Genomic DNA, 121,896 nt, shown 5'->3' on the forward strand with positions numbered 1-121,896 from the left:
TTCGGTCAAGATTGTAATTTACAATGAATATTTGGGAATCTTCTTCTAAATTAATGTGGCCAGTAGCTTGTTATTCAAGCGGCATAAGCATGTGTGTCTCTGTACAAATAAGTATATATCATTTTCAAAAGCATTCAACATTTTTTACTTTTACTTTAAATTGTACCTGTATTACTATGTGGTTCGGAATGTGGGGAACAAAATAATATGCTCCCATCGAAAAATTACATACCTCGTACTTGAAACGTTTTTAGGGTATTGGTAAATATTACTGAAATATAGCTTTTCTTGGTGAAACAGGATGCTGCAATATGTTTTTGCAAAGCGAAGTTAGAGAAGCTAAATACTGGATAAAGTTACAAAGAATGGAAGAATGTAGATATCCTCTATAATGTTATATGTTGTTAAAGCAGTTGGATGATAACGGTAAACATAACTGAAGTAAGAAATCTGGTATTTACATGTGTTTTTTCTTCTATGTGGATTGCACAGGAAATTGGTAACATTCAAGTGGTTATGGGAATATTCAAGCAGTGAGTGAAAGATATATTCGCACAAAACTGTATGAAGCTGTTTCATCTCCCCAGTTTCTTAGCTATTATAGCAAATTAAAATCACATCTTCAACCTGAAATTTATTTATCTGTCTTGCCAGACAAATATCAGTAATAAGATCGTTTTGCAAATTTAGCATTTCATTACATAGTTTTAATGTAAATGTGTATCCAAGATGAATTCCACGTCCTATTGTAACAAGTATTCCAAGTTAAGATCTACATTTCTTTCTTTTCTTGAATAATGACTATAAATCTGAAATGTTAATGATACGAGTATATGTTATCAACAAAATAAACACGTTATCCTTTCAGTGGTTACTTATATCAAACATGCTCTGAATATCAGATTCAAGAAGATGTAATTTTTACATATTCACGAGACAATATATTATGAGTTAGTATTAATCGTACTTTATTAGGCCATATGCCCATAATACTGCATGAAAAAACTGTTTCTCTGACTGATACCCGACAGATACGCTTTATGTCTCACCAGATACCGATACGCGGTACACGGTATCGAACCACGATTCTCTGAACTAAGTGCAAATACATATGTTGAAACATGTATCATGGCTAGCAGTATTTCTATTTCACAACAATGACACTCCGGAGACCAACTATGTGTATACCAATAAGATATTATGTTCCCGAAGCTGTGCATCATTCCCAACACGCCGTCTTTCCACCGAATTATTTTTTTCCAAGACTGAGTTGGGCTTATTTAAGAGCAATAGGGTCTGGGGTGGGATGCGGGACAGAAAACAGGGCCAAGTCTCTCAGACACGCAACATACACTGTCTCTGTCAGTCTCATAAGTCTCCTGCAAATTACCATCGTAAATAATCACAAATCAGGGACATAATATATCTCACTACGGCCCCACAATATGTCTGCACCATGGAACCGCCTAGTTTAACAAATCCCACAAGATACGCGACAGTTTCTTCTTTTATGACGTAAGAGTCATATTTTGGTTACAATTCAATTTCTAGGTCTGTACGGCAACAAGATAAAGGCAAATCTCGAAGGAAATGGTCCTTAGAGATGTCAGTTTTATGGAGCTGGTGCGTCGCCTTGTGGTACCCTTGTGTAATAAAATCTTCAACATTGCGTCTAATATGCTGCAAGTATCGGCCTCTGATAATGATGATCAGTTTATGTGTTACGTGAAGACCACCACGTGTAGCTGAATTGTCAAATTTTAACAATTTTTGCAATGCGGAAATGAGATCGCGCCGAGATCTCGCCCACGCGAGATAACAACTGCAACCTCCAAGAAGTCTCTCGATAAACAACATGATCTTTGCCTTCATACTGATATGGCCCTACGAACAGGGCAAGAAACTGCACAACGTACTACGTAATAGTTTGGAAGATACATATGTTGTAAATGTTTACAATTTATTTTAAGTTTTAAATATTAACGTGTACCTCGCTACATATCTCCTGGGCAATGTGTCCTTCTGCCATATTTCTCTTTGCACATTTTAAGAGTTTGGAAGACATTCGCGACCGTGTTTATGCATGGGTTATGTTTACTGTGTCGACACTGTCAAGACATGTGTTTCATACTTCTATGATCGTTTTTAATGCACTGGTATTTCAGTGCTTTTAGCGTTTGTCATTGTAAACAGGTTATGCACAATAAACGTTACTTTTATTGGTAAACAGGCGGGACAATGAAGTAAACTCTCATGGCACAATGTCAAGGACATGACGAACTAAATTCAGGGGCAAAAGAAAGTATACCGAGGGTGTTTTTTTATTTGTGTAAATGAAAATAAATGGAAAGAACTGTTGTTAAATTTTGGCTATGTTTATTTAACCATCACTCATTTCTGCAACAGTTTACAAAATGTATTCTGTGGCTGGATCATTTTGTGTAACAATAAATTGGTTCAATGAAGACTGGGATAAGAAATGAATTTGCAGCCAATTGTTTGAAATGCTGTGAATTTGTACCAAATAAAGCAAATTTAATCATTTCAAAGATAAGATGTCTAAGATACCCATCAGCAGTTATGTAATATGTGAAAAAATATCGTGTAAGTATTCTCTGAGACCTGACTAAGTTCCAGTACAGTTAGGGGGACACGGGTTGCCCAGTCGCCTAAGGCGCCGCGATTCACTGTGCAGATTTGCGTCCCTTGGTCACGCCAGAAACCTATGATTGCGGGTTCGAATCCCGATTCGCCCCGATTACGTTTCAAGGTTTGTCAGCATCATACCCGTGCTCGTGGGTTTCACCGAAGTGGTAAACGTCTGAGACCTGCATCACTTCGGGCTTTCCTCCCACATTAAACTGACACGCCGTGATATAACTGGAATACTGTTAAAAGCGGCGTTAACCCCAATTCACTCACTCACTCACTCACTCACTCACTCACTCACTCACTCACTCACTCACTCACTCAGGTGTTGATGTTCAATCAGTGAAAACGCTAAAAGACCATAATTTAACATTGGAGTCTTTATCACGACACGAAAAGACTTCATTGATAAAAGTAATATTCATTATGCTTAAAGAGTGCCACATTTTGACTGTCGCTTTCTTAAGTACAACATTAAGAATTTTAAACAACAAACAAATAAACAGTTTATATGTATGTAATCGTGTATGCTCGGGCACGATTTAACCACGTTTTTCAACAGTGAATGAGTAAATCAATGTTGTTTAACGCTTCATTTGGTAATATTCCAGTTTTATGATCGAGTCAATAAATAATCGTGTCTGGACCAGACCGTCGGGGTATGTTAATACGCAATCAACCATGGCACCAGGCCTGACCAACATACCCATATGTTACGCCTTCGACAACCGACAGGGGGTTTCGGGGTCTTTTCTATCCTAAAATGCACATAGAGACATCTACATGTACGTAGACAATATTTCGCTGACCGGAGCGGCTCCTTGTTATCCCCACAAAGTTGGTACGCATACACCGTGTGCTCATATCATTATCTTTACTAGCATCATCATTATCCACGTCACCATCATTATCATCATCATCAGCAGCAGCATCACGCCCCCACCCCTTCCCTATCATCCCCATCATCCCCGCCATCATCCCCATCACCATCACCATCATCATCACCATCATCACCACCACCATAACCATCACCATCACCATCGTTACCAATGGAAAATAAGCCATTGTATTACATGGCCAATAACCCATAGTACAAACATTCATGATATTTATAACATACGCAAATGAAGTTGGTGAGATGATAGTACATTTAGACACTTCTTCCTATGAGTGTATCTAAATGTCGATATTCAGACCTGTTGATGCCAAGTTTTTGTAAACTTGCACATTTTCAAAATTACATTTTATCTTCATGAAAGTAAAAAGTACAAAATATCAATAACTTTCCGTTTCGTCAACTATTTTGATTTTATTTATTAAGTTGACTTCATCACTTCCGCATAGGATCGGAAAACCCGCAACTGCCACTTTAGGACAAAAAATACCAATTTGTTACATTAAATCCTTAACGCAAATAGATTTAGAACATCCCTATTGGAGAAGATCAAGTGCTTTGTAAGGCGAGAGTTGTTTCCAACCTTTCTTAAACCAACGATTTCCGACACACAAAGAAACTCATTTTGTGCGTCGTGATGCAAGAAATAAATTTCTGTATTCATTGAAACATAATTACAGGGCAGGATAGCTTCAATAAAAACATTAACACAAGAAGGACATTAGACATAGCTTATTGGACGAAGGTGTGAGAAAAAAGAAAGGCGAAATAATGGACATTTTGTTTGATAAATGACTCTCTGTCACGTGATCATTAAGATCGAATTGGCACTTTGGGACAGAATTACTGGGCTTGGTTCAAAGTTAATTTCCGGGAGGATAGAAATAGTATCGTTTGCCCTGACACTGGGCAGTGGCTGTGATGGTGTACAGTGACCAGCGGTCAGTGGTAGCTGGATTATCATTACATGCTTCGATCACCCCCATCACGTTGGCTGGACACATGAAATATGAGTCCGGAGTAGTGGACATTATAATAGCTGACTTGTGGCCATTATTCAGACAGTCAGTGGTTTGTTTGAAGGGCCTAGCCCGAGCCCATCACAAAGCATTTAAATCAGTGGTCAGTCCATCTCGAGTGGTCAAGATTGCAGCTCATCATTGCAGGACAATGTGCTGACCAAGCCGCCGCAAGGGTATAGCATTCCCTCTCATGTCAGTGATGGACTGACCATAGTCTACCTAACTCTAGAAAGTACTAATTCGTTTTTTCTTCAACGAACTTAAAGGGTATTAAATGTCTATACATGGTAAATGACTGAATTAATCGCCTGACTTTAGTGTTTAATAAACTCATTTAGAACTAAAGAACCGTGGCCTTTTGTTGACCGTAACACCCAAAACATGTCGAGGTTTATCTCGTCTGCTCCATCAAATAGGTCCGCTTGTTCACAAGACGGAACAGAAGCCAGGAAGTTATTTGGCCCAAATTTTCCTTTTTCGATTACAGAATACAAATTGATTGCTTTATCCGGGTACAAATACATGTAAAACTACACCATGACCGCACCATTGCCTTGAAGTAAAGAAAATCTTTTAAAACATCTCTGACAGATAAGAAGCGGAGAAGTAGCCGCTTTGGCCCATTGTAAGTTTTAAATTTTAAAGTTGCAGAATACTTTGAAATATTGGTATGGAGATAATCCTACATGTTCAAATGCCTGATAACCAGGGTGTTTCTCTGGCTCAAATGAGTGACAAAGGTCGCTTTTTCAAACTTCAGAGTATGAGCACGTCCGCGACCCAAAATTAATTGTACTTCTGTAATCTCTATCTCCTATGAATATCACCCTGGTCGAAGACTTGCTCATGTTCAGATATTAGAAAGATGCTTCCCGAAAACCACTGTCCTTGTTGACAAATTTTATACTCACATGTGCGTGTTGTTTTGTTATAACATGCAATTGTGAGGTGAACAAAGTCAAGTTCTCATTCATATGAACACATGATAAGGTTCGATAATGTTGGCTCAATAGTGCACATCCGGGGGGCCATATATGCCCCCTCATCCTACCTCGTTCATTTCATCTTCTTTCAAATAGATTAAAGTACATTATATTGCATGTAGTCTTCAGTTACTTTTACGAAAGATGGCAATACTTTATTGTGAACCATCAATTATTCAGATGATTCAGATACAGACTCTCAGAATTAGATATACAATGACGCCATGTCAAGTGCAGGTAATTGTTTTTACTGATGCCCGACAGCTTCCCACCATTACACATGGTTCATGCCACCGATACACAATACGATGACGGCTGTTCCAGTACAGGTTCAAGAACCATGGTACTGAAGGTACAAAGGTAATACACCTGCACGTTGAGCTGGAACGCGGGAATCCAAAACTGAACCCTGTCTTCATACTTCAGTTCTAAATGCAACTTAAATATATTGACGAACAACATTGCCCTAGAATAATACATGTATAGAGTTGTCCGCTTCATGACGGGCTGCAGGTGTGAGGGATGACCATTTGATATTGACCGACCTTTTGAAAAATACATTTCCTGAAAGTGACAGTAGAAATATACTGTCTCTCACAAACATCCCACCCGAGAGACAGGTAACAACACGTACCATTTTTTAACGTCGTTTGGTATGACGCTGCCGGGGATAGAATCCCCGACTTTCCGCTCTCGGGGCGGACGCTTTACCGCTAGATCACAGTGGCGGTCTACAGCTGGGTAAGCCGGGAGTCTATTTATGGCACAGGATTGTACTTCTCAATTATGATTATGATTTGGAGGTCATGATGTTTTTAAATACTTTTCTTAGATTTTGAAAAGTACTTATAGAAAGGCACGGCTGGTTTGAAATGTATATTACATTTCTTCCACTTACGGCACCGTTTACTGTAGCCTATTCCACTTACTGCATGCTTGAAAATAACATAGCACAATACTAATACAGGTCTTATTATAATAAAACACACTAATGACCACCGATGCTGATAAAAAAAAGTATCAAGAATAATTATCTTAAATTCTATATCAAACAGTGTCAAATGTTGTACAATAAATAAACATTTTCACGAACGAAAGAACAGACAAGCCTATCATACAGGCAAATTATTAAAAGTCAATCTTAACTGATAAAAACCTGACCGTGAAATGACACAGTTAATAACACCGGTATCACCTGACTAGGGTATTGGGGTGGTTTCTGGAGGTACAGAAACCACCACTGGACACAAAGTCGCTCCACGGTCACTCCTCACAAACAGTATTGAGTTCCCTGTATGGTACAATTACGGTCAAGGAGGTTTGATATCCGTATCCGGTGTCACCTAATCAAAGTCACCCGGGCCAAATATTATGACCCCTTTGCTCGGGACGGCAACTTCAAAGCCACCTGAAGCTTTCAGTTAATGATTATTATTATGGAGATATTATCATTATCGCGGAATTGATACTATGACTCCGTGTGTTTCTTTCAAGTGAAGTATGGGTATTTGTTCGGGGGGTCCCCCACCGGATTGGGAGTCTGTTGCCTTAATCTTTGTATTACATTTGAATCCGGGTAAATTGATTTCAGTGGCCCTGTGGAAACGAGGACTTAGCTTTGACTTTCCTGGCTTGGTGCTAAGAGAGGAACAGGAATATAATTTATCTAAATTTACTTAATGATAAGACAGATATATTTCATGGGATATTTTCACTGTTTCGTTCTGCAACGATAGCATCTACTGATGACCCTCGTTAATCCGAACACGGGCAGCTCATTGCACGAACATCAAACAGCTATTATATTCTCTTCTTGTCACTGATACTGATGGTGGTGATGGTGGTGGTGGTGGTGGTGGTGATGGTGGTGGTGGTGGTGGTGATGGTGGTGATGGTGATGGTGGTGATGGTGGTACTGATGGTGGTGGTGGTGGTGATGGTGGTGGTGGTGATGGTGGTGGTGGTGGTGGTGATGGTGGTGGTGGTGATGGTGGTGATGGTGGTGGTGATGGTGGTACTGATGGTGGTGGTGGTGGGTGAGGTGCAGTGGCGGGTATATTTCAGATCAAGAACTACTTCATATTAGCCACTAGCTGACAGTCCATGCTGACGTCGATGATGTCTCATGGCAACGTAACTACCACGACGACATATATTTCATTTATCCACAATCAGTTGATTGTGTATAGGAACAAATCCTACGTGGTATTAATGTGTTCATTATCTACTTGATCCTGCTCATTCACGTCCTCACTTACTGAATGTGGACAATATTTGGACACGTCCTCACTTACTGAATGTGGACACTATTTGGACACGTCCTCACTTACTGAATGTGGACAATATTTGGACACGTCCTCACTTACTGAATGTGGACAATATTTGGACACGTCCTCACTTAGTTTGTGTAGACAATATTAAGCCCCGTCCTCACATACTGCATGCGGACAATATGAAGCCATGTCCTCGCCTAGCAATTGTGCACAATATGAAGTCAAGTCCTCGCTTACCGTATTTTGACAAAATAAAGCCACGTCCTCTGTTAGCTTATATGGACAATATTAAGCCCCGTATTCATTTAGGTCTTGTGGACACTATTCGGTCACGTCTTCGCGTAGCTTATGGAGACAATATTAAGCCATGTCCTTACTTAGCTTGTGTGGACAATATGAAGCCACGTCCTCACTTACTGTATGTGGACAATATTAGTCCCTGTCTTCATCTAGTTTGTGTGGACAACATTAAGTCATGCCCTTACTTAGCTTGTGTTCACAATATAAGTCCCCGTCTTCATCTAGCTTGTGTGGACAACATTAAGTCATGCCCTTACTTAGCTTGTGTTGACAATATTAGTCCCCGTCTTCATCTAGCTTGTGTGGACAACATTAAGTCATACCCTTACTTAGCTTGTGTTGACAATATTAGTCCCCGTCTTCATCTAGCTTGTGTGGACAACATTAAGTCATGCCCTTATTTAGCTTGTGTTGACAATATTAGTCCCCGTCTTCATCTAGCTTGTGTGGACAACATTAAGTCATGCCCTTACATAGCTTGTGTTCACAATATTAGTCCCCGTTTTCATTTAGCTTGTGTGAATAATGTGAAACCACGTCCTCACACACCGTATCAGGACAATATTAAGTCACTTCCTCATTTAGCTTCTGAGGACAATATTAAGACATGTCCTCACTTACCTTATGTGGACAATATTAAGCCAGGGTAGTCTAGTGGTTAAAACGTTCACGCCGAAGACCCGGGTTCGATTCCCTACATGGGTACAAGGTGTGAAGCCCATTTCTGGTGTCCCTCGCCGTGCTATTGCTGAAATATTGCTAAAATTGGCGTAAAACCATACTCACTCATATGAATGGGATCAAGACTTTTCAACACGTTTGGGGTTTATATCAACACCAAATGTACAGGCAAGGAAAATGTGCGTAAAGAATGTTGTTTTCAAGAAGTAGTTTTGTAATATTGGAACTTGAGTCCTTGACCTGTATCTATTTTTTCAAGAGATACAAAATAGTACAAACAAACGGTAAAAAATTTATCTGCCTGCAGTTGGTCTCTTGAAGTGAGGAAATTGCTGTGTTGAGTTCTTCTGGTCATACTTCGGTACTCAGGTCATGAGTTAAAAAGACCGACCCCGTGGCATCGTCAATAGGGCGTCTGCCCTGAGAGCGGAAGGTCGATGGTTCGATCCCCAGCCGCATCAAGGCGTGTAAATATGGTACTTGCTGTTACCTTGCCTCGCGCTCGACATTAAGGGGACAAAACGAGGACGAGTAGATTGTGTCGGAGTGGGGTATTCATGTTGAACTGCGGCATGGTACCTCAATGGGATAGCACCATGAAATCGGCATTAGTCCGGGGTGGGACAAGCAGTTACACACACGTGCATGCACGTCCATATATAGGTGCAATAATATTGAACGCAACCCCATCTCATCTCAGTTCATCTCATCTGAAGTCAAAATTTGCACGCGAAAGACATAATAACGTGCCAAATATTTTAACAATATTTCAAAAGTTTTCGGTAATTGTGAAACGACACTCATTTCCGTCCGTTGATATATTGCTGCGCTTCAAATGCAAATTGATTGCAGTACTTCATAATCATATTTAATTCACATGGATAGCAGTCTTTCCTCGAAGTGCTTTTCTGTATACCGGGAGTGCAGAATTGCGTCCCTTAGCAATGCCAGGCTCAGCTACAACATTCTTCTTTGTTATGATCCTTGGTGTCTCAGTGCTATATCAGTGCTTGTGGGTTTCACCCAAGTGACCACGTCTTCGACTATTCTCCAACACACAATAAACACACTACATAATACAAACTGCTGGGTTTTTTCAATTACCCTGAAGCCGCTCACCCGATAAGCAGCTTTCAAACGATTAAGATGACTCACTATCGGTAGGTCGATGACCAATTGATGACTCTCTATCGGTAGGTTGATGACCAATAAGTTGACTCACTATCGGTAGGTCGATGCCCAATTAGATGACTCTCTATCGGTAGGTCGATGACCAATTAGATGACTCTCTATCGGTAGGTTGAAGACCAACAAGATGATTCACTATCGGTAGGTCGATGACCAATAAGATCACTCTCTATCGGTAGGTCGATAATCAGTTAGATGCCTCTCTATCGGTAGCTCGATAACCAATTAGAATATTTTCTATCGGTAGGTCGATAACCAATATGATGACTCTCTATCGGTAGGTCGATAACCAATAAGATAACTCTCTATCGGTAGGTCGATAACCAATTAGATGCCTCTCAATAGGTAGGTCCATAACCAATAAGATGACTCTCTATCGGTAGGACGATAACATATTAGATGACTCTATCGGTATGTTGATTACCAGTTAGATGACTCTCTATCAGTAGGTCGATAACCAGTTAGATGACTCTATCGGTATGTTGATTACCAGTTAGATGACTCTCTATCGGTAGGTCGACGACCAATTAGATTACTCTCTATCGGTAGATCGATAACCAATTAGATGCCTCTCTATCGTTAGGTCCATTACCAATAAGATGACTCTCTATCGGTAGGTCGATAACCAATTAGATGACTCTATCGGTATGTTGATTACCAGTTAGATGACTCTCTATCGGTAGGTCCATAACCAATTAGATTACTCTCTATCGGTAGGTCGATAGCCAATTAGATGAGTCTCTATCGGTAGGTCGATAACAGTAAGATTAATCTCTATCGGTAGCTCGATAACCAATTAGATGACTCTCTATCGGTAGGTCGATAATCAGTTAGATGACTCTCTATCGGTAGGTCGATAACCAATTAGATGACTCTCTATCGGTAGGTCGATAACCAGTTAAATTACTCTCTATCGGTAGGTCGATAACCAATTAGATGATTATCTATGGGTAGGTCGATAATCAATTAGATGACTCTCTACTGGTAGGTCGATAACCAATTACATGGCTCTCTATCGGTAGGTCGATAACCAATTAGATGACTCTCTATCGGTAGGTCGATGACCAGTTAGATGACTCTCTATCAGTAGGTCCATAACCAATAAGATGACTCTCTATCGGTAGGTCGATGACCAGTTAAATAACCCAGTAGGTTGATAACCAATAACATGACGCTCTATCAGTAGGTCGATAACCAATGACAGCTTTCCTCTTGCTTCGATGTTGATAGAGCCGCTGTAACCTTGATACATATAGGTGTGTATTCACCCATTCGCTCAAGCACCGGACACTAGATATATTTTCTGCTCGAGATCCTGCCTTGGTGGAATAAAGTCAAAATTACTCTAAAGATTTAAGATTCAAATTAGTTTACATGTAAAACATAGCAAGCTAGTCTGTCTCCCAGACCCCGAAGAATATATTGACAAGGATTCCAACTCAAGTCTAAAATGATTTTGCAAGTCTAGATTGCCTCAGCCCTGAAATTAAGGATTGTTTTGGGCTCCATATGAATTTTACTTTGCATTTTGTGGATATGTAATCCGTCTTCAACTAAATGTTAGCCTAACGACAAATTCCTTTTATATAAAGTTTAAATGATATCAAAAAGGATTGCTAATATGAAATGACAACATATGGAACACGATTATACGTGCACATCTTGAAATTGATACCTTTCGTCAACACAACAACTGGTTACAATTAATCTTGTGCGCTTTCGTATAATGGTGAAGAAGTACACAACAAAATTCAAACCAGTTGCAATTCACACGATGTGTAATCGTTTCAGATCGATCCCAACACGAGTGTTGACAGTCACTGAAGATATGGTGTTAATTTCCGCAGCTAATGAGCACTGATTGCCAGGTCACGTGTAGCATGTGACGTAATCAACCAATCTTGATATGACAGGAGACAGGTGAATGGCTTATACGAGTTACAGGTGGCCGGTGCGGACCAATCAGCAAACAGCTTACATTAAGCGTTCTTTGGCACCCCAGTCAACAGCTGCGGGACACCAAGGCGGGTTGTGGCGTTCAAATGATTAATGTCCAAACTGCACTCTAAATACACTTTGTGTGAATCACACAGCAGTGTAATTCACCTTATCGAAGAGGTATCATTAGGACGGTCAGAACTTGTTGAATTATAGAGTCACCACATCGCCCATTTGGTCTGCTAATGATTTTTGTTCCATTTATCTCGATTACTAATGGGACCTTTATTGTATGATCGGGGAATCGTATTTCAAAATAATTATAGGTGTCCAAGTTTATCCATTTTATCCTATCTGGAGGCATTTTGCGATACAAGATGAAATAAAGTTGTCGCTGTTAGTAGAATGATATTTATAGGGTTGAAACGTAGAGCTTTAAAAACGATGGATCTATTGTTGTTAAAGAAGGACTTCGGGTCCATTATTTATGATAGAATATGTAACCACTGGCAACCGGGCTGTGTGTTTGAAAGATGCAAGTGGTGGTTCCTTTGGGGAAGTGATTTAACTGAAATTTATGAGCAGACTGAAAGAAAGTTCGACACATTTAAAATCCTTCACGCTTAAGTGTCACGCGAAAGAACGTCACTGATAAAATGATAAAACATTCTTTGTCAGATGTGAGATAATAAATCCAACATGGATTGAAGTACTGATGACATTACACTGACGTCATACTGATGTACATATCGCACCCCCTTACAACTTGTACATTGGACAACCCAGGCGGAATTTCAGCGACATACACTACTTCTCGAGAAAAGGAGGTATATTATTCATATTTGTGAACTTACATGTATGAAATATTTAAAATATAAAGTATCGACATACAAAAACAGACATATGTTATATTCGTCTCAGGCATTCACACTAAAGAAGAGGCTGCATAAACAAGACTCTACATCAACTTAACAATCTGTATGAAAAAATATGCGACATTGCTTATTACAAAAATAAACAATCTGTATGTAAAATACGAGACATTGCTTATTACAGAAATAAACACTGTGTATGTAATATACGAGACATTGCTTATTACAGAAATCAAACACTGTGTATGTAAAATACGAGACATTGCTTATTACAGAAATAAACACTGTGTATGTAAAATACGAGACATTGATAATTACAGAAATAAACAATGTGTATGTAAAATATGCGACATTGCTTATTACAGAAATAAAAACTGTGTATGTAAGATACGAGACATTGTTTCTTACAGAAATAAACAATGTGTATGTATAATATGCGACATATGTTATTACAGAAATAAAAACTGTGTATGTAAGATACGAGACATTGCTTCTTACAGAAACAAACACTGTGTATGTATAATATGCGACATTGCTTATTATAGAAATAAACAATGTGTATATGAAATATGCGACATTACTTATTACAGAAATAAACATTGTGTATGTAAAATACGAGACATTGCTTATTACAGAAATAAACAAGGTGTATGTGAAATACGAGACATATGTTATTACAGAAATAAACAATGTGTATGTAAAATACGAGACGCTGCGTATTACAGAAATAAACAATGTGCATGTAAAATAGGAGACACTGCGTATTACAAAAATAAACACTTTGTATATAAAATACGCGACATTGCGTATTACAGAATAAACACTGTGCATGTAAAATAAGCAATATTGCGTATTACAAAAACAAACATCGCGTTTGTAAAATATGCGACATTGCTTATTACAGAAATAAACAATGTGTATGAAAAATAGGAGACATTGCGTATTACAAAAAATACACCACTTTGTATATAAAATACGCGATATTGCGTTTGACAGAAATAAACATTGTGTATGTAATATACAAGATATTGCGTATTACAGAAATAAACAGTGTGTTTGTAAAATACGCGACATTGCGTATTTCCGAAATAAACAGTGTGTATGTAAAATACGAGACATTGTGTATTACAGAAATAAACAGTGTGTATGTAAACTACGAGACAATGTGTATTACAGAAATAAACAGTGAGTATGTAAAATACGAGACATTGTGTATTACAGAAATAAACAGTGTGTATGTAAAATACGAGACATTGTGTATTACAGAAATAAACAGTGAGTATGTAAAATACGAGACATTGTGTATTACAGAAATAAACACTGAGTATGTAAAATACGAGACATTGTGTATTACAGAAATAAACACTGAGTATTTAAAATACGAGACATTGTGTATTACAGAAATAAACAGTGAGTATGTAAAATACGAGACATTGTGTATTACAGAAATAAACACTGAGTATGTAAAATACGAGACATTGTGTATTACAGAAATAAACAGTGTGTATGTAAACTACGAGACAATGTGTATTACAGAAATAAACAGTGTGTATGTAAAATACGAGACATTGTGTATTACAGAAATAAACACTGAGTATGTAAACTACGAGACATTGTGTATTACAGAAATAAACACTGTGTATGTAAAATAGGAGACATTGTGTATTACAGAAATAAACACTGAGTATGTAAAATACGAGACATTGTGTATTACAGAAATAAACAGTGTGTATGTAAAATACGAGACATTGTGTATTACAGAAATAAACAGTGAGTATGTAAACTACGAGACAATGTGTATTACAGAAATAAACAGTGAGTATGTAAAATACGAGACAATGTGTATTACAGAAATAAACAGTGAGTATGTAAAATACGAGACATTGTGTATTACAGAAATAAACACTGTGTATGTAAAATACGAGACATTGTGTATTACAGAAATAAACAGTGAGTATGTAAAATACGAGACATTGTGTATTACAGAAATAAACAGTGAGTATGTAAAATACGAGACATTGTGTATTACAGAAATAAACAGTGTGTATGTAAACTACGAGACAATGTGTATTACAGAAATAAACAGTGAGTATGTAAAATACGAGACATTGTGTATTACAGAAATAAACAGTGAGTATGTAAAATACGAGACATTGTGTATTACAGAAATAAACAGTGTGTATGTAAACTACGAGACAATGTGTATTACAGAAATAAACAGTGTGTATGTAAAATACGAGACATTGTGTATTACAGAAATAAACAGTGTGTATGTAAACTACGAGACATTGTGTATTACAGAAATAAACAAACGCACAGAAGACAGGTAACTAATGGATCTAATGACAAGAAGGTTGTGGTTATCATGGACAATACATGCATCTAAAGATATGCAAAATATTTGAGGTAAAACATCATGTTATATTAAAATTTAAACGTTTCATGAGATTTCCAAAATAGCTTACATAATCACAAACAACATTCCTAAACTAATGAGTGTATTAAGACAAACAACTGTTTCTGGACACATATCTAGTCTCCTGTGTGACAGCAAAACCAAAGTGAAGGATTATCATACATACATACATACATACATACATACATACATACATACATACATACATACATACATACATACATACATACATACATACATACATACATACATACATACATACATACATACATATCATACACGATTGTACATGTATATTGAGATATAACCGTAGCCTGGCTAACTACCTAAATTGTCTCTCTGTCTGAAACAACGCCACAAAAAAAACATGGTAAACAGAATGAGAAATCAGCTGCCAGTTATACGAGACATGTAAAGGATATATAGCACCGCAAGTAATTGTGATGCACGGTACTTCCAAACATTGTATTGTGGTAATTGCTAAATGTTAAACCATAGCAGAAACAATGGGTTTTTTTACAGTGATAGATGGTAGAGAAAATAAACCATGTTTCCTGTGAGCATAAAAGTTAAAATATTCAAGATTACTAGGATTTGTTTAGAAATAATCGACAGGCCGAGTGGTTGGTGTAGGGCCTGCAACTCCCATTATAAATTACAGGTATCACATGCTCAGTTAACAAGCGACATATACTACAGTTAACTGGCAATATATTCCACAGCTTAAAGGCAACATATACTACTGATAATTGGCAATATATTCTACAGCTTAAAGGCATCATATACTACTATTAACGGGCAACATATACTACAGTTAACAGGCGACATATACTACAGTTAAGAGGCGACATATACTACAGTTAACAGGCAACACATACTACAGGTAACAGGCGACATATACTACAGTTAAGAGGCGACATATACTACTGTTAACAGGCAACATATACTACAGGTAGCAGGCATCATATACTACTGTTAACAGGCAACATATACTAAAGGTAACAGGCGACATATACTAAAGGTAACAGGCGACATATACTACAGTTAACAGGCAACACATACTACAGGTAACAGGCGACATATACTACAGTTAAGAGGCGACATATACTACAGTTAACAGGCAACACATACTACAGGTAACAGGCGACATATACTACAGTTAAGAGGCGACATATACTACTGTTAACAGGCAACATATACTACAGGTAGCAGGCATCATATACTACTGTTAACAGGCAACATATACTACAGGTAACAGGCGACATATACTAAAGGTAGCAGGCATCATATACTACAGATAACAGGCAACATATACTACAGTTAACAGGCAACATATACTACAGGTAACAGGCGACATATACTACAGGTAACAGGCGACACATACTACAGGTAACAGGCGACATATACTACAGGTAAGAGGCGACATATACTACAGGTAACAGGCAACATATACTACAGGTAGCAGGCATCATATACTACTGTTAACAGGCAACATATACTAAAGGTAACAGGCGACATATACTACAGTTAAGAGGCGACATATACTACTGTTACCAGTCGACATATACTACGGTTAACTGATTAGACGTCTGAAAGGTAAGTAGGAGCAAAGTCCCACCTTTCCCCAAACCAAGCTGCACATGACGTTATTTCAAGGATGTACAGTGTGTGGAGAGACTCAGAGCTGCACATGACGTTACTTACTTCAAGGATGTACAGTGTGTGGAGAGACTCAGAGCTGCACATGACGTTACTTCAAGGATGTACAGTGTGTGGAGAGACTCAGAGCTGCACATGACGTTATTTCAAGGATGTACAGTGTGTGGAGAGACTCAAAGCTGCACATGACGTTATTTCAAGGATGTACAGTGTGTGGAGAGACTCAGAGCTGCACATGACGTTACTTCAAGGATGTACAGTGTGTGGAGAGACTCAGAGCTGCACATGACGTTATTTCAAGGATGTACAGTGTGTGGAGAGACTCAGAGCTGCACATGACGTTATTTCAAGGATGTACAGTGTGTGGAGAGACTCAGAGCTGCACATGACGTTACTTCAAGGATGTACAGTGTGTGGAGAGACTCAGAGCTGCACATGACGTTACTTCACGGATGTACAGTGTGTGGAGAGACTCAGAGCTGCACATGACGTTATTTCAAGGATGTACAGTGTGTGGAGAGACTCAGAGCTGCACATGACGTTATTTCAAGGATGTACAATGTGTGGAGAGACTCATAGCTGCACATGACGTTATTTCAAGGATGTACAATGTGTGGAGAGACTCAGAGCTGCACATGACGTTATTTCAAGGATGTACAATGTGTGGAGAGACTCATAGCTGCACATGACGTTATTTCAAGGATGTACAGTGTGTGGAGAGACTCAGAGCTGCACATGACGTTACTTTACGGATGTACAATGTGTGGAGAGACTCAGAGCTGCACATGACGTTACTTCAAGGATGTACAATGTGTGGAGAGACTCAGAGCTGCACATGACGTTATTTCAAGGATGTACAATGTGTGGAGAGACTCAGAGCTGCACATGACGTTACTTCACGGATGTACAATGTGTGGAGAGACTCAGAGCTGCACATGACGTTACTTCAAGGATGTACAATGTGTGGAGAGACTCAGAGCTGCACATGACGTTATTTCAAGGATGTACAGTGTGTGGAGAGACTCAGAGCTGCACATGACGTTATTTCAAGGATGTACAGTGTGTGGAGAGACTCAGAGCTGCACATGACGTTATTTCAAGGATGTACAGTGTGTGGAGAGACTCAGAGCTGCACATGACGTTATTTCAAGGATGTACAGTGTGTGGAGAGACTCAGAGCTGCACATGACGTTACTTCAAGGATGTACAGTGTGTGGAGAGACTCAGAGCTGCACATGACGTTATTTCAAGGATGTACAGTGTGTGGAGAGACTCAGAGCTGCACATGACGTTATTTCAAGGATGTACAATGTGTGGAGAGACTCAGAGCTGCACATGACGTTACTTCACGGATGTACTGTGTGTTGAGAGACTCAGAGCTGCACATGACGTTACTTCAAGGATGTACAATGTGTGGAGAGACTCAGAGCTGCACATGACGTTATTTCAAGGATGTACAGTGTGTGGAGAGACTCAGAGCTGCACATGACGTTATTTCAAGGATGTACAATGTGTGGAGAGACTCAGAGCTGCACATGACGTTATTTCAAGGATGTACAATGTGTGGAGAGACTCAGAGCTGCACATGACGTTATTTCAAGGATGTACAGTGTGTGGAGAGACTCAGAGCTGCACATGACGTTATTTCAAGGATGTACAATGTGTGGAGAGACTCAGAGTTGCACATGATATTATTTCAAGGATGTACAGTGTGTGGAGAGACTCAGAGCTGCACATGACGTTATTTCAAGGATGTACAGTGTGTGGAGAGACTCAGAGCTGCACATGACGTTATTTCAAGGATGTACAATGTGTGGAGAGACTCAGAGCTGCACATGACGTTATTTCAAGGATGTACAGTGTGTGGAGAGACTCAGAGCTGCACATGACGTTACTTCAAGGATGTACAATGTTTGGAGAGACTCAGAGCTGCACCGCGACCAGGGAAAATGTGCTGTGCACTGTGAATATGTCGCTGTGAGGTCGTTGGAAACCGAGTTTCATGAACTGCTGATGAGAGGCGTGATAGCGTGAACAACGTTCGGATCGTGGTCATTTTATGTGCGCTTTAGTCGCTAGTGGCGCTTATTCGAAATATGTGTTGTAGATGTTCTTCATATCGCTGTCTCAGAGGACAGACACACGATACAGGCAAAACATTAATACAGATATGCTTTGTAGCAAAGTGCAGCTCTGTTTTCAAGCTTACTATTTTATGCTTATCTAAATCAGATACCTGCCGCCTGCGTTTCGTATGTGCTGACGAAAACTGGCATACGCTGGCGCAGCTGTCGTGGCCTGGTGAGAGTGTGGCATCGAAGCCTGACGGCATGGGAAGGTGCTCTTGTTATCAACCACTTCTTCGTCTGCTCAAATGCGATAACATATACTATAACTCATCAGTAGTACTAAACGTTGCCGTCGACTCTGTGGTTGCAGTGATGCTTGATTCTGTGGATAATTTGGAATACTGGTTGCAGTTGGTCACCCCAAGTAGCGTTGCATAAAAAGTTGTCATTTAAATATCTGGGTATTTTTTGTCAGAGTTTCTAAAATTTAACATTACATAGTCCGGAAAAATGAAACTTGATGATAAAAAAATAACAAAGGACATGACAATAAAATCGATCGCCAAAACGCATCACGGCAACGGCCATGGTAACGTGAGTTACGTGCAAATTGTAGTGGAAGACCAAGGGTCACCATCAGTGTCACGACGTGACCTTGGAATTAACCCAATGTCACCACCAGGCTGGGGTTTTAAGAAGTCTTGTTTCAATTATCTTGTTTCACAAACCCTCTTTACTCTTTGCTTAAAACGATTCATTACGTAAAGTTTCAAGCTGAAGTAGTCGTCGTTTAACGCTCGTGAATTTGGATTACTCTTGACGTCTTGGTTTTCTAAATTCTTGATGTTGTACTTAAGTCAAAATGTTGTACTCATTCAGTATAATGAGTGATAACTTTATAAAGGAAGTCTCTTCGTGTCGTGGTAAAGGCTCCGAGGTTAAATGGATGGTCTTTTAACGTTTTCACTGATTGAACATTGCGTTTAAAAAAAAAACACGCAGACATCTACACCTATGAGTGAGTGAGCTGGGTTCAACGCCGCTTTGAACAGTATGCCATTTATATCATGGTGTGTCAGATTATTGTGTGAGGAAAGCCCGAAGTGATGAAGGTTTAAGATAAACCTAGAAACAAAACTTGGATTCGAACATATAATAGATTTCTGGCGTGTCCAAGGGACGCAACTATACACAGTGAATTGCGAGGCCGATAACGACTGGTCCACCCGTGGCCCTTGTGCAAACTGAAAGCCTGAACTTGATGGAAGGTTCATGATAAAGTTTGGTTTCAATTTCGAGTTCCCAATTTCCCGACTGAACCGCGCTTTGCCCCTTACCGAAACTTGAAAGCAGTTGTTAAGACCGTGAGTGAGCTGAGCTTTTAACAGTATTCCAGTTATATCACAGCATCTCAGCTTGATGAGGGAGAAAAGCCCGAAATAATGCAGGTCTTAGACGTTTACTACTTCGGTGAAACCCACGAGCACGGGTATGGTGCTGACAAACCTAGAATCATAACCGGGGCGAACCGGGATTCGAACCCACAATCATAGGTTTCTGGAGTGCCCAAGGGACGCAACTCTGCACAGCGAACTGGGCCACCCGTGACCCCTTTTCGGGTTCAGAATTAATAACTTAGAGACCATCGTGGTACCAAATATGTTGTGGAATGGCTATCAGAAATGTTATAATAAATTGTGTGCACAACTCTCGCCGTGGGATTATGGTCAGGTACGATGTTATATCGACATCGATATAGACCGTTCATATCTATACTCTGCACATAATAACGCAAAAGTAGTAAAATCGTAAGTGTTGCCGATATCCATGCTAAATTAAGACCAAAAACGAATTTGTCATTTCTGCATGGATTGGGATTGATTTGTGTGGAAAGAATGAGGTCGCAAAAACACAACCACGTGAGAGCCTGTCGCCGAAACACACCATCATGACGTGCACATGCAACATTACGTATGAAGACGTTGGGTTTTCCTTTGCATGCCATCACTATCTTACAGTAAATAAACGTGCCACGACTGACGGAAACCCTTTTCTTTTCCATTTTTTCACTAAACTGCTGCAGTACCTCAGCTTGTCCAAACAAATCAATCCCAATCCAAGGTGAAATGACGAGTGTGTTTTTGGTATTAATTTTGTATGGCTATTGGCAACACTGTCAGATATTTACGATTTTACTACTTGTGCGTGGTTTTTTTTGCGGAGTATATCTACACAGCGTCATTATTGTTGGGTCACATAAGAGATTAACCGTCGCATTTTCAACTTCCAAGAGTGCATCTCAGTTGCATCTGGAATGGACCATGTTATACGACAGACAAACACAGATTTATTCGGTATAAGGCCTTTTGCCCAAAATACAGACAGATTGAATATTTTTATGCGTAAGCATTTACAAACATGAATCCAATTTTCAGAGTCTTTCTTCTTCTTTCTACTTTTAGCAAGTACTTGGACTGAATCAAGTTGAAAGTCGGGAGTGACTTTAAATATACATAGGGGGCGGTGGGGTAGTCTAGTGGTTTTTAAATCCCATAAAAGCACGGAGAGTGTTTTATCTTACTTATAAACTGAAAAAATTCTGAAACAACATCCAGCTACAATGTTATATTTCAACCACATCTTTCATGGACATTAGGAAGCGGACGTAAAATATCTCTTTCTGTCGTACATATACTTGAAAAAGCGATATAGTCCAGGCAATATAAAGGCAAAAATAGGGTCAACCTAGGACAAATTGCAGGAGTAATGTTACTATGTTTATTTTGAAGTTAAATGTAGATATTATGTTATATCAAAACTATAGAAGAATATCATATTTGTTTTGAAGGTCAAACACATGCCCTCTCTGCTAAACTTGTTCATGATTTTACTAGAGTTTTGAGTGAGTGAGTGAGTGAATTGGGTTTAACGCCGCTTTTAACAGTATTCCAGTTATATAAGGCGTTTCAGCTTAATGTGGGAGGAAAGCCCGAAGTAATGCAGGTCTCAGACGTTTACCACTTCGGTGAAACCTACGAGCCACAATCATAGATTTCTGGCGTGTCCAAGGGACGCAACTCTGCACAGCGAATCCCGGCGCCTTAGACGACTGGGCCACCCGTGCCCCCACTAGAGTTTTGAAGGCAAAGTAACACTGCAGCGGCTTTAATTTCTATGATACACGTTTGATTGTAATTTCAGCTTCATATCCAATGAATAAAGACTCAAATATAACAAGATATTGTTCGTTTTATTCATCTTGATAATAGTCACTTGGTTTATGATGACTTTTAATAGCTTTCATATTGTTATATACATCATTTGAAATAATGAACAAAATGTACAAGACCATGAAAAGCATAAAGTTTACCATATTGACACATTAAACAAACACAAATGATTAAAACAAATAGAAAATTGTCATTAAAACATGAGGTAATACTTTCATTCATATTAAAATAATCTTATGAGGCAGGTCTTTACAATGCAGACCTCAGAATTTTGATAATGGCTCGATTAGAGTGAGTGAGTTATGGTTTTACGCCGCTTTTAGCAATATTCAAGCAATATCACGGCGGGGGACACCAGAAATGGGCTTCACACATTGTACCCATGTCGGGATTCGAACCCGGGTGTTCGGTGTGACGAGCGAACGCTTTAACCACTAGGCTACCCGACCGCCCCGCTTCGATTAGACGTTTTGGTCTATACCGACTGGATAAGCACAGTTGCACTCGTGTTTAGATGGAATGTCATTAAGTAAAACTTCTGGGTTTTTTTAACAAGTTAAATGAAATTAGTAGAATAATTTCTTTTCATTGCAAATATGTCACAAACCATTACAAAATTATCAAAACATCCACATTTTAAGTAAAATGATGTCAATTTCAATATTTCTTAATATTTTTGCAAAATGAAAGAAAACAATCATAACATGCTGCTAATCAACACGTCTCCAATTTTTGCTTCAATAAACGTGTATCAGTTAAATGTCTGAGATCTGCGAACGATTATGCGAACGAATGATGTTAGATGGGCTGTGTCTCGTCAAAGGGGCCACGGGTGGCCCAGTCGTCTAAGGCGCCGCGATTCGCTGTGCAGAGTTGCGTCCCTTGGGTACGCCAGAAACCTATGATCGTGGGTTCGAATCCCGGTTCGCCCCAATTATGTTTCTAGGTTTGTCAGCACCCTACCCGTGCTCGTGGGTTTCACCGAAGTGGTAAACGTCTGAGACCTGCGTCACTTCGGGCTTTCCTCCCACATTAAGCTGAAACGCCTTATATAACTGGAATACTGTTAAAAGCGGCGTTAAACCCAAATCACTCACTCACTGTGTATCGTCAACATCTTCTTCTTCAACATCTCGAGAAACAACTGTACAATTTCCTTTGCATTCACCACATGCCATAGAAGACTCAAGCCCATTTTTGCGACGCGTACATCGCGTACATATAAAGGAGTTCTTGAGGTGCTGTAGGGAGATCTCACAAAACCAGTTTACCCTGCACAGATTTCCAGCCCCACTCCTCTGATGGCAAGAAGCAAGTACTAGACATCCAAGTTTGAACTTGAAGATAGACGCGGAAACTGGGATACTTCACTGCTGCAGAGGATGGTGGCAGTGCGCGAGGTTGAACAACAGCAACATTAGAACCTGCTTTTTCGTGAAAGTTTCGAAGTCTCAACACATCAAGACTTTCGTTTAGATTTCCACTGTACAAACACCTGCTTTGATGATCCTCTTTAGAACTTGTGCCTTCCATGAACACTTGCACCTGCTTGTTGAAGAAAGAAGTTGTCTTTTCTTGCCTTTGTAAGAACAGCCTGGGTCCCTACACAGCCGCTAATAGCATGAAGAAAGAGGAAGTGGTAACAAAGTTCAGACCCAAGCAATGACAGTCGTGATGTTCCAACACCGTGCAGGTTTCAGTGACATTTTCCTGGGTTCGGATCTGAAGAATAATGTGTGCTTGGCATGTTTTACGTGATGAAGGAGTAGTATGAGGAGAACAGTGTCCTCTCCTATAAGCACTGTGTGATGATGCTGTGCTGATTCAATGGCTGTCAGGACAATCAGAACATCAGCATCTTCTTTTGTATGATAAACATGAATTCCATTATCCTTTAGACAACCAGCAAGTATGTTGACAAATCGTTTCTTGTTTTCCTTGTTGGAGAAAAACTCTTCCTTTTTCCTCTGAAGAGGCATGTTACTTGTTTAAAGATACAATGGTTCCTTCACATCTTGAATTTCTTCTGGCATGTGTACAGTCCTTTGTTGTAGCACTGTCAGTGTAGCCATCAAACACAACAGTTGCCTCACCCTCCTTTTGACATACTAAATAATTGCTGCATATATCTGAACACTTAGTTCCCTTTGTCCATGGAATTCTATGTAGCAAAGCGCCGCCATCAAGAACATACTTGATCTCTTCTTCTTTTGCCCTTATATATTTCACTTAAACGGAGGTCCACATAGCATTTGCGAGAGATGATTTGTTTGTTTGTCTCATCACAGTTTTAGGGTCAAATGGAGCAGTTGGGAATGAGCAGAGTTCATATTTGAAAACATCAGAAAGATCACATGACCTGTAACCTGCTGTGACCAATCATTGAAAAAGCAGTTGATGATCTACTGTAATTTCTTCACCTTTAACCTTTATAATTACAGTTGACTTGACATCCATTGTCACTGCTTGCTGCTTCTTCTGGAATGAATGGTCCGCAACACGTTTACCTTCAATGGACTGCAGAATCTTATCCCCTACTGGTTTTGCATCAAAAGCATTTACTGGCGGATGAGAAGTTACACCAGTGGCAATATTTCTGAGAGCTGTGTCTACACTGAATGGTTCCATTTCTGTGAGATGTTTGAGAATCACATTTGCACCTTCCATGTCCTTGACAATTCTAGCATTTGAACACTCTTTATGTTGATCACTGGTTGAATACACAATCCTAGTTAGTTCTTGCAACGAACTGTTTACCTCAGCACAAGCTTGAGTGGACATGACCCATACGAGTCTCTGTGCCTCTGTGAACCCTCGTCCTCTTGTCAAGCCACCGTTTGATTTGACACTCCGCATAAGACATTGTTCAATGACAAGATCAACAGAGAGACCTGCCCATGCTCTATCTGACCTGCCCATGCTCTATCTGACCCGCGCACAACATGCCTTCCACTGCAGAACTGCTGATAAACATTTGGGTGTTGTTTCTCTAATGTCGACATTTTCTGAAGATACAGATAGACAGATTTCAAGAACAGGTTATGTCCAGATGATGCAAAAAATGGTAACATATCATGCAGACTCTGCAGGTGGAGAGATCATTCTCCAGCGCGTTCGCCTTTGATGAACTTCCCGAGTATGTCAATCAGTCGGAGCTACTAGATCCACAACTTTGGTGTCTTGAGATTTTCAATAGATTTCTTCACTTCATCAATTGTATCACGAAAGGCCAGCAGATCACTATTATCATCAAGCTGTTCTGTTGATATTTTGCCAGATAATGCCTGTTCCAAGAGGTGTGACAGATTCCGAACATCTGAGTTGTTTGAAAATTGTGTTGAAGTTCTATTATTGCTCTTAATTTGTTCACCGACTTCATCGTTGATATCCTGTTCACTGGGATCTTTGCTGATTGCCTTGGTACACAAAATACAGTTCAATGCAGCATCAACAAGCAGATGTCCTCAAACAGCTCTAGCCACAGCTTTACCTGACAATATGTAATCAACTGTGTTCGCAGCACACCCCAGTTCAAGAAGTTCTCGAAGTCCTGATCCTCCCATCAAGTGCCCAATGTATCCGAGGAAACTCATGAGAATGTGAAACCCTCCTAGCCTGAGTATTATGGCCTGTAAGTCAGCACCGTCTTTCTCATTTGGATCCATGTCAATCATTGGTAGAAACATGACGGATGATGTCCCTTTTTGACTTCTTTGATGTAATAACTGCATAAAGCCAGACCACTTTGGTCTAGAAGCTTTTAGCAGAAGTGATGATTTCCAAAGAAGGTCAATGATGGTATAGGGTTCAAATGCAGTTGGATCAGCAAGATGTTCATAGTGCAGAGATGCAATCACATCCTTTCTAAAGATGAAAGACTTGATATTAATCCTGCCAATCTTTGCAATATCATCAAGGGAAATATCAGCTCTCTTAATGGGTGTTATCAGTTTAGCCTTTGGAATTATTGTAGCAATGATACCCATTCCATGGAAGGTGTTCTCCCCATCGATGGTTCTGATGCTGCATACTGAAGAAACATCCCAGGTGAATGGTTGTGGACCTCGGTACCTTGAATAACTACAGAAGAATCTTGACGTGGGCTTTTGTTCTTGACAAGAGTAATCTTGTGTTGGTATGGAGCTCCGGTTGGGCTAACGGCCGGCCATCTCCATTTTGGTCAATAATTTCAAGTCTGGATTTTTATATGTTCCACTTAAAATATGAATGTATATTTTTAGTATGTTTAATACTAAGTTATTCCATGCTAGAAAACGCAAAATGAAAACTTTTACAATGTGTCCTAGGTTTAACACTATATTGCCTGGACTAATACTAAAAGCATTGCGGTTTACCAGTGCCTTTTAACCTAGGCTACAGATACGAAGCTTACAAGTTCGGTTGTGTCAACGTATTACCCCATGTTCCTTACAGTAACAAGTGCTTCAGGAAGTCATTGTTGTGTCAACGTATTACCCCATGTTCCTTACAGTAACAAGTGCTTCAGGAAGTCATTGTTGTGTCAACGTATTACCCCATGTTCCTTACAGTAACAAGTGCTTCAGGAAGTCATTGTTGTGTCAACGTATTACCTCATGTTCCTTACAGTAACAAGTGGTTCAGGAAGTCATTGTTGTGTCAACGTATTACCCCATGTTCCTTACAGTAACAAGTGCTTCAGGAAGTCATTGTTGTGTCAACGTATTACCTCATGTTCCTTACAGTAACAAGTGCTTCAGGAAGTCATTGTTGTGTCAACGTATTACCTCATGTTCCTTACAGTAGCAAGTGCTTCGGGAAGTCATTGTTGTGTCAACGTATTACCTCATGTTCCTTACAGTAGCAAGTGCTTCGGGAAGTCATTGTTGTGTCAACGTATTACCCCATGTTCCTTACAGTAACAAGTGCTTCAGGAAGTCATTGCTGTGAAAACATATTGCTAGTTTTGGTTTCATAATATGTTTGTTTTCTACTTTTATATTACATAAATATTTAAAGGGAATTGTGCCATATTCGTATTCCTCATTCTGAAGATACCACATGCAAATAACAATAACACATCAAGGCCTCTTTTCGTGGCTCAACCCTGACGCCACCTCGCGTAGATCACGAGTTGTGCCCCTCGTAGGGAAAACGCGACGACCTAGCCGATCAGATAACGAAAACGTTCGCGATTTGTTTCCTGACAGAAAAACGTTGCCAATCGCTGGTGGGTTTTAAAGATGAAAAAGACATATTCGTGTCAACAAAGACAGGCAGCGGTAAAACTCACATTCACACGAGGTGAGGTGAAATGGGGTTTAACGTCGCGTCCAAGATTATCACATTCACACGAAGGTGTGAAATTTTGTGAAACGTTCTCTGATTGGACCATCGATATGTGCGATAGTCCAATCATATTTAGCACAGAAAAGTGGGCTTTACGTGGCAAGGGTGGAAACAAGTCTTTGTTGAAACGGCCTAGTGGACATCCTTGCCTCGGGAAGATGGGGTTACACATGTGCGCTTTATGTCATCAACAGGTAGGTATGCTACAAAAGGTCTTGTTGATCCTCTGGATCAAGTTATCTTTTGTAAAATGAATTATACATTGTGGGGCGCATTTACCAGCACAGAACACCAGCGTTACATCCTAGGCTCGAGGGTAAATAAACCTGTCATCTTCTCCCAGCTGTGGGAATTCTTTATCATAAATCATATTATGTGTGACTAGAAACAGTTTGATAAGGAACCTATTGAATGGGTCGTAGCATCTTGCTTAGGAGCTGTTGGGTCACATCACTGTGCGCAGTGGTACATCACAATTAGAATGGGGTTTTCAGTAAGAATGCATCACCATGCGTAGGTTTTTGGGGCTAAGTATTTTTATTGATGTTTCAGTCTTTGCAAGACAAAAAATAGTGCCATCCGCGCACCAGATACACATGTCATGGCATCCGGCATACTGCACTGCGGCATCCGGAATACCACATAACAGGACTGGGCATCCCGCATACGAAAAGGGAGTTGGCACCCTCACCAAAATTATATGTAGATGGCATTATTGTTGTTTCATCCACCAGCTACCACTAAGGCGCTTTGCAAGCCACGAATCGCTCAGAGCAAATTAATCGCTCATCCTGGTGTCTGCAACAGTTCGAAGCCCTTGCCCACTCTTCCAAACTGGCGGCGCAACTAACGCTTGGTTGCCTTGACGTAATGAGGAACGTAATAGAAGAAACTCGATGACAAGCTGATGGAATTTATGACTACTTTGAAGATGTAGAGCAGGCTGAGGATGATGGGGTCTTCGCTGCCTTTGCTGATTTCCTCGTTGATCCAGTCAAGAAATTCTTGTTCCGCTGTCAAAGTAAGCCGCCATTTTGGATTTAGAACGAAGCGACCTCAGCCAGCGATTGTTTCGCTTGCAAACGGCTGAAAGTTAGCGCACTGTTGTAAGGCGAATCGCTGTACATCGCTTGCAAGCGATTGGCGCTTTGCAACGCACCCCTAGTTATGTGACAAACCAAACTGATTTGACAAACCAAACTGAAATCTGACGGTGCCAAATATGCTGCATTCGACATTCTATGAGTTCAAGCTTACGGAGAGCTAGGCTCCTCGACACGCTTGATGATGAGAGCAGCGTCCGGTGCTACCGGTTACCACGTCATGGCATATGTTTAATAACTTCTAAACTCGACACACCTTGCTTTCTAAACAGAGCGTCCACATGCACAGTCCATGGAAAGACAAGGGACTGCTCGCCCTCCGATGTTATGGTTTTGTCTACGAACTAGCGGACTTTTATGTTGTAGCCCAGTCCCCCGTGTCACTGCTATTCCACAGGACTGACGCAGCTGTCATCAATCAGCTCAATCTAATTTCCTTCCCAAAGACAACACCAGACCAACGTATCACCAAAGACTCGTTATAAGGCAGTAGTAGATTTCAAAATTGTTGGTTGCATAGATAGCATCCTGTACGCAGTGAAGAGGCGGTCAGTCACAGTATGAGGGAAGGGATTTCATGCGGTGAACGTCCTTATGCAATTAAATTGGAAATATGAGAAAGATGGTATTTCTGTTATATTTCCATGCCTCTATTTCTTTTCTATGGCCTACTACGTATAGTTTACACATGATAACTACGTATCAAATAATATAATAATGCAAACACAGTTTTAACAAAAATCCTTAAATGTTCTAATTTTTACAGGATTTCTATTCTGTCCAAAATAAGGCGGTTAAAATAACTAGGAACAGATGCAGGTAATTTACACAGCATGCATGTTCTGATCATTTGACAATCGAAGTGTAAATGAATTGAATGACCAGACCACTGAGATCAGAGTGGCGCGTAATGACGTTATTAGGAAACCCCTGTCTATTACCACCTCCATCACAGGAGAGCGATGTTATCTCAGTTCAGGACAATGATTGTAAGACACTGAACTTTTGATTGTAAGACACTGAACTTACAAATGTGTAAAGAACGCTTTGTGGATCGGTCGTAAATAATATTGAAATCATCTTAGTTTTAACCTTACACTCATGCGATCTGTCGACGCTGCGAAGGCTTTATGAGTTTGGGCCCCAGTTCCGTGTAGTCTGTGTGGCGTACACATACTTCAACATATACTCGGTGCCTCCATCCATTAACCAATGTCGGTTAGTAACTAATCGAATATGGACCAGACAGATCAGTTGATTTTATTAGCAATGTCCCACACGACTGGGTACGATAACAGGCATTTAACCAAATCACCGAGCCTGACAACTCGATCAAAATTATTCGCCAAGAGGACAGCGAAAAGTCCAAGCGCCTGCAATCACTGAAATTTAATACTTTGACACAGGTGTGCGTGTCTGTGAGAACTTGTGCTGGCCTATACCCATATAGCACTCGATTAAGGAAAAACGAAAATGAGTTTTCAGTTTAAATCGGGAAGTGTCAGACGGACTCTAATTCTATAGTTCTCTCGGCCAACATAACATTGCGTATGGGCAACGGAAGATTTCCAACTCGTCACGATTGAGGGGACGTTTATTTTGAACAGTAGTGTAAGAATCGCCTCCATGGTGGGACACCGTGACCCCTGGGTTTAAGGGATATAGATTAACTTGTTGAATAGTAATCCCTCCCACTGCATGGTCACCTTCAGACTGAACCTGGCTTGACCTAGTGTCAAGTGAGTGGGGGTGTTCCAGCGCCAGGAGCCACCAGGCGGCATGCCGCCGGCCCACGAAACAACAAGAACAGACTCGGATACAGCACACCAGACGTCCTCCTGTGTCCAGCCGCTTGTATTCACGTATTGGTGTATTATACACGGAATCATATTCACAATTTTCACTGGTTGATACATACAGATTCCAAGTCTTTTCGTCATACGGAAGTACAGAACAGGTTCCCAGCAGACACAGTGATGGATGTAAGAAGCGACTAAATTAATACTGGATCGGGTTGTCAGCCTCTGTGACCTTGTCACCGTGCCCTGAAGGTGTGGATTGTTAATCATGTTTCCACTCAGTGGTGTGCCTGAATTAGATGCTATATTGTAGACCCCCCTGATATAGCATGACTGTCATACTGTCAAACACAGTATCTACATATTCGTCATGATAAAAAGGTTGTGTTATATCAGAATGTGAGGCATGTATATATACTCTTAACCCAAAAGTAGGGGATAAACGGAAATAACTTTAAAATTCCAAAATTGCATGAGATATAAATGTCTAGTAATAGGTTGTATAAACATAATGAACGAATTGGGAACACATTACAACCGGTAGTGCAGTCTGACAGTAGAGTTAACGATATTGAAGGACTATAGGGGTAAGATGGGACATTCAAAGTTGACGGGGTTTTTCGTGGTGCTAATACCTCCACGGTTTGTCAAACATTCGTTCACTCACCGAGGCACATTGCGTATGAGTCTCGCTAGTGCGGGTCGAGGGAGTCTGTCCCATTTAATAAGTTCAGCCAACCTGGTAGGCAGTCTATGATGTTGACGCTCACGTGTTCAATGGGGGAGAGGTCTGGGCCATGGTATTTTATAGATGCTGTGCTGCTGGGGGTGAGCATTGACGATTCGTGCACGGTGAACACGAGCGTTGTCGTTCTAAAACGTCGATCCACATGCCTTACAAACGTGACAACTAAGGGGTATGTTTGTCCTCATAGTACTGTCCTCTGACCCTTCCTTGTACAATATGGCGTGGGGTTCACTCAATCATAATGATATCACCCCAAACCATAAACGATCCACCGCCAAATCTTTCATGAGGTCTCTAGTTGACATTGGATTGACGTTCAGACACGACCACGCCTATCAAGGAAGTGCAAAGTGAATCGGGACTCATCTGACAACATGACACGTGACCAGCGACGTTGGACGTTGTGTACGCCATTGACGTCTGTTGGCAAGTTCACGATTTGTATGAGGCGGCACAACACGGGGCCGTCGAGCATGGCGATGAGCTTCATGTAGACGATTCCTAATGTCTGACCCGTAACTCTTATTCCACCAGTTGATTCGTCGTTTGAGCCTGGTTGCGGATCAATCGTTCCTGTACGACTGTAGTTGACGTGGGACGCCCTGAACGGGATAGATCGTCAACATTTTGGGTTTGTTGGTACTAGCTGTTGTCGGTAGATAATCACAAACTGAGAAACATTGAACGCATTGGCCACTGCACGCTGACTTCTGTCAGTTTCCAGCATGGCAAAAGTCGGTAGATGTTCCGCGCGTTTCAGTCGTCGCTGGTTCATACACAACCAAAGAATGAAATCAAGTAAATCACAACTGTGTGATAAGCAAACTCAGTAAGATTGAGAGGAATAATGGTCCACGGAGATCAATAGACCTTCCTTGAAAGTGTCAAAATCAGGAATGACACCCTTCGCATCGTGTGGCGCTAATGCGTGAAGCACCTACAAACTACAGCATGTGTTTTACAGATTCTTGTACAGGATATTTCGCCAACACTTTTCTTTCTTACCATTTATATTTTATGATCCCCTATCTTTTGTTAAGAGTATACAACAACCGCGTTCCTATTTTGTACTAAGGAATACACGATTATGACATATAAGTTCACTTGAAAATCATATACACTAACACCCGTACTAATTTACTGCTGACATGATACACGCAGATTCTACACCAGGGAAGACGTACCGAGACTGCATGTTTTAAGCCCCGGGCTTACTATGCCTATTTGAATTGTGTAATATTTTATCCAAATTTAAGCCCAGGACTTAAAAACGAAAAAGAGAAAAACATGATGGGAAGAATGAATATCCCAAGTTACACGTGCAAAACTGAAATGACGGCTGTTAAAAAGAAACAACTAACCAATATCGCACTTACGCGTGTCTTCCCTTTGCGTTTAAAATGTCACACTGAGTATCCACGATGTGACTACCAACGTTAAGGTTCCAATTGTCTTGTGGAAACCTCTGACGGGCTTAAGGTGCAATATTTGTGCAAACTGGAAATACAGAAGAGAGCTACAACATGTTGAAGAGTATACGATAAGAGAGATCACTCAATGTTTCAACTATACTTAAGCCCATGGGCTCAAAAATGTTATATTTTTTCCGTTTTTAAGCCCGTAGGCTAAAGGACGAAGAGGATTAAAACGTGCAGTCTTGGTATCTACAGACGGTCTGCAGTCAAGGATATATCACAAGGGCGCGATATATACTGAAATTCATTAATAACGCAAGTTTATGTTGTGTTTACTAACATATAATAAATAACCCATCCATAAGACAAATAACATTCACTAAAACAATCAGTGAATATTTTCAAGACAACGTACATGTCCATAGCACACGTCAGTGACGTCACGGGTACTCTGTCGGAAGCAGTTTTCAACTGTTGTCGCTATCGAGTGTGTCCTTGTGCTCTAAGGCACGCTTGCAGTCTGTGAGGCATGGAAAGGCACAGGCGTTTCGCAAGACGTCGTGGGGTGGCTCGCCAGTGATCCTGTAGGGCCTGCGTCTGCAGGGCAGCAGTTTGCTGCGTGGGTTGGTCAGTCGTACACGTCGGAATACTGGCCAATCCATGACACGGATGTTGTTGCGACACATGAAGTCCTGTGACAACCTTGCAGTGTGATGGCTTGCGTTGTCCTGCTGAAAAACAATTTGTCATTTGGTGCCATTTGTAAGTAGCGACAGAGATCTGGTCGCAGAACGTTGTCGTTGTATCGCTGAGCGTTGAGGCTTCCGATGATAACCACTATAACAGACCGGAAGTTGGCATTAATTGCACCCAAAACCACAGTTTCACCTCCTCCACAACGATCTCTCTCGGGAATACAGGTATACGCAAAACGTTCGCCTTTACATTTGTAATTCCGACAACGACCATATATCGAGTTGAGACGGAATTCATCTGAAAAACTGACGTCACGCCACGGTATGTTCCGGGTGTTGCCCATTGTCGTTTGGCAAGTCTGTGACGCTGCAACAGGATCTGACCGTGGTGAGGTAGACAACATCGTATCCCATGGGCAATGAGACGTCTTCGACCAGTTTGAAGACTGATGTGGCGCCGTCTTGCCCCGATGATCTGTGCAGTGTTTGTGGCCGTTCGTTACAGAAGTTGCACCTGGTCGAGGACGACCGGTAACCTTTCCAGTCACGTTGAATCCACGTGTTAGTCGATTGATAATGGCTGGATGCACCTTAAAATGTCGTGCCACGCCCAGCTGGGCACTTCCGATGTAGAACATTCCTGTAGCCTAGTTCCTATCGGAGTTCGTCAGTTGTGACATTGTTGTGCTCTGAATGAGATGATGGGATGGGTGTGCATGTCACGGGCCTGGCTACAGGTAGCGCACGCGCACAACATCCATATATCACGGTGCGTTCGCGAGAGGTGACCCATTTTGTGTTGTAAGCATTCATGGTCATGAACGAGAGTTGACTTTGGGTTCAAACTTGGAGTGTGTCAGGATCGAATCCTTTCACACACTGCACCTCTGTCATTTACCAATCCGTTCCTCAGACAACTGATTATATGATACTGTGCATAAAACATTGATTGCGCTATTAACGGCATGATCAGTATACGTTACACAGACTATACAAAGGTGAGAGTTTGTACGAATAAAGTCGCGAGGAGGTCTCATCCAACAAGTATCGGGTCATCCAAGCGCTTTGTTTCATGTATATGTTTAACATTACTTAGTCCTACTATAGATGTATATGACACGGCCCAGCAGTCCAAAATTAATCCTTTTGCTTAGTCACATGCAACCGGTTAAACTTACACCGAGACAGCATTGAAACCTCGTTAGCTCGAGCTTCGTTGACTAGCCTTAAGGCGATAGAACTGCGTGGTCATGGCTGAACTTGTTATTAATACATATACACCCTGTTTGTCCCGAACTACGGCGATATACTTCTCATGACCTTGACATAACCTGGTTATAATCATTCTTGTGTACATAATACATTTTGAAATAAGATTAACACCAGCTAACCGAATCACAAAGTTAATGCGTGTATACGCAGTGAATAGCAGACAACATATACTATGGTGGGATTGTATAGACCAGAACCCACAAGCTAACTGAACTACAAAATGCTTATATTATATACATAGCGAATAACAGTAGTAAGTAAGATACTGTGGTGGGATGGGGCAGACGCCCAGTTATACCCCGTACCCGTAGTGCGGGCTCGCGACAGGCTAAATATAAGTGGCACGCCCTCGACCGTACATTTGAGATCGTGTAATTCCATATTGAGGCGAGGGCACCGTGTTTGCAATGGTAGACTGACAATCAACGCCGTGTGTGAGGGGCGCGAGGCGCTGCCGTGTTACTGTGACATAACCGGTCTTGTACATATACAGCGACACACATAGGTCCATAGGACAGCCTGTGAACAATGATAACAGCTGATCGAAATACAGGTCACTAGGTCGAACAGCGGTATAGACAGATGGGAGACTACATCGCCAAATACACGTATAAAGAATTAGACTTGTCCTTTAAAACATACAGACACACAATTGAAAAGTACTGAAGTGATCGGAAATGTATATATATATAATATTATAGGGGCAGCTGTCACTCCAGGCAAGCCAATCTAAACTCCTCCATTGGGTACGTATAGATTGTCTAACACGAAATGAGTAATGTGTACCCGAGTGTTTGGCTGCAATGTGCATGATATATAGGCTTAATTGCAGTATATTATACAGACCATAAGCAGGTACATATATAAGCATTACTTCCGTGGGATTGTACACACACACATATATATATATATATATATATATATATATATATATATATATATATATATATATATATATATATATATATATATATATATATATATATTAACCACACATGCAGGCGGTGGGGGTGTTTGTTGGATGACCGTTTGTTTTTCGACAAGTATCAAAGAGGGGGCGGGTTATATTAATGTTTCCGCATGAACGAGTAATTAGGTACCTTTCGATAAGTCAATTAAGGTTATCCGTAGCCGGTGTTCAACGCAAACAAACTCCCCAAATACACTATCAATAGCAGTAATCAGTTTGCCCTGTTTGTGGTTGATAATGCTGCCTGTTTAGCCACAGATTAGGAAAAAACACTGCAGTAGGTTTACAAGTGCACTTATATATAATATTAAAGACAGCAAATAGCCTCCGAATACGCCACTGTCTAAGCATGTAACTTCATCCAGCCATGTAGGCTATTTATTTTTCAACAGTTTATTATCTTTTTTTATTATTATTTTCTAAATATGGACTTTTGGGAAAGTGTTATAGCATGTGCATGGGTTAATGGATGCTATGGGAGAGTGTGTTCTATTTTTCAACTCCATTTTAACTATGTACAAATACTTATATGTATCATGTCGAAGTGTTATCCCCGTTTATTGATGTACCTGATCATTAATACTGAACGTAGATACAATGCCAAGTCACTGAACCGAATAGTAATTGTAAATGAAGAAAGAAACGTATACGGGATACTTTTTCTCATTGAAAAGCATTAAACTGTGACGCTCAATCTTGTTCACATCGTCTCGCTTTGAAAAACACGTGCTTCTATTTGGGTCGATTGAACGTGATATACGCTTGAACGCTATGTTGTGTAACTTAGCGCAACCGAGCCTCGCCCATCTCAAATTTACCAGTCAAGTTAAACAACTTACTGGGTTCGTAACCCGTAGCGACCCTATGCAGTAAGTTAGTGTGCACTTTAGATACTACTCTCCTTACGGCAAGTTATTGCTTGTGAAATATGATAGACCTTCATACGAAGAACCGAAAATTTGAAAAGTGATATCAATGAGTCATTGTAATCATACAAAAAATAAAGAGTACTTCGATATAAAGAAAGGTACTAAATAAAATACAAACACAAAGATAATCAATTTAGGCACCAATTTTGACTAATATTGGTTGGCACCAATAATGCTTTCACACAATGCAGCACACTACGTTATATGGAAAGAATATGTATTCAATGTAAAACTACAACTAAACTGTAAATTATGTGATTCATTATAATAAATAACGTTTTGTCCCGTAATTTGTATCTGCATGTCATCACTTTTTTTCTATAAAGGTAAAGTGTATAAATATCTTTCCTCTTTTTCTTGCTTTTTTTTTATTATAACAAAACAGTAGTCACAATTTTAAAATCTCATTTGCAAAATTCTGACTTGATTTATAAGAAATACTCACATTCATACATACACTCGACATTGATTATTATTCATCGGAGCTACAGTCTGTTATGATATAGATTAACTTCAAAATCAAGTTTGAAATGTGTTTGCAATATATGTCTCCGCATTAACTGTAGTATCAGTATTAATTGTAGTATTATTTGTAAATACATATATTGTAAAATACAAAATATTGACTTTTTTATTGATAAGATAACCAAAATAAAACTAACTATCAACAACATTTATTTAAGAACATACCTGACAAACATAAAAGTCTTTTCGCAACATTTTCCCCAGGTCAAAATGACTAAGTCAATAGTGCAATATGACACATAACAACCGTGACGTCACTGCAATTTTCCGGTTGAAGAGTGTTGTTAGGAAGCTACTATATGATCCTACCCTGTTCCCACAATGCACCGCGAAGTCTTTGTGTTGGTGTTCCACCATATCTGACAGACGACGAATACACAAACGATGAAAAATGGAAAATCGTGAGGGTTTACCACACTAGACGATTGTAGTTCTCTTTATCAGTCACTTTATACTCAAAGTACAATATGTCTAGCGCTAAAACAGAGTTTCATGTCGCCGGGAAATACCGACTTGTTAGAAAAATCGGTAGTGGATCTTTCGGTGACATCTATCTTGCCATCAACATTTCAAGTGGAGAGGTGAGTTTATGGGCGCTTTTGGATAACAGTTTCACATCTACCTTTGACCATATTAACATGGATAAAACCACAAAAGTATGAATATAGATATCGAACGTATGGTATACGAGAAAAAGGTATTTGTGTGTCATATAGTCGATGATTTGAGAACCACCATCATGTGAAAATTCATTCATATGTTGTTGACAGCTGATTTCATACAAACGTCACAGAATGTGCCCACACAAAGTGGTGAAAATAGGTGAATTCTAAATATGTAGAATGAACACACGTGTCATTGTCATTTTCAAATGATCTCAACTGAAAGGTAACCTATGACACTACTACCAATAGACTGAGACCCATATGTTGAATAAATCTGGTTCTACTTCTAGCTGTCAAAGGCCCAATAGGCTTTTCACATATGCATGGTGGTTCTTATAGGCTAGTTGTCTCAATTGGTAGAATGTTATATGGATTAATGTATATACAATCATGACAATATTGGGGGGGGGGTGTGTGTTTGTGAGAATGCTATGTTTAAATTCTGTTGGCAAGGAGTTACGAATCAATTTACTTACACTTAGTCCTTAGGTTATAGGTTGAAAATGTAGTAGAAAATACATTTCAGGTCTCATATATTTCTAATTTATGGCAAGTGTTTCAGGTAATTAACAAGTGATTGTATCAAACCTGTTCAACAAAATAATAAGACATCATTAGAAATAAGACCTTGCTCATCAATTGTGTTGGCCAGTTATCCTTTCAAGCTTCAGAGGGTTAGCATGCATAACTTGTTAATGAAGATGATGTGAGGGAGGTGGAGCAATTTTCCCATCTGGTTTGATAAGTATTACCGAAAGCTTATTTTTATCATTTGAGTGAAAATATGTCTGCTTTCATTTTCAGTTGTACCCTGTGCATTTTGGCCTGTTTAGTAGATTTTCAATTTGATCTATTTGATTTATTGCTGTTCGGGGATGGAAATAAGCACTAGCCCGGACCAGTTTTGTTGATGTTATAAGTATTCTAAGGGCATGTAGACTTGCTGTATGTGATCACAATTCGGTATAGTTGACATTTCTTATTAATTTTCCATAGCTGTTATTATCATTATTATCATTTTAGTGAAATACTACAATGCTCAACAGTAGCTTGAAATATCAAGGTCATGTTCTAATTTAAGGATGAAAGCTACAGAGTTGCTGACTGGCACTAGCCCATTAACATCGGTCATTTTGTCTGACATTGGTGGTATCCCAAGGGCTAATAGAATTTCAGGCTCTTGTCCTTTTAGTTATCACTATTCCAATGTATTCTGCATAGTTAACATTTTAGGTAAAGTTCTTATCATGTTTGTCATGATCCCAAGCATTAGATAAGAATTTTGTGGTCCTTATATATAATTTAATACTATACCAGAAAACTACAAAAAGGCCCTTGTATTACTATATCTATAACACCAATATACATGTATAACCTAATCAGTGTTCAAAATTAAGAAAGAAAATCAAGGCGTCCTTGTCATAACTCTCAGCAGATGATAATAAAATCAATTGCCCAAACGCATCACAGCAATGACCATGGTAACCCAATGCAAGTGGGTTCTGTGCAGATTGAAATGCTCATGTGTTCCCCCATTTCTTGCCCTATAAAAATCCACCCAGATCGGAAAACATTCATTCGTTATTGAATTGCTACCACATGCCAAGATTGACAAGAAATCAGCAACACCAAGCCCTTGGACGATTGCAAGCTGGACAAACCGCCCCGCAAGTGGCCAATGCGTTTCAAATCCTTGTAAGGATCATTCATATACAGGCTCCAGCAATGGTACCAGACCGCCAACACTACAGATGACCGACCACATGGTGGAAAACCAAGGGTCCCCCCTCCCCGACATCAGGATCGTCAGATTGTGCGACAGCATGTTCAAGATCGCTTTGTTACTGCTGCGGAAACTGCTCGACAGACCATGGGGACACACCAGCGACACATTAGAGCAGACACCTCCACTGTGACAGGCCACACCAAGGACCCATTCTGACGCGACACCATCACCGGGACTGTCTTCAGTGGGCACCAGCATTGGTGCCACCAGCAGTGGAGAAGAGTTCTCTTCTCAGACGAGCCGTTGGCAGCAGATGGCAGAGCGAGAGTCTAGTGACGCCTTGAGGAACGTTATTCGGATTCGGGGTGGTCCTAGCATCATAGTGTGGGGTGGAATTGGTCTTGCACAGAGGTACAGTCCTGTGATCTGCCAGAACATCGGTCCAAGGAGAGGCAATGGTGTCTTGAGACCACATGCCATACCTCATTTGGCATGTCGCCGCCAAGACAAGTTTCAGCATGATAACGCTCATGCTCACACTGCAAGAGCAACAAGAGACTTCCTCGAGCAGAATGGCATCAGAACCATGCAGTAGCCTGCCCTCAGTCCCAATTTAAATCCCATAGAGCTCCTGTGGAACTAGATTATAAGATGGCCGAATGACGTCTGACCAAAGCCGACAACCGTCAGGCGTTCCTCAGCGTATGGGCTCAAGTGCCTATGGCCTTTTTCAACTGCCTCATCCATTCCATGTATCAATGTTGCACAGCAGTCATCGCTGCACATGGCGGACACACAAGATACTGACTTCTGACGCCATTTTCTCAGAGACAAGTGTTGTGTTTCACTTTAAGAACATTTGACACTTTAATTTCAACCTTGATAATCAGTTTTGCCAAGTTTCATCTTTTTAATATGTCTCAAAGTATGTTTACAGCGTTTTGACAAATAAGGTTTCTTATATATCTACCCATGGTGACGTTTCTTTTGCAGTTCAGTATATATGGACAGCCATTTGTTACTGTCTGACTGAGTTTCGACATACCCCTCCCATACATGTTTCATTGGGAATTGTAACAAGTCACTGAATTATCTCAATCTCTGCATCTATGCATACAGGTTTCATGTTGTAACTTTTGTTTTCTTTTGTTTGGATGATGTGAGGCAACCTGTCACATACAACTTGATGTGACTTGATCAGTGATGATGTTGTCTACATCGAAAACTGTTAATATTGTTCCTGGTGCACTACAGTTTTTGCAAACTAATATTGTATATCAACAACTTCATATCACAGTACCATAGTGTTACATTGTGTTTCTATCAGTACTCTTTCTTATCTTTGATTAAGAATAAACAGTAAAGTCAAATGTGCATATGAACATGTTATTGTTATCTGTAGATTGCTTCATTAATAGAGTTCTCTCGTCTATGCAATGAGACTCAATTTCCATTTACTAATACGTTCTCTATTAATTGGAGGTGAAGTAATCTGGTGGTTAGAGCATTGACCACCACAAATGGGTAGTCTCACAAGTCTGTCTCACAAGTCTGTCTCGCAGTCCCGGGACCACATTATTTTACCTTCGACCCAACCCTAACTGCAGTGTTATAACTCTATATTAAGCTTACCAATGATAACTGACAGTACAATGTTGTGGGGATCAACAAGCAGTGAGTAAATTTGCATCTATACAGTGGTAATATAGAATATTCTACATGTGTATTATTATACTAGCACTGTAAGATGTAAATACTTAAGAATTGACTTTCACTTTGTGTGAGTTCATTGGAGCATGTTCATAGAGTGAGGGCCAAACTGTATGAACATCAGAGCTTGCTACAGGCCAAAACAAACACATGCATATTTGTATCAAGTTTGTTTAGCAAGCACTTTCCAGGTATATTAATCAAGTATGTATTTCTTTCAAACTCAATAAACATTCAGATGTTTAAATTTGTAAAGTTTTTGTTAAGATCCAAAAGATATGTATACACAATGAGGCTCATTAACAATTATGCTTGCATAATGCGTATTCCGTAAACATTGCTGAAAAGAGCTTGTGTCCAAACTGTACTGAAATTGATCAATCATGAGAGTCAAGTTAGAGCTAGGCTGTCTAGTTTATATTAACGGTGACAGGATACATCACTGCATCATGAGTTTACATGATACAAGATACATTTTTTTCTGTATTGATACAAGACGATACACTTGGTAAAATAAATCACTTCCAACTGCTTTCACATCAGGTAACTAATCTCTAAATGTAAATGGACCAATCTGCACATTGAAATTTATAAAGATCTCATTAAAATCAGATCTTAGTTCTTGCTACTGCTAAACGAAGATCTGAAGAGATCCTATTTTGAGTCACGTCTAAGATCTGATTTTACAGAGATTGATATCTTTAAGAGGGTTTTGAGGCTGTTGTATCAATGATTGTATGATTTAGGGATTTGAACTTCTTTGTTATTTTTTCAGTGTGATGTTTTTTGGTACCTTTTTTTGGTTACTGTTGATCTTTGTGTAATGTAATATTAGGTATGTGACCAATTAACCATTTCCTGTCCAATTGATCACTTGCATGATAACATGATGAAGGTGCTAGCACCTCTACTGAAACATCACACTGAAATAATAAGGAAATAAAAATCCAAAAGTCAGCCCTGTTTTCATTAATACTAAGATGAAATAGCTTCGTGAAAAGGTTTTAAAATTGTGACAACTCTAGGGCATTTCCTGAAATTACTAAACATCTAAGACCTGTAGTGATGTCCAGGTGTTTATGTAGACGTGATGTAAATAGGAGAGGGTTGTCAGTATTTCAGTCAGATCCCCTCATTTCTCCCCAGTTCTGAATGGGTGAGACAGATTATATGTCACTGTCGACATGATTGGTCAGTCCCACTGCCAGTAAGGAGCTTATGTGTCATTTGTATTCTGTTTGCTACACGGGAAATTGATGCTGATAAGCAGACAGAACATATTTGTGTTGTTACCTTGCTGAATGGAAAGTAAACAACCTTTTTTGAATAATTCTGAAGGATGTAGGTTCTTGGCTGTCTCCCCTTCAAGGCAACATCTTCCTCTATGAATAATCTAGACTGTGATCTGCTGCCTGACAGGATTATGCTGAATAGCTGAATAGACACCCACTGCTAACATCTTGCAGTTAGGTGATGTCATGGTGGATTGTTTGTTTTTTTGCTCATGATCCCATTTGAAGCCTTTGACACATGTAGAATCTATAGGTGGGTGTGGTTAGTTAGGCCCAGATTAAATCCCATATTGTTTTTGCAGCAAAATACTTTAACAGTGACTAATTACAGTGTGGTTCTGGTGTTCTTGAATTCTCCTGTAATATTTGAATCTAGGGACCCCTAAATATTTATCTTTTAACATAAGGGTTCTAACAAGGACCTCTTGACTTTCATGCCTAATTTTGAACATTGCATTAGGTGTGACACTCTGACCAAGGTAAAATACTCTACTTATTTAGATTAAACTTTTGTGGAGCTTTAGGGAATAATACTATCACAACTGCCTCCTGTAAACATACAGAGAGAGTTACTGCTGGCTAATCCAGTGAGTTTGTCCTGTAGGCATTGGACATTATTTACATTTGATAAACTAAATAAGGACCATGCACTTAAAGGAAGCTCTGTAGCTCACCTATATTTAAAATAATTATATCTCTAATAAAGATTCAGAGGCTCTTCACTTGCCTGGCCCTTATTTAGCATATCAGCCTAAGTAATGGAGACCATATAAAACTGGTGTTTTTTTCATACATGATGCATGTTTAAAGTAAGAACTAAGGGTTCATATCCAAAATTCTTCTTGTTTCCAGGAAGTGGCTGCTAAATTGGAAGCAAATAAAGCCAGACATCCACAGTTGTTGTATGAAAGTAAGCTATATAAAATATTACAAGGTGGCGCTGGTATACCACATGTAAGGTAAGTGTCAATGTATTCTTTGCTCTTCCAACTTAACACTGATGTCATGATGTTCCCCAAATGATCAGTAACTGGTATTTCATCTGGGATATCTGGGACCACCCCGTAATTTCTATTACTAGTATTAGTGCGCCTTAGTATATGTGAAGTGCGATGAAATGGGGTTTAACATCTTGTTCAAGAATATTGCACTTATATCATGACATGTGTATGGATCTAAATGTCTGCCAGTTTTATAGTGCTATCTGATTGATATTGCAATATTGTGTTTAACATGGATACCACACTAATCCACGTTATGCTGACTCAGAGCAGAACTAGTCCTTGTTTTATCTCTTTAACTCTTTCAACACGAGTCAGCCAGAAGTGTTTACAGCTGTAACACCGAGTTCCCAGAGACTCTTGTGTGATAGATGAAGCCAACATCTATCAAAGAAAATATCTGCTTCTAAAACATCTTTGCTACTATATGTTACACACCATTTGAAAGGTCTGAGATCCTATTGTATGAAAGTCATGTTTATCACATTATTTAAATAATGCATTTACAGCTTAATTAAGTGCGTTGTAAATAAAAAATGTAAGCTAACACATTGATAACATCAAGGTAAAAGCCCAAGGAAGCAAAAATTTGATGATTCAGCAAATATAAGATTTCATAAAATCCACTTACCTATTTCTTTTTTATTATCATTGTTTACGTATTATTGGAAAAGCATTTTAGAAAGAATTATGAATAATATCTGTCATCACCCATTTCCCGATAATAGCAGCTGTCCGCTCAGTAACATGAAGAAATACCCCTGTTTTCGAAACTTTGTATGAATAACACGTTCATCGCAGACTTCATCGAAGACTGGCATATGCCACATCGCTGGAAAGCTTATGCTTTTGCTCGTCTTTTCGTAGTTATAACACGCCATTTCATTGCTTATGAATTGGTTTCTAATGACGCTTTCTTGTCAAAATCTGCTATAAGGTTCATGATTGGTCTAATTTGAGCATGTGACCTAAGGCAGCCAATTAAATTACAGCTATGGTAATATCCTTGTGTGTGATGAATTTCAGATTTTGACAAGAGATTTTTGTTAAATCCTGCTATTCTGAGCGCTTTAAGCAGGAAATCACGATCTATAGCAAAGATATGGAGCTTCATGGATGTATCATGCTAGGTTATGAACTATGACAAAGATTTTTCATGCATATATTTTGGCATCAAACATTGTGTCCAAGCCGAGAATTCGATCATGATCACGCAAAAAGATGGAAATAATAACTTAGCTGTAATTTGTTTATTTTACTTATTACTTTGAATAATATATTTAAAGATTTGTTTGAAACGCCTTATTTTGCTGTTTGACATGTTCGAAGTGGACCCGTTGTCGAAGTGTATGTCCGAGATTTTTGTTTTAAATAACATTGCGGGAAATAGTAAATAATTTTTTAATCTATCGATAAAAAAATATAAATTGAAATGGAATACTTATTTCAGACATTGTGAAATGTGAATAAATGAGTGATATGACTGGTAGGTTTATGAAATTATATACTATTTTGACGTGACTACGGCTTGGTCGTTTTACCGGGCTACAGTGTTGAAAGAGTTAATGCAGAACTCCAGACAGGGTAACAAGTACCATCTTTGTCCATCAATTGGTATAAAACAGCCAGGGATAGAACCTCTGACCTCCTGCTTTCCGGGCAGAAGCTCTGTCCTCTTGTAAGTTATTTCAATATTAGAGTAGGCTGCACACATTCTACCTATGTGGGGAATCAAACAATAGTGATCTTCATGTGATTACTGTCATTAAACCAGTTTTATATTGCATTTATATAGCTATGTGTGTACTAATCTGGACTAATGATGGTTTTGTAGAGTTATCTAAATGATATGGAAGATTTCGTTGGACATGGAGAACCCACTCATGTTATGCTGGGGTGGGGGGTTTGTGTGTGGTAGGGGAGTACATCATGGATATCTTAGTCACTTTTGGATCTACTATGATTCCAGGTTATTTTTGTCCCTTGATATATTTGGAAAGGAGAGGGTAACTTCAAGAATTGGCAGAAATATAATATGTTTTGCATCTCCAAGCTTGTGAGAATAGTCAAAAACTGAAACATTTAGAGTGTTGCCTTAGGGTTTTACATGATATAGAATTGTGATCCAGTATGCACAAGCGTATAGACATGATATAATGGACACACAAAACAATTATTGTGCTTCCCTCAAGGCACACAGTAACATTCATCACAGTACTAAACTTCATGACAAGAAATATAATGGACCAGTACAGTACAGTATGGTACTCCACGCTACACCATTTTACTTCTGTACTGGCTCCTCATATTTTCTCTAAGGACCCATGAAATTAATTATTGGGGGTGCCCAGGACCCCAGTTTTATAAGGCAAGGTAAAACCCTGTTACCTAGATTAGAATATCATTGTAGAAAACAAGGATCCCAGGACTGATCCTCAGAAAGATGATGGATGTCTTACTTTGATGTCACACAAGTCCAAGAATAGGTGAAATACTGATAGTCACTCGCTTTTGTCTGACCTCATGTAGAACTAGTTTTAGACAGTCACTACCAGGGTGTCTGCTTTATATTCACACCATGTTGTGCCATGATTTATGAAAATTAATGAATTGAATTTCATGGAACACCAGTGATTGCTTTGACTTGCAGAATAAGTGGACACGAAAAAAGGTCCTTAAAATTAGGAACCAAACCAAGTCTTGACAGACAATATGTACATCTTTAGTGCAAATGTACCATGTGTGTACGTAATATGTATCTATTTTTCATAGGATCCTGATTGGCTGAATAAAAGCTTCTGGTTATGATCGAAAGTAAAGAATATGCCATCTGGAACAAGCGTTGATAAAATACAGAAATTTGATTATCTGATACTGTTATCACTTGATAAACCAGTTGGTATTGTTAGGTCATTATGTTACATACAGGTAGACATGCAATATGACAAGATTATCTTTGAGCTAAGGTGTAATAGCTGTACCTTGTCTGTATCTGATGAAGGGTTTCACCTTGACTAATGAAACTGGGGGGGTCCTCAGAAGAAATATGAGGGTCCTGTTTCTACCGCTGTACTTCAATATTTGGTAATTATTTTACTCACCAGGACCTGCATAATTCTTGTCAAGAATTTGGTATAATGAATATATTCACCATGTTCACTGCATCCATTCTATACATGAATTATGTGTAATGGACGCACATTTTTGGGTTGTGTAAACCCTGCTGATGTCTTTGTTGCTATAGCAGAATATGCATAAAATGTCTGTGCAACAGTCTAACTTTCCTACTTTTTGAGATGTGGAGCTTTAATGCATTTCAACATTTTCAAGACAATCGCTTAAAAGACAATCCCTAAAAAGACCAGAAGTAATTTTTCAAGTCTAGTTTACAAAAACCAACAATTGGAAGTGACATTGTTTGGTACAAATGTATTTGACAGTGATTGATGGCATAGATACCTGGGATTATTGGTTTTATATCTAGCTCTTATATTTGCTGCTTTAGGTAGTTCAGATAATATTATATAAGAGTATCAAATTGTTATCTGGTAAGTTATTACAAAATGGTCATGAATTATCTGCTTGTCAAAAAATATTTACTTGAACCCTGCTTCAAGCAACTGACCTAACAAAATATCAGTATTCGTTTTTGTCAACTTACCAACTTGTTTTTACATTTGTAAGTGTAAGTATAAACAAATAAAGAAAAAATTTGTAATGACAAATTTGTAGTGAAAAATTAGATATTTATGGTACGAAACATTCCTTCCTTCTAACTTGACAGGGGCGGTCGGGTAGCCTAGTGGTTAAAGTGTTTGCTTGTCACGCTGAAGACACAGGTTCGAATCCCGACATGGGTACTATGTATGAAGCCCATTTCTGGTGTCCCCCGCCACTATATTGCTGGAATATTGCTAAAAGCTGCATAAAACCAAACTCACTCACTCACTCTAACTTGACAACCTGAAGATGTAAAAAAAGGTGAAATATATGAATTTGAAAGTCACAATCAAGATTATCAATATCATGATTATGGGCTAACTGAAAACAGATAATTTCCATGTCATCAGAACCCTACTTGTTATTCAGATCTAGAAGTAAATGTTTATAAGTGAATCAAAACCAATGTCATTTGATAATTGCTGCAACATAACAGACTCTCAAGATTTGTATCCCTTGCTCATTTGAAAATCATCCAACCTGACCTTCCCATTGAAGGTATTTTATGTTAAATCTAAAAGTTTAAACAATGTGTAAGGGGCAACTAAATTGTTTTAAAGACAAATTAATTATGTGTGGTCACTAGGGTTGTAACGATTCACCGATACCTACAATATCATCGATACTTATGTTCATGATACTTGAATCGTCAGTTTGTGAGATCGCGATATCCTATAAATAGAACAGGAACTAATAGAGCTACCTCCTATAATAGCAGTAGCAGAGCATCACCAGTCGCAGACGTAACGTGTACGCGAGACGGTGCTGCTGTCTCTCGTACACATGACGGGTGTGGTCCGCAGTACTCAGTGAAGCTCTTGATACTAATAAATTCAATCACCATGGCTGTGCTGTCACCCGCGACCTCCACAAAAGTAATTAAAGCGCTATGTAAAATCATCCACTGCCGAGAGGGCCCCCAATCCACCCAAGGTCGTGACTGGCAGGTCGCGTGCGCATCGAGGCATCCGCCTTCCTATTTTCACATCACTTATTTTCGAACAATTAAGACATGCCAACATGTCATTTTGGACTGGATACACTTGAAAGTGTACACATCGAAGCTAGAGACCAGTTATCACCATTTTTTCATGTTATTTCTGACATATTCCGTGTATACTAGGACCTCGTGGTACCACAGCATTCTCCGTATCGTGGCATTTGTGATTTTTGGTCGTTCACGCGGGACACGCCCTTTAGCGGCTGTCTGAAAATCTGTTACCAGGAAGTGCCCGCTTCGTAAACAAAATCAATTTCCTCGGAATGTTCCGCCTGCTGCAAGTGAGGGGTCATTAACACATTGATACTTACTTCTGGCATCTTTTTATTATCGCTTACCCCCATCTATCAATGGACAACGATATGACTGACAGTTTCCCAAATAAACTTCTCTCTCGACCTGAACTAGATCATCTACATATTCATGGCGACTAATAAGGTAACGGAAGTTACGTAGCCAGCACATTTTTTCCGCTCTGTGGCCAGGGGCCAGTTCCACAAAGCGATCTTAGCGCTACGACTATCGTAAGCCTATGTTAAAGTATGGGAGTTAAGATTGTCTTATTACTGCGATCGCTTTGTGGAACGGGGCCCAGGATCTATTGGGTGATAATTAGGGCCAAAATGTCATACTTAGCAATACGTTCTTCACTAGTAGCCAAATCATAAATGCATACTTTTGGCATACCAGGAGTGCTTTATATATATATTTTTAACATGTTTCCATTTTTTTACAATTTATGTTCATCCAATTTTTTATCCAACAAAATCTTAAAATATCATTTCTGATATTTTGTTGTTTTTAAATATTTTGTTCTTACTTTTCAGTAAATATGCATTGAATACCTATAAATGATAACACATGCAGAATTTTACTTGTGTTGTCTTTGAACAAATCACTAAAGTCTGACATCACCATAGTTAAAACACGAATTATCATCAATGTAAGTGCATTAATTTTGTTCCGTTTTGTGTACATGACAAGTACCGCGAAACCCGAGGCTGCAGGCTACAAAGTTGAGTGTACGAATAACTTTAGTTTTTGTGAAACTGTGAACATATGCGCTTATTTCTGTCCACTGAATAAGATTCAGTTGATTTTTGTTATACGGTTACGATGTCTGTCTGTGCAAGGGAACAGTGGAAACGTTCCCGGTGCCTTATTGTACCAATTATCACCTTCGCCTTACAGCAGGTGATCACACCCACAGTTCCAGTTTGCTAATTACATTTTGGGGGGATCTCAGGTATCGCGCTCAATGGGGTTTTTTAATTCACCAAAATTAAAAAATGCTATTATCAAATTGTTCTCTGCAAACTGATGTAAACCAATGTTCCCCAAATTCGATCTTGCTTGTCCCTATATATAGCTCAGATAGGTTTCAGAATTGTATTTTGAGGAAGACAGATAGGAAGCAATAACAGAACTGAAAGGGAATCATAGATACCTTCGCGTGAATTAGTCACGCGACACCACCGACGTGTCTTTTCTTAAGTTGTATTGAGCAAGGTGATTATGGTGGGTTTTTAAAATATTTCATCACATGAGTCCTTTTCATCATCGTTTTCAGATATATATTTCTCTCTTCCTATGAAAACTAAGACTCTCAAAACTAAAATGAGATGCAACCACGCGCGCTATAATGGTTGGCGATAATTGTTCATCTGTGATATAACAAGAAAAAAATGTTCGATCACGTGATATACAATTTAGCCTTTTGTTGCGGTGGAGAAATGCTTAGTCATAATGATAAATGCACCTGATTGTGGTTCCGCTCTTTTCTTGCTATGCCAAACAAAACCTATCTGAGTAACAGCCAGATTTTACATGTTTTTGTTGTCGATTAGTGTATACACGATCATGATCATATTATGCGCAGTATCCCTTATTTTCTGTTCTGCTTGGCATTGTTTTATAGGCAGATATTAAAATTACCGCATGTATTTTCTCATAAATCATAGGCCGGAAATAGCTATCAGCTCACATTTACCTGTTCGTTCGCTGTAATTTGACCGTGTTTCTGTAAATAAATCTGTTCATTGATGCACGATTTCGACACAATGTATATCTGAAAAGTATTGAATGGAATATTGAATAGTGTAATAACAGGATTTCCGGTGTTACGTGCTACAGTGTTATGCTAATTTGCATCTAGTGATTACGCGATCTAATTGAAGTCGTGTCGGCGAGGCGGCTGACCCAAGTTTTGTTGTCCTCATAAAAAGTGTGTACAAGAGGGACAATATACTTTATAGAGTGGACTAGTTTCGAGGTATCGGATCGGCATGTTATGTTATGTAAGTGTAGAAAGTATTGTTCACTGCAAATCATAAATATAGAATACTAAACAATCTCCCGTGTATTACCAATTTTATGAAACGAGTGAATAGTTGTGGTATCTGACTCGCTTTCGCTTGTCAGATACCACAACTATTCACGAGTTTCATAAAATTGGTTTTACACGGGAGCGAGTTTAGTATTTTATTTATTACTTGCCATTGATAACGTTTTTAAAATTATACTGTTGAGTTTGAATAGGCTGACACCTACACGATCCACGGCATAGTCCAATTGAGTTTAACAGAATAATACTTCAAACACGTCAAAAATTGAAACGTATGAATTTAGTACCATACAACGGTCCACCTTTAGAATTCAGGCGTCCGTTCCACAAAATTATCGTAGGGCTAAGCGCAACTCACATACTTTAACTTAGACTAACGACTGTCGTTGCGCTACAATACGATCGCCTTGTGGAACGGGCCTTGCACCTCAAAGTCTACAATCACGTCACAATACCCGATGACGTAAATTGTGGAATTTTGTTGCAAGGTCCATCGGCGAAACAATGCCATGTGACGTCAGCCTAGCAACAAGGTTGCTGGGGTCATCGAGTGTGCATAAGCTCCTCTCAGTGATGTATCAACTCCATACGCAATGTCGTTGAATAAGCCAAGGGATGTTGAGAGCTTTCAATATTTGTTCGTGAAACGTGTTCCGAGAGTACATAAGCACGCGTTTTGGTATTACACAATGTGTAATACAGCTGTATGTTTATCATTTATCTCTTCACGGGCAAGTAATAAAATCACTTAGTCGATGGGACAGCAGTATTGATTCTTAAGTGAATAACACTTTATGTTAATTTGTTCAGCTTTTAGCTGGACACAGTAGAATACTACAATGATGAACACGCTTATAACGAAAAAACGGGTATAGCGAAAACGCGTGTGCACTGCCAATGACAATGTTTATGATAACAAACGGTTAATACCTGAGCTTGGCTGCTCACGTGTCAACAATCTACCTATCAAAAAGTGCAGCTGTTAAACGACAATAAACAATTGAAGGCAACTGGTGCTTACACCAAATTACACCCTCAAATACACAGGAACAGTGATTAACTATAGCACAGTACTTGCTGCCAGAACTTTGATAGAAGGCTCGTTAAAAAACGAAGGTGCTAACAGTGTGAAATATATTTCATTTGTAAAATTCTGGTGGCACTATTTACGTCTCCCCTCGAGAGACCCGAAAGTGACCTATATACGATTCCCACACCAATTGATGCCCCCCACCCCTATATATTTCTTTAACTGGTGGTGTATTGACAACAGACCAAATGAATTATATTTGTGTTTTGATAATGTATATGATACATGATAATGTATATCATTTAGTATTTAATACCGTATTATAAACAACATGACAATGTTTGAAATAATGTCAATATAGACGAGTGCATATTTTAACATGATACAGTTGTATATTGATCGATCAAAAGGGGATTAGTCAGTGTGAGCCAGTCGGCGTTTAAATAGACCGGGAGCATTTTACGTCGAATACAGGGTTTAAGTTAACAGTGAAACATATTTACATCCATGAAATCTACAAGTCGCTGAATCCTGAGTGGGAACCAGAAATCCTAGTTTTTGGCGCCGCCAAAACCTGAAATATATTCAGGGTTGATGCTGTCCCTATCATCTTGCTCCGGGAACCGCAATGACCCTTGGCTTTATTTGGTTGGAGGTATTTCACTTGAAGTGGGCCACCTGAAGTAACCTGGTTAAAAAAAAGCAAATGTTCTGCAGGTAAACTTTGGTGTAGTTGGTATAGTTGCACTAGTGGTAAGTCGAAATCTATGTTATTTACAGGTTTGCATGTAATATATTCAGAATATATATAAAGTTCCGGGCATAGCCTCCTCGAGTGAAAGGTGAAATGAAGGATCCATGAAGTGCCATAGTTTGAGGACATACGTTATACAACTCTGAGAGTAGGGTATATGGTATGTTCTATAGAGATTTTGACATTTGCATGTTCCATTCGTGAAGAACTCGTGTGATTCCAGGAAACGCCGAATCATGGCCAATTTCGCGACTGGGTTCCTTCTAAGCACAAACGGGCTGAGCTGTTGAATTAAAGAATTGCCAACTCGTTGCGTAATGCTTCGCGTAGTTTTCCCATGTCAAAATGCTATTGCTGAACACATCGAGAACACTGTATCATGGTTATATTTTATAATTTTAAATGCAAGACGTGTAAATTCAAAAAAAAATTGTTTGACTGTACTTGGAAGTCATTCTGATCGGTTTGTCGTATTTTTGCACATTACATTCATCGATTGGGGGAAAGGTTTTTCCAGGTTACGGAAAGGGGCAAGTGGTGACGGATGGTGCATGCAACATAATAGGCTGCTGCATATTTTATATAGCCAAATGGAGCCCTGCAAAGGTATGAAGTTAAACCCATTTTCCCATTCGAGATGATACATATGACGTAAGAGGCGACTTACGGGATCGGGTGGTCAGGCTCCCTGACTTGGCTGATGCATGTCATCGATCTCAATTGCGTGGATCGATGCTCATGATGTCAATCACTGGATTGTCTGGTACAGACTCAATTATTTACAGACCGCTGTCATATAGCTGGAATATTGGTGAGTGGGCAACAAACAAACAATTGCGTGGATCTGAATGTTCTAACTGCCTGGTGTATTGTTTTATGGACCATTTCGCATGTGCTACATCATATCATGTTGACATCAAGACCCATTTTAGTCCCAGACTAGGTAAAGTGATTCAGCAAAGACGATGGGACGTGTTACTCAAGAGTTAAATCCTACTGCACTTTTGCTGTATCAAACTGGAATTTGAAATTACAGTCCTTGAATTGATGAGAACCATTTCAGCTGACAGTATAGTTTATAATCTTATCTAACATTAAGTCTATTATCTGTTGCAGTTTCACTTTGTCTGACACTTTACTTGTCTCCGGATGGTATTATAAGATTTGTATGACACAACTTTGCATGATTTTCTTTTCTTAAGATGTCCTCACTAATGTTTCATTTGCATGAAAGAATCTTAGTATGTGAAACAACACTCACAATAGAGCAAATGCAGTAGTAACTGAAACTGGCAAGTCTGTGTCGTGTCCTTTTGAATGAGAGACCTGTCTCATGTCTTTTTCTTGAATCCTGACTAGCATCAGACAGGGGAACTATTCTCTCCTATTTTCAACTTTCCTTTACATGTATCCACCTGCACCCACCAAATGCTAACACTCACCTCCCTGTTACACAACACAGTGTTTACTCATGGTATGGGAAATTGAAAAACCAGGTCACCTTGGCTAAGTTAAGTCATTACAACTTCCTTGTCAAGGTTACTTTGATTTGCTCTGATCCCATGGAGAAGCTAATTCTTAATAAAACTGACACACATTGGAAATTTCTATTCATTTTTCTAAAATAACTATGAAGTCATTAATGGTGTTCATGTTTCACTATGATTCAATTCAGTTTTCATCCTTGTTGAAAGATGAGGAGTGGCATGTTTTGAAACAACTCTGATTTACACCATGTTGATTACTTATGGCTATCAAGTACAAGTGCTTTTCTTTCACTTATCAGCGATAGAAACTAACAGTTTTCGTCCACTAGTCCTTATAATGATAACATATAGCAAGCCCCTTTAAAATAGTAAAATTCTACTCGTCCTTATGATACCTTAACTATTGGGCATTTGGCAAGGACTATGGGACTAGTGCCAATTTCTATTGCTGCTTATTTGTGTATAGTTTATCAGTATCTATAAATCCAGTTTCACTTTCTGACCAGGACCTATTCGTATTGTGATCCCAGGAATGGCAACCTCACCCATTTCTTAACCTGGTTATGATAAACTACCTGTTGTAATAATTGGAGCAGGTAAAAAATAGCATCAGTTTCCATCTTTGGCTGTGAGATTACTGTGGGAGCCGCCCTATAGCTGGTATGCTTGCCTGTCTTGTGTCATGTGTTTGATTTGATCCTTCTGCTGTGATTTTCCTTGATTACTACAGTGTGACGCAGAAATAGATTATGACTGTGATAAAAATGGAGAGCTAGTCTTGTGCCTTGATGTAAAATTGACAGGTGATGTTACCTGCCCAGCGGACTCCCTGACCTGTCTGTCACCCATGTTAAGCTGCCTGGGCTTGTTGTGCTGCACTCATAGTCTGCACTCCTACAATACCACAGGTCCTGTCTACTTCTGTGCTTAACAGCAAAAACACCCCCAGTGAATGGGGCATATTGACCTGGTATTGTTGGGAAACAATATGTGGTGGGATTGTTTGAAATGCACTTTTCATCAGGGGCTGTTGTCTACAAGGATGTACGTCAGCTCTGTTGACATCACAACCCTCCTCAAGTCTGTCAACTCCCAACTCCATCTGTGTTTAGGTAGAGAGATTTCTGACGTAAAGGCTTCAGGCAGCTGATTTCCGTGTCACACTCAAGAACGATATGTTTACGTTTGCTTGTACCAACACTTACAGAACAAAACTTACAAGTGTTATATTACTCAATAGAATTTCAACAAAAATATGTTTTTGTTGATCAAAGCAAGTGCTTCTCTTAATCATAAGATAATTATTAGTTGACTGACAATATACTTATATACCTTAGCATGACCAGCAATATTTATTTGTGTGTGATATGGCATCAGTGAATAAGTTTGAAAATGAAGAATTTTAGACCCCCAATCAGGTAAATATGACAAAGAAGTGTAGAAAAAAGGCCTTAATTTGACAAGCAACTGTGCAAATCCATTGAACTGCCCTTTGTGAACCCATTAGGGAAAACACAGTGTAGTGTGACTTCCTCTCAGATCTGATTGTTGCCAGGGACTTAAATTACATGTCTATTTTTAGACTGTTATGTGATTGGAAGTAAGCTTTACTGTGTTGAAGGTAGCAAGAGGATATTATGTACAAAATGTAACACACTGCAGGATGTGGCTCAGGCTGATTCAGTTACATCTGTCATGGATGTAGGATTAGAATGATGAATAGTTGACACTTGGGCTAGAAAGCATTAGACTAGATCAGATAGCTTCTCCCATGGCTTGGAATCTTAAAAGGAGGTTTGAAAAAAACATTGATTCTGATTAGTGTATTGATAAGCAAACTGAGATGTAATACTTTCAATAAAAAGATAGAAAGAATGTACCTGATGTATTGAGGTTTGTTTATTTGGTGATGGCTAAATTGATCACTCGTCTCCTCCATCCCCAGATCCCAGGTTGGATTCTTTTCTAGTGACAGATCATCAGGGGGGCATATTCATGGTGTTGCATACTGAGATTTTAAATGATAAATATTTAGTGATAGAACCATCAGTGAGTCTGTAATTTTCCCCTCAAGCATTATATATTTTTATGCCTATTAGGATTCAAAATTCTTTCTAGTAGAGTGCCAATGGCACGGTTAAGATAGTGCCTGAAGGGTGACCTGTGAAGATCCGGGTTAGAATAGGTCTTCAGCAACCCATGCTTGTAGTAAAAGGCGACTACGAGGGTTGGTAAAAAGTTTTGAGCCTGACTAACTTTCATCTATGGGCCATGACAGTGGGCCAGTGAACTAGTCAATGTAGTACATTGTTTGAGTAGTTTATTGCAAGTGTATTTGGTCTGTTGAGGCCATTTGAACATGATAAGGGTCCAAATGGACACAGAAATGGAAAAGAATGAGTACTGAGCAGTCATCAAGTTTTTTACTTTAGAGAAAAGTACTCCCCAACATGGTGCCCTCGGTATTCCACAGTTAAGCGTTGGCAGCTATGTTTAATGCTGGGAAAACAAGCCTTGATGATGACCCTAGGTCTGGACGTACCTTAACTTCCATCACTGAAGATTCATTCCAGGAGATAGAAAAACTTATACTGTCAGATAGACGTATTACCATTGCTGAACACAGGTCTAAGCCATGGATGTATTGAAACTATTATTCATGAACATTTACAGATGAATAAGATAGCTGCTTGCTGGGTGCCAAAGTTTCTAAATCCTGATCTTAAGGATAAAAGAACTGACATGGCCAGAGAGAAAATGTAGAGCTAATTGAGTAGCATTTCGTCAAATTCAAAAAGAGATTAGTAACGGGTATAAAACATGGGTCTACCACTATGAGTCTAAACATCAATCCATGAAATGGCACCATTCCACTTTCCCTGGCACCAAAGATAGGTAGTGTGCTCAAGATTTATAAAGCTGTTTTTTAGTTTTTGGTTAAGGTTATGTTTTATATTGCTGATTCCTTGTGTATGGTGGACATATCAGTTTTCTCATTGCAATCTGTCCGATGTCATTGGTTGGTCTGAATATGAAGTTTAGATTTTCACAGGTTCTGTTTCCCATCTCACTGGGGTCTTTTATCAATTTAAATGACGTTGCTTGTTTCTATCGGAATTATATTTTCAGAGACTAAGCATTAGGGTACCACATGGGTACACGTCTTGGTCTGACCTGATATGGCTGGAATAATATTTTTAACAGCGTAAAAAAAACCCAACTCAATCACTCTTTGCATATTAAAATATAATCTGATATGACAAGACATGAGTTCTTGACCTAGCTATTATTCACCAAATGACTTTTGATACCGCATATCTAAGAACAAAACTGAAAATAAGTTTCAAAATTTGATTGTATACAGTATATGTGAATACTGAGGTATTTTAGTAACACAATGAAATGTCAGATAGTGATTGGTCAAGTTTGGCTACACTTTTCAAACATTCGTCCACACTCACCTTGATGTGTGAAGCCTTCACTGTAGACATAGCCATTGACAGTATGGACTTTCTCAATACTGGTGTGTCTTACAAGCTCTAGTTCAGTAAATGGTATTTTGAAGGAGTCCACTTGTTGAATTAAACTCATCTCCAGGTTTTATGTGATGAATCTTAGAGTGATCCACCCATGTGGATGCATTGAGTGGATGGTGTCCTATCCTTCAGTAGCATTTGATCACATTTCTGTGAAAACAAAAGAGAAACATATATTTATTTTGTTGTTGCAGATGGTTTGGACAGGAGAAGGACTACAATGTTTTAGTGATGGACTTGCTGGGGCCAAGTCTGGAAGATCTGTTCAACTTTTGCTCACGGAAATTCACGATGAAAACAGTTCTAATGCTAGCAGATCAGGTAAAATCCTTAGACAATACAAAGCATATTTATTTTTAGGGCTGTGTATTGCCCCAAATTTCATATTGCGATTTATTGTGGTACATTCCTCTGTACTGTACTGCAATACATACTGCAATATATTGTGGAAGAAAACCTATTGAGTTCTGTCTACTGTTTAAGATTTTTTACCCCCACAGTACAATCATACAATGTTTAGCTTTATTCAAAATATAAAACGGGAAAAACCAGAATGTTCAGACAAATTACATTAAGAAATATGTTACCACTGTTATACCGAGGCTGTTGTCTCCCACAACTGCTGCTATAGCGAAATCTACCACAGAGATCTCAAATACCTCATGCAGCACATGCGTAGCCACCCAGCTGCCATGTGACACCCTTCACTCTTGTCTCCTTCGCTTGCTCTAGCAAGACGTGTTATTAAGACTGCTGAAGCGTTCCTGTTTCCTCTACCATTCGGTGATATTTATTATTGTTTATTCTCACTAATAAACTGTGCTTTTACGGGGCGTTTGCGGTAGCTACGCTTGGATATAATTTTCCCGCCAAATGGAAAAAAATTTCCCGCCCTTTTTTCTATATACTTGGGGGGTTCTCGTATGCACGTTGTGTCTTACGTTCCCCTGTTCTAGTATGCTTTGGGGGTTAACATCACTTATTTCTCTAATCACATTGCTCGTTTATTTTCTTGTGAAAATGCTCGTTTGTGAATAATTGTGGTGCGTGTGTTGTAACCATGTTTTGCTCTTTGTTCATAGTACAAAAATGTCTGACATGGGTGTCGCCGGTATCCACCCCCTCTACCCCTGCAACCCAGAGTTGCGGGGTGTGCCGCAAGTTCTTATCGTCTCAGGATCCCCACGATCGTTGCCCGCGGTGCAGAGTTCCTTGCGGGGACACCCGGTGCGTCCTGTGCGACGGTCTGGGGCCTGCGGCGTTCGAGCGCTACCGGCTGTACGTGCAGTCCGTTTCAACCCCTGTGGTGGCCGGCTCGTCCGGTCGGGGTCCCCTTGCAGGTACCAAATCCACGGCTGCGGCGGATCCCTTGGCGGCCCTCGGGCTGTCCGGGGATTCTGTCGCTGCATTGCTTTCCAAACTGGTTGACTCCAAACTCGCGGCCTTATCTCAGGATAGGCCGCTGGCTGTTAAGTCCCCGGCCTCTTCGGTGGCCGTGGGGTCCACCGGTACGGCGGCGGCTCCCGTGGTCACCGGTCCTTCCCCCGAACCGTTGCTCCCGCTATCGGTTAAGGACCGCGGGGCCATGGTTTATGACCTCTTTGAGGACATGCCCAAGCCCCTGCCGGTACCGCCGGGAATCCACGGCTCTGTGGGTCCCTCAGAGGTATACGATGAGTCTTCCGACAAGGCTTTCCCCGCATCAACCTTGCTGTGCGGGATCAAGCCTTCCTTGGAGAATGCCTTCGCGGCGGCCTCAGGTCGGTGTCTCCCGTTGCCTCCACCGTCGTGGAGAAAGGGTTCATTCCCGGTACATGACCTTGCCTTTCCCGAGGCTGGTCCTGAGGCCCATGTTGAGCGATTGGGTGTCCGTGCCCCACCGGCTGCTACGGTAACGCAAGCTCCCTTGCAGCAGCTGGACACCCTCACTGGGCACTCCATGCTTGCCATGTCTCACGGAGACACTTACTTGGCTGCAGCGGCCAGTCTGGTCGAAGTTTCTCCCACGGACCGTGACTAGCGCTTTTACAACTGCCTGCTCGGTTTAAATGCTTCCCTGGAGTACGTTGCTGGGGCTTCGGCCTTTATTTCCGGCAAGTGCCATTTTCTTAGGCGCCAGTCGTATCTTGCCGCCTCGGGGTTGGACGCTGCCAACCAGGAAGTGCTCCTTTCGCAGCCTTGGTCTGCGCGGAACCTTTTCAATAATAAGATGCCTGGGGTTCTGAAGGAACAACAGGCTGCTGTGTCTGCCGAGGCACACACTTGATCGTGTTGGGTCCCTGCATAGGCGCCTGGGTGCCGCTCCTAAGCGGAGCGCGCCCCAGGATGCTGCGGCTGGTAGGTCTAAGGGGTCGAGTTCTCCTTCCTCCGGGAAGAAGCCCTGCACTGAGGGCTCCGGTAAGGGCAATCAGCAGCCCTTTCGCGGGAAGAAGGGGAACTGGGGGAAGCCCAAGTCGTCTGAGGACGGCAAGGGCCCCTCCAAGTGACTCTCATTGGAGGGGTTTCGTATGCCGACAGCGCCAACTTCAGTTGGCCCGTAGGCGAACCCGAGTCACTTGGCCCTGGACAGCTGCGCCTGCCTCAGCCTGTCAGGCCCCCCTCTCCTTTCCCAGTGGGGGCCAGACTCCAGACTTACTGGGAGAATTGGGAACAAGTGTTCGACGACCCGTGGGTGGTCAACACGATCCGGTACGGCTATAGGCTAATTCTCAAAGCGAATCCTGTTGGCAGGTTTCTATTTGGAAACCGATCTTCCCATCCTCGTCGATGCCATCGGCAGGTTGGTGAAGAGGAGGGCAGTACGGGAGTGAGCTCTACCAGAAATAACACCGGGGTTTTACTCCAGGATATTTCTCGTTCCCAAGAAGGACAGTGCCGAACTCAGAATGATTCACAATCTGAAATCGTTCAACAAGTTTTACCTTCACATGCCGCCCTAGTTCAGAATGTTGACCTTGGCGGACCTGAAAGCTCTGATCATGCTGGCCGACTGCCTCGCTTCGATCGACCTGAAGGATGCTTATCTGCATGTTCCGATTCACTCGGACCATCACAAGTATCTCAGGTTTGTCTTTCAAGGCAGGCACTACGAGTGGGTTGTACTCCCATTCGGTCTTTCATCCGCTCCCTGGCTGTTCACCCAGTAAAACACCCCCATAGTGTGGTTCCTCCACAGGAGGGGTGTCAGGTACTTCGCGTACCTGGACGACTCGCTAGTCGCAAATCGAATGACGGACGTGCTGTCTTGTCAGCTCGATTTCGCACTTCGGCTCTTGGAGCAATTGGGGTGGATTGTCAATCTCCCCAAGAGTGCGTTGACCCCCTCACAGAACTTTATGTTCATCGGAGGTCGGTTCGACACGGTGACCCATCGCCTCTTTGTTCCCCCAGACCGCTGGCACAAGATTCAGGCGACGATTGACAAAGTCTTAGCGGTGCAACAGACTGTTCACTTTTGGGAAGAGTTGTTAGGGCTACTTGTGTCAGCCAAGGACTGCACCGAACGGGGTCGTCTCCAACTCCGCCCGCTGCAACGGTTTTTAATCCAGTTGTTGGCACAGGAGGAGAACAGTGCGACCGTTGCCCTCCAAGATCGGCTTCGACCGCATCTGGAGTGGTGGACGGTCCCTTACAACGTCTCATCAGGAGTCTCTATCCGGGCCACGTTGAACCTGTATACAGACGCCTCTCTAGTGGGCTGGGGCGCCCATCTAGAAGGGGAGGTGAGCTCGGGGCTGTGGTGCATAGACAAACTAGGTCTTCACATCAATTGTCTCGAGTTCATGGCAGTGATCAACGCAGTCAATCACTGGAAGCATCAACACCCGGCTCATGCTGGCGACCGACAACACGACGGTAGTGTCCTATGTGAACAAACTGGGGGGAACCCACAGTCACTCGCTACTCGATCTCACGTTCGAGTTTTACACTCTGGTGGACAGTGTCCCGTGCCAGGTACGCGCCCGTCACATCCCAGGTGTGAGGAACGTACTGGCCAACGCTCTATCGAGGCCTCGGGATCCGAGCCCCACAGAGTGGATGCTGAACCCAGTAGTGTTTCAGTGGCTGTGCGAACATTTGGGTCGTCCGATGGTCGACCTGTTCGCAACCAGGTTCAACAATCAACTCCCGTTGTTTGTATCACCAGTCCCGGACCGGAGGGCCAAAGATTCATGATGCTCTCGCGTTAAACTGGAATGGCATGGACGCTTATGCTTACCCACCGACGGCGTTGATACCACTCATTCTAAGCCAAGGAGTTCACTGTTGAATGTTACTGATCGCGCCCATGTGGCCAAACAGATCGTGGTACCCCAACTTGCTGACCCAGGTCAAGCAGTCGCCACTTGCACTGCCTGTGAGACCAGATCTCCTGATCCACCCTCACACCCTCACACCCGTCAGCTTCATCCAAACACAGGGCAGTTGCGCAGTCTGCACGCGTGGATGTTGTCACCGAGCGTTTGAGGAATAAAGGTTTTTCTCGTCGGGCGTCTCGTGCATTCGTTAGTATGCATCTACCCAGAAGGTGTATAATGCATGTTGGGTTATTTTCATGAAGTGGTGTTGTAAACATGACATTCATTCGCCAGATAAGGTATCTGTGCAGGAAATTGCTCGTTTCATGTCTCACTTACAAGAGACTCGGAAACTCTCCGGGGGTTCCATTGCCAACTATGTCTCTTCTGTTGTTATGGTACGGGATGATGCTATGGGTACCTGTCTCTCAAAAGAGCCGGTGATTCGGGGTATTATCAAGGGTTTCAAACAGCACGATCTTAAGAAGGCCCGCCTTCGGGCACCGGCCTTGGATCTTTCCCTAGTGTTGAAATCACTTACGGAAGCTCCGTATGAACCCTTGAGTAGTGCTTCGTTTCGGCATGTGACTTGATAGGGGCGACAAAGGAGCGGCCCCCCTGGGCCTGCTCATGGGCTTCATCGCCAAGAATCAGAAATTTGGTCAAACGGCGAGAGAATTTACTGTAAGATCACTCAAGGAAATCTTACATCCTGCTGATACTGAGGACAGATCGCTGTGTCCGGTTAGGGCCCTTAAGTTTTATCCAAAGGCTTCGAATGAACGCAGACAAGGGCGTGACCGTGTTCATATCGTGTAACCCTAATCGCACTGCTGACATAACTCGCAACTCGATTGCGTTATGGCTTCGTTCTGTCATCAATCTGGCGTACCGGTGTCGGGGGTTACCGGTAGCGGGGTCAAACCCGCACGAGATCAGGGCGCTAGCGGCAACATTTGCCCTACACTCGAATATCTCTGTTCACAGGAGGTTGTTACTGGCGTTCTGACTCGGTTTTTGCCAATCATTACCTCAGAAAGGTTTCTGATGAAGACATGAAAGGTGTGCACCGTCTTGGGCCGCTGATCGCGGCACAAGCGGTCATCTCAAGGGTGTGTCCAGCGCAGTTCCGAACTCCACAGGCGTCAGACCTTGCACGGTGGTCAATCTGGGTCGTCTCCAATGTTACCACCGCTGTGGGTACAGGAGTGGGGGTCCCGCAAACCAGCACACTCACACCACAGGTGAGGCAGCTTTTTGTGTGTTTTGTCCGTATTTGTATTTTGACAATTATGTATTTAATTGTCTGTCCTGTATTTCAACCTTGTGATACATGCTTACGAATACTGGAAATAGGTCACACGCCTAATGCATACTTTAAGTAGGCTTGCTTGGGGATATACGGTCCAAATGAAATTAATTTCCTTCTTTTCAACTGTTTAACCTGATGTAAGATTTAGCTCACACGGATACTGTGTTCTCATCCGCTGCAGCGATGAAATACCTATCCAGTGGGGCCTGTTGTCACCAATCGTTTGGCAATGACGCTAGGAGCGTGTGCATCGAGTGCTTCCGCCTTGTTGTTTACCTCCGCTGGTCGGAAGGAACACGAGCAGTCAGGTTCGGGTTGTAGGTGCTCCCCACCGCCTACTGTGGTAGTCAGCCTCGGTATAACAGTGGTAACGTATTACTTAATTTAATTTGTAGAATTTTCCTATTGGGAATATTCTATAAGTAATACGTTACCACTGGGCTGCTGCCCGCCCGTCCGTCCCCTGAGCACTTGCTCTCGCAAGAGACAAGAGTGAAGGGTGTCACATGGCAGCTGGGTGGCTACGCACGTGCTGCATGAGGTAATCGAGATCTCTGTGGTAGATTTCGCCATAGCAGCAGTTGTGCGAGACAACAGCCTCGGTATAACAGTGGTAATGTATTACTTATAGAATATTCCGAATAGGAAAATTCTACAAAACAATTGCATTTGTGTCTGACTGGCTGTGCTATTCGACTCAAGAATAGCTGTTTAAGGCACCATAATGGTTAAGTCCAACATACAGTAAATAATAGTGGTATCACTGCTCTTGACTCAGTGATATCATGGGTGCATTTAGCTCATTGATTCGGGAAGAAAAGTTGGAGGTATTTATGTATATGGGTCCAGTGTTTGTGGTAACGGTAGCTTGTAATTGTTTATCAAAGAGCTGTTTGCGCAGTTTCATCACAATGACATCATAGGTAAAAAGACTGACAATATCAGTTGTTCTAACTCTTTCAACACCAGTCTACCAGAAGCGTTTACTGCTGTGACACCAAGGTCCCAGAGATTCATTTGTGATAGATAAAGCCAACTTTTATCAAAGAAAATACCTGCTTGTAACACATCTTTGCTACTGTATGTTATACACCATTTGAAAGATCTGATCCTTTTGTTTATAAATATGAAAGTTATGTTTATCACATTATTCAAATAATGCATTTACAACTTAATTAAGTTGGTTGTAAATTAAAAGATGTAAGCTTACACATTCATAACTTCCAGATTAAGGACCAATCTCATTAAAATCAGACCTTAGTTCTCGCTACTGCTAAACAAAGATCTGAGGACATCCCAGTAGAGGTCACGTCAGAAGGACCTTTCATCTGACCAATCAGAGCGTCGCTTACCAGATCATGAAAGTGTCAGTTGGAATGTGATTTCTAATCAAAAACTTTAACACGGGGTGTTCCGAACGATAGTTTCGGGTTTAACGACTGAATCCATACAATCTAGACCATCTATTAGCCATTCCAGAATGTTCTTTTGTTCAGGTTTCAATTATTTAATCGAGAATTTGTCAAAACAAGTTTCGAAGGCGTTGTCGCCAATTTGAAAATAGTGCCGTAAATCACGAGAAAGCTGCCTTCTGGTCAGTCAAAGTTAGCCTTCTGGTCAGTCAAAGTTAGCCAGCGGTCGGTCTGACGTGACCCGTAATTGGATGGCCTCAGATCTTTGTTTAGCGGTAGCGAGAACTAAGATCTGATTTTAATGAGATTGGATTAAGGACCAAGGAAGCAAAAATTAAGCGAAATTAAGATTTCATAAAATCCACTTACCTATTTCTTTTTTATTGTTATTGTTTATGTAATTAGAATAGCATTTTAAAAAGAATCGTAAATAGTATCTGTCATCACCCATTTCTTGATAACAGAGCCTGGAGTCTTTTCATAGTTATTACAAGCGATTTCATTGGATACAAATTGGTTTGTTATAATGCTTTCTTGCCGAAATCTGCTACAAGGTTCGTGATTGGTCAAACTTGAGCACATAACCTAAGGCAGCCAATCAAATTACAGCTATGTTACAGTCCTCGTGTATGATGAGTTTCAGATTTTGACGAAAGATTTTGTTTAATCGTGCTATTCTGAACATTTTAAGCAGGAAATCACGATCTATTTTAAAAATATGGAGCGTCGTGAATGTATTGTGCTGTCACAAAGATTTTTCATGCATATATTTTGGCATTAAACTCGTGTCCTTGCCGAGAATTCAAGGCGATGAATGCTGAGATTTCATATGATTTACATTACATGCGATCGCACGAAAAGATGGAAATAAAAACTTAGCTGTAAGTTTAAGATATTTTGTTGTTGATTTTTTTTTATTACTTTGTATACTAGATTTAAAGATTTGCCTGAAACGTCTTAATTTTGCTGTTTGACATGTTCGATGGGGACATGTTGTCAAAGTGTGTGTCGGAGAATTTTATTTTCAATAACATTGCAGGAAATAGTTATTAATATGTTATTCTATCGATAAAAAATGATAAATTGAAACGGAATACGTATTTCAGACATTGTGAAATGTGATAGATTTAATAAATGAACGATATGTTTGGTAGGTTTATAAAATTATATACTATATTGACGTGACTATGGCTTGGCCAGTCTACCGACCTACAGTGTCTGGGAACTGGATGCTTCTTGGCCGGTTATACCGGCCTACGGTGTTAAAAGAGTTCAACAAGTTAAATTTAAAAACACAAAATCATCATAATATGTAATTGTTTCAAGTTCATATTGTGGTTTACCAGTCGGACAGTCTATCAGACGTCTGGTATGTAAACAAGATGGACCAAACAACGTCATCCCGACCTACCTTCACCAACAGAATGACATCTAAACCTGCTTATCTTCCGCTGGATTTTCCAAATTTACCCAAGCCAAGACGTCAACCTCTTTGCAACCAGGTTCAACACTCAACTACTCTGGTTTCTCCTTCCCATAACGCATATGCCTTCTCCCGACCAACATTCTTCCTCGGGTCCTTTAGAAAGCACTGCCCACCAACCACCTTCGACTTCACCTTGGTAGTGCCCTATTTGCCAACTCTGGGTTGGTTCACAATACTCGTACAACTCGCTGAAAGAAAGTTCCACCATCTTCCACTGATGGACGATATCTTACTCCAGCTTCACTCCCACCTGTTCCACCCATCGCCCAAAATTCTCCATCTTTGCATCTGGCTCATCTCGAAAAATCTGTTGTCGCTTTGGGGTATTTGAAGAGAGTCGCCAAGACCTTTACTGAGACGCATTACCAAGACCCTCTACGACCACAAGTGAAAGCATTTAAAGTTTCTTATCATGCTCGTAACATCACCTAACCAACCACTGTTCTCACAGGTTGCAAAAACATTTGTGATCAACTCGGAGGTTTAAAGGGTCCACTTTGGCTTCCTATCTTGCTGCAATCAGCTCTGTCATTGCCACTACAGCCGGATCGAAGATCTCTACTGTTGCTGGGCTACTGTCCCACATTTGATCCTACTAGTTGGCTGACCAGTCATCTTGATTCTGGCCACCTATTTGGGATCTTAACGCCATCCCCCACCATTTGACTTCTGCGGACTTTAAGACATTTTTTTCTCCTGGCCATTATATGGAGGGATGTTTTGAGAAGTAAGATATGGTCTTGGCTTCCCGATTTCCCTATGACATCTCCGTCACCTATGTTCAGGGCCTCCACAAATTCGGTCCCATGGTCCTGGCGCCACAACTGATAATTGCACACCAGTGCAGATAGACGATGCGTGTACCCACTACTGCAATCAATACTCCTGATATCAGTACTCTGTATGCTGTACATACAGAATAAAACTTGGAACTATCACTCCTGTATTTATTGTCTTTATTATTTGGGTTCCCAGACAAGAGTACCCATTGGAGGTTGTGGCATCTCGTCTGCAGAGACTCTGGTCTTCTACATCGAAGTCGCTGCAAGGAGCAGCCGGTTCGGCGGTTACCCAAACCCTTACCTGCCCACCTCTGCCTTGTTCGTGTGATGTATCAGTAGTGGCTCAAAGATCCTTTTATGGATATTGTCGATCATTCTTCTGCGTGTCTAAGCATGTTTCAATCCCTCGGGCGTGATTGATAGGTTTGAAGAAGCGTTAAAAGAGATGTCGAACTGGCTTATTCTGTTTTCTGTTTGAACGATTGACTGGCTATTCACAACTCCACAGTCATTCTTGAAACAATGGCAAATGTGAAAACCTGAAACACATGATATACCCGATTTCATGCTGTTTCGTCCAACTAACGTACAGGGATCATATTGTGGGTTGTGGGTTTTCCCACTCACAAGTTATTTTTTTTACAACACTGGACAGTATTTTAAATTTATTTATTTGTGTCACTGTTTAGCACCGGCTTTGTAGTCTATTCAGGCTAAAGTATCTGTGCTCCGTTGTCTGTGGGATACATGCACAGCAGTGTGAGATAGGATAAGTTTCAAAATTTGTGAATTTTACATTAAATTTTATGCCCTCCTGACATGCTATGTGCCCTCCCAACTATCCCTGCATCACAGCTCCCCTAGCCTATACTCATTCGATGAAAGACAATGAGTTGCAAGGGCAGTTGATCGCATCGTATAGGTCGCTATGCAGGAGATTTACGGTACATGACCCATTTGTTTGGGTGATGATGTTTGGATGTGTTCGGATGAACTGTTTTTAGAAGCTGGAAACTTTGTTTCCAGAGATAGACCGAAAGAAGAAGGAGGAAATGCTTAGTGTTAGATAGGATAAGTATTATAAAAATACAATTTAATGTAAACTTTACAGTTTGTTTTCTATATCAATAGACACTACAGTGTATTATGCTACAGCTCTGAAGTGCCTGTGCTAGCTCTTCTCATCAGCATACTATGTGATATGCGAGTTTGGAAGAGACTGATGGCTGCAGCGGCAGTGCTATGCCTGCCTATTGTATTGATCTGAAGATGTTGTCTGCTTCACTCTAGCAGAGTCTGGTGAAGTGGCAATGATTATGTCCAGCCACCTGGAAATGTCAGCCAGTCAAGGCTGGCTGTCCCGGGCAGAGCACTGCTCCACCCAACCCCAGCCAACACAACCCAAATCAGCTTGAGTACCGATATGCAAAGCCTAATGAAATCTTACAAGTATATGTGTAATTACAAAAAGAACCAAAATATCTGATTTTCTGATCTAATTCAATATTGAATAATGGAGGTTATGGTTTATGGCACTTGAAACGAAACTATAGTCTTTAATCTACAACACAGGTGTTTTTAGCCACTGATCTGAAGACCCCAATCAAATAAATTATCTGACTAGGTAATTTATGCAAAATGACCAAGTTTTGATAATTTGTTTTTGTGAAATCAGAAAAGTGACATATTACTTTCTTTTTCTTCTTGAACATACATCTAGCGTAAAGTATGCTGAGTTGAAAGATATGTTTGAGAGTAGACTTTGTAAACCAATATTGATTTTCTAAAAATAGACTTGTTTTGTCAGTACATTGTGTAAGCCTGTTGTAGATTATGGACTTGTACAGTTTACTAAATGAACTAATGGTATTAGATTTGTTTATTAGGTTAAACCAATTGATTGGGAGCGAATTCCCAGATGTTCTGTTCATGTCATATCTTCTGCTATATTCATGATAGTGTCATATTTAGATGTGATTATCAATACCACCAAGAGTGGTTGTGTACATGCAACACTGTAGAAGCTATACCTGGCTCAACAGTCAGTTTTGCAGTTGTCTTTTTCACATATATGCTTTTTATGGCAAATCCAACATGCAAGATATTTATTTGTTGAATATTTAATTTTCATATCCCATATCAGGTTTCATTATGCTTATCACAGCTTATGAAACTTTCAAATAGACAAAATAGTTTCATAATTAGAATATAGAATAGATGGCTTACTTATTTTGCTTATTGTTCTTGTTTTTCATGTGTTTAGAAATAAACCAAAAGTACACACTAATCATGCAAATAATCTATGAATGTGTTATTTATGGTATTATGTAGGTGATGTGTATGCATAGACATGCTGAAACCATGCAAAATGAATCTAAAGACTAAATGAGCATTTGGTGATGTGTTATTTTGAAACAGTGTGAGGGTATGAAACTGTATGAGAAACACAATTTCATAAAACAAGGTTTCTAAACCATCATCAGATGAAGTCTGTATTTGATGAAGTAAGTCCAATGTACAGAAAATGCCCATCCATTTGGCTCGGTGAATCTGCTGTTATTTCAAGTGGCTGGTATCATAGCAGTAGGCTATGTACAAAAGTAAACAACTTAACCGATAGTATGGCATACAGTTAAAGCCTTGACAGATACAACTCCTAGTTGGTAATGTTGATAGGCAATGTTGCCCCCTGGTCAGTTGGGTGTTTAGTTACGTTATTGATTACATGTCAGCTGTTTTGTGTTAGTCTCCATGTGAGACCTTAAATCATGTTGCCTGGCTTGGCAACCAGTAATTAGCATGATCAGGGTTATTTGAGTGTGATGTCTGAGTATAGAAACTTATTATTTGTTAACATAATGACGTGAGATGCTGATGGTGGTGAGGAGATGCTGATGACAAGATTGTAGTTAATGATGGAGTAACAAAATATATTGAGTGAGCGATATATCAAGATGTTTCAGCACTGTTAATGGAAGTTTGAATCTTTTAGTTCTGTGACAGTGAAGTAAAATGGTCTATGAATTATGTATGCACATGGAACATTACTTGGTTATTGTGTAAGTGTGTCTGATCAATAATGTTTGTATTGCAGATGATCAACCGTGTAGAGTATGTTCACAACAAGAACTTCATTCACAGAGACATCAAGCCCGACAACTTCCTCATGGGTATTGGGAGACATTGTAACAAGGTGAGACTGAAAGCTACACTTGTCACATGCTGTGTCATATGATAATTAACATGCATGCATATTAATTTACATGTTCCACAATCTGCTGTTAGATGTAAATGTACTTGTGTACTTAACATGCTTAAATGGAGTGTTTATTTGAGAAATAGAACCAATCAGAGTGTCTTCTCTGCAAGAATAGATTGTGTCCAAATCAAAATTCTTATATGATCCCAGATTAATGTACATTGTGATAAATCTTGATAAAATGGCTGCTATGGAGTGTATTCTATGTTAAGTTGTTGTTTCCATGGCAATGCCCCTGATACCTTTTTGTATCGTATTGACACATTACTTCAAGGCAGTAATTGGCATATGTCTGCACCTCCCAGCATAACTGTAGCATCTGCATGAAACAAGTAACTTTTCATTCAATTTTGTCTTGTTTCAGGTGTTTATCATAGACTTTGGCTTAGCTAAAAAGTACCGAGACAATCGCTCCAGACAGCACATACCTTACCGAGAAGACAAGAACCTGACAGGCACTGCTCGCTATGCCAGTATCAATGCCCATCTGGGTATAGAACAGAGTCGTCGGGATGACATGGAGTCTCTTGGCTATGTCCTCATGTACTTCAATAGGGGATCTTTACCATGGCAAGGGCTGAGAGTAAGTATAATTTGGTTTATTTTGAAATAATGATTAATAATAATCTTCATTTGTAAAGGTCAAAGGTAATCTTTTGCCCTTTTATCTGTGAGCCTGTTAACCTAGTTGTAATACTTGCCGATATTTAACTCAGTAGTCTAATGGTTGATGGCATTCAGCAGCATTAGAAATAGGCACTAGTCCTATAGTCCTTGCCAAACTGACGAATAGTTAAGGGATCCTAAGGGCTAGTAGAAATTTGCCCTTTTTAAGAGGTTTGCTATATGTTATCATTATAAGGACTAGTGGGCTAAAACTATTAGTTTCTATCGCTGCTTTCAGTAGCCATGTTAATGCTAAATTCAATATAAGCAGCTAGGGTTGTTTTGTTTTTTAATTTATGAAATAAGTTTTTGCATGTTTATTTGTTGTTTAATGCCGCACTCAGCAATATTCCAGCTATATGAAGGCAGTCAGTAATTAATTGAGTCTGGACCAGACAATTCAGTGATTGACTTCAAGAGAATTGATCTACGCAATTGGGATACAATGACATGCATCAATTAAGTCAGTGAACTTGACCATCAGATCCCATTAGTTGCAAGCATGGGTTGCTGAAGACCTTTTTTAACCCGTATATTCATGGGTGTATGAAATAAGTGAGTAGCTCAACAAATGTATTAACGACACCCTTTCCTGATGCCAATCTTTATCTGTGTTTGTACATAGGGTATGATTCACTGTTCATGTGACACCTGTAGTGTTGAGATGAGACAGCTGCAGCGTAACAAGTGCTGATATGCATATAACAATTATTAGCTTGCTGTGCTGTTGGTGAACAGGTTTTTAAGGGTTGGTGGACTTGTCTTATGTTTTGTATAATCTTACTTGAACAGGCTGCCACAAAGAAGCAGAAATATGAGAAAATTAGTGAAAAGAAGATGTCAACGCCAGTCGAAGTCCTCTGTAAGGTAAGGGATAATCCAACTTCAGACCCTAATTGCACTAAACAGAGGATAGTAGTTCAGCTGTTTATCTGATCCACGCTGTGTTGTTACAGGTCAGTGATATTTCTGACTGAATTTTTTTAAATATCTACAGCGACAAGTCATCAGAACATAACAAATCTCCTTCCCCCCACAATAGCAAAAGGCACATCTTCAGCCCCTAGTTAATACATGTACATGCACAAGTTTTGATGAAAATGTTTTCACGATAAAAAGTTGAATGTATCAGTAATCATACATCACTATGTGCATCACCTTAGCTGTCACCATATGACCCACATAATGTTACAATCGTTTAAAGTTACGGATGTAAAATGGCTTGTGTTGTGCAGGGTTTTCCAGCTGAGTTTGCCATGTACTTGAACTACTGCCGAGGCCTACGTTTTGAAGAGGCTCCTGACTACATGTACCTGCGACAACTGTTTCGGATCCTGTTCCGGACACTCAACCATCAGTACGACTACGTGTTTGACTGGACAATGTTGAAGCAGAAAGCCTCCCACCAGGCAACACAACAACAGATTACTTCTACTGGTGTGTAGGATTTGGCACTTTGTTCAATTGCAATACAAATTTGATACTTGAACTTTTTACCTGTGAAATTGTTTTGTCAGATCTGAAAGGACATATTTGGCAAACAAAATAAATACTTAGAACTGATTCACTTACTCAAGTGTTTTGTAAACATTTACTGATTAATCATTATCACTCAAGGATCAAATCATGAATGTGAATAGAAAAAATCTAATTAAATAAAAAACCATCAGTATGATGGAAAATATTTTTACTTATTTAATATCATAGTTTGCAACATAAAAACATCTATGATAAGACAAGGAAACATTGCAACAACAAACAAGCCTTAAAACTGTATCTGTATTTTTTTATTAAAATGATAAAATATAATTGGAAAATAAAATCAGTCTCAGATTTCCTGAATGAATCATCAGGTGGAAACTAAATATGATCGATCATCAATGAAGTTTTTGGTGTACGTTATTTATTTTCCTGTGATGTGTATTGATATCATCCTGTTCTTTCAGCGAAGTGAATGGACGTTGCGGATATACCAGGCAGCATTGTCCCGAGGCTTAACTCGCTACCACCCACCTCAAGTCATGTGTGTGTGGTTTGAACAGTTTCATCATAAACAAGTGGATGTATATTGATGTCTGAGAGAAAAACTGTCGATACCAACATAGTCGGCCGATCAACTTATCATCTACCAACCCTGTTTTCTCACATAGATTCATCTTTCCGTTACCAGAGGGGTTTTCACACAGAGTATCAGCTCTTGTTTTTTGTTATTTGAGTTATTTTGTAGTGTGCTAATTGATTGGTGAAACTGCATAGTCTTATTAAACCGAGGCATGACATTAACTATAGGAAAGCTAGATAATCAGGTTTCTTAATTTTGCTATCAGGAGCAAATTTGTTTATTGGTGAGGCAGCTTGTTGACCAAATTCTGGAGGAGAAAATGTATCTTGAAAATGCTGTGAAGAGACACAAGTTGAAAGATGAGTGAATTTGAAAGTGCAAATTTTTGCTATTTATTGAAATTATTTGTATTTGTGTTTGTCGTGTTTGGAATAACAGGTATGTCAGATTGAAGGGCTGAAACTCATCAGTCATATTCATTGTAAATCAAGTTGGCATTCTTTGTCCACTTTTTCTTTATCATACATAGTTTGAAACACACACTAACTACACTAACTTAAGATGTGTATTGGCAATGTTAACACACTTTAACAAGAAATCCTTTATCTTCACAAATACAAGGGTGGGTGATTTGATTGTATAGTTCTGTACATATGCAAGAAATTATAATTAAAAATGTCACAAGTACTTTTTGTTTATAGTGTATCATAATGAAGCTTATTTGACTTCACCTTTTCCTTAGATTGAAAATAGAATTTGGTTACTTAGGACTTGGAAAACAATGAGAAGATTGTTGGGATTAATAATTCAATATTTTAACATTTCTGCCCCACCCCCATCTCTGTTATGAGTCAATGTCCCATGTCAGCCATCTACATGTACCTGAACCATCCATCAGATCAACATGGGTTTGAAGTCACCATCATAAGGTCGGTATTATCAGTAATATGGCAACTCACTCAAGTCCTTTGTCATTGATACCAAAACAAAGTCTCTTTCTCTTTTTTTCTCCTTTTACAATGTACAGTTATGTATTTAACTTGTTGAATTTTACCAGTCATTGTTATGTATTTTGTGTGTAATATATTTGTATATTATTTTAAATATTGAGTTTGGTTGGATGTTGCTGTAAATATTTCTAGAGTAGGTGCAGACGTTTTTTTTGGGCAAGTTTGACACTGGGATGAAAGGAATGTAATGGAACAACACATCTGTAGAGGACGCCTGTATGTAAGATTATTATGCTGTTAGCGCAGGCTCATCTGCCATGGATGCTGATCATATAGCAAACAGGAACTGTATGGTTGTGAAACAAGGAATGGAATAAACATTTATTGACTACTCACATTTCCTGTACAAGCAAGGTGTATTGACATACTACTGGCATGCTTTTGACAGTTGTACAAAGGCCCATCAATTTCACTGGTGGAAAAATGACCACTTTGTCTCTGGGAAGCATCCATGGAAGGGGGTCTGATGCGTATGTGTTATTCCTGTGTTGCCAATGCTGAGCTATTATTGTGGATTAGATATACCAGGGATACTGAATAATCTTTTTGTATGTGTGTAAATATTTCTTGGTTTGTCAAGTGAGTCACTTGGCGGAGTGACATTTATGTGTAAGATACATAGTATGGATTTGTGTTCTAAAATATTTTGGAGTACTGTTTGAAGATGTGTGTATCTAAATGTCTCTAATGCTAGCTGTAATATACTCTTGAGTGTCTTTTGTAAGTATACATATAGAGCTGCAAGTACAAAATCAAAGAGTGAAATGCTTGTTCAGATAACCCCTGGGTTCTCCTTAGTTACTAACAACCTCCTGTAGAATCAGGGAGCTGTGAATGTCTGCCTTCCACGCAGCTGAACCTGAGGTCATTAAACAGGTCTACATTTTGTCATTTGTTTTCCTTTTGAAGAAATGCGTAAAATGATCTTTACACTACCTCAAAGGTTGTTGAAATAATATCTTATTCTGTCAATATCCTCCAGTTCCTCTTCAATGACCTCAGGTATCACATCATGTGAGATGTCATACTACATTTTGCTTCTGTTCTGACAATTTGATGCAGCCTCAAATTGAGCCAGTCAGTGTTGGAGAGTTTGTGATTTCCTTTTATGGTTCGAACACTATCCAAAGTAATCATGTCACATGTTATGAGAAAACATGATTTGAACCTGCAATGACGATCACTTCCACCCAAGTATTGAACTGGCATTATAACATAATTTTGAAGGTTGAAATGTTAAAGCAGTCTGATGAACTTTATTTTATCAGAAAAAAAACAACAGTGTAATATTGTTATTTTAAGGTTGCAGCTATCATTGAATTTGATAAATAAATGATTGATATAAGATTGTTATTGTCTTTAATGAAGAATTTATTTATTCAGATTGGTTGTCTGTTTTCCAGATGGCATTTAAAACACATTATAAAGCATGTTTGAACATATTTAACTGTATGTTGGGTATATTGGGTAAAGTAAAAAATGATTCCTTAGGAATTCTTTGACCGAGGTATTTGTCGTATTTTCGCACATGACAGAGCAAACGAGTCTTCTTGCTGGTTACGGGAAGTTGGGTATTAACGCCACTTTTAACAGTTATATTGTGGCATGTCAGCTTAATGTGGGATGAAAGCCAGAAGTGATGCAGGTTTCAGATGTTTACCACTTCGGTATGGTGCTGACAAACCTGACATAATCGGGGCAAACCGGGATTGAAACCCACATGCAGGGGTATGGTGCTGACAAACCTAAAAACATAATCGGGGCAAACCAGGATTTCAACGCACAATCATAGGTGTCTCGCGTGCCCAAGGGACGCAACGACTGGGCCACCCGTGCACCCGGGATAGTGGTGACAAATGACACTATGTGGAAACTTTGTTTGAGCATACATGTAGTTTCCAGCTTCTAAAAACAATTCACCTGAAAACACCTAGCATCACCATACAACTGGGTCATGCACATGCTCCTTTTGCATAACAACTTACACTACCTAATCACTTGTTCACCTCTGCTATAACGTCCGAGCTGAGGGCATATTGCTTGTGAGATACGGTAAGTTTGGAAAATTTCAAGTAAATTGTATATTTAATCCCACAGATGGAAGATGGGGAGCAGATACCCTAGCCTTTATTATACATGTACAATTCAACTGTGAGACGTGCATGTGAACCAGTGAAATAAATAAAACTTTTTAAGACACTGCCAATGACACATGAATGGGAAAACACACCAAAGGCTGCGATATGATCCCGATATGCTCATCAGACGTAACAGCATGAGACTAGGCATAACGTACTGGGCGGAAAGTATGATAACTGTGTAGGTGTAAAGAAGGGAGCGATACAGCATATGACTTACAATCGAACCGGAAAGGATCACCAGCCAATCGATTCTACAAGACAGGATGCAACACTATCTCCCATAGACAATATAGTAGACTGCTCAGCTCTGACGAAGCATGAAAAGATATGCTATCAATCATGCCTGAGGGATTGAAAAATATTCCAGTTACATCACGGCATGTCGGCTTAATGTGGGAAGAAAGCCGGAAGTGATGCAGGTCTCATCCCTTTACCACTTCAGTGAAACCCACGAGCACGGGTATGGTGCCGACAAACCAAGAAACATAATCGGGGCGAACCGGGATTCGAACCTACAATCATAGGTTTCTGGCGTGCCCAAGGGACGCAACCCTGCACAGCGATTTTGTGGTGCCTTAGATGACTGGGCCATCTGTAGATGAGAAGAGGAACAATCGTCAACATCCACAAAGTGGGTCTTTGAACCAATACCTGTCAACGCAAAAACAAGCAAGTGAGCAGAATAACATAAAGAGACGGGAATCGCTGAAAAACGGCCTTGGCTTCGAGACGAAGACAGAAGTCTCTACAGACAAGCGAATCTATCCGCCAACTGGGTTACCATTCTGGGAGCCCAAAACTAAAATAATTAACAAAGAACACAGGAATGAAAAACATCAAGATTTTATTCTGTATGTACACAAGGCGTAGAACAACGAACTGCCCAGCTCTCCATTAGAGAGCTGCTGTGCCAGGAACAATGGCCTTGGACTTCTGTGACATAGAGAGGACATGATGATAGTGGGAAGCGAAGACTGTCTGACTTCCAAAAACAGCCTTCCATAATGGTGGAGTGAGAACAGTTGTTATGTAAGGCCATGGTAAAAGTAACAGCTCATTGGGAGCGGGATGAAGACTCTTCCAGGAGCGCTGAAGAGGTCTTTCATTTGCCAAGTAGATTCGGAGGGCTCGTACCAGACATGAGGAGAGATCTTCAAAGTCATGGATGACGGATTCGTCAATAGTCAATATCCATCTGGTTGTTCTGGAAGCTGGTTCTTCACTATGAAATCCAAGAAAGAAAAACCTTCCTGTTCTCTGATTGTTCAAACTGTCAACATCCAAAGCATAGGCCAGTAAGAAAACAGGTCTTGAAAGTGATCAAATCGAACTCCTTGCCATCCAGTGGTTCATAATTGTCTGAAGTGAAATGACAAAGGATGACGTTAACATCCCAGGTTGGAGGAGCATTATAGTAGCAATGACGGGACTTCATCGCAGCTAGATAAGTGGCCAAAGCAGATCCCTGAAGCTTTTTTCTGTGTAGATTTCAAATGCTGAAGGTATTCGGCCATCAGTTGCAGAGAAACAGTGGTGGGAGTGGATATTGCATGTTCGACAATAGGCCTCAAACGCCTACCACTTATGGTCTTAGTTGAGGAACGTTGAGTTACGTGCTTGGAAGGAGGGACCACTGTAGATGAGCCAAATGCAAAGATTGAGTGTCTTAAGCGACTGGTGTAGCAGCTGGGAGGTGAAGCTGCAGGTGAACATCATCTTGCCATAGAAGTCAATGAAACTTTTCGGAGAGCCAGACCAATGTGGAAAACCGATTCGAGTTGTCCTAAACAGAGGGATCGAAATCAGTGTGATTCTGAAGGACGCGAGGTATTAATCCGATCGGGGATGGAAGAAAAGAATCAGGACAGCTGAGTGTTTAACCTTGTAGCGAACAGATCAACTTGAGCAGATCCAACTGAAAAACCAACAGATTGACATGCCATTCCATTGTTGACGGTTGGTTGAGTTAGGATAGGGAGTCGGCTATCACAGATTGAGTGAGTGATTGAGTATGGTTTTACGCCGCTTTTAGCAATATTCCAGCAATATCATGGCGGGCGACACCAGAAATGGGTTTCACACATTGTAACCACGTCAGGAATCGAACCTGGGTCTTCGGCATGACGAGCGAACACTTGAACCACTAGGCTACCTGACCGCCCCTCGGCTATCACAGAAACCACTGGAATTTGTCTTGCATGAACCTGAATGTTAAGGGAGTCTATGAACTGGAAGATCTACCAGGCGACTGAGCAATTGTCCGACTGAATAAAGAGGGGTGATGATCAGAGATGCCCTGACCGCTAGGACTCAGACACAAACATTTAGTGTTAACATCCACCATTTGAAGAAGTAATATTGGTATCTGGCAATCGTGGCTCTGAATAAAGGACTGGAGAAAGCATTGGACAGACCAAAGGTGAAGTTGACCCTTCAGAGTGAGGGCTTGTGCCGACATCAAAAGGCTATGGTTCTATTGCCATTGCCGTACACAGGCACGGTTGTTTGAGTGCTAGCGACCATCAAACATGAGGGCCGAACATCTTGCCCAAACAGGTTTCTCAAACCGAGGCATACGATGCAAGCAACGTAAATATGGCATCTGAGAACCAGAAGTTGGCGGTCTGGATCAGGCGCTGTTGCGACTTGGAAGTTGCTGGATGATATTTGGCAGACTGATTCACTGTTCATTGATCCTTGGACGTGTGTCAGTAGAGAAGCCATTCCTTAGAGGAGCCACAATACAAGGAGGTTTGTGCCGATCCAGAGAGGTTCATCGAACCTTGGAGGTGCGTGGCTAATCCTTGTAGTCCTCCATACACCGAACCTTTTCGCGAGATCGTCGAACCCCGGGAGAGTGTTTTGTGAACACGAATCCCACGAATGTTCATCTAAAGAATGTCTTGATGAGCCTGAGCATTGATCCTGAGAGTGATGAACACCAGGGGAATGGTCCAACGCACTGGGGATCTGGAGTGACAAAGGTTGATGGTGAGAAGGAACAATCAGTACTTCGTCGAACCTGAAGAGCAGATGAAAATGCAAATGAGAGCAGTTCGGCTGAGACTCTCCCAAGGGAGACAAACATTTGGCGATATCAGCACTAGTACGGGAAGGTGATGAAGGAGATAAACGAGCAATCCTAGGTGCGAGAGAGGCTTCGACCAGCTGTGAAGGTAATGTAGGGAGGGCCAAACCTGTGTCAACCACAAGGACTTTCACATGTCCGAAACTGCCAGTTGAGCTGAGGTAGATGTGGACGGCATATTCTTCTCATTGGACTGGTTACTGGTTACAGGAGCGATAGGAGCGTCCTCCGTCAGGAAACTGTCGGACACGCCATCATCGTACTTATATAGTTGAGGCAAGAGGTTAGACGACCACAGAAGAGGTATATGTTTCAATGACTTTTCGACCTTTGTGGTGAATTGGAAGAGCCCTAAGGAGTTTATTCCAGGTCCTTAGATTTGGAAAGATGATCAGACTCTCTACGGTGACATTTATATAGATAAACACTGAAGGATTCTTCAGGTAGATTAGCTCATTCGTAACATTGTGCAGAAGAACTACAACAACCCCAAAGTCATGTGGGTCAGAGATAAAACCTGTCTGCACTTCAGACCCATTTGTTTGGATACTGACCATTGTGATGCTAGTTGTTGATTTAAAAGCTGTAAACTTTGTTCAAGAACATTTCCACATATGATCGAAAGAAGAAAGAAGAAATGCATTGTGTTTTTAATCTTATCCTAAGTAAATCAACATTTTTAGACAACACTGGACGTCACGATGGCACTCAACAATGGGGAAAAAATGTGAAGAAGCTGACAAGGTGACAGTGTTAAGATGACGACAGAATCTTTTACAGTGTGTTTATAAGCTCATGTGGCCTTAAACCACTTGCATGTTAGGCCAGTATCTCTAAAGCATTCTAATTAGAATTCAGCTTCCAACTTATGCTCAGCCATTTCAGATGATGTTAAACAAAAGTCAAGAGGAGGTGACATCTCTCTGGTCTGGTGCTTTAGGAATGGAGTTTGGCTACTTATACCCCACTTTTTGTTCACTGCTATTGGATACCTTCAGTTCAGTGAAGAAAACAATAATGCTGTTCAGTTTTTTTCAAAATCCCAAATCATTAAAAGGCACCATTTCACCACCAGACTGATCTGTATAGCAAGTTTCATCAAGAAATATTCAAAAGTTTTGTAGTTCTTCTCGGAAACGAGCACTAGCCAGCCTCAGTCAAACATGTCGTCATGAAAGAAAAATCCCAAATCATCAAAAGGCACCAGTTTACCATTAAACTGATCTATATAACAAGTTTCAACAATCTCAAAAGTCACTATCTCCTTCCAGTGAAATAACACTTTATACTGGGATCAGTAATAACTTATTTCATAAAATAGAACAAATAGAGGATATTTCATGTGTCAAGTGAAATATTCCGTTTCTCTCATCGAGTGACAGTAGCAAAGGAGATATTTCACAAGTGTCAGTCACGAGTGAAAATATCTCCTTTCCCCCTATCACAAGGTGACAGAAACAGGATATATCACAAGACACATGGAATACTGTAAATCTTCAAACTAACGTGCGAGTGAATTAAATGCAAATAATGCGAGTGGTCTTTGTTCACATTAATTGAACTTTGCATTTTTGTCTCCAAAATGTCCATCAACAATAAGACGACCTCACTGCACACTTTAGAAAGCAGAAATACCATATTGAATACACATACACGGTTTATTGAGCAGCAGTTGTAACAAGTATACACATAAGAAAAAGTTAAGCACCCCAGAAATTTGGGAGACCGAGTGTCTGGCATACAGATAGTAGTCAGCCTAGAGGAACCAGTCATACGATGTAAATCATTGTCGAGATAGTACACATTATCTGCGGTTTCTAATGCATGTACGAAGAAATCCAGTTTCCGGTAACGAGGTGCCTTAAATGCCGGAGTAAGGGACAGTTTGGACAAAAATCGTCGTCTCAAAGCTGAAATCAAGTCTGTAAGCGTGGGATCCTGCGAGATGGACGTAAGAGAGGACAGAATTGTGTACTTTTTATCAACATCTGGGCCAAGTGAGGGTGGGATCGAAGCCAACTGGTCCGCCAACCAATCCGGTACTTGGTTCAGTCCCAAGTTCGTCCAAGACAAACCAACTGAGCTCGCCGATGGGTAGTCGTATTGCTGGCAGAGGGGAACAACGACAAGACTGATGTCTGGAGTGAGAAGACCTGACAGTGCTGCAGGGATCCGGTGGCATGCTGATCAATGGTTGAAATAACAGAGGCGACAAAGTAGCAGAGGGCGCTGCGGAGGCGTGGTAGGGGATAATAACACCTTAGTGTCAACATGATCAGCGACCTCCGTTGTCAGAGAAGTGTCTATGTGTTCAGCCATCTGGGGATGCCTGCGGGCACGTTGGGTGTGGGTATTCAGTGGAGTCATGAGGGGAGAGAGAGAGAACTTCTGCAGCCAGGAAAAACAGCGGTAAAAGCATGAAGGTAGTAATGCAGGATAAGATAAAAAAAATAACATTTTATAAGCAACAAACCATCATTCAATCTCTATGAAACCAAATCAATTAAGTCTTAAATTTTTTTCCTCCAAAATTAAATTGGGTTTCCATTTTGGCCTGTTTAGGCATATAATTTGATGACATTTTATGTGTGAAAAAGAAGCCTTAAGCTTACACTATTTTTTTTAAATACTGTAGTTTGAGTTTTTTAACAAAGTCTCATCCATGCTAATAAAAATTGTTAAGCTTTTTCTCTGAAACCATGAGCCATGAAGCTGAATCTTGTCTTTTGGGGTTCAGCTTGCAACATAACAAAGAAATGCATAAACATAAAGTACATAAGATGTTTTATTAAGGTCATGAGAAACAGGGAGAAAACAGGCCTTCTTTCCATGCAGTTCAGAAGATTAACAGCTTTTTGGTTTTGAGACACTGATTATGTGTATGAGAAGAATATTTGTATGTTGCATGGAAGGATGCAAAGATATCCACATGATAATTGCAGCCACACTGGAGCACTCATACCACATACAGAACCAGTGATCAGACAAAGGAAAGAAATCACAACAGCAGCTTTGAGACCCCGACAGTTTCTACATATTTTGGTCTGACAAGTTAAGGATGATGCTGAACCTGGTACAAGACTTGTTCCCGGCCAGATTCTATGAAATGACAGGTCAATATGTTGCTACAATTCACATTCTTAAATCATGTTTGAGTACAAATGTATGAGAAAATTCAAACCTTAGTGAGCAGATATTTTCAGAAACAATTTACTTTCCAATTAATTGAACTTAAAATATGCTTGTTAAAGTGTTTTAAGTGTGCAGGAATTTATCTCATGTTAAAACAATATTGCACGGAACACAATACTAAGAAATACAATGTACAAAGAAAATGTTCATAGAGCTCTAATCAATTTTGCAGTTATTTTGCCAAGAACTGGCATCATGAAATATACCCATGCCAAGTGATAACCAATAACCATGCTAAGCCTCCCTGCTAATCCCAAGATGTTTCTAACTGAAGACGTTTTTCAACTGTAAACTACATACATATTGTCAGTACTGGTGAGACACATGCAAGGACATACACAGTCTGGTTACATGGCACATTGAAATTGACATGAAATTGATACTGATCAGTGCCATGCCTCTACTGCCCTTTTGCTTCTGGGTAGTAACAATAGATACGCAATATACAAATATATACAACAGTGGGTTATGCCCATTTCAGAATAGTGTTTTTCAGTTTGGCAAATGTGTTCATGACTTTAGGCTGGGGTTGAGAGAGGCCGTAAACAGAGAGTCGAAAGCTGATGGCTCTACATCTGTGATCATCGTAGAGTCATATAATCTCAGCTCAACCTCTCATTTGCCTTTCATCCCAAACCCTGATGATATAAACAATCCTTACACTCACATTCTCAAATCTCAACTGACTCAACTGAATCTCAAATGTAATAATAATCTGAGACTTATAAAACCAGACTTTTTGGACCATTTTATTGAGAAGGCAAGACAAGTTGGTTTCCGATTTTATAAATGCAAATACCACATTTAATGGCACACTCATACACATGTGAACTCAAACTGAAAATTGTCAAAGCACTTCTTGATAAATCAACAAATTACTAGTAACTGAGCAGTTGAAAAAACAAAGAACATTTAACAAACAGTGGAAATAAATATGAGAGGTGCCTTCTCAAACCACGCTTCACTCACACAGATGGACTGCCACTGAGCCTCATCACACATAACCTTCAATGACAATTACACATGTAAAATCAGTCTGTACAATTCATGTAAAATTAACTTTGTTCCAAAACAATCTGTACAGTGACTAGATGATACATCATTGTTTAGGTGGTGACCGGAAGAATCCACTCATAGGGGGTGGACCTACCGTCGCTGTTTGTTGCCCCTGGGGTGGGGACTGCATTGGGGGCATCCCCATTGGGGGTGGTCCTTGCCGGACTGTGGGAGGGAGCATACCCGGGCTGAAGGAAGGACCAGGGGAGGGGTTTTGTCCACGGGAAAATGGACCTGGTGAGAAACCTGGGGGTGGTTGTCTGGGAATCCCCTGCGGTGGCGACCCAAGGGGCGGGGGACCTGCAGGTACACTCATGGGGAGAGGCCCTAACGGTGAGGGGCCAGCTGCTGCTCGTTGATGTGCTCCCTCAGGGCCAGGCATCTGGGGTGCAATCCCGAATGGGGAGTACAGCTCCTTGAGGAACAGTAGTACTGTGTCTTCCGACTCCCTGGGGACAAGGCAAGGTGTTTACAATAGGATCTGAACAGAATGCCTCAGTGCACAAACCATCTTAATATCAATTATCTTGCGCAAAATGTGTATTTTCAGCAACAGAGAGCTGTGCTATTAAACTGAACTTTCATGTTGGTTATTAAGCAGCCACATCAGATCTATTGTGACTGTTTTAATTCTTATCATGAAGTCTGGCACCAAGTGAAGGTTGGTGAGCTATGTACTCTCTCACTGTTACTCAGGGCCGATGTGCAGAGCTCAGTTTACTAACATGATACACAGATCAAACAATACCAACATTCACTTCCTCATGGTCCAGAATCCATATTTTCAAGAAATAAGAAAATCAATTTTGACTGTCCCCATTCAATGAACAGTTAATGATCTCATTCCTTGATCTAGCACTAATACATGACTTTGTTTGTGACTTTGTGTTCAAATGTAAAAACCCTGAAGGAAATGTTGTTATACTTCTCCTGTCAAATGCAAGCCTAAATGTAGGTCTTCTTCAGAAATATATTGAAAGATCCTCCTGTTTAAGATAAATACTGAGTGATACTGATCTGACAAGTAAGGGATCTCACCAGTAACAGCCGTGGCTGGCCAGGGCAAACAGGTAGTCGTTGAAGCTCTCAATAGGTTTCTCCTGCAACACAAAGTCCACTCGCCGGCCTTCGTTCAGCTGCCCCATGCACAGGTCATCATCGTGGCTGGACGCAACAGCTGGAGCACAACACACAGCAGTGGAGAAACACATTCCATGGACTCTCAGTACCAGTAATACTCAATACCTGGTGTCATATCCACCTGTGTATGACAGCCCCAATAGGGTGTTAAATGTAGGAGTTAATGCAGTCATAGCACTACCATCACTTGGAGAAACAGAGCACTGATCATGAAGCAAAGTCTCTCCTAAGGGAATAAGATCTGATAAAAGTCAGATAAAAGTGATGTGAATATATTCTCTCAAGGAGTATTAAAGTATTTACTAGAGATGTATGACTAGACTATGACTAGTTCATGTTATACTTGTGATTGAAACCAATCAGATTTATTTTCACCTGTCATCAATGTACTGCCCGACTTACATCCAGTCTCGATCTTGTCCTCCTCATTCTGCTGCTGCAGCTGCTGGATGACACTGGTCATCTCCTTGTCCATCTCCTGCTGCAGACTCTCTGGGGTCGGTGCCGTGCGGTGCGCCATCGCAAAATCATGGATAGAGTTCCACGTACTCCTAAGGGAGTCCATCAACTTGTTTTTCAGGTCATTTCCTACCCGAGTTAAACTCTCTCTCAACTCTGAAGTACAGACATATTTCATTCACAGTACATATCTTGTTTTCCAATATCGATGTTCGAAATAGTCATAACATCAGAAATACCTCCAGACTACCAACATGATGAACAGTGATAAGCTGTTTCTGGAATAATAAGTTCTACTAAACAACTAAATACTGCGTAATACATGAAAATTTCAGGAGTTTTGGTATACAAAAACAACTTTGTCATCAATATGTAAGATATATATATCCATGCCCTGTAATTAGAAAGTCTGAACCAATTGATCCAGATATTGAAAGTATGAGCGACGATCCACCGCATCAGATCATGCTGACATCAATCAGTCAAGTGGGACCATCCTAACCATTATAGTGACCACTTACAACAAGCAATATGGTGATAGGACCTACTTCACACCCCAATCCCCACAGGGTCGCAATAAACCATATTCATTTACTGATCATATTGCAAATAAGTTTTCCACGCATCACTGACCTAGATGCAGCCTCTTCCGGCCCTTATGGTGAGGGATAAGAACTGGCTTGATGCTGCTGGCAGCTGGGTTGACTAATGGCTCCAGTCGGTAGGCAACCGGGTCAAACTGAAACAATAGAAGGATTCTTGCCACTGTCTCAAACTTTAGGCTTTATGTCATGGAGATGTTAGAATTACCTCACCTGTGTCTCAACCATCGATTTTTACAAATAACACAATGTAAATTGATTCTAAGCTGGCCCAATTATTTTCTTGTTTTACAAAGAACCTTTGCCAAATTTGGCAAAAGCTAACACTTTTCAACCCCATGACTGTTAATTAATGCTATGATTAAAAATAAACTTAACTTTCTATACATGCTGCCATACCAAGCATCACAATCAGGATGAGTTAGTGAGTATGGTTTTATGCTGCATTTAGCAACATTCCAGTATCATGACAGGGGATATCAGAAACAGGTTTCCCTTGTGGGGAATCAAACTGAGGCCACTGGGATGATGGTGAACACATCAACTACTGGGCTTCCTTACTATCCCATTATCAAGGTGAAACCAAGGGTAACAATTAGCAACACAGCCTGATACACTGACCTTCCCTTCAGCTCTTACTTGTAGTTATTGTATAGGAAGTATAGATGTAGTATTGTATATAAAGTACAACTACAGTATAACAAACTCCATGAGGACATGTGCTCAACCTATCTGTAGTTCATCACTCACATTTCTGATTTCTCCCCACCAATAAACAAACAGTCCTCCCTGGTTCTAATGCCACCTTGTGTCCAGCGGGAAATGTGGCATCCGAAACAGGTAAAAAAAATGGACTTACAGACACGGATAACATATAGAAGATTATATACCGGTGCTCATTCATTTAAGAAAAGGATATTTTCATTAACATCAAATTACACATAATTTGTTTGTTGTTTTAAGAAAGTTTTACAAACCTGTAGAGGTTATGAATTCTCTGATGAAATCCTCCTTGGGGCACTTATTGCATTTTCCTTGCTCAAGAAAATCTACATGACATAGTTGTAACCATTTTCCTTAATAAAAAATGTTACCACACAAAAAACTTCGTTTTTGTATGATATACGACCACCCTTACGGGGCCTCACCACCAACGGCGTCTCACGCCAGGGGGAGCAACTCTCACCCAAATCACTTTCCATATGTCAAATGCTGACGGAATGTGGGGAGGTGGGTGGCCGTGCCCCAAGGAGGATTTCATCAGAGAATTCATAACCTCTACAGGTTTGTAAAATTCTCTTTCTGATTAAATCCTCCTTGGGGCACTTATTGCATCAAGACAGACTCCCAAAGATAATCTAGGAAGTGGCATCCGTCAGCAACAGGCGTAAATAAATACATCGTATTTGATTATTCAACAGAATAAAATATTGAGTTCAATAAATGGAACCAACCTTATCGTGAGGCACCACCGTCGAAAGGCGGGGGCTAGAGACAGGGCGTGGTCGACCATATATTATGATAAAGCCTGTTTTTGCGGCTTGTCATAAGTTGAGAACTCGAAACACCTCCCACCCCCCCACACTTTTTTTTTGAACAAGTGATATAGGGGCGTAGATCACGAGAGACCATAACCAGCGCTGAGCTAGGCCAGAGGGTACCCGAGGATCGAAGGAGCGCGTGCGCAAAATACGAGTATTATCGAGTAGTAAGGACTGATATTCATCGACCGCAGAAGATAAAATCCGGACCATTACTGAGCAGTATAACCGGAGGACTGTCTAAAATCTCGAATGCTCAATCTGCTAGAGATTAGAACTTTGCCCCGTTCAGAGAACTGACTGACCAAACCGAGTACGCTCGCTTGAGTGTTTGTCGAGTTGGTAAGGTTTGATGAATCGTGCTCGGCTGGCTCCAAATAGCCGCGGAGCAGATCTGCTCAATGTGCAGAGCCGCTGTGTACGCTTTTGACGCAGCCACTGCTCTAACCTAATGAGCCTTCAACCTGGTAGGGGGGTCGCTGCCTGTAAGCGTATACGCTGTACAAATGGTTGAACTATCCACCTCGAGATAGATTGTTTACTTGCAGGTGAGCCAACCTTCCTACCGCCGTAACAGCAAAATAGTTGGTTATCCTTACGGACACCAATATTTCTGCTGATATAGGCCTTGAGAGTCGTGCGGACATCCAAGACATGAGCATGTCTTGCAGTGGTCCCCGACGAGGAAGGCTGTGAAAGAGCAGGTAGCTCAATAGGAGCCGTTCACGTGGAAGCGTGTGCGACCCTTTGACGGTAAGAGTCCGGTAGTCGAAAACTGACTCTGTCCCGGTGATATTTATCGACCGCATGGAAGACAGTTATTTCGGGATCGGCTGACATAACACGAATGTCGCCTACCCGTCTGCCGGACGTTACCACCACAAGGAACCCGGTCTCCCAGCTCAACAGCTGAAGAGAGAGAGACGACAGATCCCGAAAGGAAGGACCGGACAGCCAACCGAGAATGATCGACAAGTCCCAAGGGAGACTGATCCGCCGGACTGGCGGTCGGATCCTGTCCACACCTGCTAAAAAGCGCTGCACTAATGGGTGTGCACCCAGAAGTGCCCCGTCGACAGTGACGTGAAAAGCTGCGATAGCTGTAGAGTACCCCCGGACTGTTGATGCGGCCAGGCCGTCATCTAGTCGAGACTGGAGAAACTCAAGCACGGATACGAGATATTCAGAAAAAAAGATCTGCAGAAAAAAAGATCTGCAATCCCTCTATCGACACACCAGGGCGCATAGCAGGCCTATCTATCGTACTGAATGTTTGTCGAATCCCTCCGCGAAGCCAACACTGTGTCTGCAACTCGTGCAGGAATACCGCTCTTCTGGAGGCGATTCCTGACAGTGGCCAAGCCACCCACTGAATCCTGGGATTCGGGTGGAGGGCCCCGTTCTGGGATAGGAGGTCCGGTCATAAAGGTGATATAACAGGAGGCTGAGCCAGAAACCTGAGTATTACTTGAAACCCACTCTGCGCCGACTAAAGAGGTGCCAGGAGCACAATTAGTCGCGCAGGCTGAGTGCTTAGCTGAGACAGGACCTTGGAAATCAGAGGTACTGGGGGGAATGCCCACAGAATTCTGTCCGTCCAATCTAGCTGGAAGGCGTCCGGTGCCACCGACCTCGGGTCGTGGACTCGGGAGCAGAACGTTGGTGTCTGGTGATTCATCCCAGACGCAAACAGATCCACCTGTAACGGCCTGTATAACAGGGAGAAAATCCCGAATATCCCCGGGTCGAGCCTCCACTCGTGAGGAGCGAGGATCTGGCGAGACAGAGCGTCCGTACGGACGTTGTCCACCCCCGGGAGAGAAACAGGTAGCACCCTGATATCGTGAGAGTCGCACTATAGTAGGAACTGCCATGTCTTTCATCGAAGCGACGGAGACGCCATTCCCCCCTGCTTCCGGATGTAAGTCATGGCCGTTTGGTTGTCCATCTCTAGACGAACCACTTGGCCACGAAGCAGACCCGTGAAGCGTTGGAACACCAACCTGACCGCTCTCAGTTCTAGCACATTGATATGCAGTTTGATCTCCTGCTGGGACCATAGTCCCGAGGCAGTGTGATCATTCAGAACGCCTCCCCAACTGTGAGAGAAGGAACGGGAGTGTCGAGGGGGAGCCCCCGGGACAGATTCCCGACCTTGGTCCACCACTGGAGGTGTGTAATGAGCCACTACGGAGTCTCGAGCACAGTCTCGAGATCTTCCGAGTTCGCCCAAAGTCGACAGTGCTTGTTGAATGGGACTCATTCTCAAGCGCCCCGCCAGACCAAATCCACTGTCGCCGCCATGTTGTCCAGTAACTGGAGCTATGTACGAGCACCGTGTTCAAATTAGCCACTAGGAAGACTAGATTCTGAGTGGGGCTCAGATCTGACTTCTTGAGATTGACCATCCACCCTAGAGTGATCAGAATATCTATCACTTGTTGTGTAGCTATCTGACTCAGGGATTGCGATAGAGCTCTCAGTAACCAGTCGTCGAGGTACGGATGGCAGAACCGACCTTTTGACCTGGCCACTTGGGCGGGAATCAACATCAGCTTGGTGAACACCCTCGGGGCCGTGAAGATCCCGAATGGTAGAACCCTGAACTGATAACACCTCCCGTCGAAAGAAAACCTCAGGTATTTCTTGAACTCGGGGTGTATTGGTATGTGGAGATAGGCGTATTTAAGTCTATTGACGTTAGCCATTCTCCTGTCTCGACAGGTGAGATCACTGTTTGGTGACTAGGAAACAAGTCGAGTAGAAGCCCTCGCTTTCCTGTCCCTCGGTACCCGGTTCGATCGCAGCTTTCATAAGAAGTGCGTCGACCTCGGCACGGAGGAATTCCGCCTTCTCTCGGGTAGCAGGCACCAGAGTGTGCTTTATCCCGGAGAAGGGGAGGGGCGGATGATGTTTCCACCGAGGCAAATGGCCATCCCTTAAAATGGACGGGGTCCGGGGATTGTGATGTAACTGTCTCCGATTCCTTCAGGAATAGAGCCAGTCGGCCGCCTACGGGGACATCCGGCTGGAGGCAGTGGACCCCGGCTGTCGGCAGTTCGATAACTTGCGACTGTGGGTTCACCCGGGGCTCTTCGGGCGCTAATGGGAACCCATCGTTCCCAGCCCCGCGAATAAGCTGTTGGTCTCGACCAGCTGCCTTGCCCCGGCCCGTGCCTCTCTTGCTCCTCCCGGCGCCCTTATACCTGAAGGAAGCGGCGGCTTCCAAGCAGGTGTGGACGTCTGACCCGTGCGTTAGCGTAGGCGGGGACAATTGGAGAGGCCCGCTTACGCGGTTTTAACGCTTGGTACCTCCAACAAGGCCTTATGAGTCTTTGATGGAAGTATACAATTGAGCGGCCTCTCGGACCACCTGCTGAGCCCCAGGGAAGAGGGTGGCACCCTCTTATACGGCAAAGCAAGTAGGTCTTGACGTGTGCAAGTCGAGTATTTAGATACCAACATCCACCGCCTGCGCATGCCCATAACAGCGCACATCATCTGCGAGGCACAGCTACGAATAGCGTCCCGCGTAAGATAACTGAACTTCCGTTAGTTGCGCGGCCAACTCCGAAGAGTCGGCCGGCCCCTCTCCCGCTAACTCCCTCTGTACAGTCGACAGATACGCGGAATGTACGGACACACGGAGCTGTTGGCATGCATTATGATATTGCTCCTCGAAGCATATGTAAGCAGCCTTCAACTCCGCACCGCACTCGGGAAAGGGGGGGGGGGGCAACTGCCGGCCCTGCTTGACCTTAGTCAAGTTGGGTGTCTCCGACTCTGGCATGGGCGCAGCCACCTGAGGCAGTACCTGGACAATCCTGTCCCACACGTGCCTCTGCACCCGGCCCGAGGCCGAGTCCCGGTGCCGAGGTGCCGGAGGTTCAAGGGAACCCACCTGACACTGGGCTAGGTATCCACTAGTGGAAGCCTTGACCTCGGAAGAGGCGTCTGGCTCCGCTAGGGAAAATTGTGCGTCGGTAGTGCACGGGCCGGCGCCCGCCATCCCTCCGCTGGGGAGCTTCCTCGAGCCAGAGCCAGAGCTAGGTCTCGGATCGTCCCCGAGACAAAGGGAACCAACCTGGCTCCGGGCTAGGTATCCACTAGTGGAAGCCTTGACCTCGGAAGAGGTGTCTGGCTCCGCTAGGGAAAATTGTGCGTCGGTAGTGCACGGGCCGGCGCCCGCCACCCCTCCGCTGGGGAGCGACCTCGAGCCGGAGCCGAGGCCCGGTCTCGGATCGTCCCAGAGACCAAGTGGTCTGCCTCGGCCGACGCCGGGCATAACACAGATCTCGAAGCCGCGTCCGCCACCAACAACGGGGAAGGCTCAGCCCGTAGCTCCTGCCGGAGCCGAGACTTCACCTCCTCCATCATCGACGCCATTGGCAACTTAAGTAACGCAGATAAGTCTGCCAAAGACAGTGCAGGAGAGGGTGCAGTGCTTACTACGGGGACCCTCGAGCCTTCTCCCCCGGCCCCCGGAGAGGGAGCGGGAGAGACAATCTCGGCAGCTGTTTTACCCTTTTTAGATGGGGAGGGGGGGGGGGGGATGTCTTAGTAGATCTGATATCTACCCCCGCCTTTAATAGACCTCTTTAAAGTGGAACAAGTCAACTTGTCTCTTTTCGGGGCCCCGGGGGGTAAAGGCAATGTCCGCCAGACATATTAGGCAGCGTTCGTGCCTGTCTTAGAACAACCCGTACACAGTTTGAAGGTCTTGTAAACAAGACCGTAATTTCTGAGGTGGGCGGGAAGGGTATTAACGTGTATCAGTGCAATATAAAGATCGGAAAGATACGTGTATAAATTGTGAAACTAGAAGCAAAGGCGTAATGTAGAATGCGATTTGTAACGCGATACTAATAGCCAATGTCGTAGTATAATTATAACACCAAAATGGCGTGTTACGCGCTAAGGTGTAAAACCCGTAAAAAAGGTAAGTGTAGTTTATGAATTAACACACCACCTACAATATGGACGCCATTACGGCCATCTGAATTCAAAGGTACCGTGCACATGGCGTATAATTACAACTCTATAACTTCACAATGCGAGGTATTATGCCTTTGCAATGAAAGAAATGTACCATACATACAGTTTGGTCAGCCATGGTTCTTTCGAACGATAGATTTCTCTTATTTTTGTCTTGTGTGAAAAATCAACACGTCTGTCTCTTACAGATGACATAAGGAAAGTGATTTGGGTGAGAGTTGCTCCCCCTGGCGTGAGGCGCCGTTGGGGGTGAGGCCCCGTAAGGGTGGTCGTATATCATACAAAAACGAAGTTTTTTGTGTGGTAACATTTTTTATTAAGGAAAATGGTTACAACTATGTCATGTAGATTTTCTTGAGCAAGGAAAATGCAATAAGTGCCCCAAGGAGGATTTAATCAGAAAGAGAATGAATGATTCTCTGTGTGAGGATTAGCTGCAAAAACAACTGAGATCAATGCAATTCGTCTGTAGATTTAGAAGACGAAATTTTCTCCAAAAGATTAACTACATTGCCAAATTCTTGTCAAAATATAAAACAAATGTCATCAGGGAATCAAAACGGTTGTCCAAACATTGGCACTGGCATTGGCATTATAACCAGGGGTATTATAATCAGGGAAAACTGTATTTATGGTTTATATTGTGGATACTTATCATTCAACTGCATTTGCCATATTGGCAACCTAGAGAACCAACAACTGCAGTGCTAGAATTCTGTCTAAAGAGTATGTCTTTTCACAGATGCCATAACAACAGGAGATGTCATCTTCCGGCCAAATGACGGCCGGTCTTCTTGCTGAGTATTTACTTGTAATACTTTGTTATGTGGGTGTTGTAACAGTAAGCTGTGACAATGTTAGAGTGTGGGTGGGTAACACCATTTTGGTAGTAGGGATTTCATTGTATAATCACAATATTGATGTCTCCATAAATTATTAATATAAATACTGTATCATTACAAATGTATGAATATTGATACTAACTTAAAAACTCACTTACCATGGTTAAGATGACATTAAGATGGCAGGAGATTTGATATTAAACAGTTTATGATTCAGCCTTATTCCCACTAGTATTCAAAGGAAAAATTGGAGATCTTGACAAATTATCTACACCCAAACAGAATAACTTTGTTACTAATCAATATATTTAGATATATTAATGGTAAATTTGTCTTATATATGCTCCCCTATCCATTGGTGTACTCAGGTGTAATGTGTGGATGTGCATTGTGGGACTCACTGCCATGGCACTCACTGGCTGGTTACTCACATAAGAAAATATTGAGTAGGATTGCTGTTGAAGTATAGCTTGCTACAGGCATTAAATCAATACACAGAATTTGTTACTTGCATGAATATAAAATAATAGTATATATCACGGTACACTCACGGGGTGGAAGATGTTGAAGACCCGGGAGCAGGTGGGTAGCTTGAACTCCTCCCCCACATTGTCCACCCCCCGGACTGACAGGAACACACCAATCGGGGAGCCCATGGCAAACAGCCCGCATGGCTGGAAGTCCAGTTGTGGGTACTGCACGATTGGCTGGCCAGTTCCAGCCAGGCCACAGATGTAGTCTACGGATATACTGGACGTCCTCTCCAGCCTCCTGCAACACAACGGTACATGCAGAGTTGTGGAATGTCAACAGAACAGATGGTGAAAAACTGTTGTAGGAATCTGTACTTAATACTCATGTACTTCCACAACTCATGGATCTGTAAAAAAAATATCAGAAAATCACAAAACACATGTCCCATGAATTAAGGAGATTTCAAACTATACTTGTACACATCATCATGTCCTGTGGAATCATGTGAAATCTTCAAAGTACAGTAAACTATATTTATAACGAACACGCTTATGATGAACTCTGGTTATAACAAATTTAAGCGTTATAACCATAGTTTACTATAGTTTATTTAATTGATAATCACACAAATCTGCCCATACTTTAATAGTGAAATGACTGTGGAATGTTTCATATATTGTGTATTTACAACCACCACTTCTGTTGCTCTTACATGTTGCCAAAGTTCTTATTTCTGTCTTCTCCTTCCCGAGCTCTCTGTTCTTCTCTTGCCTTCTTCTCTGCTGCTTCCTTGGCAAGATGTTCAGCCTGTCGTTTCTTCTTCTCCTACAATATCAAGTTTATAAATCATTAAAAGTCAAGCTGGTTCCATCACAATCCAAAAACTCAGCATATTTCACCTAATCATCCCAAATTGGCCCCATATCATTAAGCGATATCTTCTATAAAGTTGAAAGCACAATTGGAGCACAAAGTTTGGCAGATCATTGTCACATCACTAATCTCTGTCATTGAAGCTGGGTAGGTATATTTTTTACACTCAAGACACAGGTTAATACTGCTTACAAACTGAAAAAATGATTTTGGATGATAACTAGAATCTCACCCTCATGTCTTTTGATAGCACCTACAGCAACTCTTGATAATAAAAATTTTAAACTCTGCAAAAGACAGTTGGGTGAGCTTCTCGATTTATGTAACTCCTCAATGACTATGTGATTCAGTCCATGTGAAAGGTTTAACGAGTTACCTCCTTCTCTGATTCTTCTTTCAAAATACCCTGTAGTTTCTTACGTGGTCCCATTGGAAGCCCAAGATCCTTCAAATCCGATTCGCTGCACATTATCTGAAAATAGAGCAGCTAGCGATCACTACTAGACATGTCCACAACAACTGTGACTCTACTGGACTATGTAGAGATATTTCACTTATAACATATAGATAACCATCGTATCTTTAAACATGTTAAACTGTACGCCGTATGTGCTTTATGGCATACAGAGGGTGGATGTGGAAGTAATGGAATGTGGATGTTTTTAATGATTCACCTGAAATGCCTTCATTTTCAGTACTGATCATCTCAGCAAAGTTGTTTTCAGTATTGTTTGAACCAGTTCAACTCCCTGGTACCATGTAATAATCAGTGTAGATCTATATTTCTAATCTCATTTCTTTTGCTGGGTATTGGATTTACAACATTTAACCATGGTAACATAATTAAGCATTCCACTCATTTCTGACTAGTGGGACAACCTCTGAGGTTTAGTGCAACAGCTTCTGCCCAGGTAGCTGAAGGTCGGGGGATTCAATCCCTGGCCGCATCATACCAAAAGATGTCAAAAGATGGTACATATTATTACTCTGCCTGGTGCTCACCATTCCACAGATTCATGTCTAACTGCTCCAGACACATCTACCTACTACAGATTCCATGTCTATCTGCTACAGACACACCTACCTACTACAGATTCCATGTCTATCTGCTACAGACACACCTACCTACCATTGATTCCATGTCTATCTGCTCCAAACACACCTACCTACCACAGATCCCAGGTCTATCTGCTCCAGACACACATACCTACCACCGGTTCCATGTCTATCTGCTCGACACACCTACATACCATTGATTCCTTGTCTATCTGCTCCAGACACACCTAACTACCACAGATTCCATGTCTATCTGCTCCAGACACACCTACATACCACAGATTCCATGTCTATCTGCTCCAGACACACCTACCTACAACAGATTTCATGTGTATCTGCTCCAGGCACACCTACCTACCACAGATTCCATGTCTATCTGCTCCAGACACACCTACCTACCATTGATTCCATGTATATCTGCTACAGACACACCTACCTACCACAGATTCCATGTCTATCTGCTCCAGACACACCTACCTACCCCGGGTTCCATGTCTATCTGCTACAGACACACCTACATACCATTGATTCCATGTCTATCTGCTCCAGACACACCTACCTACCATTGATTCCATGTCTATCTGCTCCAGACACACCTACCTACCACAGATTCCATGTCTATCTGCTCCAGACACATCTACATACCATTGATTCCATGTCTATCTGCTCCAGACACACCTACCTACCACAGATTCCATGTCTATCTGCTACAGACACACCTACATACCATTGATTCCATGTCTATCTGCTCCAGACACACCTAACTACCACAGATTCCATGTCTATCTGCTCCAGACACACCTACATACCATTGATTCCTTGTCTATCTGCTCCAGACACACCTACCTACCACAGATTCCATGTCTATCTGCTCCAGACACACCTACCTACAACAGATTCCATGTCTATCTGCTACAGACACACCTACCTACCATTGATTCCATGTCTATCTGCTACAGACACACCTACCTACCAGTGATTCCATGTCTATCTGCTCCAGACACACCTACCTACCATAGATTCCATGTCTATCTGCTCCAGACACACATACCTACCACAGATTCCATGTCTATCTGCTCCAGACACACCTACCTACCACAGATTCCATGTCTATCTGCTACAGACACACCTACATACCATTGATTCCTTGTCTATCTGCTCCAGACACACCTACCTACCACAGATTCCATGTCTATCTGCTACAGACACACCTACATACCATTGATTCCATGTCTATCTGCTCCAGACAAACCTACCTACCACCGGTTCCATGTCTATCTGCTCCAGACACATCCACCTACCATTGATTCCATGTCTATCTGCTACAGACACACCTACCTACCACAGATTCCATGTCTATCTGCTACAGACACACCTACATACCATTGATTCCATGTCTATCTGCTCCAGACACACCTACCTACCATTGATTCCATGTCTATCTGCTACAGACACACCTACCTACCACAGATTCCATGTCTATCTGCTCCAGACACACCTACCTACCACAGATTCCATGTCTATCTGCTCCAGACACACCTACCTACCACAGATTCCATGTCTATCTGCTACAGACACACCTACCTACCATTGATTCCATGTCTATCTGCTACAGACACACCTACCTACCACAGATTCCATGTCTATCTGCTCCAGACACACCTACCTACCATTGATTCCTTGTCTATCTGCTCCAGACACACCTACCTACCACAGATTCCATGTCTATCTGTTCCAGACACACCTACCTACCATTGATTCCTTGTCTATCTGTTCCAGACACACCTACCTACCATTGATTCCTTGTCTATCTGCTCCAGACACATCCACCTACCACAGATCCCATGTCTGTCTGTTACAGACACATCTACCTACCAGAGATTCCATGTCTATCTGCTCTTGCTGGAACAATCCCAGTTTATCCTCAAGGCCAACTTTGGAGAGAAGTTCCTCCAGGGTCAGACTGCCTTGACCTTCATCACCATTCACATCAAGGGGAGACAACTGCAATGAAATGATAACTGAGCAAATGTGGAGATATTACAGGATCACATTCCAACGTCAATAAAATCAGATCTTAGATCTTGCTACGGCTAAACTAAGGGCAGAGGACATCCCATTATGGGTCCTGTCAGAACGACCTTTTCTCAGACCAATCCGAGTGGGAAAGTGGCAGTCGGAATATGTTTTTTAACTGCAAAAAGGTTAACATGGGGGATTCCGCACGATAGTTACAGGCTGTACAACTGATTCCATCAAAAACGGCAATCTCTCACTTCAGTTGGATAAACATTTGAAACGGAAGGAATTTCCATAACCTGTGGGAAGTAGTGCCACACAATCTTGACCATCTATTAGACATTCCAGAATGTTCTTTTGTCCAGAATAGAGAAATTTGGCAACATATTTTTCAAAGCGTAGTCTGAAAAGGAAGTCGCCAGTTTGTCGTGGCGTAAAGGTGGAGAAAACTGCTTTCTGACTGGCTAATGAACATTTCTTGTTAGTCATTTCATTGGTTGGTCAAAGGTTGCGAAAGGTCGTTCTGACATGTGCCATGGGATGTCCTCAGATCTTTGTTTAGCGGTAGCGACAACTAAGATCAGATGTTAATGAGATTGGATCACATTTCTGCTATCCAGTTGACACATAAAAAAAGGACACTGTAACTGTAAAACGCTTTTTAAAAAACAATTCTAATTGTTCCCAGCATTCATGTCTAAGCATCCTTTTCAATTATGAAACAACACTTGTGCCTGCAGGCAACAATAGGATTTGTTATATTGTACACACAACATGTAAACCTAACTTTTTTTGTCAGTCATCTTCATCTGCTGATGCACGCTCCTACCTGATCATCCACTTGTGCCCAGATTTCTGTAGAAGCATGTTTACTAAGCTTTGGTGTACATGTGACAATTGCAGTAGCCAGCAGATGGAAGAGGCTGTATGGTTGTCTCTTACACATAATCATGATAAACACTGTTGTAAATGTCTTACGCAATAATGGGTAAAACACCTAAAGTCTGATAATCAACAATATTGAATTAAGTTTTTGAACTACCGGTAACAATTCCAACAAGTTACACCCCTACACCATACAAATGATGTGCCATTTGAAAAAAAAAACTCATTTTATATTGGTCAGAGACAGTGCCAATGTGTCCTCCCTTTTCAAGTACAAGATTGAAGAGTGACATAACTCTTACCTCTTCAGCTACCGGTGAGTCCAGGTTGTGGGGGTCCCCTGAAGTGGTCTCCGAGCTGAAACTCGTCTCCCCATCAGCATCCACTCTCTGGTGGAGGAGGAGGTCAAATAGGATAGATGAACCTGGAACACAGCAACACCTGTAGACACATGCCACACATGTGGGCGCAGATGTCAGACACATGGACACAGATGTCAGACACATGGACAAAGATGTCAGACACATGGACACAGATGACAGACACATGGACAAAGATGACAGACACATGGACAAATATGTCAGACACATGGACACAGATGACAGACACATGGACACAGATGATACTGACAGACACAGATGACAGACACATGGACACAGATGACAGACACTAGGACACAGATGACAGACACATGGACACAGGTGACAGACTGATGGACACAGATGACAGACACATGGACACAGATGACAGACACATGGACACAGATGACAGACACATGGACACAGATGACAGACACATGGACACAGATGACAGACACTAGGACACAGATGACAGACACATGGACACAGGTGACAGACTGATGGACACAGATGACAGACACATGGACACAGATGACAGACACATGGACACAGATGACAGACACATGGACACAGATGACAGACACATGGACACAGATGACAGACACATGGGCACAGATGACAGACACATGGACATAGATGACAGACACATGGACACAGATGACAGACACATGGACACAGATGACAGACACATGGACACAGATGACAAACACATGGACACACATATGACAGACACATGGGCACAGATGACAGACACATGAACACATATGACAGACACATGGACACAGATGTCAGACACAAGGACACAGATGAAAGACACATGGACACAGATGACTGACACATGGACACAGATGACAGACACATGGACACAGATGACAGACACATGGACACAGATGACAGACACATGGACACAGATGACAGACACATAGATGACAGACACATGGACACATGACAGACACATGGACACAGATGACAGACACATGGACACAGATGACAGACTGATGGACACAGATGACAGACACAAGGACACAGATGACAGACACATGGACACAGATGACAGACTGATGGACACAGATGACAGACACATGGACACAGATGACAGACACATGGACACAGATGACAGACACATGGAGACAGATGACAGACACATGACACAGATGACAGACACATGGACACAGATGACAGACTGATGGACACATGTTAGACACAAGGACACAGATGACAGACTGATGGACACAGATGACAGACACATGGACACAGATGACAAACACATGGACAGATGACAGACACATGGGCACAGATGACAGACACATGGACACAGATGACAGACTGATGGACACAGATGACAGACACATGGACACAGATGACAGACACATGGACACAGATGACAAACACATGGACACAGATGACAGAAACAAGCACACAGATGACAGACTGATGGACACAGATGACAGACACATGGACACATGTTAGACACATGGACACAGATGACAGACACATGGACACAAATGACAGACAAATGGATAGATGACAGACACATGACACAGATGGCAGACACATGGACACAGATGACAGACACATGGACACAGATGACAGACACATGGACACAGATGACAAATTGATGAACACAGATGACAGACACATGGACACAGATGACAGACACATGGACACAGATGACAGAAACATGGACACAGATGACAGACACATGGACACAGATGACAGACACATGGACACAGATGACAGACACATGGACACAGATGACAGACACATGGACACAGATGACAGACTGATGGACACAGATGACAGACTGATGGACACAGATGACAGACACATGGACAAAGATGACAGACACATGGACACAGATGACAGACTGATGGACACAGATGACAGACACATGGACACAGATGACAGACACATGGACACAGATGACAGACACAAGGACACAGATGACAGACACAAGGACACAGATGACAGACACATGGACACAGATGACAGACACATGGACACAGATGACAGACACAAGAACACAGATGACAGACACAAGGACACAGATGACTGACACAAGGACACAGATGACAGACACAAGGACACAGATGACAGACACAAGGACACAGATGACTGACACATAGACACAGATGACAGACACATGGACACAGATGACAGACACAAGGACACAGATGACAGACACATGGACACAGATGACAGACACATGGACACAGATTACACAAATCTAATGACACAAGGACACAACTCACCCAAACTGTGACCAGCCACTGACACAGTGCCCTTGAATGATGGTGTTCTTGACAGGAAGAGTTGATACAATCTGTTCATCTCGTTACCAACAGTTCTTGATATAACCTGCAGCAAAGTAACAGTTGATAAGCACCGAAGAAGTAGTCCATCAGTTTCTTACAAAGCAATTCTAACATCCCAGCTGGTTGTCTAACTCCAAATGCATCTTGACTAGATCATTTAGCATGTTTAGGCTTCCAGTGAAGGCAAGTGACATAAAAATATATTCTGTCTCTAAACCACCATCCTAGCTCCCCATATCTCTCACGGAGGGATTGGTCTATAAATCACTTATGATTTGTTATATATATGGAATAAAAATATTTGAAATCCTTTGATATAGAAAATACTTGATTTATTTGATGAAAGTGCATCACACCAACAACACAGCCGAGTGTGATATTCTATTGTCAGGTCAGTACAATGTCAATTACATCACACCAGCATCACACCAAGGTGTTACAACACAGCCGAGGGTGTACTGACGTGACATTAGAATATCAATGTCAATTACATCACACCAGCATCACACCAAGGTGTTACAACACAGACGAGGGTGTACTGACCTGACATTAGAATATCAACATGATCAATGTCAATTACATCACACCAGCATCACACCAAGGTGTTACAACACAGCCGAGGGTGTACTGACCTGACTTTAGAATATCAATGTCAATTACATCACACCAGCATCACACCAAGGTGTTACAACACAGCCGAGTGTGATATTCTATTGTCAGGTCAGTACAATGTCAATTACATCACACCAGCATCACACCAAGGTGTTACAACACAGCCGAGGGTGTACTGACCTGACAGTAGGAGGGACTAGTGTAGAAGAGGATGTCCATCAGTGTGTCGTTGACGAAGTAGCGGAGTTTGGGGGTACTTGGTAGAGTGATTCCTTTCAGACGTCTGAAAAAAGGGCATCATGTTTATGTTATTATGTAGTCTGGGTTGATTTCTATGACATTATCCTCACCCACTGGAGAGAGGGTGTGTGTGAGGGGGGGAGCTTGCATGTGATAAGTGATGGATCTAATACTGCCTTGAACTATTACAGTAATGTCATATGTTAAGCCAGCATGACATGTCACAGAGCATCCACATGTACAGCAGGGGATGCACTTAATCATTGTTAATTGGGATTCTAAAACAGCCAACTTATTCTTGTATGGTAGAGACAACCTCTGCTCAACAAATTGCTTTTGACCAACAGGATACCTACAAGCACAATTATGTTGTGTTACAGTAAGGCTAAAAAATAAAAATTCTTTCTTGGTTTCTAGGCACCGCCGCATCATCATAAAGTCCGCCGCATGTTTGGTTTTTATTTCGATTTTCAAAACAAAAACAAAACCTTAAATATTCCATGTGTTAAACACACACGACCCCAGCAGTGAAATGCTACAATACTTAAAATCAACACAATCCAATATAGTGTGCACTTACTTCCCTTCACAAGCGCACTGATGTACTGCGCATCTAGTGTTATGAATGGACTTTTTGATAAAACATCACTGGATATGATGATTTATAAATTCAATGGTATTTGTGTACTGTATGCCGGACAATGTTTCATATGCTGGGAATAAGGAAATATGTGTATTTGTCTCATGACATAAGCCGGGAGTAGCGATCAGCGGTTTGCACATTTTTCCTCAATCTATGGGTGATTTTGTTTAAAAAAACACTTCATGTCATGACTGTATCATAACTGAAAAGAAAATTGTGGGAAGGCAGAAGACTTTGAACTAATGTTCGTTTCAAGGTGAGTTCACGGTTAGTTGATGTGATTTGCCGATTTTGCCGAAATGAATGAACACAGTGAACACTTTAAATCCAGATAGTGTAACGATAGGAGTAACTTGCATACTTCAGTACAGATTTGTTGACATTCTTCTTCTAATGTTATGTGCTCACGAGAACGTTTTCACATTGTGAAATAGAATCAAAGCTCATTGTATGCGTGCATTATGCACTTACTGGTAGTCCAACAGTAGTCAAATATTGTATTCCAGTGTTTTACTCATCAAGGATTACATTAATGTGGGGAGGCCCCTTCCCAGGTTGATTGTACATAACTGTTTATTTGGTTACAAAATAGTTTAAACAAAAACAACAACAACAAAAACCAAAGCCGCCCACCCACACTATATTTTCAAAAGCCATTGCCTGAGAACCAATTCTTTAATTTTCTTAAGCCTCACATGCGATGTGGCCAGGTGTGTTGTTACCTGTCTATTCCGGTGGCATCCGAGTGAAGAGAACTATGCCAATGTACTGGAAGGAATTCCACACGATGTACTCGCCCCTCGGACTTGTAGCGTTGGAAGTGGGAGTCCATCAGACCATGAGATATCGAGCGGAAGTCGTCCACTGAAAACAGGCAGTAGAATGGATTCAAAAACACACTCACACATGGTGCACATCAAGCATCAGTGTACTCAAGTCAACCTACGATCTAAGTCCTCCCGACCAACAGAGCTTTAACATGTTGATCTGATGCTGACATAAAATCTTGACATTGTATATTATGCTTTGATACAAAGATTTGTCTCCCCTTTGTCACGTCCTATTCCAGATCTGCTACATCATTATGAATACAACAGAATACAGAATTATGATGTATGTGTGTTCAAAATGTAGACAAACCTTGTTATCTCGAACTCCTTTTTGGTTGTTAACACCATGAATATCTACTCTGTACTCTCGACTGATTGTCAACACAGCGTGAAAGAACCATTAATTCACTCTGGACAGGTAATCTGTCATTTCTCAAAGCCAAAACACTTTAAGTAATAAATATGTTCCATCTGTCCCAATACTACCCGCATTTAAAGTCAACTTTAGTACATAATATATGATATACGTAACATTAACAATGTCATTATTTAACCTGTGACATACGTATTCAATATAAACTTTTCACAAACATAAAAAGCATATCTTTGTACATTTTTTGCAACAATGATAAACGTTCATATTCCAACTCACCACACTCCACCAGACTGCGAAACTTGACATCACAGTTGGCGCCAATACCATGGACGACAAAGACTAGATGATCTACATTGGGAGTTTCTCCTACAAGTATAAAGAGTGCCATGTTCACAGAATGCCATTGTCCAACACACCTCAGACATGAAACAAGCTTTTGACTGAATGACAGGTTTGATTATACCTACAGCCAGGTTTTCAGTTCAAAACTGTCTTAGAACAAATTCTTACCATCTGCGATGTTTTCAAAATCATCGACACCTCTTTTCACCACTCGGGGTCTCATTTGGTCTCCCTAAACAGAAACAGATCTCAGTTAGATCCCAGACTTTCATAATGCACAACATCATACAATTCTTCCCAAGGTTTGCTTGTTTGTTTGTTGTTTAACGCCGCACTCAGCAATATTCCAGCTGAATGGTAGTGGCCTGTACATAATGGAGTCTGGACCTGACAATTCAGTGATTGACATCATGAGTATCAATCCACACAATTGGGATACGATGACATGCATCAACCAAGTCCACGAGCCTGACCACCTGGTCCAGTTAGTAGCCTCTTATGACAAGCATAGTCGCCACTGACGGCAAGTATGGGTTGCTGAAGACCTATTCTAACCCAGGATCTTCACAGGTTTCAAGTAAAAGATATATTGTCAGTGTAGTGAAATTGAAGACTTATCCTATAATCAAGTTGCCTGCGACATTGTCTGAACAATACATACAAATGACAAACTTACTCCACATATATAAATCACAAGTCTGGAGACAAATTCAATGATAGACTTTAGCCTTCTACTTTTAAGGCATATATTAGTTCAAGACAATTTCAGAGCAAGTAAATGACGTTACACACAGTAGTCGCAATGTTGCAGTGTGGATATGTTGAGGTAGGCCCAGATAAAGCAACCACTATGACACTTTTTGCCCTGGTGGTCACTCAGAAAGAACCACTCATTCTCAGCAGACATTGTGGCCACCAGATCCACATATTTGCCTGTTTGACAAGCAAGGGGAACTTGGTACAAGGGGTCATAGTGACAGCATTATCTTATCGTGCAGTGGTGCAGAAGGATGAAAACATTTAACTATTAAAGTATTGAAAGTGTTAAATGATAATAATAACAAGGGCAAAATGGTAAACCCATGAGCCACGAGATGTTCCACCAGGTATTACATATGAAAGTGTCTCTGTTAACGTGGTTAGATTTGGAGGGGGCGCACATACCGAAACATAATATAGCATCTTAGATACTACCACATGATAATTGTAAAAGAAGAACAGATGTGACTTTTTCCAGTGGAGTCCAAAGAGTGAACTGCATGTGTAAGCAAGTTAATTGCCTGAATCCACACAACATTGTGTGCTTTCACATTTCCTGTGCTATTAGTAGTGACCCTTACTGGACAAGGCAACTCCATTGTACATGCTTGCACACAACAAACCATGCACTGGACACAGCATAAACACTGACCATTGCTGACCACAGAACAATGGAAACACTAACCAATCATCTACAGGAGAAACCGATTTTAGGATTACATAAAAAAAGAAAAGACCGGAGAGTGAGGAGATGACCACACACACATATATAATATATAGACTAGGAGCAGCCATTGACGAGGGGCTGAGCAGGGAAGATAAGGAATGAATCATCTTCATCATAGCAACTACTTCTAGTCACACAACAAACACAATGAAAGGTACTAAGATGACTTAATGGCATCAAGCATGAGAAGAACATTAATATTTTGTAGGATTCAAAATGTCCTGTGGTACATATGGTTATGGTTATGACAAGGACAGTTTGACCGTGTTCATCTTAATGTTATGATGTAGACAGAGTTGTTGAAAAGACAGTATCAATAATAGTTATGAAAACTTGACAAAACATTTGATAAACACAACCTTGAGCTGTGTGGGTGATACCACTGGACACACTGTTGTCAAAGAACGCATTAGATGCCATAAACTAGAAACATTCTACATGAAAATACATCAGCTAAACACAAAAGCTTCTAATGCCAAATGAAACACATGATAGGATCCACAGGCAATGTTCAAGAAAGCCTTGTAATGAATTTCAATTACAGATTAACTATTGTTTAGGAAAAGAAGTTCCTGAGAGGAGTGAACGAACATAGCAGCTTGTTATATGTTATGATGAAGCAGTGTCATGCAGATGGGGCACACTCACCGGCAGTGAATACACACTCTGACAGAAAAATGGAAGAATGAAGATTATATTCCAGGCTTGATCAGGGAATATATGCAAGATGAAAGAGTAGGTTTGGACGAACAACAGAAATGTATTGACTTGTCTACTGCCGACAGATGTCTGGTACATGAACATGGCACAGCTATATGAGGGAAGCTGGTGAATCTAAGGAACGCTACACAAAGTTCTGTCCTAATAAAAAGGTCCTGGTTTGCTGGAACACAGTTACTGAGAGTGATATACAGTTATAAGAAGCATTAGTATCTTGTTTATACAAGTTATACACAGATTATATGCTCCAAAAGCATATGATGAACCAGCCTTCAACTACATGTAGTTGAAGCCATGATTTGTTTGTTTGTTGTTTAAAGCCGCATTCAGCCATATTCCAGCAATATGACGGCAGTCTGCAAATAATCAAGTCTGGACCAGACAATTCAGTGATTGACATCATGAGTTAGTCGTCTCTTAAAACAAGCATAGTCACATTTTACAGCGACCATGGGTTGCTGAAGACCTATTCTAACCCGGATCTTCACGGGTGTGTAAAAACCATGAAAATGTCTTCTGTAAAACAAGCACTTGGCCTGGCCCCAACAAAGAAAACTCCTTGTAGTGTGCCTTACATGAGTTACTGTAAATATACATAAACATGCTTCAATAAGGTTTGGTTATCGGTTACATTGAAGTAAACATGAATAATGAAATGAAATAAAGTATAACCGTCGATAAACAAATAAAGATCAAAGAAAAAGGTGAGGTGAGGTGAAATTGGGTTTAACGTTGAGTCCAAGATTATTGCACTTATATAGCGACGTGCATGTACGTGTTATGTTTGTGCTCTCCCGGCGGACGCTCTACCACTAGACCACGGAGGCGGTCTAAAGAAAAAAGAGAAAAAGCATGACAGTCTCAGAGACACTCTCAAAGAACCAGAGATAACAGAGACAAAAGTGTGTTCTGTAAGCTTTTGGAGAGATAGTAACATCAAATTGGGATGTGTCTCCCGGTGTTTCCTGCATCCAAGCCCAGGTTATATCCCCGCCCGACAGATGGACTAACACAGATCAGTTGCTAGCATGCCAGTGTTTGTTTTTACCAGTAACTATGTTTAAGTCACACTGATCATATCTTTTCTAACATATACTTAACACAGGACCTTTTTATTAAGCAAAATGAAACATAGCTTACTTGGACTGCCTGTTTGCCAAAGGAAATGAAAGAGAAAGAAAAACAAAAGATGTTAAAACTAGCCCACTTCTAGTACAATATCTACATGATCCATATCTACAAATAAACAACTCAAAGGAAAAATCTGAAAGTGGATAAATATTATGTAAGAATTAATTTCACTGCTAAAATGTCATAATATATAATTAAATTAATCATGGTTTCTCAACATTGAAGTTAATAATGTATATTCAGTTATGACAATATTAAATCAAAGAATCTGTCATATCCATTTCTCATGTATCATTATTTATTCAGTTTCCATTAAAATCATTAAATCTACCAGTAACATCAACTAAAATTAGGAACATGCAAATACTAGGTTAAATACTATCAATTGCAGATCAGTTATCATGCAAGTGATCTGAGATTTCAGCATTCAGGTTAACAACTGGGTTTGTCAATTTGCTACTCAACTAACATAAAAACAGTTAGCTCTGCCAGTGTACTACAGCCACAACATCTATGACGGTATTACAAGTCCCAGAATGTGGAAGAGAGCAAGTGACATCATCCCTCCAGTTTTCTTGTCATGCTCTCAGGAGTGACATGCTGCTATTAAGTTTCATGGTGTACCACATTGTTTCCACATTCTAAATTTTATTCAAATTTGCATCATGCTCATGAAACATGGCAATCAATGAGAACTGGAGGCACGTTTTTTCACCATTTCTTTCAAAGAAAGCAAATGTACACTAAATTGGTCAATTAGGCAGTCTGACACATGGAAGTCAAAATCACAAATAAAAAAGGTTTTAGCAGAAGTTTAAGATACAGAATATCTCATGACACACGAGTGACATGACAATCAATCTCCTGTTTGTAGTGACATCTGTCATTATATCAGTCAATCAAGCAAGTCAAATTAGGTACCAAATTTCATTGAATTGTGTTGTTACACACATTACATATAGACAAATAGGAACTGATCATATGCTGGTAATTCTCAAAAATATGTCAAAGGTAAAACAAGATAAATCATTATTTCCAATGGAGAAAACAATGTCCCAAACCAGCTGCCGTGCATTGACTTCAAGTGGAGGGATATACCGTTACAGCAACGTTAGGTCAAGTCGTACCAGGAAGGGGGCTTGGGGGTTGCCTGGGCAGGATGAACAGGAAGATGCGGTGACACTGAATGGTATGAAATACACACCTGTACATTGCCCCACTCATCAGGCTGAGATGAGGCCTGGAAGTGCACGATGACATTGGGGTTGTGCATGACGATGGTTTCCCCTCCTGGAAACTCAAGCCTCTTGTGCCAGCTGTTGAACTGGATTGCATTACGGTACTCCTCCTACAAAACGGGCACAGACAAGGATGTGGTTATCAGTCACATTGTGATAAGAGGGAGTGAGCTTGGTTGAACAGTATCTCTTTTAAGCTTGGTCGAGTTAAAGCAGCAGGAGCATCCAATTGGGATCAATGACATGCATCAACCAAGTCAGCGAGCCTGACCACCCGATTCCATCAGTCGCCTCTAACGACAAGCATAGTCGCCTTTATGACAAGTATGGGTTGATGAAGACCTTTTCTAACCCCGACATTCACAGGTTTCCTGAGGGATGAAAGTCACTGAAGCTGACCATTGACAAAACCCACATGAGGAGGGTGCTGACACTGGACCAGGGTCCATAACAAGCACATCATTGCCAGGACATGGGAAGCAGCTCACAAATACTGGAGTGGCACCAATGAGTGAGTTAAGATTTAAAGTCACATCGGCAGTATTTCAGCCATATCGTGACTATAAGCACCATTGAAAGTGACCAAAGACCATAGTCTGGTGATCAAATCTAAGAGAACTACAGCACTTTTAACCACTTGCCTATTTTTATCAGAACTGGACAAATAAATCATGTTCTGAAACATATTCTTACAGAATCAGTTTCTTGTGTCAGGGATTCAGCATACAAACACGTACCTCTAGTTTCTGAGCAAAGTCCTCCCCATAGGGGACGTATCTGTTGTCCCCCTCTCTCTTGTAGAACCAGGTGCACCTGCGGATGCTCGTGGGCTCCTCCTCCCAGTACACCGCGCTGCGCAGCCGCTTGCCCACGTTGACGTCGTAGCGCCCACCGATAGCTGGGATCACGGTGTTCTCAGGGTCATGTCGTGCAGCTGTTAAACATACAATGGGGATACTGGCACAAGTGCATGGTATGAGTTGCCACGGTATTGCAGTATATCATGGCATGTCTACAAGCACAATCCCAAACTTCCTCATATTTTATGTAGACTTTGTGAAGGTACATAATATCTGTAATGGTCAACAAATGAGTCCCAGAGCTCCAGATAAGCTTTTGGTGTTGATGGTATTTTACCCATGCATTTTAAAATCATTGGGTATCAGTAATTCTACCTGCGTATTCAAATTTCTGTTACCCACTAGTTTTTACACATGTGCGTATTTAAGTTAAATATTTAAAAACACTATTCATCTAGTCCCTGCACACTGGTGTCGTGTGGGTTCGAGAGCTTTATAGGACTAAAAAATACCACGATACTCCCACAAGAAACTGTGATGGCAAATGATCATGATGTAACTGTCATCGTGGAGTTTGGCAAGGTTGACGGAATCCCCCTTTATAGTTTCAAAATAAGTTGCTGATTTGCTAATCGAATACGCAGGGTTACTTCACAATATTTTGATGATACGCACAAGTTTTATTTTTGTAGCATATCTGTAATCTTCGTTGCGTATTTGATACGCTTGGATTATATTTAAACTGTGTATTTCTGCATTTCTGATGCGTATTTCAAGCAGATACGCAGCTTATCTGGAGCTCTGGAGTCCCGCTGACGTATATACCACAGAGCAGTCCACGAGCCCCAACTTGGCTTTCAGCATCATTTTCCAGCAGTAGAAACTAACATTTTTGGTCCACTAGTCCTTATAATAACACATAGCAAAACCCTTAAAATGACAAATATCTACTAGTCCTTATGATACCTTAACTATTTGTCAGTTTGGCAAGGACCAAAGGACTAGTGCCAATTTCTAACCATGTTTTCAGTAAATTTTAGTGACATCATTTGGCACTCATTAGCTGATCTTACTAGACTAACTGAATTTTACAAGACACGGCTTCAGACTAGTTTCTAAAGTGGCAGGCTGACAATGTCGGTTTATTCCTGTTTATTGTGAAAAGAAACCCAAAGTGATGAAGATCCTAGACCTCAGCACCTTCAAGCATGACCATGATGCTTACAAACCCTGGACCAGCAGGAGAGCAATAGTTGTCAAGGGCTGCACAAACAAGGAGCAACTGTGCTCTTACAACGTGGAATGCAGGATATAAAGTAGATGTTCACATATTTATGCATCACACTTAGTAGTGTACCCAATCAAATTGGCAAATGGAAATCAAGGGCAAATTTAACATTGTGAGAACCACAGGGATGGGTCCAGGGGTTAGTGTAGGTTTACCGAAATGCTAGCCTTGGAGATACAGAGGATGATGTACATGATGGTCTTATATATATGAGATGAGGCTACCTGTCTTATAACACTCCTCTATCCTGAGTGAGTCGAGGAGAGAGAAAGGGAACCACACATCCTTGTTTTCCACATTCTTACAAAAGCACCAGTGAGCCTGCACAGGCTGGTACACCAGAGCCGCACCACTCAGAGGCCCCGTCCCAACCTGTGGGGGAGCTTGAGAAGCCTGTGGGTCGGAGGACATGGGAGGGATCATGGCTGTGGGTGGGCGGGGAGGAGTGGACATGGCTGTGGGTGGTGGCTGGAAAGGGGAGGGTTGTGAGAAGGGGGTCGTCTGGGGTCCAGGCGGGGGGATGCCTGTTGTTGCATATGTCCCCTGGGGTGGCTGGGCGTAACGCAGGGGACCAGTGTTGCGGAACATGTTGCCAGTGGCTGGACCTGAAAATAGGTGAAACATGGCACTATATAACCGCACAATAACTGTAGTAACACGTATGATCCTTGGTACATGTGAACGGGGTGTAAAATGACCAAATTGATAGATAAGATGCAATTACCAAGCCTGTTACAGATTAGAACTCCTTGCCATGCTTATTATTATGGAAATCTTCTCAAAATCATTAATAAAATTAACAAGATAAATAACATTATAAAAGAAATCATAAGATATACACTATGATCAGAGGTGAAAAAATATCACAACAAATACCTTCTTCACAAACCATACACTTGAGGCAAACCTTATTTTATCATGTTTATTACATAAAACAAATATTCACATGGTCAAAGTAGAAAAGAAGAATTAATCATATATTTTTCTCCTCTAGTTTATTTCTTTGTTAATTCCTCGGCCATGTATGACACTGCTGGGTCCAGTACAAACTGCTGCCGGACACAAACAACAGGAGAAGCAGGTCTGTACCTGGAGTTCTGCTTAGTATTTGTACACACTAGTTTTTGTCCACTGATTCTCTTTTGAGTTGTCACTATTTTAGCATCCAAATGCACGGCCTCATAAAACGTGTTACTTAAACTCTCGATTAATACTATATACATGATAAAAACATAATGAAACAAGGTTGGCCTTTAACACTACAATATGTACAAGCTGTATTCAAATACAGACCTCAGATAAACTGCGTAGTTGTGTAAAATGCACAATATATCCCCAAAACCCAATCCAATTGGAGTTGTTGCATACAAATAACCATGAAATAATTAAGAAAACCAAGACATGTGGTATAATGACACTGTGCGTAATTACCCAATGTAGCCTTTTCATTTTGTTTACTGGTATGTCTTTAGAGATCTTTATTTACTGATTGAATGCAGGTACAACATATCTACTGCAGTGAAATAATGCAACAAGGTGCTGCACCTTGCTTATTCATTGTAATTTAGACTTCTATCACTGTTGTGAGCTTATGGATATAACAAGTTACCCGAAATATATGAAATAGTGTCTTAAGAATTATGTATGAAAAAGGTTCCCTTTATGTATACAAGCACCCAATAGGTTGGGCCCACAAGAGTCAATCTCATTAAAATCAGATCTTAGTTCTCGCTACCGCTAAACAAAGATCTGAAGACATCCCATTAGGGGTCACGTCAGAACGACCTTTCATCCGACCAATCAGTGCGTCGCTTACCAGATTATGAAAGTGACAGTCAGAATGTGATTTCTAATCATGCAATCTCGAAAACTTTAACATGGGGTATTCCGAACGATAGTTACGGGTTTAACGACTGAATCCTTACAATCTAGACCATCTTTTACCCATTGCAGAATGTTTTTTTGTTCAGGTTTTAAATTTGTAATCGAGAATTTGTCAAAATATGTTTTAAGGCGTAGTCGCCAATTTGAAGATTGGTCTGACGTGACCCCGCAATGGGATGTCCTCAGATCTTTGTTTAGCGGCAGCAAGAACTAAGATCTGATTTTAATGAGATTGCACGCGAGTTAAACAATACTGAATGTCCCAAACAAATGTGACTACCCACAGCATGTACAGTGAATGACAACAAAGCTTTTATCTGGAGCCCTGCAAACATTCAACTATAGCTTCAGTGCTATCTGAAGGGATACAGTTCACCACACATTCTTCCCCAGTTTGTATATGTGCCTTTCACATGCATGACAAAGTTAGGATAAACAATCAAATATTGTGGTTCCAACTGAATTACCATCACTTCTTGTATCTAACAAAACTTTGCTGAGTAGGTTCAGTATGATTTGTTCACTATACACACTGTATAAAAAGGGCATGTATTAAATGGAATGTCCACGAGGGTGTTAAGACTGGCATCTGATAATTAGGATAGTTGAGAAATAGGAAACTCAGCATCTTCTTGTGACCTTACCAGTACATGATTTAGAATTCAGATGAGGTTAAATTTGTTTGTTTGTTTAACGCCACACTCAGCAATATTCAAGCTATATGACAGCAGTATGGAACAGACAATCTTGTGATTGACATCATGAGCATCAATCTACGCAATTGGGATACCATGATATGCATCAACCAAGTCAGCAAGTCTGACCACCCAATCCTATTAGTTGCCTTTTATGGCATGCATGGGTTGCTGAAAATCTAGTCTACCCCGGATGTCACACTCACAGTCAACATAATAACCTGGGATAGTGTGGGCAAATAAACAAACCTGAATGTGGCACTCATCAGCAAGATGACTTCATCAGGAACATCATACGTGACTATTATTTGTATATAGTCCACTGCTGAGTTAGTTATAGGACTAGAAGCATTAGAAATTAACTGATTTGAGTTACTTGTCTCCTGATCAGCCACATGTATACGCATTCCAAAATTTAGTAATTCCACAAGACATACGGATACTTTAACCAGTAAATGTGTCGGTTCTACTAACAGCGACCAGAAAACAAATGCCACCTTCTAAACATGTTTCTTTATAAAATATCCAGCTATCTTACACTGAACTCGGAAGATGCCCCGAAGCCTTAAAAGCAAATCATGTCAACCCTATTTCTGTTTCCACCAATATTAAATTGGGCCACTGGAGAACATTGTGAAAGGCACAAATTCAAACATGTCTATTCTACCTTTAGGTGGAGGACCACCACCGAGCATTGTAGGCAGACCAGACTGAGAGTGTTGAGGGACAGACTGAAAGTTGGACACCCCTGGCATCCCAGACACTGGGGGCATTGGTGGTGTGTTGCTTTGGGGTGGGGCTAGAGGCGCCTGCTGACCAATGTTTGCAAAAGGATCACTACTTCCTGGCATCCCTGAAGATTGTGAACCTTGGAAGTAGTTGAAAGAATTTGGTTGAGGAGGACCTGGTTGCCCCATGGGTGGGGCTGGACCCTGGCCAACAAAACTGTCCGCTTCCCCTTCTTCATCTGAATAAATGAATAAAAGAAAATAATATGTACAAAAACATTTTCAAAAACATCTTGAACAATGCACTCAATATGCTGAACAGTATTAAAGGGGCACTAATCTCTGGCTTCTTCTCGGCTGTCTGACACTGGCCGCTAGGACTCACAAGCTTCACTGAGTTGATTTGCTCGCTAAAGCAACTGAGCGTGACAAGAGACTGGGCTACCGTCTGCAAGGACAGCTAAATAAACTTGAAAACAATATTTGTTTTACACATTTTTGAACACTGATTGATTACCTGTGATCTATGAAGATTTCGACATAGGGCGCATGTTAATTAATTTCTTCAGCCTAAACTGACAAAAAGAACGACGAAAGCTCATTGGATGTCATTATTTGGAAATACCCCTGATGGTTATAGTTTGATAACAAGACAAAAAGTGAGCAGGGCTCAATAATACCACGGACTTCAATTCCAACATATTTCTTAGTTCAAAACATGAAAAAAAAAAATGACAAAAAAAAATGGAAAATTAATAAAAACAATTTTTTTCTTTTGACTGCACCCCTACATATGACACAGATTATATGTACTAAGTTTGAGATGAATCCACTGAATAGTTTAAAGGGGCACTGATCTAACGCAATTCCCCGGGACTGGTTGTTGCCTTTGTTATTGTTTTTTCCCAGTGAGTACCCGGATGTAGAGCAGAAATCTAGACTAGCTCGCGACCTCTGTTGCGCCATTCGTAAGCGCATTAGTCACTTTTATGGATACCGGTAGTAATAAGAGCGTATGGTCACATTGATCAACAAAATGAAATACAGTTTTCGAGATAATAAGGAAATGTAGGTATCTTTGTGGGTAGCATCGGTAATGGTGACGAAGTTTTGATAAGTCACTTGCTTGGTAATTTTGCGATTTTCGTTTACACTATTTTAACTTGCAACACAAAGTAAATATTTCATCTGAGCATTGCTTTTTTTATAGTGTGTGTATTTTTTTACTGTCAAAATGTGTAACATATTTATTAAACGTCTAAATATTCAGTTTTTTTACAAAGTGACAGAAAAACATTTCCATCTGTATTATTATGATAACGAATTCCAAACATTTTGATGTTTATGTCATCACCAAGAGACTGAAAATGTTACGTTGAAACGTACATTTCTATGTTGTTTGGCTTCTAATCCTACATAATAATCTGTTGTGATGTTTGTAGGCCCTTTAGATCGTCTTAATCAATCTGGACAGATTTTGTAGTCAAAATGACTGAAATATTTACACATTTTATAAATTGCCTGAGAGAATCACATTTTACAAATTGACGGTAATCTATACACGCTTACAAAGGAAATGACCTGTGAAAACAACGTCTATCGCGCATTGAAGAATTTCCCAACCAAGACGTAGAGAAACAAGAACGAATCGGTTCAAATGAAGGAAAACAAAATGCAAATACCATAATTACAACTTACCAAATTTATGTGTATAAATAGGCAGCTTCCTTGTTCGAGGAATGTATCCGTGAATATCCACACAAAGGAATAATATCCAACTCATCTGCAGCTATACAAAATAACTTATTCGATGTCACGTGTCTCTGTAACTATCAAATATTCTAAAAGATATATATCGTTTCGGGATATTATAACCAGTGTTCGTTTCTCAACTGATCACTTGGATTGTTTCAGGTGTTTCACATAGGTGTCAAGTCTCAAAGGTTGGCTGAGAAAGGCCACGTGACAACTATTTTCATTACGTCCACGGTTCCTAAAAAATCCACTGAGTTTGATAACAATGAGCAACCAATCAACGTATTATCAGTTAACCCTTTGAACAAAGTATGTTGTTTTTACATCGGCACTTCACGCCATGATAGGAGTGTATTCCCTTTGTTTTAGTAAACCTAGACATGTAAACACTCACTTTTGACATATCCACTGCGCAAGATAACAGTGATTAATCGATCAACGTATTTTCTGTTAATCCTTTGATGACTAGGAACGAAAAAAAACAAAAAAAGTAAATCGACTGATCATTCATCTCTTGCTGGGCTGCCACGTGCATATTACATAACACACATTTCACCTCACTTCAAACCTGGATTTAGATTGAATAATTACCCCAGACACAATAAATGCCAAATGAGAACCTTTGTCAGGTAATCTAAGTGGTGCTCCCACTAATTGTACCTGTAATAAATTCATTAACTGAGCATCAAGTGAATGACGACAAATACACAGGTTATACGAGAAAACGTGGATGACAACAAGGGAGTAGTAATCGTATTATCGACGCAATCCGAAATCCGAAAATGCTTTCACTGCATGGATACTATTTTTTAGTATTAAACTATAACCACCTGGGGTATTTCCAAATGACGACTTCCGATGAGCTCCGCCGTTCTTTTTGTCTGTTTGTTTAGGCTGAAGAAATTAATTAACATGCGCCCTTTGTCGAATCTTTATAGATCACATTTAACCAATCAGTGTTTATTCAAAAATGCGTAAAAATATATTGCCTCCAGCCTCCAAGTTTATTTAGCTGTCCTTGCAGACGGTAGCCCAGTCTCTGGTCACGCTCAGTTGCGTTGCGTATCATCCGGGTACTCACGGGGGAAAAAACAAAAACAAAGGCAACAACCAGTCCGGGGAATGGCGTTAGATCAGTGCCCCTTTAAGAGAAATCGCACAGACAAAGTTTTTGGACAGACGGAACCTTGGTCATGTTGGTACAACTATAGTGCAGTGAAAGCCTTTTCGGATTTCCGATTGCGTGGATAATACTATTACTACTCCCTTGTTGTCTTCCATGTTTTCTAGTATAACCCTATACTTGTGTATTTGTCGTCATTCACTAGATGCTCAGTTAATGAATTTATTACAGGTATAATTAGTGGTGGCACCACTCAGATTACCTGATGAAGGTTCCCATTTGGCGTTTCTTGTGTCTGGGGTAATTATTCAATCTTAATCCAGGTTTGAAGTGAGGATAAATGTGTGTTATGTAATATGCACGTGGCAGCCCAGAAACAATGAGAAAGAAATGAATGATCAGTTGATTTACGGTACTTTTTTGTAAATCAACAGATCATTCCTTGCCATCAAAGGATTGACAGAAAATATGTTGATTAATTAATGACTGTTATCTTGCACAGTGGATATGTCAAAAGTAAGTGTTTACATGTGTAGGTTTACTAAAGCAAAGGGAATACACTCATATCATGGCATGAAGTGCCGATGTAAAAACAACATACTTTTTTCAAAGGGGTAACCGATAATATGTTGATTGATTGCTCGTTGTTATCTAACTAAATGGATATTTTTTAAAGAACTGTGGATATTATGAAAATAGTTGTCACGTGGGCTTTCTCAGCTGACCATTGAGACTTGACACCTATGTGAAACAAGTGAAACAAAGTAAGTGATTAGTTAACATGGTTAAGAATTGAACACGGGTTATAATATCCCGAAACGATATATATATATTTTTAAAAATTTGATTGTTACATAGACACCTGACACCAAATAAGTTCCTTTGTACAACTGTAGACGTTTGGGATTTTGATCCTTTATGTGGATATTCACGGAAACATTCCTCGAACAAGGAAGCTGCCTAAAATTATACATATAACTTTGGTAGGTTGTAATTATGATATTTGCAATTTGTTTTCATTCATTTGATGAAGCATTGAGCAGAATATTCTTGTTCCTCTACGTCTTGGTTGTAAAGTTCTTCGATGCGCGATAGACGTTATAGTCAATGTGTAACATGTAATCCACTCAGGCAATTTATAAAATATCTAAATATTTCAGTCATTTAACAAATTGACTAAAAATTATCAAGACAGACAAAAACAGTTTAAAATAGATTAATTATGCTAGGATTAGAAGCCAAACAATATACAAATGTACTTTTAATCCTAACATTTTCAGTCACTTGGTGATGATATTAAACATGAAAATGTTTGGAATTCGTTATCATAATAATACAGATGGACATATTTATTTTGTCAGTCAGTTTGTAAAATAACTGAATATTTTGGCGTTTAATTAATTTCCTACATGAAAGTTTTGCACATTTTGACTTAAAAATATAAACACGATAAAATAAGCAATGCTAAGGTGCAATAAATACATTGTGTTGCAAGTCAAAATAGTGTAAAGGAAAATTGCACAATTAACAAGTGTGTTGGCAAGTGACTTATCAAAACTTCATCACCATTACGGATGCTACCCACAATAATACCTAAATTTCCTTATTATTTCCAAAAATGTATTTCATTTTGTTGATCAACAATGATCAATGTGACCATACGCCTTTATACTATCAATAAAAGTGACAATTATACTATCAATAAAAGTGACAATTACGAATTGTGCAGATCAGTGTCCCTTTAGCCCCAGTGGTGTTCTAATGAATCAATCATACCCTTAGTTCTTCAGTTTTTCAGTAGGTTCATCTTGTTTCAACAACAAAAAGTCATACAAGAAAGGTTCTTCACATTGTTGTGACGATATTGTATACCATTCTACTACTAGGTGATATGGTGATATGAATGTTTGTTTTGTTAAACAGTAACAAAGCAGCCTGCAGATAATCAAGTATGAGCCAGACAAACCAGTGGTCAATAATATGAGCAAAGACCCATATGCCGTAGGTGTACAATGACTTGGTATGTATGTATAGTCGTCTTTCCCATACCATCATGGGATCAACCAAGTCAACAAACCTGACCACCAATATCACATAAGTCAACTATCTCTTACGACAAGAATAGGTAACTAGAGACCAATACTATCCAAAAAGCCCATGTTTGCTTTAGACGAGATATTGTTCCAAAATTCAAGGACCCTGCCATTGCGATATTATAAATACAGTTCCAGACATTAACCATGTTGAATGTTACGGTGAGACCACGAACATATCAGCAGAAGTTGTTTACCGGAAAATATGAATGCAGTGTTTCCATAAAACTACCAAAATAACAGAATAAATTTCAACGATACAGATTTTTTTGAATGTGATCTCGAAGTAAATATTACAACACTGCGTCTCATAAACACAGAAAAGTCAAAATCGTCACAGCTGACATTTACATCTGCTGTATTTATTCAGCATACCTGGTCCTAAAAGTGAAGGTTCTGATTGAATAATGGGCATCAGGACATTCGGTTGATCAGGAGGATTAAGAGTAAGTCCACCACCAGCCGGCATCAACAGTAACGGCGGAGGAGTCGAGTCTTTCTTGCCTCTGTCAGCCATATCAACACGTCGGCTTACTACACAGGAAACGGAAGTGAGGTGCCGATCACATGTCAATCACAAGGGGAATAACTGCTGTAAGATTGAAATAGTGAACGTAAATTATAATAATCTTTATTTTCCTGTGGTTTTACTCTATATGATTTCTGATGCGGTTAAGCGATGAGACCATACTGCAAAATAATTAATCGATTTGTATGAATGCAATATGTGCCTTGTATTGATAGACGGACGCTAAATTATGGAAATGGTAGATTCCAGATACTCCCGCGAGAGGCGTTTTCATAAAAAGGGGAACGCAACCACAGTGTCACATAACACCTAATTAGTGCCATGTTAGGTCTACAACATTCCCCAAGTGTAAGATCAGACTTTCGAGAAACAATAGCACACACTTTATTTCCACTATAACGTTTAATCGGTGATACATTATTAAAGAGTAGAAAGAGGGATTTTACAAAAAGATAATATCATTAATATGTTCAGAGACGAGGCTTAACATAGGGAAACTTAGGCAGAGAAAGAGTCAATAAAATTCCGAAAACAGGACAAGCTGACACACATCATGAATATTAATAAATCTCGTGTCATTCATGTGTATTCATATAACCAAGAGTATTCTTACCATGCACCGACAAGACCGGACCTTTTCTTTATAAACTGACGTCCAAAAGAAACTTTACCAGAGTTTGAAATCACTCTTGCTCAAAAACAACAAAACATACATGCATGAAGTAAAGTGTATTGAGAAGATCAATATATCAACAGAATCAACCCTGAAAATGACAATCATACCGCGACCGAGAATGACGTCAGAACCCCCCACCACCCCACCCCACCCCCCCCCACCCCCACCCCCCCCCCCCCCCCCCCCAAAGTTGGGTGTGGTACAAAACGCTAGCTTTCAGAATCATGGACAATGGGCAGAGTACATAAAGAATCGCTCACGTTCAATAACAAGCCATTAGTAGAGTGTGTGACCACCAAATGCCTCAATACACGCAAAAACTCTTCGACGCACAGAAAAAGTCAGTCGTCTGATGAGGTCACGGGGGATTTGACGCCATGCTTCTTGGAGGGCCAAGATCAGTTCTTGCCGGTTGGATGGAGAGTGGGGTCGTTGTCGAACACGACGATCCATCAAGTCCCAGAGGTGTTCTACGGGGGACATGTCGGGTGAGCGTGCAGGCCACAGCAGGACGTTGACGTTGTTGGCTGCGAGGAAGTTAGTGACAATTCTGGCTGTATGGGCTCTAGCGTTGTCATGCTGATAAATGACACCACGTTGCTGCTGTTGGAGAAATGGTAGGACAACTGGACGAAGAATGTTATCCATGTAACGCTGAGCTGTCAAGTTTCCGTCAACGATGACCAGCGGTGTCCTCTCATGCCCACAGATCCCTCCCAACACCATGACACTCCCTCCACCATATGGTACGACCTCCTGCACGCAACACGCCGCCGTTCGTTCACCCCTTCGGCGGTAAACACGTTGTCTTCCATCAGCCCTAAACATACAGAATCGACTTTCGTCAGTGAAGATAACCCTCTGCCAGTCACATCGTTGCCAACGTCGTACAGTCCGGGCCCATCTCAATCGCAGACGACGATGTTGCGCTGTCAATAGCTGTCCTCTGTATGGTCTAAAGGCCCTGATTCCATGAGCCCTGAGTCTCCTGGCCACTGTCTGTCAACTAACCCTGTGACGTAAGGCATTTGTCGCCGATGACGTTACTGTCAGGAAGCGATTTCGGAGGTCCAAGGTACGCAAGTGGTCATCAGTGGTCAACCTGGGTCTGCCTGTTCTTGGCCTGTCAGCGGTCCGCCCTGTCTGTCTGTAACGTTGCATCAACTTGGTAACGGCAACACGGGAGCAACCGAAGGTTCGTGCAATATGGGCGCGGGTGGCTCTCATCTGTACCATACCCAAGGCTAGTTCACGTTGTTAGACTGTGAGTCGTGGCATTTCTTTTGTGTTTTTTTTTTATCACTTTGATGTCTGACTTGCCGTTGCAATCGTTTTATACCCTTACCCGCACGTGCATTTTCAGTTGTCCGTTGTGCACGTGTTTTTCACTTTTTCGCGTGTTGTCTCGCAAACATGTAACAGACGATTAACATTTTCTGCATACACTATTGTTGTATTTGGGTTATGTGTTTTAGATCGACTTCATCGGGAAAAATTTATAATTTGTCTGAAATTTATATTTTCAGTTGGTAAAGTTTCTTTTGGACGTCAGTTTAGTTACTGGCAAGGCAAGGCAAGGCAAGACAAGGTATAAATCATAGGCCACTGTTCAAACACAATATACACATAAAACAATATTGACCACAGAAAGTGCTATTCCGGTAGAGCTTATCCCCTACCCCCAGCCTCACCCAAACCCAAACCACACACCACCCAAGTTGCCCAAGATCGAGTAATTAATTGTTAAAGTCATCTGTTTCGCTCCTCCATGATATAATATACACATTATTTGGGAAAGTCCCAGAAAGTCTCAAACTTCGTCACTTCTTAATACATACACAGACTTTAACATGGTGGGATTTGGATTAACATGTAAAGGTAAATATCGTAATCGGATAAACAATTGAGGACAAACAATGGGAGCGTGGTATTCGTCTTTGGTCTAGCGGTAATTCGGGTCTAGACCACCTACCTTTCCAATCATGAACACGTGGCAAATTAAACGAGAACATGTCAATGCGATTCAAAAGTAAAAGTCAAAATTAGTTTATTTATGTGTAGGCCCTTCGCCCATATACAAGAAATGGAATGCCAATAGTACAATGTGAAACCAACCCATCACATGGATTTTACGACGTCATGTCCTTTTTGTATGCATA

At 41.0% G+C, this 121,896-nt stretch overlaps 2 protein-coding genes and 1 pseudogene across 3 annotated transcripts; 2 read left to right on the forward strand and 1 right to left on the reverse strand.

The window, feature by feature from the left end:
• The first annotated feature begins 37,257 nt into the window (after window positions 1-37,257).
• LOC139452824 (casein kinase I) lies at window positions 37,258-74,856 on the forward strand. The gene is made up of 8 exons (XM_071234449.1): window positions 37,258-37,540; window positions 43,205-43,311; window positions 57,419-57,545; window positions 69,609-69,707; window positions 70,138-70,356; window positions 71,232-71,306; window positions 71,675-71,876; window positions 72,386-74,856. The coding sequence occupies exons 1-8, from the start codon at window positions 37,427-37,429 to the stop codon at window positions 72,391-72,393; spliced, it is 951 nt and encodes a 316-aa protein (XP_071090550.1). The 5' UTR covers window positions 37,258-37,426; the 3' UTR covers window positions 72,394-74,856.
• LOC139452921 (uncharacterized) lies at window positions 59,550-60,645 on the forward strand (annotated as a pseudogene).
• Window positions 74,857-81,512: 6,656 nt separating the features above from the next.
• On the reverse strand, window positions 81,513-119,066 carry LOC139452060 (triacylglycerol hydrolase DDHD2-like). Of its 2 annotated transcripts, XM_071233362.1 has the most exons (20): window positions 118,908-119,066; window positions 113,501-113,800; window positions 110,479-110,859; window positions 108,904-109,100; window positions 108,133-108,276; window positions 105,726-105,743; window positions 103,760-103,823; window positions 103,526-103,615; window positions 102,766-102,907; window positions 101,341-101,443; window positions 100,486-100,591; window positions 98,177-98,298; window positions 96,846-96,974; window positions 94,291-94,386; window positions 93,754-93,866; window positions 93,119-93,338; window positions 85,221-85,326; window positions 84,531-84,743; window positions 84,027-84,165; window positions 81,513-83,437 (listed from the first exon to the last, which is right to left on the reverse strand). In XM_071233362.1, the coding sequence occupies exons 1-20, from the start codon at window positions 119,047-119,049 to the stop codon at window positions 83,032-83,034; spliced, it is 3,231 nt and encodes a 1,076-aa protein (XP_071089463.1). In that variant the 5' UTR covers window positions 119,050-119,066; the 3' UTR covers window positions 81,513-83,031. The 2 variants fall into 2 exon arrangements, with proteins under 2 accessions (XP_071089463.1, XP_071089464.1); XM_071233363.1 differs by lacking the exon at window positions 105,726-105,743.
• Between the last annotated feature and the right edge of the window lie 2,830 nt (window positions 119,067-121,896).

Source organism: Haliotis cracherodii, unplaced genomic scaffold, assembly GCF_022045235.1.
Source record: "Haliotis cracherodii isolate W230 unplaced genomic scaffold, xgHalCrac1.p SCAF_9, whole genome shotgun sequence".
Classification (NCBI taxonomy): domain Eukaryota; kingdom Metazoa; phylum Mollusca; class Gastropoda; order Lepetellida; family Haliotidae; genus Haliotis; species Haliotis cracherodii.

Excerpts from the sequence above, each read along its gene's own strand:
- LOC139452824 (XM_071234449.1), top strand. The coding sequence starts at position 37,427 with ATGTCTAGCGCTAAAACAGAGTTTCATGTCGCCGGGAAATACCGACTT. Across the intron at positions 43,312-57,418 it reads GCTGGTATACCACATGTAAG|ATGGTTTGGACAGGAGAAGG; the intron begins GTAAGTGTCAAT and ends TTGTTGTTGCAG. Across the intron at positions 70,357-71,231 it reads TACCATGGCAAGGGCTGAGA|GCTGCCACAAAGAAGCAGAA; the intron begins GTAAGTATAATT and ends TTACTTGAACAG.
- LOC139452060 (XM_071233362.1), bottom strand. The coding sequence starts at position 119,049 with ATGGCTGACAGAGGCAAGAAAGACTCGACTCCTCCGCCGTTACTGTTG. Across the intron at positions 93,339-93,753 it reads AATAAGAACTTTGGCAACAT|GAGGCTGGAGAGGACGTCCA; the intron begins GTAAGAGCAACA and ends GTTGTGTTGCAG. Across the intron at positions 83,438-84,026 it reads GCCAGCCACGGCTGTTACTG|GGAGTCGGAAGACACAGTAC; the intron begins GTGAGATCCCTT and ends CCTTGTCCCCAG.